Genomic DNA, 144179 nt, shown 5'->3' with positions numbered 1-144179 from the left:
GGCAACCCAGTCTCCCCTTACATAATAATAAGCAGTTGATAAGATATGTGACACTTGGTACTTGAAATCTCCATAATGGGGTATAATATAACTAGCCTTTAAAGTAAAAGAGGAATAAAACTACAGCATTTGAATGTATTCTTAAGAAGCTATGATGGTAAATGCCGGAATATAGCTGGCTTGTTGCCTGTAAAACATAAGCAGAAAGCTGGTCATTTTTGATAAGTTGTTGTGTCAGTCTATTCACATGGGACAGATGGCCTCCGGCAGATTCCAAGGCCAAGTTATATAACCATGCATCTGTAAAGAAAATAACTGTTCTCTTTGAGGAATGGTCCACGTGGGAAACCTCCAGCGGCAAGAGGGAAGTTGGCTGGAGAATAAGAAATGAGTGTGTAGCACTCAGCAGCCTCAATGGCAGTTAGATGCTCAAGGCTATATGTTAGTACAACAGCAGCCTATTGCATAGGAAGTGAAATCTGAAGTCATTGTGTTTTCTGGGAATTTAGTTAAGCTTAGCAACCTTGGAAATAATGTCTCTGGCCACATCCCAAGTACTCATAATGAAATTCTCTGCATATATAAACCACCGGTATATAGCAAGGGTTTAGCTGCCTATTCAGATCACTGATCAAGGATTCTGTTCTTTGAACACTTAACTACTGAATGACTGTGGGGCTTGCTTCTGAGCAAACATGCATAGGATCATGGCTCTGTACAAAATGGCCATAACAGTTTGAATGGGCAGAATGATGTCTCAGGTGGCAGGTGCTGGGGTGCTATTCACCTTGAGCCCCCCCCCAACCATTCCTTCCCATCATTGGGCAAAGCAGTGTGTGTCACATGGCCTTACCTGCAGCCCTAAACTAGTTCACTGCCCTCAGGTACAGAGGAGGACACTCTTTTCACTAGGGCTGGAGAGAGAATCAGCTTTCAACCCAGTCAACTTCCCTACAGGAAACTGCCTTTGGCAGCTAAATGTCTTAGATTGCCAGCCCTGTGTACAATCTGTGTTAGGAGAACACAATCTGTATTAGGGGTGGGCACGTTGCTGGACATTCCACTTTAGTGAGTCTATTGCTTTAATGACAGAAAACAGCATAGAAAGAATCCTATTTGTATTAATTGCAGTTGAGGGGGAATGGTCCTTCAGATCAGGACCATGGTGTTGTGGGGGAAGGAGGCTCGCTTACACAATATGGCACTACTGTATACATTTGTTTGTTTGTTTGTTTGTTTGCTGGCATTTGCGTATGTTTTCATATTATATATGCCTACTCAAAAGTAAGTCTCATTGAGCAGGTGTGGACTAGGACCTGACTCTGCCATGAAGCTTACTGGGCAACCTGTCAGTCTCAGCCTAACCTGTGGTGGTACAGTAGTTAAGAGTTCTAGACCAGGAACTGGGAGACCAGGGTTCACATCCCCACTGGGCCATGAAGTTTGCTGGGTGACCTTGGGCCAATCACTCACCCTCAGCCAAACCTACCTCACAGGCAGTGTTTGAAACTCCCATTGTTCTAGACCAGGGGTCAGCAAACTTTTTCAGCAGGGGGCCGGTCCACTGTCCCTCAGACCTTGTGGGGGGCCGGACTGTATTTTGGGAAAAAAATATGAACCAATTCCTATGTCCCACAAATAACGCAGAGATACGTTTTAAATAAAAGGACACATTCTATTCCTTTAAAAACACGCTGATTCCCGGACTGTCCGTGAGCCGGATTTAGCTTTTATATCTGAGTTTCTAACACTGCTGTTAGAGTTATTTCTTGTTTTTCAATATATTTTTGTTGGGGAGAGAAGAACCTCACTTAGCTATGTATTTTTTTAAATTATTATTATTATTGATTAAGGGGGGACAGCTGCTCCTCCTTTGGGTAAGCCCATGTCCACACGTCCTTCAACTGAGTGCAAAGCAAACTGCAACTGCACCGCCCAATCGATGCGTCCTGCTGCCGGTCTACCCAGAGCTCCCGGCGGCGCCAGCCCGGCCTCCCGCCCGCCGTGGGGCGCCCTGTTTCTCCCAGCTTCTCGGCGCGCATGCCCGAATAGGACGCGTCTCCGCCTCGCTTTCGGAAGTGAGTGTCGGCCGCGCGCCGGGATGATGGGCGCCAGGGTGACCCGCGTGTTCAGCAACTTCAACCTGGAGAGCCGAGCCCACCGAGAAATCGCCAAAGCTAAGCCCGCGCCAGCCCCGCGGCACCCGCAGCCTGCAGACCGTGAGTTAGCCAAGGCGCGGTGCGCACAGGAGCTCCGCTTATGCAAGGCGGGGCTGGGTGCCTGAGCCGCCCTGGGGGGGCCTTTGCTCGGTTGTTCGGACCATTTGCAGGAAACGGGAATCTTTTTCTGTGCCAGGGGCCCTCCTTGCAAGAGGTGCGGCGGCTTAGACGCAGCACCCTAGGAAGTGCCCTGGTGACATTGGGAGCGCCGTCCCTCGCGCCCTGGGCGTTTGGAAGCGGCGCGCGCGCGGCTCTTTGCTCTTCCCAGCTGTATTCCCGCGCCCTTAGCGCGGCCTACCGGCCTGATTTGCAAGCTGGGAGCTGTAGTCTCCCTGGGCGGGTGGAGGAAACCAGCAGGATGTTTTTTTTAATGTTTGCCAGCCTACAATTCCCATCAGCCCCAGCTGCCACGGCCAGCGATCGGGAAGTGATGGGAGCTGTAGTGCATGAACGTCTGCAGAGCCACATGTTCCCTGCCCAGGCAGCTAAGCAAGGCAACTGGGAAGGCAAATTTAGACGTCTGTCAAGTGTTTTGCTGGCTTTCTTGACCATCTGTTATTCTAAGATTTGCCCACTCCCTCCTGATTTCTGTTCATTATTAACTTAAATTAAAACAATGGGGGTGCACATCAAATATTTGCCGGTTTTGCGATGATTCCTGTTAAGATAGGGAAGGAAGGAATTTCTGGTCCACTATCAGATATTTATTTTATTCCATTTCTAACACTGAGAACTCTTAGTGTCTATGAGAGTATCCGTAGGTACTAGCTTACTTAGCCAGGATCCGTGCCCTCTTCCTGAGAGCCCCTTAAAACAGTAAATTGTGATTGCTGAGGATGCCTCCCTATTTGCCAGTGTGGGATAGTGGATAGAGTGTCAGACTGGGGAAATCCAGGTTCATATCCCCACCTAGCATGAATATATGGTTCTTCAGATGCTGTTGGCCTATTCAATATGGCAGATGTCCAGGAATTATGGGAGTTGTAGTCTTGACGATCACACGTTCCTCACCCTTACTGTAGACAATAGAACACTGGCCTGGATGAACTGTTAATAATCTTGCACATTAGAGAGAGAAATGGGAGCTTCAAAGCTAGTGCCAATGTCGGGATAACCAGCTTCTGGGATAACCAGTAATCCTGGAGAGCCTGCTCCCACTGGTTATGATGGGTCCGCTGGTTATGAGGTTTTCCTGAAGGTCGTGAGAAGTTGTCTGGAGTTGCAAAGGTTTCTGAAGAGGATAGGATAGGCAGCAAGAAGAATAGCCAAAGGTGCGGCCGAAAGCAGGAAAGAGGCCAAATAAAAAATAAGAGACTGCAGTCTATTGTTGGGGTGCGCTCCCCCAACTACTCTCTGTGCGTGTTCTCTCTTTCGTTTCTCCACGCTTCTACTCACCGCTAACAGAGAGCAGGGGCCATTTATTGACAAACTGAACAGCGTCATAGCATAATCAGTAACCAATCATAATACAGAAATAGCGAGTGTTTCCGGGCGGGAAACAAGTCTCCGACCGTTACCGGGAGGCTTCCTGGCGCGCTTTCTAGCAGGCGCGGAGGGATCCAGGCAGCAATCACCAGCCGGATCCTCTTTCTTCCGTGCAGTAGCGCGGAAGGACAAATAGAGCGGCAAAAGTGCGGGAAATCCCAAAACGTATTCCCACATGCCAAAGCATTTTTCCTGAAGTGTACAGGAATATATATGTGTGTGTGTTGTGAAAGTAGGAGTGTATTAATTCAGGAGTATCCTTACATGCATTATGAACTATTCTCCTGAGTGTTGTAATATTTTGCTTAAGCTGGGGTGGAGGGGAATTGAAATATATAACTTTAAAATGTGTTCTGTAATCTCTCCTTAGACACCGACAGATTCCAAGAAGAGATTAAGAGAAAAGATGACCACCTTCACACATTATTAAAGGAAGTCTATGTTGAGTCCAATGATCCGGTTATGCATGTGAGTCAGGTTATCTTGGAATATGCAGGTGCCAGTTAAGCACTTTAGTGACAAGAATAGTCATAGTTTTTGTCCATGTAAAGTGAGGTCTCGTTTGCTCTCTTGGATTGTGTGTGTACATATTTTAAACTCTTCATCAATGCAAACAAATTATAGTTATTATATAAATGCAGGAATCACATTTGTATCTATCTATATTCCACGGGCCTCCCAAATAGTTCCCTAGTTTACTAAATTAGCTGTTATTTTACAGTTCCTTTTGCCATTCATTTTGGTGTTCCTTAAAAAAAAAATATGCTAAGCCCATGTATAAACCAGATATTATTTAATATTCTCCAGTGTATTTTAGGATAGAAAGATAGAGCAGAATCTTGTGCTATTTCCATAGGAAGAAGGTACTCTGGTTCTGGATTTTCTGGTTTGCAATGATACACTTAATGATACAATACCAATTGAGTTTCATGGGCCTTATTTTTGATTTAACATGCATAAAATGGCACTGTCAATATGCGATAGTTCCTAGACAAATCTATCTGAGATTTCTCAGGCTGCAATCCCAAACATACTTAATAGGAAGTGGGTTCCACTGAACTTGGAAGGACTTAATTGCAAGTGAGCATGTTTAGGTAATGGGTGAATATCACAATCCTGTGCATGTTTGTTCAACGGCAAGTCATTCTGTGTTCAGTAGGGCTTACAGACCCAAGTGTGTACTGTTTGGAAGGCTTGCGCTTGCATGTGAAACGAGAAGAGAAATTGTGTGGAGGAAGGAATCACATGCTTTTAGGCTTGTTTTAATAGTGTGCTTAGTGTGAATAATTTTTTTTCAGGGTCTATAGTGGAGATAGGGAAACAGCGCCCTCCAAAGTTGGTGGGCTCCAGCTCCGTAAATCCAAGCCAGCATGTGCAATGGTCAAGGATTATAATAATTGTGGTCCCTCCAGGTGTTATTGGGCCACAGGTGGGTTAGCCACCCCTGGTTGAGACTGACAGGCGACCACTCTGCAGGGTTTCAGGCAGAACTCCTTCCCAGTCTCTGCCATTCTACCTGGGATAATCGGTAAAAACTATATCCTCTGTCACAGCATTTTTTCATAGCAGTGTAGTGGGGTGCAAGAGCTGAAAATAATTCAAATATATTTCACATGTGGCAACCAATGCACCCCTTGGGTTTCAGATAGTACATGGGTAGATGAGTCTAAAAAGCCCAGGACACAAATTTTCATGGCCTTCATTTACCAGAAGTAATGTTACAGTGGTACCCCGCAAGACGAATGCCTCGCACAATGAAAAACTCGCAAAACGAAAGGGTTTTGCGAGTTTTTAGTTGACTCGCGAGACGAATTCGTCTATGGCTCTTTTTCGCAAGACGAATTCATCTGGCGAGGTACCACTGTAAGCCGGCCCGGAGCCGCGCGATGCTGCGTTTTAAGGCTGCAGCAAACGCTGCAGCTTTAAAATGTGGCGCCGCGCCGTAGCTAAAAAGGCTTACCTTTTGGCTCCGGTGGGGAGGGGTGTTTTCCGCGTCGTGTCTGCCATTTTGGATCGACTGCGCATGTCTGGGTCTGGACATGCGCAGACGATCCCAAAATGGCGACGCGCTCCGACTGCACCCCTCCCCACCGGAGCCAAAAGGTAAGCCCGCGCCCCTCCTGACTGGCACGGCACCGCGTTTTAAAGCTGCAGCGGGCGAACAGTTCGCTCGCTGCAGCCTTAAAACGCGGTGCCGCACAGCTCCGGTGCCGGCCGGCGCCCCTTCCGACCGGTGCCCCCGGACTTTTTTCCCATAGGAACGCATTAATTAAATTTTAATGCGTTCCTATGGGAAACGGTGCCTCGCAAGACGAAATTTCCGCAAGACGAAAAGTCTTGCGGAACGAATTAATTTTGTCTTGCGAGGCACCACTTTATTTAGCATTAACTCTGGAAGAGTATCCTTGACTCTGACCAAACTAATCCTCCTAGAGCAAAACATCTCCTATGAGCTAACAGAATCCAGAGCAGCTGTTTAAAGCTATTAAAATCTGAAGAAAATGGTCATTTCTGCCTGGCCCAGGAAGGTCATCAAGTCAGGCACCAGGCAAGCCAAATAGAGAAGGTTAATTCCACAATTAAGTCCTGCTTTCAGAAAGGAAATGGGTTTAGAATTTTTTAGTTACATTCTGTTGAAAGGGGGAGTGTTAAAAGGTAGGGGTAGGCCATGTGTGGCCTTCAAGATACAGACTGCAACTCTCATCAGCCCCAGCCAGCATTGCCAGTGGCCAGGGATGATGGGATGATGAAGTCCAACGCCATCTGGAAGTTCCCATGTTGTCTACCCCTGCCTTAACAGATGGAGCATGTGTAGCTTGTACGCTAAAATTAAACTATTTTTTATATAATTTCCCCCACTCTAGGTGAAAAACAAAGGAGAAAGCCTTCCTTCTAAGCGCGAGGAACGCAGACTTACAAAAGTAGGCGATCTTGGTCCCTTGGATATTCAGTATGTTCCTAGAGGCAAAGTCTCTATAGTTGAAGTCTTGACCCTTCTCCATAATCATCTTCACTCTCCGGAAACCTGGACTGCAGAGAAAATAGCAAAGGAATATTCATTAGAATTGAAGGATGTGACTGATCTCTTAAGATTCTTCATCCCGTTTGCTGTGGAGATCTTTCCTCCTCAAGACAAAAAGCAGCTAAAGCCTTGATAAGAATGTCTGCCAAATCTTGACTGACCAAGCTGGTGTCTCCTTAATACTTCACATCTGATTCCCTCTCCACATGTACACGCACACACACCTGTAAACTGTGTCTTATTGAAACGGTATCTGCCTTTTCTCTCACTGTTGCATTCATGAACCATCCAGGGCATGCCGTTGTGAAGTGGGAGGCAAAATCTTGAGAAAATCTGCAAATACACCCTAAGAATTCAAAAATCGGAAAATGTTGGCTGCGTGGGAGATCATCTGTTCTGAAGCAGTTGTCTGTTACGCAGACCCCAGGCAACAAAAATGCATTTTATCTGGATCTGATCTTCTTTGCTCTGAGCTCTGCAGAATCTCTTGCCCTCATCACATTCTGTAAATAGTTATAATTAAAGCAAAGCAGAGTTACAATGTGTTTATCTTCTGAGAAATGAGTGTGTGTCTAGTTCCTGTGTCTGGTCAAAAGGGGAGGGGCAAAAGAGTAAATGGGGGAAATTGAGTTAGGGTAGGCATTCTTTTAATTTTGGCGTAATTACGGAAGTTAGAAACAAATGGTTTTGGAACCAAAAGCAATTTTGCTCTGTGTTACTGGCTTACTGGCTGTAATTCTTTGTATTGAAGCCCTTGATAGCTCCTGCTGCCGCCTTTTTGTCTTTGAATTCATGCCTTTTGGTTATTGGCCACATACCCACGAAGAGCTATATTATCTGAACTTCCGTATTTTGTTCTATGCTTTACTGGAAATCTATATAGATTCAGATGGAATTGCATTAGTTCCTGTTTTGTTGCCTGGCTCTATTTCCTTTGTTTGGCTGTGGGTTACTAAGTATATTTAATATGCACCAGAAAACTGGCCCTATAAATGACCAGCAGCCTTCCTTGTGCATAATTTCCCTTTAGATGCTAAAAAATGACATGCCCCCTGGACCTTTTCACAATTGCCTTATAAAAAAAAAAAGTAAAAGGAATATCAACAGCTGCGTCTTGGGAAGGCCCCTCTTCTGCAAAAGTATTAAAGGTAAAGGAAGCCTGTGTTCTATATAGTGTTTACTTGTAAGTAAACATCATGGTTCCCAGCCTGGGCGTTTTCATTGGTTTTACCTCTCCTTTACGAAATGTGTCTCAGTGATACCACTCATATTGAGAATATCCAGGCTGTTGAGGAGGAAAGATTTATGCTTCAGAGGAGACGTGAATAAAGGCAACTATAAAATGGGACAGGGGAAAGGAATGGGTGTTAGAGTGGAACAGCAGCTGTTGCAATATGGCAAAAACTGAAGAGGTAGGTTAGAAGACAGTGAGGCAAGGGGAGAAAGAAGCCCAGAGTCCTACTGACTAACTGCAGGGTATCTTTAAATGTGGCCATTAGCCTATAACAGGGGTCAGCAACCTTCGGCTCTCCAGATGTTTCGGACTACAATTCCCATCATCCCTGACCACTGGTCCTGTTAGCTAGGGATCATGGGAGTTGTAGGCCAAAACATCTGGAGAGCCGAAGGTTGCCTATGCCTGGCCTATAAGAAGAGTGGGGAACCCATTGTCCTTTAGAAGAAGCTGGCATGGCTAATGGTCAGATAGGATGAAAGTTGTGGTCCAGTAACATCTGGAGGAGCTACCAGGTTCCCTATCCCTAGAGTTCGGGCTGAGCGGGTTTCTCAAGGAAGGTGGGCTTCCACAGGTAATGTTAAAGGCCTCAAGTTATGTGGGAGAGTCCCAACACAGCTCCTTAACACAGTTTGGTTGCACTCTGGGCTTCTCCCACATGACTCTTGTGACATGGGCAAGAAGCAAAGGCTACAGCAACTTGAAGCGTCACAAAGGTTTAGTTAGAAGAAGCCCTAAGATGGCTGCCTCCAGGCAGCAGATCTTGGCTGACAAATTCGCAAGGCAGGAATTACTTATTTTCAATTGGGAGCTGGGGGTATTGCTTCTTTGATTTTATGGCTTATAGCAAAATGTCTACAACTGTCACTATACAGAGCAGGCTGTTTTTCACTGCCAAAATAGTTTTTTGCCCCTCTTTGGAAATGGAAAACGTTCAGCACCTTATAGATCTGGCTCTAAAATTAGCGTCTCCAAAGAGATTGTTGGCTTTGAGATGAGATCTGAAATTTGCAGAGCTAAACAATGTGAGAAAGAAAGCGGTCCTGTTTTTTCTCCCCTTGGTAGAGCGGAAAAGAGACTCCAGAAGCTGCAGCGAGCTGCAAATTGTGTTGGCGATAGCTGGACACCTTCCCTGTGAACTGCTTCTATAATTGGCATTGTGAGAAATAAATCTGTAGCAGCTGGAATCTGCTCACACATAATGCAGGCTGCACTCCAGAGTAGATGAAGAGCTGCTTTTAAAAAAACAAAGGTTTGATGCCAGGGCTCTGATCCAATACACGTTTATCTGGGAGTAAAACCCATGGAATATAATGATGTGTTGCTTCTGAGTGTGCCATAGGTGTCTGAACTGACGTGATGAAGCCAAGGCTGTGAAACTGAATGAATATTACTCAAACCATACCTTGCTCTTCCTAAAAAATAAGGTGATTGCACAGGAAGCTGTCTTATATGGAGTCATACTTTGGTCCATCTAGCTCAATATTGTCTACAGTGATGGGCAGCAGTTCTCCAGGGTTTCAGGAAAACGTATCTCCCAGCTGTACCTGGAGATACCAGGAACTGAGCCTGGGATTTTCTGCATGCAAACCAGGTTCTATCCCACTGAGCCACGCCACTATCCCTTAATGTCAAATTAATCACACAAAGAATTGTGTTACAGGAGAGAGGACTAATTTGCCCTTCAGCACAGGCCTAACGAGATTGTGCAGTTTGTTTAAGAAGGTTAGGTAGCAATTGAACACCTCTTAATTCCCAAGCCCCATGAAGTCTATAGATAGAATAACCACAGTACTGCTGAAATGATATCTGTGGTTGTATTTACATACAGTGTTTGCTGCCTACGAGGTCTGAAACTGAATACACTTTTCTGAGGATGAGTGTTAGCACCACGTTTCAGACTTGGGTTATGTAGATAATGCATTCTGCGAATGCATTCAAGGACAGCTGCTTTTTCTGAAAGTCAAGAAGGTCAGAAGATCTATGATGATGGAAGGCAAAAGCTACAGTCCCCTTTGTCTCCATGCTAATCTTTCGTAGCTGAATGGGCAGTCTGGAAAATGCTTGTTGGGGCTCCACATGCAAACTGCCCTTTCATTTATCTGAGGAAGCAATAATGTGTGAGCAACCCAAGTTCTTCCACAAAATATTTCTTGACTGATGTAGCTTTGACACCATCCCCCTTGCCTCTGACTGGAGGGGGATGAAAGGAGAACAGTATTCCGACAGGGATCCATCTGGACTTCATTTATTTATTAAATTTACACCCAATTCTTCCCAAAGGAGCCCAGAGTGTCTGGAGTACTTTCCATTTCCAGATTTTGGATAAATGAGCACAGTATTCAAGTATCTTAAAAATTGGTGTGGGCTACTTGTTATGGCTGCTTGTTACAGGTCAGGCATAGGCAAACTCAGCCCTCCAGATGTTTTGGGACTACAACTCCCATCATCCCTAGCTAACAGGACCAGTGGTCAGGGATGATGGGAATTTCAGTCCCAAAACAGCTGGAGGGCCGAGTTTGCCTATGCCTGTTATAGGTAATGGGGGGGGGGGAGCATAAGCAAAATGAAAAGAGTTGACTAAGTTATATCAGTCCCTATGCTTCGTATTTAAGCAAAAGAACATAACTGGCATGGTTTCCCTTTTACCGGTACTTGTTCAATGCTCTAGCACAGAGTGGAGAAACTGCAGCCATCAGATTAATACCACACAGTTAAGGGGCAGCTGGAGGGGGGAGAGTTGGGAAACTGGGGAAAGCTCTGATCCTCCAGGAGACCTGGCTGGTCCCCTTTTCTCTGGCATGGGAAGCCATGTGGGTGTTGTGAGCGTTGGAGACACACACACACACACTGATTCAGGTGTGTTAAGAAAGGAGGATCATTCTGTGATTTCCAAAAGCCCTTTCACATTTAATACTTAATACATTTTTCTGAAATGACACCTAACCAAATCCAAACATGTGCTTGCACCAGAGATTTCTGAAATGGCTTTCAACTGCCTAACTTTAATGCTGTTTTTAAACATACAGATACAATATCAATGGCAAGTTTGCATGCCAGTATGGTGATGATTTTGCCCTTAATCAAGCAATGCAGACAGGACATTTATCATCATCATCATCATCATTATTATTATTACCCAGCCACTCATAGACTACAGAAGTATGATGTCCATGCCATCCTACCATGTAGCTGATTGCTAGGAAGCATGTGCTGGGGGTCTGGGTTTGGCTTGAAAGCAATGCTGCTGACCTGGAAGATGCAGTCTTCTGAACATGCTGGGGAGCATGGGAAACACAGATATTACCAATGGATCTGTCTGACTCTGAAGTACTAAAAAGTAGCAGAGAGAGGGGGGATATCCAAAAACCTTCTGAGGTAGGATAGGGATGAAATCCTATCCTAATCCAAGTACCCGGTAGATTGTTGCCAGCCATCATAACCCACAGTTCTTGCATAGAGAAGCTTTCCCAAATCAAAACTCTTCTCAGCAGGTTGCTTTTGGAAGCATGTGTTCTTGTTAAAAGCAATCAGTGTCACATTTTTTGGGGCAAGGAAGTGCTGCACAAAGGAAAACAGCACACATGGGTGGATTTTGTTGCATTGTGACACCAGCAGTTAAATTGAAATCTGTGTAGATGCAGCATTTTTTTCCAAATAAAACACAACAGCCGAATTCAAGTCACAGCTATAGGAAACCCAGAAGTCACAGCTATCAGAAACACTGCTCAGTCCTCCTCCGGGCTTCTGAAGCTTTGCCCACATACTTTCAAACCTATTTTACATCTTTAAGGGCTAGAAAATTGTTCTATTTTAAATAGACACTGAAGATGCTAAATTCTGGAGCCAACAGCACCTGAATACTGCTCTGGCGATGTGTTAAGAAGTGAAAAGATAAGTAGTGGAAAATATATGAGAAATAGGATGTACTGCTCCATTCTGCAAGTATTTATGTGACAGAGTGACTAATTGATATAGGACTTTCCTTAACTGAAGAAAATGACATTTAAATAAACCAGTGCAGCTGAGTTCTCTGTTCACCACCACTATTCATGCAGGGATCCATGCTAGTGTGCTGGCTGAAGCTGGTTTGCAATCTATTTCTGTTTATGTGTAGTTTGCACTATAGATCAGCCCTAACAACGGGGGGGGGGGGAATCACCCTGTGCTATCAAAGCAGAAAGGAAAAGAAAGCCGTTTTACAACAAATAGATACATCACTCTTTGTCAAAAATATGCTGTTCACTTTTATATGCAGTGTTATGCAATACATGCACTATAGTAGATAACCAAACATTTGTTAGTTGCCTTAAAAAAGCAAGAATTAACTCCCTGTTTTTGAGAATCAGAGATAATGCATTTCCTCTTTTGAAATGTTACTTATCATACCATTATTATAAGCCATTATTTCCATGGAGACAATAAGTCCCCAACAGTCTACCATGCTCCAAAGCAAACAAAATGGTATTTATCTTGCTTTGCAGTTGTTCGAGTGTGTGCCATCTGCCAGCTTTTTCAATACTATTTTATAGACGTTTTATAGGTTGTGGAAAAAGGTAGGAAGGTTGATTTATTGTGTAGCTCAAGTTTGGATGAAAATAATGTACAGTACGTGAGTAGGAAGTTCATTGAAAGGTAATAAATCAGAACAAAGCTCATGACAGTGCCTTAAGAGAGTGGGTAATGGTTCTTGCTTCAAAGGGATTGTTGTTGTATGTTTGTTCTGCTCATTTTTACAATGAAAATTAAGGAATCGGCATGCAAACCTTTCCTCTTCTACCTTCTCTTTTGCTAATTGGTGCACACATGCTACTAGCTCAGAAGCTGGTTCAAATCATCCACCAGTGAAGATCAGAAACATATTGAAGCTCCTCCTGTTTAAACTGCATTAGGGCAATATGTGCTTGGATCAGCAGTTCAGCCAAGGTGAAAAGAGGAAGGCAAGGAAGTGATTTGAGAATCACACCCTATCTTCAGATCAGCCGTGGCTGTAGGTAGGGTGGAGGGCACAGAGACCGTTTTGATGCTGTCAAAATGAAGGTCTGCTTATTGAAAGTACAAAAAAAATTGGGGCAAAAAAAATTATTACACAATTTCCGATATTGGATTTCTTTCGTCTTTCAAGATGATCAAAAGTGCAGACTCCACATTAATACAGTACTTCTTTAACTTTCAAAACCCCAAATTTCTGGAATACAATTGCGATGAGAGGCAAAGGATAAAGATATAGCTCTGTAACAGATTGTCACTGAATGAAGAAAACCAGACTAAACATTTGTGTCAGTTCCTGAAAATTCTGTGTTCTTAAGGGCAGGTTCACAAATACATGTTCATCACTTGATGACCAGCAGTGACTTGCATGCATTGTTGTCGTTCAGTCGTGTCCGACTCTTCGTGACCCCATGGACCAGAGCACGTCAGGCACCCCTATCCTCCACTGCCTCCCGCAGTTTGGCCAAACTCATGCCAGTCGCTTCGAGAACACTGTCCAACCATCTCATCCTCTGTCGTCCCCTTCTCCTTGTGCCCTCCATCTTTCCCAACATCAGGGTCTTTTCCAGGGAGTCTTCTCTTCTCATGAGGTGGCCAAAGTATTGGAGCCTCAACTTCAGGATCTGCCCTTCCAGTGAGCACTCAGGGCTGATTTCTTTAAGGGTGGATATGTTTGATCTTTTTGCAGTCCATGGGACTCTCAAGAGTCTCCTCCAGCACCATAATTCAAAAGCATCAATTCTTCGGCGATCAGCCTTCTTTATGGTCCAGCTCTCACTTCCATACATTACTACTGGGAAAACCATAGCTTTAACTATATGGACCTTTGTCGGCAAGGTGATGTCTCTGCTTTTTAAGATGCTGTCTTTGCTTTCCTCCCAAGAAGCAGGCGTCTTTTAATTTCGTGACTGCTGTCACCATCTGCAGTGGTCATGGAGCCCAACAAAGTAAAATTTCTCACTGCCTCCATTTCTTCCCCTTCTATTTGCCAGGAGGTGATGGTACCAGTGGCCATGATCTTAGTTTTTTTGAGGTTGAGCTTCAGACCATATTTTGCGCTCTCCTCTTTCACCCTCATTAAAAGGTTCTTTAATTCCTCCTCACATTCTGCCATCAAGGTTGTGTCATCAGCATATCTGAGGTTGTTGATATTTCTTAAGGCAATCTTAATTCTGGTTTGGGATTCATCCAGTCCAGCCTTTCGCATGATGAATTCTGCATATAAGTTAAATAAGCAGGGAGACAATATACAGCCTTGTCGTACTCCTTTCCCAATTTTGAACCAATCAGTTGTTCCATATCCAGTTCTAACGGTAGCTTCTTGTCCCACATAGAAATTTCTCAGGAGACAAATGAGGCGATCCTCATGCATAAACAAGCCCTTATAGAAGAAACACCCAAGAATAGGTTTTTCATTTCATTTCACACGACCTTCAACACAATGTGTTTCAACCATACATAAATAGATTTTCTGAAGGTGTGAACTGGGTGGTGTTTTTATGAAGGGCAAGATAAAATCCCCAAATAAAGGAATAAAATAAATAAATAAATAAATAAAAGGCTATTTATTTATATAACCAAGCGGATACAATGGAATGTTTTTCTTTCCTTTTTGACACAAGATTCCAATGATATCTAAAAGCCCACCTAGCTAGAAGACTGCATTCTGACCCTCATTTATTCATTTTGTGCCATTAGTTGGCTCAGTGCTCAACTAAGCACCGTCCAAAGCGCTCTTGGTAGGACTGCCTACATTTGGAGTTCATGCTTTTTGGCAAATGTTCCTGCATTCTTTTTCAATGGACGGCACTGACTTGCATCCGCTTCCATCTTAATAGCTTAAACAGAGAAGTCTGCCTTTGAGGCACTATTGTGATAATTAATTCACAATGCAACTAAGGATGCTGAGTTGCTCTGCCTATAAATACATATGCTTATTTAATGGATTCAGTGACTGCTGCCAGGTAATCTAGTCCTCCTTTGTATATTCCCAGAGTTGAATGCAGCTAAGTGTTTTGACTGTTGGAATGCATTTTAATGCATGTGATATCTTCTCCATGACCTTAGTGTTAATGCAAACTATTTTAGCACATTATTATAAACATGCTGCTATTTATAGTTAAAGTAAAACACATATTGTAGAATCTCTCATTTAATCAAAATGGTATGAATGATTCACTCTCACAGTTAGTCATCCCTTTGACAAAGCTAAGAAAAACTGGAGGAGGATAGCATTCACTAAAATCTTAAGTAAATTTGCCAAAATCTACACTTCTGACCTTGGTTGCCATACGTCCTGATTTTCCTGGACATAGAGTGGTTTCCGCCCAGACGCTGTTTCCAATGGCTGAACCCCGGCTATGTCCGTGAAATTCTGGATGTATGGCAACCCTAGTGGTGACAAGATATTATTATACTCACTACTTACAAATTAAAAATGAGCAAATAAGTTGGTTCAGTTGGTATCCACCAAAGAGTTCAAATATGGATCTGCCTCCATGCTTCTAAGATATCAGAGCTTCACTAATATAAGAGGTAGAAAGTGGAGGTGCTTGAAAAGTTGGGTCTCATGCCTAGGAGCACATCCTGCTCCTTTTCAACATGCCACAGAATTATGGGATACACACAGGCCCAGCCTATTCCAATCTGAATCAAAGCGAACATCCAGCGTGCTATTTGGGAATGCATCATAAAGTTTCAAATCTCTCCTGCGGGCGGGGGTGGTGGGGGTGGTGGTTAGATCCAAGCTTTATATTATAGCAAGCTCTGTACAAAATTATCATTTCGAATCCCTGTCTATTTAGAAGGTTCTTTATGAAAGATGCTGCTTCTCTTAAATAAGAAGTGTACTTTTGTGGCATGGGACAAGAAAGGCAGCTGCCTTGGGTAGATAGAATGCTGTCTTTGAACTCCAACTGGCAAGGCTTTGTTGTTCAGAGCTGTGCCTACTCTACATTCACTGTTATCACTCAGGAAATAGGTACCAGCATATGCTGTCCTAGTTACCATGGTTTCCATGCAGACACAGTGCTGCTCAGAAAGGAAACAATTAAGCTTAATTTTATATTCACTACTTAAAACACTTTAGGCTTCACAATCTCCCCATCTCCCACCCCCCACCCCGCAACCGTCCCTCCACACAGGATTGCAATCTCTGTTACATATAGAAACATTGCCATGACTTGCTTGAATTTTCTACTTTTTCAAACAACAACAACAACAACAACAACACAAACTTAATTCCCTCCCTTCTTCTCCCACAATCCCGAATGCGAAAAAATAAACACTGTCACAAAGATTCCTTTATGAAGGATGGCTGAGTAGTAGGAGCTGAAGCTTTAGAAAATTACAGGTTTCGACTCCCTGTGAAAGCTGATGGGATGCGTATTTCAGAGTGAGAGCTCAACAATATCTCCTAATCAGCAATAGGCTGCAATTGGCTCACAGGCGAGACAAAATTGCAAGAAACTTCCATTAGCTCCAGGTCAAAACTGTAGCAAATTTACATTTAAAAGGCCGGTTTCCATTTCAGTTAGTAACAAAGCTATCCAGTATTCACACTAGCTGGTGCAGTGCAGTGTTTGCACCCTTCACAACAATTGTTGTCAGTGCTGAGACAATGTTGGTGCTTAGGACCAAGATAACTGGTAACAGGTTACACCTCTTCTAAGCATATTGCAGATGCTTAGAATGATTCCCAAAGTAGTAAATTGTAAAGCATTATGGCTGCAGTCCAAATAATCAATATGCAGGAATGGGGTATGGCTGACACAGCGCCTAGAAAGATCAGGTAGTTTGGACTGTTTCACAAAGCCCCATATCATACAAAACCATCTTCACACTGCTTCCCCCCAACTCCCACCCAATTTGGTAGATTGTGGATTATTGACTGTGGAAATAATGCACACAGCTTTTCCACTGAAAGGATCCAATACAAATTTCCATGGGAAACTAGATATCTTGGTCCTTGCCCTAAAAGCAGCGAGGAAACCCTTGAATACAAGAGAACTGCATGCACACATGTGAAATCCTGAAAAACCACAATCTGAAGAAATGCACAATAAAAGCAATGCAAACATGGTTAAGATTTAAAAAATGGGCAACAAGCACCTTTAAAGCTAGGCATCATTCTAAGAATTTTGACTGTATCTAGGGCATCGTCCTTTTCATTATGACTGGAGGCACTGGCAGAATATTGCTACATAGTAGTTTAAGAGTTGTATTTTTCTCTCTGGAAAGAAATATTATCTTGGCCTTAGCAAAGGCATTTTCTTCTCACCTTGGTTGCCTGTAGGTTACTTCTAGAGGCACACTGAACAACAGTGTGAAAGAATTATCTCACCTTGGATGCCCACTGTAGTTTATTTTAAAAAGGGCTAGTGTTTAGATCTTTCCCAAGGCTTCTGGTTCTCTCTATTAGGCAGAGCTTCTTCAAAAGGTACAAACAGGTACCCAGGGGACCAGTGGCTTTTCTCTAAGATTTTCACACAGGTGTAGGCAAGGCAAAGCACACTTGCTTGGCATCCTGCAGGGACAACCCTGCAGACTACAGGGAATGAGGTAGCAAATGGAAATAGTAGGATTCTCTGAACTGTGCAACTTCAGACTGCCAGGGGGAAGATTCCAAGTGCTAAAAAGTTATACGTATGTAATGGAACTAAAGCATCCGAGGGTGGGGGGATTTTTGCTAAAACACTTTCCCTCTGATATGCTAGCATTCCTTCCTCAGCCTGAAAACATTTAAAACAAAAGAAAAGAACATCTCGCTTATGGCTTAAAGCAATAGTCCTCTACAATACGCAGGAACAACTTCGTCCAAACTGAATGCCCTGAAGATGCTGCTGGACTACAACCAGCCCAGTCAGCATGAGGTCATGGGAGTTATAGTCCAACAACACCTGGAGGGCACCAGGATTGGGAAACGCTGATGTAGAATCTCTCAGAGGTTACGAGGTAGACTGGCTCAAGCAGTGGCATGCGGTCAGTGGACTAGGGGGACTAGGCTAGCCCCCTAAAAGTTCCCCTGGAGCATGCTTCTCAAACCCTGGGATGCTTCTGCCTGGCTTAGTGAGGGAGATGTGATGCTTGGACAGATCTAAGAGCCCACCCCCCCACCTTTCCAAAGCCTGCCAGTGGGAACATGAGAGTTAGAGTTCCATGATCCCATGCCCAGCTTTGGGAAGGAGGCTAGAGGGCTCCAGCATCCTGTCAGTGCCCTGAACCCTCCTTCCCAAAGCCTGTGCAACTTCTGCCCAGCTTAGGGAGGTGTGATGCTCTAGTGCGCAACATCAGAATGTCAAGATGTCACACATGTGACTCCCCCCCCCCATCGTCCTTGCAAGCTGGCATCTCTGGGCCTAGCTTCCTCTACAAATAATTTCACTGCACGCCACTGACCTCAGGCATGAAAAGGGAGCCACCACCTTTGGCCACAGTTGCCGTCTATTTTGGAAGTGGAGCTTCCTGAATTCAGAACCCTCACCAGGAAAGTTGGGGAAGAAAACCAGGCTAACCTTATAACATTAACTTCAACATGCCCTCCGTGCAGTGCAGCGCTCAAGCATGTCTATTCACATCTGAAGGCATCAAACAGGATTTGGTGGTGGATGGCCCCCTGCAGGATATTGTGGAAGGGATTTGTGTGCTTTTGTGCTCCTCCTTGGCCTGCTGTTCTCTTTCTTGCTACCTACATTTGCATCGACATACACTTGGCCTGGTTTCTGCTGTTGCTATGGTGCCTAACTTTTTAAGGGCAGAAACCAACAAAACTTCCTTGGGAAAAAGAGGCCAAGTTGTCAGAAGTTGATTAATAGGTCTTTTTCTGTGAGGACACTGCAAAGTGTTTGTACTCAGGCTTTCTGCCCGTAATGAAAGCAAGTGCCTAATTCCCAGGGTACCATGTTTGATTCTAGCATGGCAATTCCATTTAATTCACACAGACTTGCTAAATTAATCTAATTTGAGGATTTGTTCCAATGTACACTGCTCTTCCATCTACATTTCTGCCCAGTGTTTGTAAGGAGCATTCTGGTCTGCAATTTAAATATTCTGATTCACAGAGCAGTCATTTGAACTCTTCCTGACAGCAAACTACTTGCTTGATTTACTGGAATGCATTCAAGCTATTATGAGAAAGCAGTTGCACAAATTTTTATCATCTCAAGAATCCTCCTGTTGCTATCTGAGAATTGTCACTACACCCCCACTATATTTTGAGGTGCGTGAACGTGCTGTAGGACAGTGGCAAAGCATCTGCAGAAGATCTCAAGTTCAATCCCTGGCATATCCAGGTAACTCAAGTGTAGCTCATAAGGAGCAAGGTGGGCAACTGGTACAGTGCATTGTGAGGCAGCTGCCTACATATTATAAAGCCTCATGGGAAAAGTTGACACCTGCAATAAAATCCATATCTTCTAGCATGAATGTTACTGCTCAGGATTCATGTAGCCCACAATGTCATCCTCTAGGATAGTAAGCAGCTTGAGTAGGTCATTCCCCTCCACCCCAGTTTTTCATCTCCACTCAAAAGACACTCAACAAGATGGCTCAGTCGGTAGAGCATGAGACTTAGGGTTACGGGTTTGAGCTCCATGTTCAGCAAAATGATTTCTGCATTGCAGGGGGCAGGATTAGATTCACCTCTTGTTCCCTTCCAACTTTATGATTCTATGACTGTTGAGCATGCTCAATGCTTGTGGGGCTCATTTTTGGTTCCCTTAGGGTTTTTTTTAAAATTAAGATTGATTGTATCTGAAAATTTAGGAGTTCCCCTAATATTGCTGATACTTTATTCTTATTTCTCAGTAGTCCCATTTTGGTCCCATTTGTGTTGGCACTCACCATTTGAGTTTGCTGTTGAAGGAGTGATGGGGGGTGTTAAGTTGCATAAGGATTCCCCCCCCCCCCCGCACAATGCACACTATTTATATTTATTTATGAAAATATTTAAAGGTAACATCTCATAACATATCATGGGAGTGTACAACAATATGTGTGTAATAAAACATAAACACCATTATAAAACAGTGCAAAATACGGTAATCATTTAAATGAATGGCTAGTCAAAAATGTTTTAAACGACTGCATAGGCCTGTCAGCATAGAAAGGTCTCCAAACCTCTGTGGGGAGAAATATATATGGCATATAAATGCAGTATTTTTCACATTTCTTATATTCTCAGCCACAGACACCTGTTTAAATTGTGGCATTCTTCTTTTACTACACTTGTTTACACTTTAAAATTGTTGCTCTTTTTATTATTGGAAAGCAAAATACATTGAGTCTAAGCAATGGAAAAACAATGGAAAAACAATGAGTGGTTAGAATGATTATAAGGACATATGAAAGCGCTATAGAAGCAAGTCTAGTACAAATACCGGTACATGGATTAAGACACAAGAAATGGAAAACCTGTAGGGCCTTTCAAAAAATGATGCCAAGTCCTTAACTACACTGATATCCCACAGGAAGCCTATAAGGTCAGACACAGGTCAGACAAAGTCAAGCAAGTGAGCTAAATAATAATACTATGGGGGATGGGAGAGATACAGTAGTTGACATATAGACAGGGCAGGTTCACTTGACTTCATGAGCTCTATGGAGGAAAGAAACATTACTTCTGCTTGGCTGATCCTGGACCATTGTAACTTTTTTAAGTGTACATGCATTTATTAAATCATGGTCAATGATTGTTGATGTCTTATCTGCAAGTCTAGAGCAAATCAGACCTGCCTACCATAATTTTATAAATATAAATAAAAGGAAAATAATGCAGATAAAGATATCTCAGATAGTTGAAGGTGGTATGATAGAAGGATCACTTCTCTATGCTATACTGTCATCACCCGCAGTTCACATATTTTGTTCTGGACTTAGTTCAGGCTTCCTCAGCCTCGGCCCTCCAGATGTTTTGAGACTACAATTCCCATCATTCCTGACCACTGGTCCTGCTAGCTAGGGATCATGGGAGTTGTAGGCCAAAAAACATCTGGAGGGCCAAGGTTGAGGAAGCCTGACCTACTGGTAGTTGCTAGTCATTATTTGTGATCACATTCACTTCCCTCTGTCTCAAGTGATCTCTGGAGTTGGGAGAGGTCAGTCACTTACTTCATGCACACCTTTGGCAACGTTTGGCAGCATCTATAAACACTTCTGCTAATTTCTGAGATTGTCCCAAACCTGGAGTGAAATAAGACTAAAGTCTCCCTTTCCTCTAATTTTCTATGCATCCCAGAGAGAATGGCCATTTCTCTCTTTCTCAAGCAGCACTGTGGGTCTTTCCTGACTTTTTAGTGCACATTCATGATAATTTGGACTCTTGCTGCTATCAGGGTATCTTCAATACTACTGGTACCTGCAAGTGTTTTGGGGAGGTTGCACCACTTTGTTTCCAATAGTGCATATCCTGTAATTTACTTACACAGAAAAAGATATTGGTTCACTACATGTATTTATGCCAATCTTTGTAATGTTTCAAGTGAAAGCTTAAGGGGTGCTTCTGAGTGGCTTTCCTTTATCACTGGGTGACCCAGTGGCATTATTGGTAGGTTTCTAAGGTTGGCTTTTGTTTTCTTTGTTTTCTAATCTCTGATTAGGTGCCATCTAGACAAAGCAAATGCAGGGCATGGCAACACATTATAAAATGCACAACCATTATTATTTTAGAATGTCTTTTGCACACTTCAGCATACAAAGTGCTGTGTAATTATTCTTTCATTCAAGGCCATGTTTTTAGATATTTGTTTCTCATTGGATTCTTCAGTAGTGAGAGGATCACAGCTGATTTTTCTGAAACGTTAACTATGAAATGCTTTAGAATAAACAGGGCAGTATTTAACTACTGTACTCTTCTTAGACTTGCAAGTACCCTTCACGCTTTTAGAGTACTTTGGGAATAACAACAGATTCACCACTTTGTGTGCATCATAACAACGTACATTGTGGGGAAGTTCCTCTTATCTGCTTCTTACTATTTAGCTGAGTGTTATAACAACAACTTGAGAAAATGCCCTTCCTATTTGTGAAAGACTCTGTTATTTCCATTTCCCTTTCTAGTATTATAAATTGAAAGCAGGGCAAGGTCTTGAGTAGATTTCAGTTATAATAGGTTGGCCCAACAGGAGCCTTGCTCATATAACTGCTATATGCTAATCAACAGGTTGATGATGGATCATCACTTCGTTGTGGTGAGTGGGCTATTCCTATGATCCTCGTGAGCAAAGCCATCAAGAGTCTTGTACTCCCAGCAGGGTCACCCATGATCCTACTTTGTCGAAGGGGAACTCCCCACCGGAGTAGAAAGCTCTTTCATCTGAGTAGGTTGAAAGCAAAGAGTAAGCTTACCAACACGGCTACCTACCTGTAACCATAACTTCTGTCACAGAGCTTCAGTATGCTGGTGACAACATAGTGTGTGCACACTCAGAGGATGACCTCCAAACCATCCTAAATATCTTCACAGTTTACGAAAATCTTGGCCTATCACACAACACCCCCCCAAAAAGCACAAAATAGCCCCTCTGCAACGCCAAAAATCCAACTCAATGGTGTACTGTTGGAAAGTGTTGATCACTTCTCCTACCTGGGCAGTTATCTTTCCACAAGGGCCGACATTGAAATCCAGCATCGCCTGAGCTCTGCAAGTGCAGCTTTCTCCTGACTGAAGTGCAGAGTGTTTAAGGACGGGGACATTCACAGGGGAACCAAAATGCTTGTTTACAAAGCTATTGTACTACCAACCTTACTGTATGCTTGTGAAACATGGACCACTTATAAAAGCCAACTCCTTGAAAGAGTCCATTAACGATGTCTCTGAAAATTTTTACACATCACTTGGCTACGAGTGATCGCCAAAGAAGAGAAGCAGCTAAACATGTGTTGGACCACCATGTCTTCCTAATACTGTTGCATGCAACAATAGCATTGGGCAGTTGTTTTATGTATGGCATAATAAGTGCAACTTTGTATTGATACATTATGTCCAGGGAACAGGGAAAAGCTAAAAATGAATGGCCCTGATCTATAAATGTCTATGTGCAACAAAGCATAGTTCTAGAACCATTGCTTTGAAAAGAAGTGGCTGGAGAAGTGGAATTAAATCTATTTTGCAACACCACATCATGTAGAGAGTAGGGCTACTGAGCATACTGCAGAATGCACTGCATTATTTTAACACCAGTCAGTATATTAAAGGAATCTGAAAGCCATCAGAGTAGCACAGTTGGTAGAGCACGAGACTCTTAATCTAATGGGTCATGGGTTTGAGCCCTATGTGGGGCCAAAGATTCCTGTATTGCAGCGAGTTGGACATGATGATCCCCTTCCAACCATAGGAGCCAGCTTTTAGGGGGTCAATATCCCTTCGCCTCCCAATAAAGTATTTGAGGGAGCCAGCCCCCCCCCCCATTGATAAACACTGCCATTCAAATGGTAGGTGGGGTGCTGCATCTTGTGATCAATATTTTATTCAAGTTGGCACCCCTGCTACCAACTTTCCAATTCTATGCTTCTGTGATTCTGTGGCCCTGTCTGGGTTGTGTGTCCCTTTAATACCATGCATGGATGCCAACTCCCTGGGGCCCTGGGAGCACCCACAAATTTTGGTGCCAGGGCAATGCACGCTGCATGGCACCCATGGCCCTGGGCACCCACGGTCACAGGGCCAAGTTGGCACTCTTGCTACCACGCCCTATTTTTACCTCACAACTGAGATATTGAGATATCACTGTTGGGTTAGTGGGCAAAGCTATGACCATAAGGCCTGTTCTTATGAGCGTGAGAATTGCAATAACAACTTTAAAAAAAGTTTATGTACTTCCGAAAACACTGGCTGATTTTTTGTTTTGTTTTCTTCGCTAAGCCATGATAGAAGCAGCTACCACAGCAGTCAGGTGTGAGCCGCCACCACACCTGGGGTGTCTCTGGCTGGCGCCTGGCAAGAGACCCATCGTTCTTCCTTCCTTCTGAGGGCTCTTCTCTTGGGTACCTTCCCCCTCCCCTCCACGGCAGAAAAAGCCAGCGAGGCTCCTGCTCCGCTTCTCACGACACCGGGCCGGCCGCTCTTCTGCGCCAAAGGTGGCTTTTACAGCTGAGCTGCGGCAAAAAGAGGCCCGCGCGCCTCGGAAGGAGCCTCGCGCCGTCTAAGGAAGACGCTCGCTCCCCTCGGAGAAAGAGCGCCAGAGAGAGAGAAAGAGAGAGAGAGCGCGCCGACTCGCTTGCGCGCGACGCTCTGGCGCCCCGCCAGCCTCCGCCCACCCGGGCCCTTGGCTCCGCCCCGGGAGCTGGCGACGCCGGCGGCTCGTTCATCTCGCCAAGGAGCGAGGCTGGGGCGGGAGGGGGAGCAGGCAGGTTCCTTCTGCCCTCTGCGAGCAGCTGTCTCGCCCGGATAGGCTCGCGGAGCGAATGGGTCGGCTGCGCTGAGGAGGGGTCGGCGGCTGCGTGGGTGGATGGGAGTGCGGGGAAAGGCGGGCTGGGCTGAGGGGTAAACCCAGCCAGAGAGAGAGAGAGAGGGAGGGAGGGAGACGCCGCTTCAGCTTGCAGGCGATGCTCCTCACTTGCTGCCTTGGCCGTCTCCTCCTCCCTCCGGCTTGGAAGCTTTTGTTCTTCTCTCCACTTTGGGGCAGAGGCGAAGTGCTGCAGCCGCCGCCGCCACCGCCGCCGCCGCCGAAGCCTCGGCTTCACGGGTCTCTTGTCCGCCAGGAAAGTTCCCGGAGGCAGCCCTCGACTCGTGCGTCCGCCTGCCCAGGACCGGGGCTTGTTATTGTTGTTTTGAGGTGAGGTTAAATCTCAGGGCGAAGAGGAGGAGGAGGAGGAGGTTGTATGGGCAGGAGCAGATGGAGCCGCGTGTGGCTCCCTGGAGTGGGGCTGCGAACGGAGCGAGTGCGAGGGGCTCAAGCCCAACCTCGCCGCGATTCGGAGAGCCTCTGGAGATGCTGGACTTGGGATCTAGTCCTCCTCGCCCCCCGACTTCATATCTTAGAGCACATGCTGCTAGGGGGTAGTGGAGGGGAGGTTGGATGTGATCTAGATACACCTTCATCACCTTAAAGGGTAGATCTCCCCCCCCCCGCAGCTCTTTCAGTGCATTCTTGGGAGGGGGGCAAGTAGAGATGGGTATGCACGTTGGTGATGGTGAGTGTGAAATGAAGAGACCGTTGGATTTACCAGTGTGTATGTGTGTGTATACTGATTACTGAAAGGGGACTGTTTTTTGTAGTCATTTGAAGGTAACTATGAGGGGGGTTGGCAACTGCTTATAGGGTGAAATATGTATATTTTAGGAGGGCTGTAATTCAGGTAGGTGGTGAAGGCTCCCTGCCATCTTGTAAGGGAAAGTAAACTCACAGCTAAAATGTAAATGGTTGATTTGCTGGTAACTTCAGAACCAGGGTACTTCAGCTGAATTCAACAAGACACGGAATTTGATGTGCTTCAGTCTAACCCTGTGAATGGTAATTTGGGAGCCCTATTTAGACCCATGGGATGTATGTTTCCTGCAAGTATGTCTTGCAGTGTTGCTCTAGCTGGTGTGCATGCTACTGTATGTAATATTAGAACATTTGAATTGTTCTATATTTCCTTATTGCAAAGCTCTTTTCTGGTGGCAGAGTGGTTTGTGATGCCAGAATGAATGCAGTTCAGATGTACACTACTTGCATATCACCACCTGTAAGTTAGTTATTTCTTAGAGCATGTTGCTGCCTGAATTCATCCTTGGAAAGTTGAAATTCTACTGCAGCTTGCTAATGCTGTAAATTCTGCAATGACTAAGGCTACATTTAACAGGTAGGCTCTTTGATTATGTAAACTAGTGAGCATATGTTTCTGTGTAGTATACCTTTTCTGCCTTAATATTTTGGTATGGGTAATAACTTTTAGGAAAAGAGTTTACTAACATTATTTGTACTGAGATACTTCATGGAGATAAATAAAAGGCAACTTGTGAAAGCAACAATATTACTTATTTTACGGTAATTTAAAGCATCCCTCCAGAGTTTCTAACCCACCAAATCAGGTGCAGCTTACCAGCCATGTGCCCTCAGGGAGGCAACAAAACTTGGTGGGTTTTATCAAGCACTTGGTAGGATGCCTATGTGGCTGCTAGGCTGCATTAGGCTTTGTGGGTTGCAAGTGGTACAGGCATGTCAGAATAGCTCACTCTTGCTTTGTCATGAAGATTGCAGTGTGCATTCCCAAGAGGAATGTGGAAAAGTTATTCTCTTCCACTCTTTTACGTTTTATTAAGTTTCCAGGCTGCAGAGTTCATGACAAACTGTGTAGTAAAGAGAGAATAAGGCACTGATATAGTGTAGCTTACTGCATTAAAACCACTTTTGAAGTACTCTCTGGATGGGATTACATCCAAACCAGTAGCTATGGAATTACAGCCTTTTCTTCTTCTTCATAGATTGGGTAGGCTGTGTCTGGATCTGTCTTTAATAAGTGAGAGATATTTCCAAGGTTACTTTGAAAAGCCATGCAGTGTCCCTACAGTATGTAACCGTCCCTGTTGCACACATTCCAAATAATGCTTGTTGCTTCAAGAGATGGGCAAGTTACTAAAGTGTATGACAGCATTTCATCCTACATACAAGTGTCAATAGAACAGGGGTCAGCAACCTTTTTCAGCCGTGGGCCGGTCCACTGTCCCTCAGACCATGTGGCGGGCCAGACTATATATATATAAACGAATCCCTATACCCCACAAATAACCCAGAAATGCATTTTAAATAAAAGCACACATTCTACTCATGTAAAATCATGCTGATTCCCAGACCATCCGCGGGCCAGATTTAGAAGGCGATTGGGCCACATCCGGTCCCCGGGCCTTAGGTTGTCTACCTCTGCAATAGAACATTGTTAAATTTGGTAATTTTACTTCTTTAAATCATTCAGTAGCATTTTTGATTTTTTTATATATCACGGTCATTTTAGCAACGTGAGCAAGAATTCGAAATCTTAAATGGGACCTTACTCCCAGTCCCATGTGAGGTGTTTAGGATTGGGATATGAAGATCTAGTTCACTTGAACGCTTGTCCCAGTTTCCATGACTTCATTGTAGGTTGTTCAGTGAGTTGTTTCTGACTTGATGATGTAGTATTAAAACAGTTAATTTTAACTGGTAGAAGGACAAGGACTAGCATGATCCCAGTCTGTGTTACTGAGCTATTAGAGTAGCCTTGGGTAAAGATCCCATGAACTAGCAATCTTAAACTAAAAACTGTGGCTAAGATTTCAGTCCATATACCTTTACTGCAGTAAATGATTTGTCATTACTGTATATAACATGGACATAAATATCCCAGGTTTTCCATCGTTCATTGTCCTATTCAGAGAAGTAGAGGAACTGTTGTTGCTTAAGTCTTGTCTTTGTTAATGCTCCACTTTAGCCTCTCTGCTGATCAAAATAATGCAGTTGGGGTTCAGAGGAGGTACACTCTACCAATGGTGCATTTACTGACTATAGCAATGATGTGATGTATGGGTATGACCAAATCAGTGGCTTTTCAGAAATCAGCCATTCTGCACATCAATCTGTAGCCTGTCCAGAGTTAGGATTCAAATAATGGCCTGGGGACTTATGGTACTGTCACAGAATTAAAGTTAAGCACATCTGTGCTAGTCAGTGGTTTGGGTGGGAGTCAGCACAGAACATGAAAATTAGTCCTGTAATTTTCTAGGGATCTCTTTTCCACAAGAGTTTATACTTCAGTAAAGAAGGGCAAACATTCCTACAATAAGTCTGACTACGAGTCTCAAAGTACCGGTATACCGCTTGCTAGTGTTTAACAAGCTCTTTGCTTTTCTCCTGAAAATTATGGGATCCTTCACCTCATACAGCTGTATGTAGTCATAACGTTGCCCCAACTTTGGGGCTGTGTAGCTGCAATAAAGTAATAATAAACTCTTGGGTTCCCAATACCAAAAAAAGAGGAAGCTTACACACACAGGAGATGCACAACAACATTTCGGGCAATATTTAAAGCAGAAATGGGAACCTGTGGCCTCCTGGCATTCTTGGACTCTAACTTGCATCACCCTGCCAAGTGGGCTGGCATTGTTGGAGCTGGAGTCCAACAGCCTTAGGTGCTAACATCTAAAAGCAATATGCTGAGTATTCAACTCAGCAGTTGTATGGTTGAACAGTAATATGCAGATTTTCTCAAAACTACCGAATTTTCACCCACAACCTTTTATCTTGGAAACATCCCCTTGTCTTAGTAGCTTCTGTGTATGGGCCAAACATTCACTTTTATCCTCAAAAAGAAGACCCTTTCGCAACACTCATTTATTTTGAGTTTATTTAACTTGTGCAAGAGAACTTCCTGGGCAACTGCACTCTTTGCCAATAGAATCATAGAATCATAGAGTTGGAAGAGACCACAAGGGCCATCCAGTCCAATCCCCTGCCAAGCAGGAAAAGCAGGTACTTTACCTGTTAATAAGTGCATATTCAGAGATTCAAGTGTTGAGTACCATGAGTATTCAAACTTGTGTCCATTAACCTGCTTATTTTGTACAGTAGCCAAACTTTAGCATTCATCAGTGGATAAATGTTTTTTTAAACAGGCTAGTTGTCTTTTGGTCTATGGAATTAAAGTGAAACTCTTAATGGCTTAAGAGGCCCTCAGGTCTTTTAAGTTAATAAAGTTTATAATCTTTCCAGACTTCCTGTTATGGACTGTATAGCTGGCAGCTTGATTTGTGAAATGCAGAATAATCAACCATCCAGAAGTCTTAAAGATAAAGCACACTTGGGCTGCAAGCCTGACTCTCATTATATGTATTAGATTATACTGGGATCAGCAGGGTTTACACATAACAGAATATAGGACTCCAGTCATAAATTGTGGGCCAACAAATTAAAATGCCTTCTCCTTGACATTTTAGATTTGGAAGTGTGGGTGCTTTTTTATTATTATTAAAAAAGAGGTTATTTATAGCACTTGGATTCTGAGGTTACATAGTACAGCAGAGGACTGTACCATATGCTTGGGTGAATCATTGATTCACCTCTAAGACCTTATTAATGCAACCTTTTTGGTTTAATGCTTAATTCATCTCTGCTCCAGTTGTGTTCCAGAACTTTGTGCTGCCTAAGAATCTGTGTGGCTTTTTGACGCATTGGTTCAAGTATGGGATGGCTGAACCTGGGAAGTAGGAATAGATTTTGTTCCTATGCTGGGTTTGAGAACTATACAGCTGCAGGGGTAATTTTTTTTTCTGGTGGGGCAGGAGGGATTAGAGTTGCTTCTTAAGGAGTAGGAAATACTGACTCAGTAGAAAAAGACTTCATGATTCCTTTTGGTTTTTGAAATGGATACCATGCTGTGAAGTTATAATATTACTAGTGTTTTTAGCATGGAGCTTAGTAATTCAGCCACAAAAGTGCTATGCTGTGGAACGAGATTCCAGATCCTTCATTTTTGCCTCTTACAGCAAGCTTGTTTTCTCCTGCACTGGAGGGTAAAGACCTGAACCAATGGCTTCAAGTTACAAGGAAGGAGATTCTGACAAAACATCAGGAATGAGTTTATGATTCTAAGAGCTTGTTTGACTGTGGAACAGACACCTTCAGAAGGTGGTGGACTCTCCTTCCTTGGAGGTTTTGAATCAGAGGTTGGATGATCATCTGCTATTGATGCTTAAGTTGAGATTCCTGCATTGCAGGAGGTTAGACTAGATGACCCTTGGGGTCACTCCCAGCTCTACAATTCTGTGATTCCATGATAACAGCTTTAGTAAAATAACCATTCTAGTCTGCATAGGACATTTATTTTTATGTTTTGGAGGAGTGTCTTAATCATGCAGCCACCATCTGCAGCCTGCAATGGTACAGTCTAGGAGCAGTTTTACTATGCAGTGAGCTTTTTGTCTAGAGAGTGTCTCAGTAACTTATAATTGAAATAAATTGTAAATTATCCTAAATGGTACTAAATCCCTAATGTAGCTGAATAGTTTGAAATACTTCTGCAATAACAAATAAGTTCTGAGCTACTCTTCCATGAAATTATCTTTAGCCAATTTTAGGTTTTGTGTTTTTTTACAAAAATGACACAATAGCAATCAAGAGTAGGCTAGCTTCAGCTTTTTGTGGAACAAAGGCTTATCACCAGCTCTACCCAATCCTGTTTTGGCATCCGTATGCAGAATATTCTGCTTAGCTAACATGCTTTGTGCTATAAGATTTACTGCCCAAAAATACACTCTGAGTAGCTTCAGGCAGTCAAAAGAAGTGTTGGGAGCGCAGGTGAGTTGTACCTTCTCTCATGCTTGCTTAAACCACCTGAAGCTGAGACTATGCACCTGCATCCATAGGATGATGATCAGATCACACAAACACTTATCTCATCGTGAAAGATGGTGTGGGCTCACTTACATATGTCCTAAACAAGAGCCAGTATGGATTTTCCAATCACTGCTGTTAGTTTGGAACACTATGACTGGCATGTTTAGTTACAATTTTCAGCAGCTGACTCACAGTGTGTGGTATAGAGAAAGCTCCCGCGCCACCCTGAATCTGTGGTGATGGTGTGGGACTTTCTTCCCCCCTGCCCAGAGGCTCTGAATAATCCTAGCCAATGATGACTCCTTACATTGCCAAATATTTTTCTAAATTTGCTTCCATGTATTTTTAATCACCATCTCCCAGTTTATTGTTCTCCTTCCTGCCTCCATATATGTGTGTGTGTGTGTGTGTGTGTGTGTGTCACAGAGCTTTCTATATTTTATTTAATGTTGCATTAAGATTATGCAGAATTATGGTGTGATTTCTATGTGTTAGGTGACATCTAGGATTTCCCCTTCCTGAATGGAGGTAGCTTCCTTCCACGGAATGAGGGTTGGTTTCACAAACAGGGTGCTTCTGTGAGTAGAAGCACTTTTCATTCATGAAGCAAAAATGTTGGATATCATCTAAAATGCTGAATGTGTCCTTACACTGGTTTTTCTTGTTTTAAGATAAGAATTGGGAATAGGCTACAGTGACCAATGAAGATTAAGTAAGGACACTCAGGTGCAAATGTATTTGCGTCCTGCTACCAACTAAATTGCTTTCAGCATGAGTGTTTGAAAGTGTGTTTCAATGTCCATATCCACATTCTGCTGCTGCTGCTTGTGCAATCATAACTAGTACTGGATGTGGAATGACAATATTCCAGTCACAGAAATGTCACTAAAAGAAAAGGAGAAACAAACAAACAAAAAAATTCCTTCCAGTAGCACCTTAGAGACCAACTAAGTTTGTTCTTGGTATGAGCTTTTGTGTGCATGCACACTTCTTCAGATAAAAATTCTTCAATAAAAATGGGATACCATAGGGAAAATTTACTGTGCCAGATTATCACATAATTTAGAAGGTAGATTGCTGGGGTGGAAAGCGTAAGATCTATTAAGAACATGATAACCACCACAAATGAGCATAGGAATGATGGATTTCAATACCTAGTCTGGTCTGGAATGAAGCAGGTGAAAAGGAAGTGCATCTGGTTATATGAACTTAAAGGGAGTAGACAATAAATGTAAATAAAAAGTGAAGGTTTTCTAGGGAGAGCCAGGGAGCTCTTTACTGTCAAGGGCTGGATTTGCTTGGGGAAAATTATTATTCAGCAGTTGCATGACACCAAAGGGAAGGATTCTTCAACCCTCTCTGCCAAACCCTTTTCACTTTCCCTCATAGTTTCATTAGGAACAGATTATTGTTGCCAGAAATCTGAATTGATCACTTGTGTTGACTCTCCCCCTCCCCGCACCCATCCATCTGATTTTGCTCGCTTGTCCTGGTTTTCCCATACTTCCCTCTGGGTGCTCTTCCCACCTGTCTGCACGAAAGCCAAGGACCACATGTTCCCTGTCTCTGGGCCAGGGTAAGGAAAGTGACAGAAGACAGCATAGAAAAGGAGAAGAGCCTGCAAAAGCAACTGGATTCAGAGATGGGTATAATGGCTGGGTTGGGCATTTTTTGTGTGTGGCTGATAGCAGTATCTGTCTTGACTGTGCCAAGCACAGCTACAGATGGCATAAATGAGGAATGGTGGAGAGGGGGGACGAAGGAGCTGAAAGCAGATAAACACACATGGAAAGTGGGAAGGTGTGTGGGAGAGCTGCACAGATCCAAATCTGAAATAACAGTGAAACTAAGACTCTGAGACCAAGAGATTTGAGACTACTTTTTCTTTATGTGGCAGCCTCCATACTACATGGCCAACTGCTTTTGAAACTGAGGGAGTTTCAAAAGCAGGTTATGACAGGTTCGTTCAAAGAAAACAGACCCTCGTGCAAGCCTAATTAGTCCATTTTATCCCAAGTATGATCTGGACAGCATTTGCTCTGTGTAATGCACTTATTCCTCATTTGCTGAGCAACTTGTCCAATCATAGCCCATTGAAACAAGTGGGAAAGAGTTTCAAAAGTTTTGCTTTGTTAAATTGCATTATTGTAACCTTTATTCTACATCAGACTGAGGGCAGACACCTCAAAATCTTTTGCTGATTAGTGTGTCTGGTGCCTAGTGTGTGTGTCTGGCAGAGACGAGTATGCAAAATACTTTGAGCAAACCTAAACTGGTAGCTATTTGATGTTTCAGTTGTGGGCTGATCATAATAAGCATTTTATATATAATAATCCAGGCTCTCCCCAATTATTTACAGCTAGCCACACTATTTGTTTTATTAGCGTGATTAATTACGTTAGTGACTTTGCATGAGTGGTAGTATAAATTCCTTTGTAGTCTATTTCTGGTGTAGATAGGAACATGGTTGTAAAATTTAGAAGCCTGTAGCCAGATGGATTAAAGTGTTGCTAAGGAAACAGACTTGGAAATGAAGTGGCAGCAGACTGTCCACAGAACATCATGCTGTTTGGAACTGGTATTTTAGGTTCATGCAGATAGATAAAACAGAAGTATGAAATATTAATTTCCTGACTTTTTGAAAATACCATGTTAATTTTTATTGCTCATCAATGTATGCAAAAAACTCTACATGCCTTCCTTGTGTCACAAAAAGTGAGAAGTCTACAGCAGTTTAAAGGGCACTCCAGTGGTTGACCTCATCTAGGTACAGATGTGGTCCATCACATGCTTAACTTAAGCAGTGATACTGGTTCCAGTTAAATGTTTCTCAGGACTTGAGTGTTGAGTTGAAGAGCAGTGATAGTCAGAATGTTAACAGAATTTAATTCATTTGTTTGGATCTAATTCATCTTGAAAATACAAGAGGTGTTTTGATCTGTTTAGCAACGTTCGAAGATAGTGACCTGCTCAAGGAAACTTTGTGTCTTGCCAAAGGATGGGTAAAAGCTAAATTATACATTTTTAAAAAAATGAGGGATCAACCATTGCACTTTTTTTTTTTGCTCCCAGCAGTGTTAGACACAATCTGAAACCTGTTTAGCACTTAAGAGAGCCTAATATGCATTTCTACTACTTTCTCCCAAGTTCCATCTTTGGACTGACTAAATGCAGATTACGTGAGTTCAATGTCAACTGACATTTTTCTCCCTTGCTTTGTTTACCACCAAGCTTGATGAAATGTTCTGGAGCTCAGAAAGCTTGCACACTATTTTGTGTCATTTTGGGTTGGTTATCAGGCAAATCCCCCCCCCCCATAGTGTGCAAGTGTTTGAGCTTGGGCCAGTGTGGTTTATGGGAATCTTTCCTGTAAGCCAACATGCCTATCTTTGCTATTCAAAAGGTGTTCTTTCCTTCTCAGATGATTCCTTGTATATATAGGAGCCAAGCGAAACAACTCAGTGTCTGCGTGTTGGCTCTTTAGGGAATATAGTTGAAGAACGCCTTCAGGCGGAGACATTGCACACCAGAAAGGGAACATGGCTTTTGGTTACAGTTTGATTTTAATGTTACCGGTAACTTCTATTCTGCTCAAGAGCTAACTTTATTCATTTTTAAGTCATTTGGGAAATGCTTTTGGTATTAACACGAGGTGGAATTCAGCCTCACCCTCTTCCAGTCATTCCACCTGTGCGAGAATTGCTGCTTGCCAGGTGAAATGACCTCCCCTATCCCTCCCTCTGCACTCTGTTCTGGGGTTATTCTGCCCCCCCTCCTCAGCTGAACCAATTGAAGGAAGCATGAGGGGAGGAGAGCGGGGAAAGACCTTGCTAATGGGGTTGGCTAGGTGAACCACGCTGCTCCCTGTATTTTCAACTGCACCAAAGCTGTTGTTGTTGTTGTTGTTGTTGTTGTTGTTGTTGGGTTTGGGGGCTGAGGTCCCCCCCAATTGCTTAGTACTGCCACTACTACCAAGTTTTATTTTTCCATTTTTGCTTATCTGGAATTTTCATAGACTGAAAATCATTATTCTGTGGAATTTACTACCAAGCATATGTTCTGAGGATTGCATTTTTATTCATGTCAAGCAGGTGTTTCCTGTGAACCTACTTGGCATGGATTTCTGAGGAGTTGATAGGTGAGCATAGGATTTAGCTCTATTGTGTGGAGCCTGTTTCTTTGTTTCCTCAGTTTGGTGGGAGAATGTTGGCAGTAAAAAAGTAGTTCGTGTAATGCAAACAAAAGTCTGAAGTTATGAGGCCTTCATCTCAACGTGAAGTGAAAACCATTTTGGGTGTCCTATTATGCCTTTCCTGATTGCATTCTTAATAATAAATGGTTATCTACTTTGCCTACTCTCATGCAGGCTCCAGTGTGTGGGTGGAATTTCTGTGTTTTCAGACAGAGAGTTATTGTTGGATGCTGGGCTGAGTGCGGGAATAAAGCCCATTTGAATCTAGAGGGGCTGCTCTGGAGTAAATGGGCTGTGGATCATAGCCACATTATGCTGATGCTGAATTGCCAGGTGTGAATTCAGCAGTTCTGAGAATGCTCACCTGCATTCTCAGGTGACTGCCCCCAAACTGCACTGTTCCATAATATAGATCTATAAAATCTATACATTTTATATATTTATAGTCCCACTAGGACCTGGACTGTAGATTTCAAAGATCTATAGGCCAAGACAGTGTAGCTACATATATTGGTTGCCACCATGGGTAGGATACAGACATCAGTGCCATCCAACCAGCATTCAGGTCCGGGGCCCTTGGCCAATGCCTGATTTGGTTGACTAATGGGGTCGGGCTTTCGTTGATTAGTTCTGCCTATAAAGTCTGAGAATCAACTAAGACTGCATTCCTTTAATAGCTGACAGTAAGACCCATTTAACTTCTGATTCTTAACACCTTGTGAAGATGTACATTGTACGTTAAACTGTGATGTTCAGAGACAATTAGTGAATTATATATTTCCAGTACTACTGACAGGAATAATTGTTGAATCTAGTACAGAAATTATATGACATGCTGTCTTGTCGTTCTATTAACGTTTAGCTCTATGATTGCAGGCAATGCTTCAGAGCAGTGCATAAGCCCCTTTCACATGCTAGGGAGTTTTTCACCAGCATAGTGATCATTATCTTCCTTCATGATATTGTCCATAAGCATCTTGGTTGGAAGAACAGCCAGTGGGGGATGGACTTTTAATGGTAACAGCACTTACTAGAATAGATTGAAGCAACTTCTTCAGGAATTACTGAAGATGTTGGCTGTGGGGAAGCTCTTCTAAGTTTTGGCAGTGCTGAATGCTTGCTAGCAGTCATGTTTCATACAACTGGCACATTGGACTAGTCTGTGAGATACAATTGCAATTTATTGCTGATATTAACTTACCTTTGTTCAGCAGAACAGCAATGATAAATCTTCATTGGTAATTACAGCATGTCATCTGTCCAACAATCTTTAACTTCATTTGAGCCACAAGTATTGGTCTGTCAGTGGGACTCTTAAGTCATTGAATTAATGCTGAAACAAATGAAAGAGCTGCCTAGGCTGATATGTTTTTGAAAGAGAAAACCAAATGGTGATTATCTCCTTGAGAATGCATTCCCCCCCCCCATTAAAATTTTATTGTTCTTTTATAATCTCTCCCTTCATAAATGGATGTATGTAATAATGTCATTTACTTAGGTCACAGAACTGGGGGGGGGGACCTCTAAGATGGCTTCATGACCCCTTTGAGCTATTATTTCCCTTTGAAGGGAATAAGAGCCTTCCTAAGTACCCAATTTAATTTAATTTTTATGGTTACATAAATAATAGCAGTAAAAGGCCTGGTATAGGGTACAACTGACTCCTCTTACAACCCATCAACTCAATTTTAAAAAACCAGCACCAGATTAACATTTTTATCCCAGATAAACAGTATCTTGTTCATGAAGTATAAAAGAACATACAAATTGTTTTAAGATGACAGGTTGAAACAAGTTGCTAGCTAAGGTATCACTTCCTTCATTTTATCTGAATCTAATCATAATGAAGTTCAGCCATTATATAGGGGGAAATGTGTGGGAATGCATTAGATACTTGCAACTTGGTGGTCTTTGGACTGCCACTTAGACTGCAGTCCTGACCCTGCTTACCTGGGAGTAAGTCCCACAGAATACAGTAGGACCTACTTCTGAGTAAACATGGTTAGGATTCTGCTGTAACTCGACTTCATATTGACTGAAGATTTTGGTAAAGATTTTACTTTCATTTTTACTGCAGATTCATGTGTTATGGGACATTGTATCATTGCTGAAATAGGTCCTACATTTTTAAGGCTATGCTTGCACATTGTGGCTTTTACTGCAAAAGCATGGTTGTGACAAAAAGTCCCTCTTCCCTACTGCTGCGCTTACAAATGTGTGCACAAACATTTCCACTGCTCTATGAGACATCACCACAGCACATCTCAAGCAGGCACACAAAGATGGCCTAAGTCATTGGTTCCCAAACCATTTCCCCCATGGACCACTTGGAATTTGCTGAGTGGACCACTTAATAATTTTTCTGCCTGTTGTAGCAATTGTAATGAACTGTACTAGATGCTGTATATGGACCACAGTTTGGAAGCCTAACTGATTCTTTATTCTCCAGGAGTGAGGTGAATTTCTAGACCTTCTCCTGTGCTACTACATTAATTCGCATGAACTTTAGTTAAGTTGAGCTTACAGACCACCTATGCTTCAAAAATGAAACACTACCCTGAACTGGGACATCCTTGAGAATAATCTCAGCCATATATGCCAAAACTCTAGTTTCTTCACTTAACCTGCTGGTTATTTTAACTGACTTGCCCAATATATGTTACAAAGAACTGAAGCACATAAGCAGAAACGGCTTCCCCTGTTTTCTGTTTTCTTTTATTCTTCACCTGAATTATTTGTTCCTGTCGTGCTACCTTTTACATCACTCCCTCGTGGGCTACTGCTGTTAGTCTTTCCTTGCTTCTTGCTGTATTATTTGAATCATAGGCCTTCATGGGCTTAGTTGCCTGAGATTTTTAATGCAACTCATTGCAACTAAAAATAGCACAAATTTCATTTCTCTTGCTATTGTAGATTGCATATTTAAGCTTTTTTCGTGGGGGGGGGGGAAGAAAAGGATAGTCTTGGTTGAAATATACCTAAAATGGTTTGCTAAATCTCACTAAAGTTTTGAAACGTCTTGCCATTGTCCTGGTGTTTATGCCCCAGTTAATTATTAACATTAGGACATACTCCATCAGCATTGATATCAAAGCTGGGTGAAATGGGAAAGATATGTGAAAGTGCTTAATTGCAACTCGCAGTCATTTGTAACTGCTGCTTTGGAAATGAGTTTTACTTCAACCTAGTTGTAAAGAGGGTATGCAGGCACTGTTGGTGGTGCCTGCAAAGTGCTGGGCAAGGAAGCACTTTTGAAAGGGGCACCTAACAACCCCTGTGAGCAAAATAAATCACTTGACATCACTGTGACATCAAGCGAAGTCCCCAGTCCTGCTGTAAACCATTAAATTAGCTACCCTTCATGTGGTTTGTATGTTCCCATTAGACTACTCCTAATATTTACATGAGGGACCCAGGTGGCGCTGTGGGTTAAACCACAGAGTCTAGGGCTTGCTGATCAGAAGGTTGGCGGTTCGAATCCCTGCCACAGGGTGAGCTCCCGTTGCTCTGTCCCAGCTCCTGCCCACCTAGCAGTTCGAAAGCACATCAAAGTGCCAGTAGATAAATAGGGACCGTTCCAGCGGGGAAGGTAAACGGTGTTTCTGTGCGCTGCTCTGGTTCGGCAGAAGCGGCTTTGTCATTCTGGCCACATGACCCGGAAGCTGTCTGCGGACAAACGCTGGCTTCCTTGTAAGTTTGTAAATTTACAACTTACAAAGTTAAGATCACAGTAGAGTAGACTAAAACGAATTAATACTCACACAGACTTTCTAAACGTCTCCTACTCCCAGCAGAAACTTGTTCTGCAAAGGAGTTCCTGCTCCTAAATTACGGTATGTCTGAATGTGCCTTTGTAACTCTTAACTGTTGCAAGGTTGTCAGAAACAGAATCTCACAGGACAGTGCAATAGGAAAGAGAGGCTACTATGTACTTTTTCCTGGTACTCTAGGGTTTACTTGTGCAGCTCTTCTGATCATATCCATATGCAGCACTGCATCCTCCCTTGATTTCTGTAGTAGATGCTTCCCCACCCCCCAACTTTGTTTTCAGTGTGCTTTAAGCAAAAGCAACAGCATTATACTCGCGTCTAACATTCTAATTCCTGCTTGATTTTTCAGACTAAAGCGCTGCCATGAAGGGTGAAGCTTTACTTTCCCCCTGCTGGATCTGTAACTACGATTTGGGGCATGGCCATGGATCATGACACCACCCTTATATTCTAAAATGCCTTGAAGCCTCTTTATCTCTCCCTTGCATTCTGCTCTGTGGGAAGTGATGTTTTTTTCTGCAATGCTGACGCCTGCTCATTCTGGGACATTCAATGCAACTTTCATTGTCTACGAAAATATGTACGCAAATATCACCACCCCCTCCTTCTTGGTTCGTAGTGGCACAACGCAGCCTCTGAAATATCACTTGGGTGCCATGGTTATCACTGAGGTAACTGCTCTGACAACCAACACTACAACTGCCCATCCATTGCAATCAGACTCCAAGAGCTTAAGCCTGCCACTCCAGGTAATTCTTTCTGCCGCCATGATATTTATACTCCTCGTTTCTTTCCTTGGCAACCTTGTCGTCTGCCTAATGGTCTATCAGAAGACTGCAATGCGATCCGCTATTAACATTCTCCTAGCTAGCCTGGCTTTTGCAGACATGTTGCTTGCTGTTCTGAACATGCCTTTTGCTCTGATAACCGTCATCACAACCCAGTGGGTTTTTGGGAATATCTTCTGCAGAGTCTCGGCCATGTTTTTCTGGCTATTTGTCATCGAAGGGGTGGCCATTCTGCTTATCATTAGCATTGACAGGTTCCTTATAATAGTTCAGAGGCAGGATAGGCTGAATCCATACCGTGCAAAGTTCCTCATTGCTGTCTCATGGGCTGCAGCCTTCGTAGTTGCTTTCCCGCTTTCTATGGGAAACCCCAACCTGCTACCTTCCAGAGCACCTCAGTGTGTGTTTGGCTACACAACGAGCCCTGGCTACCGTGCCTATGTGATACTGGTGGTACTGATTTCATTTTTCATCCCGTTCTTGGTGATGTTGTATTCTTTTATGGGCATCCTCAACACTGTACGGCACAATGCAGTTCGCATCCACAGCCACCCAGATAGCATATGCCTCAGCCAAGCTAGCAAACTTGGTCTCATGAGCCTCCAGAGACCCTTTCAGATGAACATTGATATGAGCTTTAAAACTCGTGCCTTCACCACCATATTGATTTTGTTCATTGTCTTCATAATCTGCTTGGCGCCCTTCACCACCTACAGCCTTATTGCCACATTCAACAGCCACTTCGATCAGAAGCACAACTTCTTTGAGATAAGCGCTTGGCTCCTTTGGCTCTGCTACCTCAAGTCTGCCCTGAACCCGTTGATTTACTACTGGAGGATCAAGAAATTTCATGATGCATGCTTAGACTTGATGCCGAAGTACTTCAGGTTTTTGCCACAGCTACCTGGTCACACCAGAAGACGTATCCGGCCTAGCGCAGTATATGTGTGTGGGGAGCACCGGTCAGTTGTGTGAAACTTGCAGCAAAGGGACACTTGTTCTTTTTCTGATGTACGTCAGTTTTGGTGGACTGAAATACAGTGGCTTCTTTAGCTGCCATGTTTGTAACTTTAGTACGTATTCCAGCTACCATGTGCAATTTCAAGAGAGAGAGGTCATATTTGGACTTTGCTACTAGAGTATATGACTAAACAAAGATATTGGCTACAAACCCAAAAAGCTCCATGTGCACAAAGGAAGAATAATGCAGACAGAGATTTCTGTTTGCCACAGCAGCTTCCACTGCTGCAGTTTAGGTTCCTCCTTCAGCAGATACAAAAGCAGCAACAAAAACATCAAAGAAAACTCCTGCTATGTGCAGTTTTCCCCCTTGCACACATGTGTAGCTTTCTGTGGATTGTGGCCACTACCTACAGCTTTCTGCAATGGAGAGGAAAACTTATTTGAATTATTTCTCAAGCTTGATGCTCATGACTGCAGGTCCACTTAATTGTAGATGTTTTTAATGCTGCTATTTTATGGTACATTGGGCTGAATACTTACTTTAAAAATAAATAAATAAATGATGTTACTGTTTTATGCCAACATAGGCCACATATCCGCTATACATTTAGAGCAGTATCATACCACTTTAATCAATCATAGCTTCCTCCAAATAATCCCGGGAACTGTAGTTTATTAGGAGTGCTGAGAGTTGTTAAGAGGTCCCTGTTCCTTTCACAGAGTTACAATTCCCACAGCTCCCAGGGAAGAGGGATTGGTTGTTAAACCACTCTGGGAATTGTATCTCTGTGAGGGAAATAGGGATCTCCTAACAACTCAGAGCACCCCCAGGATATAACAACTCAGAGCACCCCCAGGATATAATCCCCAGGATTCATTGAAGGAAGCTATGGCTCTTTAAAGTGGTTTGATACTGCATTAAATGTATAGTGCAGATGGGACCATAGCAGAGCCGAAAGGTCTCTATTTAATTTAACATTTCCAAGAGTTGTAGTGATATTCAAAATAGATTCTACATATCTTTGTGCACTTTAAAAAGAACTGTATAGGGGTGTTTTGTTTTTGTGTGTTTTGTTTCTTCCCGTAAGGGTTTAGTTTTTTTATCCAACTTTTGTAGAGTTTTAGTAAACAATCTTTTAACAAACATTGTTTTCAGAAGGATAGATCTGCAAACACTGAGTTTATGTGAATCTCAAAAGCTCAGTCCATGTTGCTCTAAGTGAGGCTATACATAAACACATTCATTGCAGTCCAGCAGAAGTTAAACATGCTTAGGTCTCATTGAAACAATAACATTAAAATCCATGAATTTTAGTTGCTTAAGCACATGGGATTTCCTTTGGGGTCCTATTGATTTCAATGGGATATAAGCATATTTTACATTTCTATGAATTTTACCTGTTCTGTGTCATAGGCTGAGCCCTGACCAAGAACAATTGATGCTGTGTTGCATTTTTTAAAGTATACAAATTTCAGGATCCAAAGACCTGCTTTATGTATATACCCTTGACATTCCCAATGGAAACTCCCATTATTCCTTTGGAATGCCGAGCTGCTAAATCCATGTCACAAACTGTTTCTGAAACTGCCCTTAGTTTCAAGAGAGATTTGTCACCTGGAATAGCGGTACAGTTGCTTGAGAAACAGAACAACTCTCCTTTGTGCCTGTGGAACTAGTTGTATGGTCTTTTGGATCAAAAAGGAAACAAACAATACTAACTTTTATTCATAAAGTGACCAGACCTCCAACAGGTATAAATAAAAAAACCTGTTAATATATTGGAGTTATTATTAATGCACTGATTTCTTCTGTATGAGAGCTTTTTGGAGGAGGGAATTTTTTTTAAAAGCTTTAGATAGTGAGAGTAAGCAGGGGTTTCATACTTCCACAGGCATTAATAAGTTACTTGCATTATCAACCAGATTTAATTCTTCTCCCTCTTTCTTCAGTCAAGCCATTTTGTAGGGTTGCATCAGTTACCAGCTTAACTTGACTTCATGTTAGCCCTATAAACATCAGTTCCTATTTGAGAAAATATGAAAAAAGTGTGGGAAATTATGTTAGGAATTACTCGAGAATACTTGCGTGCAATCTGTTAAATGAACTTAAGGATGCCAATATATTAAATCTTATCATCAGTTCTACTGTAGTTTACAAGAGGGCTAGATATGTATTTGCTGGGGTTCTTTTTAACCCAATTGAATTCTTCAGTGGCAGCAAATGACATAACTGAAAACCACTACTTGGTCAAATAGGGAGAAGCAATGCTGTTCCTCTGAAAATTAAGTGTGTGTGTATATATATATATATATATATATATATATATATATATATATATATATAAAGTTGTGTTATGGAAGAACATTTCATAGACTGAGGTGTGTTTGCTGTTGATGCTACTTTACCTAACTTAATTTTACTGCAGGGAGAATTCATTGCCTCCCATTAAATCTATTACTAAATGTTACAACTCTCTAACAAAGGAACTCGTCAATGCTGTCAGTAACCAGTGCCATTGTTCTGTCTTCCAAAGGAAAGCAACACGACCCTCCTTTATGTGGTAACTGAAAGGGACCCTCACCTTAAAAGGGGCAGCAAGGATGTGCTACTGATCCTGCTTCTTAATATCTACAAGTTAACCTTGGATATCTGAGCTGGGCAAGCTCTACAACATGTAGACATCTAGGCCTAAAAGCTTCCAAAGAAGCTGGAAACCTATTCACACAGAACTAAACACACAGGCTTCCCTTACTTGGATATCCATGCTTCGTGCAGAGAACCACATACTGTGGGAGTCCTGTAATTGGCCATCTTCATGTGCTTAACATTTGAATGGGGGCTATCAATGCAATAAAATATAAAGCTCCAAAATAGGGAGGGGAGAGAGAGCAGAATTTGTAGGACATTTGTTTTTCTGTATTTCTGGAGAGCAAAATGTTCTAGAAGTTATAGCAGCAAGTTGTATGCTGGAAAACAATCTTCCTCTTAGTAATTCATTCATTTATTTTTTAGAGTTATCAGAATATATACTCTTTACAGTGCCTGAGGGATCAGGTCTTGCACCTCCCTATGTAATGCAACCATGTGCATTGTATTACCTACAGAGACAAACACTGGCCTCACTTTTCTATCTTATTTTCTTTATGGGTGCAGGTTAGAGTAACACAGCTAGCATATCTTCATACATCGTGAGACAGTTTGGGCATCTTGTCCTTTAAAATTGTGGAGTGGTTCTTACATTAAATGGCAGTGTAAGGTATACTCTGGTGTAAATTGGTACTTCTGTTCCTGTGACTGGAAAAGTAAAAGTAGAATGGATTTAAATTTGACCAAATAACACATACCAAGCTTCACTAATTGACTACAGTGCACAAAAAAATGCTGAAAGGTTTAGACCTTGACATGCGCAGGGTATATTTCTCCTTAAAACTTTTGCATTCAGAAAATAGCTTTCCTATGACGATAAGGGTTTCCTTTGTATACAGGGTGATTCTGTAAACAACAAGCATTCTTGAAGCACGAGTCTGTTGTGTTGACTTGGAAGCAGGCCTCACAACATTCAATGGGTCTTGCTCCCAGTTTATGTGCCTAGGATTGCAGATGCTGTCTTCAGCCAGCATGTCTTGCTCATTCGGTGGAGAGGGTATGGCTATGCTTGTGCTGTACAACTGTGAATTTACTTGCAACAGAATTTCGTATCTGATGCAGTATAAGACAGCCTGACTTTTTTTAGTGGCTTGGAAGTAAAGGGGGGAAAAAGCCCTGTTTCAACAAAAAGGTTGGAAGCAAGAGGTGACTAAACAAAATGTCTCTCCCTCATCCCCCCCCCCTCACCTGCTCCTGTGTTCTTTGTTCTCTGGATTTTTTTAATTGTGCTGCACTTGGAATTGGTAAATATTAAAAAGTTCTTTGTATGCTAGGAAAGCTATTAACATGATACTGTGTGTTAAAGGGAAACGTGAGCATGTGTGATTTTAAAATGTGATATTGTGATATAGCACCATTGGCTCTGTTGCTTTTCACATGCTGTTTTAGAACAGTGCCTTGTTATTTTGGGATGAATTTCTATATCCTCTTACACTTGAGAAGCTTTCACTCCTACTGGTAATCAGCTGCACACATGCATACATTTACACTTCTCTAAAGTTTACACCCGTGTTTACAGAAGTCATTTTGTATGCATTTCAGAAGGCAACAGTGAAGTAGAGATTCCACCCCCCCCCCCCAAAAAATATGATGTAAATCATGCCATTAATAAATTCTGGATAAGAACTTTAACCATTTGTTTATTTTTCAAATACATATTTGCTTGAAGTTCCTCCTTTTTATAATGGGGAAACAAAAAAGGGAGGAGATTGCAGTAGGAAGATCAAACTGAATGTGATTTTTAAATATATATATTTATAGTTATCTAAACTACTTGTCAAAACTGTCATGGTTGTACAAACCTGTTGCTAAAGGGGGGTTTCACTGCAAATTATTGAGGGACATTGTACATGCCTTGAGGGGATTTACTACTTTGTGTAACCTATTTTGTTTGTACAGAGAATAACAGTGGTGTTTCTCCTCCCCTTCTGTTCGGTATTTTTATATATTTTTTAAAATGAATTTATGCATAAGTAGCTGCCCGAGTTTGATATTCTTTCATATATTTACCACCTACAGTTCATGAAACACTGTCCTCAAAGAAAGATGTATTAGTTTATTTTTGCTATATGGCAGCTAAGCCAATATTATGCACTTGTTGCAGATGAAAAAGCTATGAATTTCTAAAATCTGTTACTTTTTAGAATTGATATTGGTTGTCAATGAAATGAAATGAAATGGTTTGACTTTCCTTTCCTTTTTCTTCTTCTTCTTCACAAAGCCAGTATGGATAGGGACACCTCAGATGTAGAGTTCTAAACTAAAGGTGAAGCATGTATGGTGTACATATATTTTCCATGGAAATAACAGGAAAACAAAGGGGGGAAATGAACCTTGTCTAGCAGTCCAGAAGGAGCCTGCTAATGTTAACCAATCATGTCTATTCTTGAAATTCTGACCTATTAAAAATGTTTTCATAACAATTCAGTTTTTGTGTTTTTTTTTATAGAAAAATCAGAGGCATAGTTTTAGAGCCTTTTGAAGACTGGTGTCTAATATAAGCATTACTGACCTTTCATATTTCAAATATAGCAGTAAAATACTTCACAAAGGATTGCAATGTGTCAGGTGGGTTGAAAAGATAAGTGGCAGTATGCATAAAAATTATCAAAAAAGGGGAAACAAAAATGCATATTTTTTAAAAAAGTTTCCAAATCCAGGTGCTCTTTTTTCATATAGATTTCCTGTTCAAGTCCCCTAGAGAATCTTTTTGCCACACAGTGGAGTTGTCCTAGGTGCTGAAAAGAATGGGCAGTTCCAGGTGGGAAAATCTTAAATAATAATAATAATAATAATTATTATTATTATTATTATTATTATTATTATTATTATTATTATTATTTTTTATACCCCACCCATCTGGCTGGCTTAAATAAACAGGAAGCTTCCTTACATCAGATCACACTATTGTTATATCAAGCTCTAGCTGAGTTTTGCCTATGGGCAGAAGTTCACCAGGATGTCAGGCAAAGGTTTTTCCCATTACCACCTCCTTTTACCTGGAGATACTGAGGACTGAACCTGGGATCTTTACAGAGCATCTCAGTTGATGCAGTAGCATGAAAGGAAATGATTTATAAATCAGGACAAACATTTTTATAAGTGGTCTCAGCAGTGCTGCTTATAACCATTGTAGAAAAGGGCGCAGGATTCCTCCTTAAAGGAGATAATTGATTGTGCATTAACCAGAAGACTTAACAGGACTTTGTATCTTTCATCATGGTCACAGCGTTTCACTAATAATTCCAAGTGGCTCCATGTCCACAGTCTCTGGAAGATTTTAGAGTGCATGAGCTTGCCATTCAGCTAGCTGTAGCTGAGTAATTAAAAATTGTTCAAAGTAAACAGAATGGGTGCCAGAGGCATTTGTATCATGTTGTATGATTCATTTTTTTTACACAAAACAATGACCTTTATGACTCACTCAACTTTCTGTTTGTGCTACTTTCTTTTCCTGAATATCAGAAAAGGTAAAAGCTATTCTGTAATGTGAGGTAGCCAAGATTCTGCTGTATTAGGCCAGAGGTCCATCTAGTGCAGCATCCGATTCTCACAGTGGCCAACCAGATGCCTATGAGAAGCCTACTAGCAGGGGATAAGTACAGCTGCACTCTCCACTTGCGATTTCTAGCAACTGGCATTTGTAGGCATACAATGTCTCGTACTGGAGGCAACACACAGCCATTGATAGCCTTATCCTCCAGGGATGCATGTAAACCCCTTCCAAGTTTCTGGTTATCACTACCGGTATATCTTATAGTGAATTCTATAGTCTAAATAAATACTGCATGAAGAATCACTTCCTTTTGTTGTGAATCTCCCACTGTTTAGCTTTGTTGGATAACCTTGGGTTCTAGTATTATAAAAGAGACAAAGACGGAACCTCTCTTTATCCACTTTCCCCATAATTTTAGCATGTTTCCCTTTCCTTTCCTTTTTCCTAAGCTTAGAAGTCCCAAGTGTTGCAACTTCTCCTCATGGGAGAGTTGTTCTAGTGCCCTTTTATCATTTTGGTTGCCCGTTTACAGCTTACAAATATCCTTTGTGAGATACGGCAACCCGAATTGTACGCAATATTCAAAGTGTGGTCACACAAAACTTTTGTGTAAGTTATTATATTCACAGTTTGAAAATGGACCCTTTCCTAATGATCCATATTATGGAATCACCTTTTTCACAACTGCTGCAAACTAGATTGACGTCTTCATTGAACTATCAGCAGTGCTTAGTCACTGCCAATTCAGAGGCCATTAGTGAAATCCAGTGTATTAGGGATTTTTGTTCCAAAGTACATCACTTTGCATTTGCTTGCACTGAATCACATATTAAATGTTTTTAGCAAACTTGGTCATGTCACTGCTATATAAAACATGAACCTAGTAAACCCCCTCCATTTTTAAGTTACAGGTGAGTAGCCGTGTTGGTCTGCCATAGTCAAAACAAAATCGAAAATTCTTTCTAGTAGCACCTTAGAGACCAACTGAGTTTGTTCCTGCACACGAAAGCTCATACCAGGAACAAACTCAGTTGGTCTCTAAGGTGCTACTAGAAAGAATTTTCGATTTCCTCCATTTTTAAGTAAGTGGGGTGTATCTCAATTTTTCCATGGTTGTTAGTTCTGTCTCATTTCATGCTTAACTAATTTCCTCGATTACTGTTGCTCCACCTCTTTACCAGATTACTCTTTCTTTTTAATCATTTGAAAACCATGTGGTTAACTTCCACAGTTTACTGATTTGTGCAGCTTATTTCTCACTGCATATTTTAGGTTTGCTTGGCACATTTTAGTGACATAACATTACAAACAGAGGAAGTTATAGTCAATTTCCTCCTAATGTGGAGCTGAAGACCTTTCTTGTTGCTGTTGCTCATGGGAGGTTGATTCTACACTGATCCTAATAAGCACTCTCTGAGGAATTCATTATTTTGAAACCCATGCCTAATAAGAGATGTTTTGTGCTTTTGAAGTTCAAACTAATTTCCACGAAGGCCGCCATCACTAAGCAACACATTCTGTTTGGTGCCTCTTGAGGGCAAAGGCTACAGTGCCTATATGATGTGAATCATAGTTAAAGAGACCATTAAGTGGCACTAGGGCTGTTCTAGTAAGGGAGGATAAATCATCCTACAGTGCTCTAAAACAACTACAAATGATAAGAATACCAGTGAAAATGTCACTTAAAAAATAAATAATCAGTCTTATTATTGTCTGGGAAATTGCCATTGGTTGAGTTATTGTGATGTCATGGGAATGTTCTGCTAAATGGGGAAAACTAGTCAACAAATTATTACAATAGATTACTATTATCTATTGACTTTATAGCACATATTTTCTCCCCAAGGAGCCCAAGGTGGTCATCAGATACACAGTTTAAAAACAAGAACAAAACAAAAACATTATAAAACAGTTAAATCATTATAAAAACAATTACAACTTAAAACATTTAAAACATCTGAAAGCAGTTACAGTTAAAAAACCTTTCTTCCAATGACAACAAGGCCTCACCTGCCTATCATAGGGTTGGTATTGGGGAAGGCATATACCTTCAGTATACCTAAAGGTGCATCTCCACCCCCGCCATTCAGCTCCGAGGGCCTTCTGGCAGTTCCCTCAATGTGAGAAGTGAGGTTACAGGGAACCAGGCAGAGGGGCTTCGTGGTAGTGCCGCCCACCCTGTGGAACACCCTCCCATCAGATGTCTAGGAGATACAGAACTATCTGACTTTTAGAAGACATCTGAAGGCAGCCCTGTTTAGGGAAGTTTTTAATGTTTGATGTTTATCATGTTTTTAATACAGGTATTCTGTTGTGAGCCACCCAGAGTGGCTGGGGAAACCCAGCCATATGGGCGGGGTATAAATAATTGTTGTTGTTGTTGTTGTTGTTGTTGTTGTTGCTATGTACTTGGGTTCCAAGCCACTGCAGTGCTTTCAGGAAATGTGTCACATGGCCCCATCAGGTTGCCCCAGTTGCCATCCTAGCAGTCCCATTCTGCACTAACTGCAGCCTCCAGACCTCTTTCAAGGACACCCCGATGTAGAACACATTACAGTAGTACAATCTGGAGGTCACTAGAGCATAGACAGCTGAGGCCAGGCTATCCCTGCCAGGAATGGCTACAGCTGACTAACTAGCCTATGCTGGGCATAAGCACTCCTAGCCAGTGACAGGTTGGAATCCAGAGGTTTACTATAATTAAAATTGCAATAACAACATGAAACCGCACTATCAAACAAAATGCAATGCAATGCAAATTTCACAAAACGACAAGGAACAAGTAGCCTTTGGAATATAAGTAAGCCAAATAGGAAGGTAGGTTGTACTTGAGCAGAAACTTCTAAATCAGAAGAACCTGGGGAGACAAGGAGGTCATGGAGCAAGTGAAAGGGAAAGCACTAATAAGCAGATAGCCGAGAAGAACTAACTTGATGGGAGGTGCAGTGGAAGTGACAAAGGGTTAGAGAGACTTCACATAGGATCAATGAATGAGAGTACTTGTTGAGAAGAACAGGAGAGGAGTCTAATTTCCAGAATGTAATTGGCAGATTGACATTGAAACATTTTCATTGTTAATCTACAATGCACAGAACCCAACAATGGTGCAATGGGTCTTCTTGCTTTTCTCCCATCTAGTCCAGCATCCTGTTCTGGCCAGCCACATGTCTGTGGGAAAGCAGATTTTGTGGGTACATCGGGCCTGCAGAGGGGGGAAAGGAAGATGAATCAAAGTCATATCTATCTGCACATGACAGCACAGGATACAACCCAATATCTTTATTTTTAAAATAATCTTGATTGGTAAGGTAATCTTCAAGTAGATTATTAGGTCTTTTTCTGGCACATGAAAGGTTCCCTTTCAACTCAGCAAATCAACCATGGAGAAAAATGCTGCTAAAATCTGTTGACTGGATGAATGAACCTTCTGCAATCAGCCATTGCACATAAGGACACTAAATATAGTCTATGCTAAAGAACACCCTGAGTTTGAAATATTTTGAAATCTGGAGTTATTTGTACCCAGTACTGTGCTAAATAAAGTGAAAGCACTGCTGACAAATCTCAGCGAAGTATTATTTATATCTAGCTGATTCCAACAGAGTGCCAGAAAAGATGAATATCTAGGTGACCTTTTGGAAAATATAACAAGCTGTCATCAAACCTGGCACTAATTGACAGTCTCAACAGGCGGATTTATCTGAGCTGAACACTCAGCAACTCAGCTAGCTCTAGAGCACAAGTTAAAACAAAGGTGCTGATGTGGTGACTGCAAGGACTTTGACTGGCTTTACATCTACTGCCTCCTCCAGGTGTTCTGTGCCAGTTTTGAAAGTAAGTCAAAACTTAACATTCCCACAGAAGACCTGGTTGCACTGCCAGAACTACAGAGGAAACACAATTAACTCTTCAGGAAAATGGGAACATGCCTAACAGAAAAGTTGGCTAAGCTTAAACAACTCAGATTTTAATGGATGTGATAGCTCAATCTTAGAAGTCATCATTTTCTGTGCCAGGTCGAACAGCGGCATGCTCTACTCTAGCAAAGGCAAGAGCCCACACTGACAAATGTCGTTTGAGAAGTCATTTGCCAATTCTCTTAAGGCAAGTGGGGGAATTTGTGCTTGATTTTCCTGAATATATGCTTACTGATAGTCAACAAGATACTAGAGCCATGTAGTTAAGGGATGAGGAACCTGTGGTTCTTTAGATGTTGTCTGGCTCCAGCTCCCTTCATCCCTTACCATTGGCCTTGGTGGCTGGGATTGCTGGGCACTAAAATCCAACAGCATCAGAAAGACAGATAGTCTCAATTCCTGGTGTACAATGATCCAGGATGTCGTCAGACAGTCTCTGCTTGTGTCTGTAGCTTAGTGCTCTGACGAGTCACAATTAGTCCTATTTAACAGGCAGAAGGCTTTGTCCAGATTCATACCTCTCTTCCAGCGTTCACTACAGAGCACTCACAACCTTCTAAACTTCCCTTACCTATTCCCATCCACTTCCTTCTTGCTAATAGTTCACAACACCAGGGTTACTTTCTCCTGGGGTTTATAGCTTTTCACTTCCAATGCTGCCAGATATGAGAATCAAAGTGCTTTGTGGGAAGTAAAATGCACCAAGCAAAACATACAAACTGGAGATTAGAGTCAGCACTTCTGAAGGCATGCCCTGTCTTCACTGCAGAAGCAGATAAAGGACATTTATCTTTCCTGGCAGCCGCTTGTGCCTATTTAATTAGGATCCCAACCAGTGCAAAGTGGGAAACATTTGACAACCTGATTGCAGCATAATGATAGCTGCCCACTTCTCCTTGCATCCAGTTGCAAGAAGCATAAGAACCTGTACAATAGCACTTGTCATCTATATTTCATTTTCTTTAACATATTTTGTATATTGCTTATTTATTTGATTGTAAATAAAACCTCTAAGCGGTTTACAAAAGATAGATAATGTGTATTAAAATAGTTGATAAAGGCCAAGGCTAAAACAAGTTGCGTTTTTATTAAAAAAATCAAAATAGAAATAAAACCAACAGTTTAAAATATACATTAAAACATGTCAGCTTTACATGCCTGGGTAAACAAAAGCATATACCGTTACCTAAAAATAAACTAAATCCTGCTGCTTCCTTTTGCCTTATTGAAACAAAGCCTTCTAATATACATGTTCAGACGTGGAAATTTTTTAACAAGCATTTCAGTTAGGGTCGTATTACGTAATACACATACCTAATTGCTTTTGTTTAAAACAGCTGTACTGCCTTTCCTGGTGACATTCAATATTTATGAAACTTATATAATTGCCTATAGATTCACATATTCACAAAGATGTTTTTCACACACATAACCCAACTGCCTTATTTTAGGGTTGCTGTTTTCCCCCAAATTTTCAAGACATGCAAACTCCCATTTGAACCTTGGTGAGTATAGCTCACTTCTGAATGTGAATATCTGTAATATTTTAAATCTACTTTGGAGTTAGTTGTTCTGCCACCGGCAACCATTTTGCCCTGTTTGATGGAAGTTGGAAGGAGCCTTTGTAGGTTACCTAGCAACTCTGGGATGTGCTTGCCAACCTGGTCGACCACAGTATATTTTCCCTGTCTTGTTAACTGATGACTGGGGAAATGACCAGGGATGAAACAAGATGCTGGTAATGGCTCAACTGGGGACCTATCAGTAGTAGAATTACCTGACCATCTGTTTACATGGTATATTCCTCTCAACAATTGCACTTGTAGTGGCGTGCCATGTATTTACTGAGTGAGCCAGCAAAAATAAAAACCTGGGAAGGGAAAGGGAAAGGGGAAAAAAGTAGACTGGATAGCTGACAATTGTGTAGGCAGAAATATTTAAAACAGATGGTAAATTAAATATGTTAATTTCTGATTTCCTGCCCCATGGTAAATATTTGAAATCATAAAGTGATATTTTTTAAAAGTTCAAATGAAAAACAAATGTGTTTGTGTCTGGCAAAAAATGGTGTCATGGTTGAACTCTCAGAATCTTATTCTGGCGTTACTGAAATCCACAATAAAATTCTGACTATGGTTGGGAGGGCAAGAGATTATTTGACACATATCTACAGAATTTGCTTTTGTAATAGGAGAGGCAACTGTGAAATATATAAAAGGTTGATTGCTAAACTCAGTCAGCATCTTTTCCTTTCTGCCTTCCTGAGCTGGACTGCTGACTTTTAGAATATAAAAGCCAAAAGTTACATGGACAGTGTGCCTTCTGATATGTGTATTAAACTTGCTTCAGGGCATATCTACATGGTCTGTGTAAACACTCCTACTTGCTCTGCATCTAGTGCGTTCCCACTGCTGGTTTGGGAAGCGGTATACACATGACATTAGCCACAATTCATACCTATCTTGTACCCACCCTGTTGTTTCTTATGAAAGACTGCATTTTGATGTGTTTTCCCCAGACTAGCTTCGATCTGAATTGATAAAATGAACCTGCATTTTAAGCTGGCAACATGCACACAGCCATAGGGTTCTTGTATGGAAACACTATCAAATACACATCCATTTCCCCCAGCCCGAATCTTGCCAGGTCTTTAGACTGGTTTGATTGTCTAGCTATCTGTGCTGCAGCTGGGTTTTTTTAAAAATTCTTTAGCAGTGCAAAATGCTTGTTACTGTGCAGTTCCTCCTATGTAAGGCATGGGAGCAAAGAACCATGTTAGAGCAGCAGGCAAAAGCCCTGGCTTATGAGGAATAGTTCAGCATATTACAGAGTGCTCAGGACATCAGCAGCACATTCTGTGCAAGTCTGGCATGAAAGGGACAATAAAACATTACTGACAGACAGTTCATCCACAATCTGCAGTACATGTCCAGAAGGGGCTAAATGTGACAAAAAGATTTCATGTTTAATGATGTCCCCACCGCTCCCTGTTTATGAAGTCACTGTTAGGAGAGGTCATCAAGAGGTTTGAAAAATAGTGTTATCAATACAGTGTTACCTCAGGTTAAGTACTTAATTAGTTCCAGAAGTCCGTTCTTAACTTGAAGCATTCTTAACCTGAAGTACACTTTCCCATTGAAAGTAATGGAAAAGTGGATTGATCCGTTCCAGACGATGAAAAATACCCCCTAAAACAGCAATTTAACACAAATTTTACTGTCTAACGAGACCATTGATCCATAAAATGAAGGCAATAATCAATGCACTGTACTATAAAATAAATAAAACAGTATTGTAGGTGAAAAAACCAGAACATCCCCCCCCTTACATTCACTGATGATAGGCATTGTTTGGATGGGGGGCTTTTTATCAACCAGTAGCTGAACTGGGCTCCACATAATCCCCAAAACAATGGCAGAAGGCAGAGTCCCTCAGAAGTCCCCCAAACGAAGGAGCAAAGCAGAGACAAAGGCACAGGGCAGACTTACATAAACAAATCCCAAAATCGCTTGCAGAATCCCAAAATTTTCCACTTCCCCCTTCCCACAGGGTAGGTGGGCTTACCTGGCTAGATGCCACCCATCTTGCTACAGCTGGGGAGGGGGCAAGGGTTGGTAAAGGGCTTTTTGGCCCAGGCTCATCTTTGTTTTCTTAACAGCTTCACTGCTCTTGGTCTTTGTTAGGTAAGTGTTCCTTACCTAACTTTGGGGCTGGGATGCGACATGCTGGGCATCCTGCAGATGTTGGGGCCTGGCTCCAGGCATTCGTGGAGGCCTCCAAGAGCTCCCACTGCTGGAGCGCAGTTGCGGAGCCTCCATAGGCCCTGTGGATGTCCGGCAGTGGCAAGGCCTCCGAGAGCTTGGAACACTCACTTCCGGGTTAAAAACATTCATAACCCGAAAAAACGTAACTCGAGGTGTTCATAACCAGAGGTACCACTGTATGCACATGAAACACTATTTCTTCCTGAAGCAGAAGAGGTTGTATGGGTACTGGACCATTGCTTAGTTGGATGTCAGCCAATAAAGTGAAGATGAATCCTGCTAAGACGGAAAGGCTGTGCATTGGTGGTTCTTGAGCCTGAGAATTAGGTAGATGGCCTGTCTTGGATGGTATTGCACCTCCCTTGAAATAGCAGGCTTGTTGTTTGGGAGAGCTACTGGAGCCATCTTTGTCACTGGAAGTTCAAGTGGCTTCACCGGAAAGTAGTGTCTATGGCTGTTTTTGGATGGAGAAAGCCTTGCCCAAGTGATCCATGGTAACATCCTGATTGGATAACTGTAACATGCTCTACGTGGGGTCCTCTTGAAGACATAGCTTGTCCATAACACTGGGGCCATATACCAGTGGGTGGATCAATGAATCATACCTTTGTACAGTGGGTGAGTTTCTACACACATGTCTCTGAGAGGCACCACATCTAGCTGAGAGGCACCACGTTCAAGGACCACATTCCAAACTCAAGGAGGCTGCAAAGCAGGTCTTGTTAGGGGTGTGGCCTGAAGAGAGAGGGTGTGGCTATAGAGGGGGCATGGCCTAGGGATAGTTCCAAGGGCCAGACAAGAAAGGCCTGAGTCTTGACCCCCCAGGCCTGAGATTCCACACAACTGCTGCAAATGATGGGTATCTGCTCTTACCCTGGGATCTGTATGATGAATAGCAGGTTTTTAAATTGAACCAACAGCATAAATATATACTGTCTTCCATTGAAGCACTCTCTAAAGTGGTGGTTCTTATATTGTGGGCTAGGGACCATTGGTGCTACAGTTCATCTTCTGGTCATACTTACGTCAGCAGCAGTAGATCCATGAATGTGCAGTGCATGAGCACACATGAGAGTGGGAGGTGGTTAGAGAGAGAAAGAGACAAGAGTGGTGCTACAGTATACAAAACTGGAGGGGAGGAAAGGAAAATGAGGAAACTGAGGACATTTGGAGTGACCATCTGAGCATGAGAGAAGTAAGAAAAAGAATGGGAAGGAAGGAACTCAAAGGAACAACTGGACCGAGGGAAGTGTTGAAGGCTGCTTCTTCTAGCCCCTCTGATTTATATACACACACAATTTTATTATTCCTTCTACCTCCTTTGTTAGGAATCCTTCCTTCACTCTTTTGAGGAGAAAGGGCCAGAGAAGAATTCTAAGCAAATCAGAAATAGAGATGAAAGATTAATATTTTTAAAAGTAATAGCAATAACTGGGAATAAAGATGAATGGATATGAGATAAAAACTGTTACAGGAAGAAGGAGAGAATGCAAAGTGACCAGGAAGGAGGGATGAAAGAAACTGGCAGTTTGCAGGAAAATGGGGTCCAAGCTGTATGAAAGGAGAAGGGAAGAAGAAATGAGAGGATTAAAAGTATTTTCCATGTAAAGCAATGGAATGCCAATCTGGTGCCCTCCAGATGCTGGCTGGAATTAAGTGGAGTTGTAGACCAAAACATCTGGATAAGAACGAAGTCCCAGCAGAGGACGTCAGGACCGGGGGCAAGATGGCGAGGTGGGAACAGGAATGCGAGTCCAGAAACCAGGGGTCCGAGGGCCAGGAAGCAGAAAGTCACAAAGTCAAAGGTCTGGGGGTCGAGCAGCAAGGAGTCACGAAGCCGAGGGTCGAGAATCAGGAAGCAGGAGGCAGGAATCAGGAGGCCAGATGCAGCAAGGCAGGAAGCGTGTTGCTATGGCAAAGAGCCGAAGGGAAATGCTCTTGCCACCAGGTGCAGTGAGTTACCAAGCGGCCTCACCTGTGCGGCCGTGCCTTGCCTCTCCAGAACAAACTTAGGAAGCCCCCAGTCCTGCAAAGCCCTGCTGGTCATGGGGCCTGGCTCCTGGCTCCTGCACGCACTCCTGACACCAGCAAATACCATGTGAAGACTGAGTCACAATAATTGCAGAGCCAATGCCTGTAACTTAGTTTCAGGAAAACCGAACGATGAAATTCCCTGCCACAAGGAAATTGTAGTGCAAAGAATCCAGAAATTTCCACAGTGGAATTAGATTTTTTAAAAAGAAAATGGTGTCAGTAATATGATATGTGATGTGCCAGTTTCTGGCCCAGAGAACCAGTGGTTTACTTTCTCATAAAGAATACCTGTGCTTTCTCATAGTATGACATTTCAAAGGGTCAGAAACCCCATCTCATTTTAGAGCTGAGGAACCAAACCCCACTGAATCCAGCAATTGACAAGTCTCCCTTCTTGTCTTCTTTGTGAGCTTTCCAGACCACAGTGTACCCAAAGCAGACAGCAGGTAAAAGGGAGGCACTGAACAACTTAATAGGGCTAGATGACTCATGCAACATTGCTACACCACTTGCTGCAGGAGGGAGAGGAAGCTATCAAAGAGAGAGCAGGTATTGTGCAAATTGTTTGTGGTAATTGATAGCATACTGTAGCTTTGTAGGAGACTTTCTTTGAACCCGAGGCCTTTTAAGGGATGCTTTGCATTGTACTTAAATTAACCAGTTCAACCAACCTGCGCGGGACTTGCAGATCAAATCCAGCACTTCATACTGAAGAAACAACAACAGCAACAGGCTAGGATTCTTGTTTGTAATTGAAAGTCCTGAACACCTTTACTTATGAAAGAAGGCCCATTGATTTCAATACAGTGATGTGCTTAGGATCATGGCCCAAGAACAGCTAACCTTTTCACCAGCCAAGCTTGCCAGTGACAAACACTACAGAATTGTTAGCGTTACATGAATATACAGCTTCCACCTGCTGAGGAGAAAATTGTTGCTAAGACTTTAATTACATACTTAGCTTTTATTTGTACAGTTCTCCCACTCAGTTTTCAGGCATGTAAGCATCATTTTCCTTATGACATTTGGAATCTCTTGATATCTACTTAGTGGCTATATGAATATCAGACTTTCAGGATCTTAAAATTTGTTAAAGCCAATTTTAAACCAGTATGAGCTTTTTTAAAACACCACCACCACCACCAAATTACCTGTATTTGTTCTTTGATATGCTTTTGAAATCTTTGGTACGTTCTCATTATTTTGTATTGATTTATATCCTACTTCTATTGCACTGTATTTTAATGCATTTTTTTAAAAAAGATAAAAGAAAAAGTTGCATAGAAGGGCCTAAAAAAACCAGGCTATACCATCTTGGACAGAGGACCTTCTTACTTATTAAACTATAATTATTAAAGTTTGCACTAAAAAAATATTGTGTTTGTACATTATTTGCAGAATTGACCTTGAAGACTGCATCAGACCATTGGCTAAGCCTTAAAACGACTGCTCTGGATTTCTACGTTACAATATTTCATCCGCTGAATCCCCATGATGCATTCTGGCTCATACAGCTTGGCAACAAGGAACTCATTTTGTTGCTTAGCCATTTGATCATTGTCTCTACCCTCCTCATGATTAGCCCATTCAGTGACCAATGGGAGCTGTCCTCTTGCTGTCATTGTCCACTCCAGCCAAGCTAGGGAACAAAGACATTTGGTTCTGGCTCCTCAGGACCAATACACATTTCCCAGTCTCTTCCAGCTCTGGCTAGGTTATGGTATCTAGACACGATGAAGGCTTAGTTGCATATGACACATCCATGCGGCTCTGCTTATGATTTTCCAGAAGACTTTCCCTGGTCTAGTCCCTCACACAGCTCAGCATCTTTACAAAGATTTCCCAAGGCACAGTTATGAAACCATTATGAAAGTAGAACAGCCTGATTTGTACCACGCTTCTGGTTGCTGTAGCAATCTAGGTGCAGGTTAGTGTCATGATGATGCACAAAGTGACGTGCCTGAAGAGAAAAAAAAGCAAAGTCTAACATCCACTACTTGCATAGTACTCACCAGCAAAATTACAAGGGGAAATGGACACAGGCCACATCTGTGCTAAACCACAAGTCCTGATTTATCAAGCCAGGATATGCAGAATCTGTGTGCAGGTGCATGGAGTGCCTTTGCAGCCGTTTTGGTCTCCCCTTTGTGCACGTGACTGAGCAAACACAGCTCCCCATGTGTGAACCCAGAAACTGCAACTAATGGCTTTCAAACATGCTAACTTTGGACCATGGATCAATATCCTTGGTTTGTTTTGAAGCCATTAACCATAGTTTCCAGGTTTGCACATAATGGGAAACTATGGCTATGTGCTGGATCTTGGCTTGTTCCACCTCCAAGAGGCTGCATTGAGCATGTCATGAATTAGCAATGTGTGTGATTGGAGCCACATTGGAAGCATTTCTAGTCCTGCTCTTAAGCCAAAAAAGTTCCCAGAGCACCTTGCATGCAACTTGACATGGGTGACAGGGGTTGCTCTGTATTAAAGTTCATGTAATGTGGTGCCAGTTATAAAATGATGCTAGGCAAAGACTCACAGCTATAGATTCTTAATTTCTGCATGCCTTAGGGATGTCATGAGCATTCAATCAAACATGCTTACAAAGCTGGTCAAATGCTTGCAAGGAGGATTGGTGTGACTACATCCCTGTGCGCTTGCTGAAATTCTGTGAGCCAACTCCATTGTCTCCCTCTGGTTCATAGGCAGCCGCAAGGCTCCTTAAAAATATTGCCTTGATGCTTGCACAAAGGATGGCAACCGAAAGATGAGTGAGGGAACCACAAATGCACACAAATATGTAATTTACTGAACCCAACACTTGGTGCTGGTGATTTTTCTTCAGGGGCACTGATTAAACAATTTTTTTCCTGTACTATCTCAGAGTCAGGGAAGATGCTGTGAGTGAAGAATGGGTGTTTACAATGTAGATACAGATCTGCAAAAATGTAAGATGAATGAGTTCTTGGCCCCTGTGAGTTTACCATACTGAAATGGTTATGGTGAATTAAACTATCTCATGAGCAAGCAAACATAAAATGGTAAAGATTAAAGGATTAAATATGCAGATAAAATAAAATGCTAGCTATGCAACAGCACCGAGAACGGCAGAATTGAAAAACTGGCCATTTCCAATTATTTAGCTTGAAAACGGGTTCCTAAGCAATTTAAAAGATGTGCTTTGAAAGAAGGAGTAAATAATGTTGCTTTGATTAATTTCTTCTTTTTGCAGCAGCTTTATTCATCTGGCTATTTCTGACCTACACTGTGTGGTAGGTGTGAACAGTCCTCTGAGGTAAGCATTCTTTTAGAAAATTACTTTTCTGCAGAACAATCAGCTGTCATTTTGTTCATTACACTTTTCAAGATAGTGCTCAGGCTGCACGAACAAAGCTTTTGAAGGAAGCCAGAAAGGATTCTACTAGATGTTTGGAAATAAACTCAAGAGAAAAATATGTGTACGGATGTAAGGTGTACTTTGAAGCTGTGATGTGCCTACCATTCCAGTTTGTGAGGCATCATTAACAGAATTTTGGTTTGGAGCAGAGCTCGGCTAGGCCTTTTTGGCCATGGGCCACAACCCAGGTGATGATATGGTTGTGCAGAGCCAAGGAAGTCCCATGTAGCTCCTCTGAAATGATACATTATATGCATGTTGATGACTGCTGTGCACTCTCATATTTACATAAAATATTGGTATGTTTATGGATCCTTTGCCTCTCATATTAAATCTTTATGATGTTAGCTTTATACTTCATAAGATGATAACAAGCAAAGAGCTCCCCTTTCTTTAGAAGCTCTGGGGAAGAGGAAATTAGAGTATGTCCAACTTGTCATATACATGTATGACAAACTGCATCTTCTGAAATTCAGCCTGCTGTACAACTGTACGGCTCTCACTGCACCTGATCTTTTATCTACAACTAGGATGGGCAAATCTGTCAATTTTGATTTCCCTTTGTTTCTCATTTTTTACAGACTTTCATTCAGTTTTAATTTCCACATCAGTCCCCCCCTTTTTTTTACAAAAGAAGTCCTCATGAAAATTCATCAACATTTTTTCTGAGCATTTCTCAGAAATTTTTGTATACAATTTCCCTAATATACGCCTTTCTCCCGCTATACAATGCATTTTTGGAATGTTATTGTCACTAATAAATGCATTTCTATGCAAACTTTAATTTTGTACAAGCCACATTTTTGTACATGTGGCTGCAGAACTACACTCCAGTAGTGGATACTGCAAAAGATGTCTCTGTTTTGACTCTTGTATTGCTTCAGAAAATGTGAATTAGGTAGGTTTGCCTTTAAATGCAAACAAAATCAAATTTCTCTCACGGCCCTATCCACAAGCAACTTACAGTATTGAACACCGGAGCCAAACACAAGTCTGGGCTTCTGTCTACTCAAAAAAGAAAAACCTTTCTCCTTTAGCTGACATGATGATCTTCATCATTCAAATGAATAACTTCTGTAAAAAGAGAAAATAGGATGAACAGGAGTCATTCTAGATAGTAAACTTCAGAAGTAAATATTTGGCCACATATTTTACGGCAACTGCTTTTAAAGCAAAGGATAAAATTCTGTTTGATGATTTTTTCCTCCTTCAGGTGAGCTAGATTTTATTTTATGTTTGATTCTGTATGCATTTTGGGGAGGATTGTTTATGGATCTGTTGTCAACTACCTGGAGTGTCTCAGAAAGTTGGGATCAAATAGGCTTTTATAAACTGACAAGAATTTCCATCAATTGCACCATAATAATAACAAGAACAAACTGGATCCCCGTCCCCCAATAAAAACACTTCTTATGGGAACAAGGCTGTAAGCTGTCAGATGCAGCAAAGATTTTGTGCAAACTAATGTATATTTTAAATAAACAACAAAAACTAACACTTTAAATAAATTCCAGCCATCTTCCTGAAGCTGTGTTAATCTGACAGCAAGTTGCTGTAACTAATTTACTTCAATTAGGTAGAATAAGGACCAGCATTTATTCTGCTTTTCCAGTTGGATCACATACCATTCTGTAGTGACAGTGTTTTAAGTACTCATCAGTTGTGGGGCTACATTGTGTGTGTGTGTGTGTGTGTGTGTGTGAGAGAGAGAGAGAGAGAGAGAGAGAGAGAGAGAGAGAGAGAGAGAGTTTGGAGGTGGGGTGCATTCCAGTTAAATACACATGGCCTCCCAAACATTGCTTGTCTCCTTAGTTCCGTAGGAAACTAGTCGTATAGAGGGAAGAGATTTCATCACCCCTCCCCCCAAAAGAGCTTTGCATTATCAGAGTGATGACTTGTCTCAGAGTCAAAGGAATGGAGACAAGATTCCCTTCCTCTGCTTGGGATCCATGTAAACATACAAGGACCCCAAAACTTTTACCTAGTTGAGTGGATGCTGTCTGTGGGGGAAGCTGGTGTCTTAAGAACAGCGGTAGCCCATACAGGTATATTGTCATCTGGAAGTTGTTGGACTACAACTCCCATCACTCCCCGCAACCTGATCACTGGCTGTCCTGGATGGGACAGTGGGACTGATGGGAATTTGAGCCCAAGAACACCTGGGGGACAACATGTTGGTTATCCTAGTTCTCACCAATAAATGTAACATACATAGAAGCAGAAGAGGGGCTACTGCAAGTTCATCACCAAAGGCCAATTAATGCCAGGCCTGCCTGTTTGTTTAATACTTTGTTTAGGAATCACACTTTCTTCAGCAGAATCTAGGACAATGTACAACGCGTTGGGGGGGGGGGGGCAAAACCACACCAGTGATTAAAAACAAAGACACAGTAAAAATATTCATAAAACTCAAAAGTGCCCAGTGCTGCCTGGGGACCAAAAATATTGTGGTTTTGAAATGGATAGTGTAATTTGTGAGTTTTGAGGCTGTGTGCTCATGTACACATACATGCTGATGCTCAGTGCATCCGATAGCATCCAAATGTAGGTAAAAATCACCTCCTCTACTTAGGAACCCATATACCAAGTTGGTTGGCAGTATCTCAAGAAGCATCCAAATGGGCACAGTTGCAACCCATCACATCATTTTGGGTGAAGTCATGTCAAACAAGGCGATGATACCTTCAGAGGTGCCCACATCAGCCCAGTGCCAACAAGCTTATCATTCTTCTAATAGTGAATTTGGGTCATTGAGCATCTTAACAGTTTAAAAGCAGAGTAGACAAATTCATGGAGACTATTTATTCAGTTAATTTATTTCCTTCAGTTGGTGCAGATGGTTCACCGCCCCATCTTATCCTCACAATAACCCTGTAAAGTACCGTAAGTTAGGCTGAGAGACATGTGAGCTCACCCAGTGAGCTTCATAGCTGTGTGGAGAATCAAACCCTGGTCTATGAGGACTATGTTCTACCTCCTGTGCTAGAGGCAGTAGGCCTCTGAATAAGAATTGCTGGGAGTTGCAAGTGTGGGGAGTGTTGTGACACCTGGGTGCTGCTTGTGGGCTTCCCCTAGGTATCTGGTTGCCTGCAGTGAGAACAGGTTTTTGGACTACTAGGCCTTTGGTCTGATCCAGCTCAGTTTAGAAGTGAAAATGGGGCCGCCTCAAAATAAAGTAGCCGTTTTTAGCTTGGGATTCTACAGACATGGAAACATACATAACTCTACATAGCAAAATGAAGGAAGTCCTAGTAGTGTGCCCTAGAAATACTGCGATCCCCTTAACCTCCTCCTGTGCCCTTCCCTCAAAACCCATTAAGAGCACTGCTCTCCTTTTAGGGGCTGGAGGTATCCTACAATATATTCTTGGAGGTCCAGCTTGCTTATTCTGCTTAAACAAAAACGAAAAAGGTTAAATGTTATATACATTTCTTTCATGTACTTTAAAACTATTTGTAGTCCAGGTTTGGCTGCTAAAAGCAACGTGGATTTAGCAACTGTGCTATCGCTCTGAATTAATTAGTTTACAGGCCACACCTCAACATCTGCAACGGTGAGAATATTCACACCCACGGTGGCAACAAATAGGCCTATTAAAATTATTTGTAAATCCCTGTTCAGCAAAAACAGAAGGTGCGATGAAACTTTCTGTACCAAAGTTACCGGTGTGATTCCGATAATGGGAATGTCATATTCAATTTAGGAAGCGTCATAAAAGAACCAGAACAAAAGTAGATATTGAAGATAGACATTTGAATTTCCAGATAGAGATTGAATAGGGTTGACAGTGGCCTAGAAAATAAAGTGCCTTTAAAAGCCACTTGATCAGCAGGTGAAGGACCAGCATCAAGGACCAGCATGGGGGAGCATACTGTCAAGAGAGTCCTGGATCTCTTCCTCCCTTTCACAGTTGCAACCTGATTGGCCCTTTGGCTCTGGCTCTGGCCAAGAGAAGGTGACCAAGCAAGGAACATTGGCAGCAGCAAGGAAGAAGAAGAGCAGCTGCCACTGACTGCATACTGATTGGTTCTGTCCAGCAAGCAATCAGGTGGCAGCAATGATGAGGCAGAGGAGGAGGAGCAATGAGCGGTTTGCCCAAGGGACCCCAGAATCATAGTTTGAAGTGTTTCATGGCATGGAGATAAATATGACCACCAGCTTATTCTTTGTCATTTAAGCTACTCTTAAATGCACAAGAGCAGGGTGTACTGTAAAAAGAACTGGCAGCTTAACCTGGGGGAAGAATAAAAGAAGTTAACTGAGAATGGAAATGTATTTGCTTTCATGTCTTTTGCTTTCTTCTACCCTGATTTATTTGCAGTTTTCTTTCACTGATGTTTTCTGCTGCCTGGGTTTGATTCTTGTGTGCACCCCTCAAGTTCGCCGACTAACATCAAGGTCTCCCCACGTAGTGGGTGGTGGGCGTATGTACTACCACTGCCCCCCTGGAAATGACCCCTGTCTTCACCTTACACAAGATGGTAAAGATTTATGCTGAAACGTGTATGCAGTTCAAAGCTCGGACACGCTCTCACTCAGCCCTAAATCATGCAGTCAGTTGAAAGCTAGCTGATAGGGCTGGTATTATAAGATTCTATGTCATTTCATCTTGATCCAGAGATTATGAGGCCCATGACATTTGAAATGTACCCAAGAAGGTAGACTTTTGAAAACACTATCATGACTTCCTATCAAGGACTGGGAATGGAAGTAGAGCACATTATTTTAATGTGGGGCTTGCGGTTTAGCAATGGCAACACCAGTTGCATTTGCACCATCAAGCAGTAATCTACTCACTTGCCATTAGATTTATTCTCATTTGAATGTTGATGTATGCTAAATGAATGGTTCATTGTTGATTTCTTTTAGTGTTGAGTTTTAAGTGACAGTATGCCTTTTCATTATGTGCTGTTATTGTACCAATATTAAAGACTTTTTTTATGTTAACTGCTTTGAGCACAGATGCCTTTGTGGAAAATGTGGCATATAAATAAATTGACCAGGACTATGATTATGACTAACAGCTTCATAAAATGTAGAAATTTAACAGGTGCAACTCCATGTTACCTGTCATTCGGCTGTCAGCAGTAAGAACACAGAGAGCCCAAGAAAAATTGCATTGTTTGAAATAAAGCAGTGCTGTAACTCCAGAGTGCTTCTCTATTACAGTCTGGCAACCTTGCCTTTCCCAACATTAAATCTAATTTTTGACCACAAGTGTTTCATGGTGGGAGCTTGTCACAGTAGTTGTTGCTGTACAATCAATATTAACACAGTTTATTGTGCCCCACAAAGTGGAATATAGACATTATTTTGCATTTAAAAGCAGTTCTCTGTCTGCCTCTCAGCATTCTAGACAGTAGATAAAAATCCATTTTGCTAATGTTTTACTCCTGGAGACAATCTATAATGTCACATAGGCAGCGTGTTGAGATGTAACATTAAGCCATAGCTTAGGGCTACAAGAAAGACCCTTGGGCTCATGAGCTTCCCTTCCCTTCTCCTTGAGTGCAATTGTGAAGACATTAGAAACATTTATTTCCCTTTTCAACTAACTGCAGTTTGCTGTTTTGCCCAAGGTGGGAGAACTTAGTTTGTCTAAACAAACTAAGATCAAATTATGATTTCTGATTTTGGCTTTGTTCAGACACACCATAGTTAAAACTAACCACAGTTCCTGGTTTGGATGAAATGGTAAACTGTGGTTAGTTGGAAAAGAAAACATGCTCCCACTCACTTGAACAGGATGAGAAGGGAGGGAGGAGCAGGCTTGTGCATATAATGCTACATTCAGGGTTAGCCCATTTCCCCTCCAGATGTTGTTGAACTCCAATTTTCATCAGCCCCAACCAACCATCATGGCCGACCATCAAGGATGATGGAAACTGTAATTCAGAAGGACAGTCTGTTGACTACCCCTACTTTAAAATATGGTTTGGGGCAGAAGACACCTCATGATGTGTATTGGTACTCCTCTGGATGATTTGCAAGAGTTTCTAGCTCACAACTGTTTAACAACAATAACATCAAGGTGATGCTTTATCCTTAAATTAGGCTGCTGAAATACAGAAAGATAATCAGGAGTGGACTTTTTGTGCGAAAGGACTTTGAGCTCAGTTTTGTTCTGGAGCTGAAAACAAATTCCTAGGTCATATTCTCAATTTGGGCTCATTTTTGGGAATGAGAGTCCACCTCACTTAAACCTAATGAAATGAGAACTGAATGTTTCTCACTTTGCTGGTAAACTTGGTTTGTCCATATGCGTCCTCTGAAGCAAGGCATATGGCGAGGCAGAGCAAAAACAGAATGTTGTTACTAGTGAGGTCTTTGGTCTGACCCAGCAGGGCTTTTCTTCTTATATAGTTACTTTCTTAACACTGAAAATGACTGGGGGGGATGTGATTTTGCTATAGTCAGGCACAGATGCAGATTAAATTCAGTGTGAAGATAGAAATAGATTCCAGTTTCCTCTCACTTCGGTGCTGCAGTATGTGAAATGCACTGTGCTAACCTCTTGTAATCTGGACCACTGACACCTTTAAAAGTGTTATTTTTAACTGAAATGTCCCCACAGTCATTAAATACTATGGTTGTGTGTACTTAGAGCTGTAGGTGTCCACACCCCTTTGCTGCAGCCTTCTGAACATCTTGAATGGCTCTTTTCGGAGAACCCTCCAGAGCAGCAATCAATACCATTCAAGGAAATGCATTCAAAAGGAAAAAAATGGATGGCATAGCCCCCCGTGAGCATGGAAGCTCTCCTGTTGTGCCACTTTTGGATCCTGGACTAGTCAATGATGGGCCGTGGTCATCTCTGTAGAAGATAAAAATATCTCCAAACAACCCTTCAGCTAGCCCACAGATGAGTCTTACTTTCTTTCCCTTCAAAGAAGAGAGCTTAATTATCTCATTCAGTCATCCAATGTCATTAAATCATTTTACAGATGGCTAAATCAGATGGTTACATTCACTGCTTCCTACAGGGAATACAAAAAATGGCAAACTGCTTGGAAAACTAAATCTTCTAAGACCTTTAGATCGTATTGTAGAAAAGGATATAAATGGAGGAATAATAATTTAATAATATAAGGAAAGGAATAAAAAAGAAAGAAAATCCATCACCAATTGGTACATTCTTTAACTCTATTCTCACCAATTCTGTTGTACATGAGAGGAAATATGGGGTTGTGTCCAACTAAATTTAATGCAGAGTACACCCATTGAAATTAATAGAAATAAAAACAAAATCGAAAATTCTTTCCAGTAGCACCTTAGAGACCAACTGAGTTTGTTCCTGGTATGAGCTTACGTGTGCATGCACACTTCTTCAGATATCTGTTTGTTTTGACTATGGCAGACCAACACGGCTACCCACCTGTAATAGAAATAAGTTACTCATGTCTATTAATTTCAATGGCTGTACTCCAAATAGGACTCACATTGAATACAATACTAAATATATGTTTCCAGAAGTTTAAGTCTTGTAGTTTCTTCCATTTCTGGGCCAAATAAGTTCTCCCATCCACATAAGGAGTTCCTTAGATTATAAAATTGCTGTATGATAACCCCTCAGGTTGAAATGAGCAAGTTTTAAGGATGCTTGGATGGGTCATTTGCATATTTTGATGCTAAAATTTCGATGCCAGAGGGCATTAGCCACTTTTCCATGGCATCTAGAAATCCTCTTTGAAAATTAGCTAAAAGTTATTTTAACTTTCTTTTTAACTAAATGTAAAAATAGTATTTCTATCTGTGGTGGCCCCATAGGCAAACTCCCATTGCACTTCAACCAGACTGTGTCACTCTTTTATTGTATTGAACAACAAAAAGAGACAATACACAAAAAGAGAAAAACAATAATAAAACCACAAAATAATATATGTTCAGCAATAAGGAGCTCTTGGTAAGGTAAAAGTAAAATTAAAAAGTCAGGTAAATGAAATGAATACAATTTATAAAAATCAAAAATATATAAATAAGGTATTAAAAAACACACTTAAGTTACATTGTACAATGAAGGAAACAGGAAAAAGATGCCATTAAATCATATTTTGAAGGGATCGCGTCACTCTGAACACTCACTTCCTCTGAGTGAGGCCTGGCGAAGCACCCGGTGGGTGATCTCTCTGGCAAGGCAAAAGAGCAGGGACATTAATCCACATAAGGCAATTTCCCTCCATTTGTCCTATGGAAGCATTAGCCCTGATATGCTTGTCTTGTATATGTCTTAGGCGTTTTGTGTTGACAACAGGCTTTTGTTTTAAGATAGACTCTCGGTTCCTTCTTATGCCACATTCCTGCGCAAATGGATAGCAGGACCACCTTTTGACTGCACCAATACAAAGCAGAAGCTAGTCCTTTTGCCCCACATCCCATCTAGTTCAAGCACCCTTTTTCAGTGGCTATGAACAGGCTGCTTGGTTGCCCTCAACAGAACAGGAAGAAGTGATGCATCAGTAAATTATTGTGAGGCTGAGTAAGCCTCCTTTGACTCATAGAATGATGTAACAGTCTAAATCAGCAGTAATTGCTTCAAAAGCTACCTGCCAATCTTAATTCGCCGTCTATTAAAAGAAGGTGAGAATTAGCAGCCAATCTCGGAAGGAGCAATGGAGTATAGAGAAAGTGGTAATGATGTGGTAGCCTCACTTGAGGCACAAATGGAGCAGAAAGAAATGCAAGAAAACAACTAGGGATGAACAGATTGTCCATTTCAGAATTTCTTCTTTTCTTGTTTTTCCATTTTTAAGGTCAGTTCTCCACATTTCCACATCAGTCCTCATGAAAATTCGCCAGCATTTTAGTGCAAATTTCTCTTGATATACATATTTTTATGTACGATTTTCCCCAATACACACATTTTTGCAAGCAATTTCTCATGATATAATGTATTTTGTAGGCTATTTTCACCAATGCATGCATTTTAATGCACATTTTTGTAAGATTTCTGTACATATTAATTGGATGGGAGAACTGCAACACAAAATTCAGAGAAAAACCACACTATTCAAAGGATAGCTGTCTATCGGTTTGTGTATTGTTTCAGGAAGTGAGAATTAAATTGCGAACCAACTTCCCTTCCCCCCTAATTCCTAGCAACAAACTCCTCCTCATCATCATCTTAAATCCCTTTGCCCTTTGCCCAAAGCCAAGTCCTACCCAGTTATCCCGAAATTAGGTAACAGTTGCATGCAGCTTTGTTGAAGGGATCAATATGTAAATATTTTCAATAAGATAAGTAGGTGCTTGAATGCAGTTCTCGAAGAAAACACATACCTGATTAACTTTGTGAGGGGAAAGAAAAACATGCCACAAAATTGAAAAGGAAAGGAAAGGAAAGGAAAGGAAAGGAAAGGAAAGGAAAGGGGGGAGAGAGATATCTGTTGAAGAGGGAATTTTTCTTGACGAAAGAATAATCAAAAACAAATATTTGATGGGAGAGATAGAGATGGGAGTAATGGGAGCATTTTACCCTTCTGACATCATCACTGATTCTGAATCAAAGTATTTTAATGTGATGTTTATCCACTTTTTGAAAGAGTTCTTTCTGACAAAATGTGTAATATCTTACATATTTTTGCAATATCTTACAAAATGTGTAACAACGCACATATTTCTCTGGAAGTGCAAAAAGCTGTTTTTTTTTTATTTCTTTTGTTATAGAAATTGAACATACAAGAAAGCTGTTTACATTTTATATCACCTTTTTCTGTCATAAAGGTAAAGGTAAAGGGACCCCTGACCATTAGGTCCAGTCGCGGATGACTCTGGGGTTGCGGCGTTCATCTCTCTTTATTGGCTGAAGGAGCCGGCGTACAACTTCCGGGTCATGTGGCCAGCATGGCTAAGCCGCTTCTGGTGAACCAGAGCAGCCCACGGAAATGCCATTTACCTTCCCACTGGAGTGGTACCTAGTTATCTACTTGCACTTTGATGTGCTTTCAAACTGCTAGGTTGGCAGGAGCTCGGACCGAGCAATGGGAGCGCACCCCATTGCAGGGATTTGAACAGCCGACCTTCTGATCAGCAAGCCCTAGGCTCTGTGGTTTAACCAACAGTGCCACCCGCGTCACACTATTTTCTGCCATAATATGAACATATTTATTAATACTAGAGCCTAGTGATGCTGAAATGCTTACATCCCTATGATGCATAACCATACTTTTGTTATAAAGCCTAGCAGGTAAGGGAGATCAAATGAGGCCAAGGACATGGGGAGAGACTGTGTTTTAAGATGTGGGGAGGAAATCATTGGCAAGATTCCTTTTTAAATACAAACCACTGACACCAAACCCTACATATATTAAGTAAAATAGAAACATTGTCACCCCACCCCACCCATCTCCCCATCCCGCCCACCTCTTTCCCCCCTTTCTTCCTAATGTCTCAACAAAAAAAGTGATTTGTATTACACTTTTTTACATGGAAAAAAATATGAGAGAGACATTGCGCATACCTTTGTAAATCAAGAAAATCTTCAATAAAAAATACTTTTAAAAAAACAACAACAGCAACACAACAGGGGAAAAATAGTTAGCCTTGAGGATTCTCAAAGTGAAGAAATAAACATCTAGTTCTGATAATTGCTTAAAGATTTTAAATTGAAGAAATATGAACCCATATATTTACTTACTGCATAACCTCCATGAAAAAGCCTTTTTGAGGACTCTGAAGGAAAGAGATTGTTTCTGAAGTATAAGATGCTTGTGATCGAAAAACAAAAGCTTCCTTTTCTAGGAGGAAGGACTGCCTTAAACATTTTCTTCCTCAACTAATTAGGACATGTAAATAGTACCTCTACCATATACAAATGCTTAAGAATAAATAAGTTCAAGGCCCGTGAGTGCAGTGGGAAACCCACATTGCAAAAATTTGTTGATATTGATTTCATCTAGTTTTTGTTGACTGTGGTTTTTCTTGTGTGCTGTCAAACTATCAAACATATTTGTTGTTCAAAGGAATTGCATTGCTGTTTTCCAGTTTTTGAATTGGTTTAGGGAATTGTTGGTCCCTAAATTCAAGCCTCATCAGAAGCAGCCAGCCACAACTGGTAACAGGTTGTTATTCCTGGTGGACCATTGGTCTGAACCAGGAAAGCATTTGTTTTGCTCCCACTTTGTTCCAACTTTGCATTGGCAGTTCTACCCTATGGTACATGGAATGCATGGGGAAAGGGTTGTGGTAGGGAGAGTCATTTGGAAGTACAACAGCAGGAATCATTCAATTAGGTAACTTAAGGGTTAATTCTGTTGACATACAACAAGAAGATGACAGTGTTGCTGCCTGGCAACCAGTCAGATTGGCATGATCCTTGCTGAGGCAATGAGTTCTGGCTGGCTGTTTAGTTTTGAGGGTGTTTTTTTCCTGGTTTGCTTAGTTGCTGAATGTCTTCTTGCATTTAAGAAGGCCCGAAGGAAAGACAGTTTTTGTGCTGAAGGAAAGACATTTTTTGTGCTGAAAAAGCTGCCCTCGGTTTATACTTGAGTGAGGCGGGCGGTGGGGGCAGCGATAAAGAAGCCCTTTCTCTCCGCTTGTGCTGCCACCCGCTATCCCCAGTTAACCATTCCTTAAGAAGCGTACAAGAACGGTGGTTCTTTACTCTCCCCAGGCAGCTTGTTCCATTCCTGAACTGCTCGCATAAATGAAAACTTGGCAAAGGAGGAAGAGGAAGGAGCAGCCCAAAGGGCTGCTTCCAGGCTGCACGTTCCTCCTCCTCCTCCACAGCGGCAAAGGTGAACCGGCTTATACTCGAGTCAATAAGCTTTCCCAGGTTTTTGTAGGCAAATTAGGTGCCTCGGTTTATATTCGGGTAGGCTTATACTCGGGTATATACGGTAAGCCCTCTGCTTCTATATTGCCATATTATGTGATGTTTTTGTTAACTTTAACTGGTGAGTTATCAGTTTCTTTTCTCTTTGGATTTCATCTGTTTCATTTAAATGATGTTGCGTGTGACCTCTGCACATTCACATCAAGATTTGCAAGAGACTCTGCACATACAACTTGACCAGGGGTAGGATCTTTCTAAATGGCCCTGATCATGAACACAAAGCTTACGTTTGTCAATTCTGTACAGATTTTTTAGCTGAACGCATGGAGACTCTTGGAGGAAGGTGGGTATGCCACTGAGCTGTCAATCACCCCCCCTCCCCTGCTTATTGGGTGCTCCCTGTTTGTTGTGTGAACGAGGCTCGCCAGATCACACCAATACTTTCCACCTCAATGTCTCCTGCTATGGGTGCGGAAAACAGATAAGGGCTGTGCATTCATTTTAAATACCTGCCGAGATGACAGTATGAACCCTGATAGAATCAGATACACTTTCAAGAGTTTTGTGTATCAGTTTCCATAGTACCCAGTCACGCTGTATTAGCAGCAGATGAATTATGAGGGATGTTCTTCAATCCATGTGATAAATTGCATAATATTGAAACACGCTGGTTGGATTTTTTTTAAAATAACGTCATCAGGCCAGTCACACAGCTGGCATAAATCAATATTAGCAGTGCTGAAGTCAACAGTGTGCCTATTTATTCTTCTATGAAGTTAATTTTCTTTCTTTCTTCTTTGTTTCCTTTCTCCTATCAGCTTTCTTCTGATACAACACTGATGAAATAAGATATTAAGGACTCTCCAGGCATGGACAGCAGCGATGTTGCGCCACCTAGTGACTGAAAGGCAGAATCTGAAGAGTGCACTTCTGTACCCAGTTATGTATACCGCAGTCCATTTGTTGCAATGGCATTATAACGCATTAAAGAACAGATTTATTAAGGGCCTGTTCCCTCTGCTCCTTCTGCTTGTTCATTGCCTCTCACAGGGCTTGTACTATCCCTACTCCAGTGGAAAGCCACTGGAGAAAAAGACAGAGAGAGAGAGAGAGAGAACTCCAGGATGGGCATTGGTGAGTCAAATGGCACAAGACATAGGAAAAAGAAGAGGGAGAAGCACTGCCCAAATCAACCTGTTTTCTTCCCCAGCCAGGCACACCTGCCTCTCCTCCAGGAGATGCTAATTGCATCTGAGCAGCTTGCAGTGGTGATGCTTGGTTTTGTCATAGGAAGCTGCCTTACACAGCAGCCGGCTCCTGGTCCATCTAGCTCAATATTGTCTACACTGGCTGGCAGAGGATCTCCAGGGTTTCAAGCAGGGTCCCCCCCCCCCAGCCCAACCTGGATATGCCAGGGATTGTGCTTGAGACCTTATGCATGCAAAGCAGATGCCCTGCTATTCAGCAACGGGTCTTGCCATTGCTTGGTCCTACATGCCGGCCAGAGAACTATTGTTGTAGGGTCGGTGCTGCAGTCGGGCAATTTTGAATTCTGGGTGTAATGGCCTTAGGACTCCTCTCCCCAGTTTAAAAGATAGCGTGCATTCACTTGACTTCCTTCAACATTTGGGGAGGTGGTCCTGCCGCATTTGGAAGCCCAACTGCTCATTCTGCTGAATGAGCGCCTGCCTCAAAGTCCTGCCCTGATGACACCAATGAGAACTAAGCTAGGGTTTCCAAAAAGAGAATTAAGTGATAATGCCACCTATTGTTTACATTTTATGGAACTCAACAGATGAAATAATAGGAAAAGAAGAGGCTATTCCCATATGCTATGACTTCTTCTATGCAGGACACCCACCCCCATCATGCCCCCACTGCCACCACCACAGCACCCACCTTTAAATTGTGCCTATGGGCAGGATTACAGATGCACATCAGAATCAGTTCAATTATACATAAATATATCTACTAGCGTCTGCTAAAAATCAAAACCTCTATATTTTGTCACCTAGAACAGACATGCATGGTTTTGGTACTTAACTGGAACCTCCTTAAGAATCTGAGAAATACACATCAAATTGGCTTCACTTTCATAGATGTTCTACAAGTCTGCTTTTCATCCTGCTCTCCCCCTCCCAGAAGTTTAGGCGAGGGGTGATACAAAACAAGCACTTCAGGTTAGCTCTGATTTTTATTTTAAGATCGTTCAAACCACTTGGCATTTACCGGAGCATTCGTTCCTGAAAAATCCTTGCGCCTCTATTCATGATATTTATTTTTAGGCCTCGCAACCTAGTTCTATTTTTGACAGCTTTAGCCATGTAAAGAGGAAGGTGCGGAATGTAAGAGAAATGAAAAGCAGGCAGGAGAAGGCAAGTGGGGGAGAACGCAGAGATGGGTGGCTTTGGAAGTGGCAAAGGGGAAGAAGCAGCACTATTGATGGAGCTGGAATTCTGCTACATACAGCTAAGAAAAATAATGCTGGTCATATGAGTGGGCTGAGCAACCCTGACCTTTTGATGGCAGCACACCATGCTCTCAGTTAGGAACACAGGAGCATTGAAAGCAGTGCTGTACTGAGTCATATTATTGGTCTATCCATCTCAGTGTTGTCAACACTGATTGGCAGTGACTGGCATGAGGCCTGTGGAGATGTCACAGGCAGGATGGTTGGATCCTGGGGAGCAATGGGAGGAGCTTAGGGAGTTGGAGCTGGATGACACCAAGGAATGTCCTAGCAGGATGGGGAAGGTGAAATTGGGACCCCAAGAAATGTCCAAGCCCAGGAATAGAGAGCTAGATCCAGGGGTGAGGCAAACTGGGTTGGCAGTGGAGTCCAACACCCCTAGTCACCCCAACACCTGGTACTGAGGAGCTGCCTCTTCCTGCTAGGGAGGAGCTTCTTTCTTTGGGGGAGGCAACTGAGAGTAAATTGGAAGCTGATCTAGAATTGGCATCACCTTCACCTCCACGGACAGAAGGATGCCAGTTCTGGCACAAACAAACCTTGCTTGAAGGAGTTCTTCAAGTAAAGCTTTGGATAATATCTAATGGGTCTGGACAATGTTTTATTCTAAAAGGAATCAGTTTTTATGCATCCAGTTGCTTCATGCTGCAAAATATTGATATCTGCAATATTAACTGAAGCAAAAGACCTAGGGTGCTTCCACATGGCTTCCACCCTGTTGTAGAAAGGGCATACAACCCAGCCCTTCAGCATGCTGAGAGTAGGCTGTGAATTGGGCTCTGTATAGGAAGGTACAGTGCTATAATGCTTTCTCCAACTCCCTTCTCTTCAAACCCACATGTCAAATGTGTTGCCATTTATGGAAAGCAGAGACCTTTCTGTGCCTCATACTGAGAAACATGTAAAGAGACCTGCTTCTACTTCAACTACTCTTAGGCAAGTGTGCATGGGAGCAGCTGTGACATCCACTTGGTTGTCCTTCCTAGACTGCTATTCTTCTCTGTTGGAGGATAGAGCTGTGTATGTTCTGGTTCCCCTAAACTAGGATGATGCTGGTGGCCATTATCATGTCAGCAGTGTTAAAGTAAGATTTATTGGCTAGTCCAATGAGGTGATTTCTGCACATGGATTGGGAAGAGAGGTACCATCTTGTTCTTTGCCTCTGACAGCAAAATTCCTGTACTCCATATGGGTACCTGCAAGATCTGTGTTAAGGAATATATGGTTAAATCTCCATATATTTCTCATCCAAATCAAGGCAGCCAATGTGACTTTTTGAACACAAATTTAAAAACACCAGGAGCTCCAATGTCATGTTTAGCGCGGCACTCATTTTTGTAATGTAAGATGGAAAAGCACCTCTAGGAGCAGCAAAATAAAACAGAGCATCCCCATTACTTTCCTCACACGACTTTGTTGCTGTTTGACAGCACCTTTCATTGCTGACCTACATATGCATAGAAAGGGTCACAGACAGTGATAAACACTGTGCTGTCGGAAAAGTCTCATTTTGGTTTCTTCAATGGAGCTGTCATGTATGTTCCTTTTATTAAGATTTGAGCATAGTATTGGTCTGTGTTGCAAGCTTGCACACTCTTGCACTCCCAACAGTAGAGTGCACTCTACTACAAGGAACCATCCATCCAACCAACCAACCAGTTAAACAATCAAACTCATGCTTTCAGGTTAATATATCTTTATAACTGTTTCCTAGCAGAAACCCTGTTATTTAAAGTGGTTATACAGGATGAAAGGGACGTCTGCCAGCTGTGTCAGAAATGCTGTCAGGAAGCAATTTGCACAACTGAACAATAATTATACTTGTTAGACAGATTTTTGACCACTGAGCAATTATGCATGTGATACTTAAAGCGCATGGAAATTAACAAGGTTTACTTTCAGGTCTTGTGAGCTATGCGGTGCTCCCGCACTTGCAGCAGAGGATCTCATCTTGTTGGGTTAGGAATCCCTTTCCCACCAGTGAGCTGGAACATTTCCCACACTTAAAGCAGTCACTGTGCCACTGGCGATCCTCAAATGAGATAAATTTGGCTTCGCCGAGAGCTATGAAGAGAAAACATGGAGATGAAAAGTGGGGCTGTGAGTGCCTTTTAGCAGAACACTAAGGCAGTAGCTTATGCTCTAATAAGCAAAGTCCCTTCCCTCTTCCTTTAATAAATGTTAAAACCTGAGCTTAGTGAAGTGAAGCTGCCATACACTGAGGCAAATTTGTTCCATCTAAGAATCTAAATAAGACTCTCTCACCCCTTGTTATGTCATGTTCACTGAGGGCTCCCAGATTAAATAAAACCCTCAGTTATCCTGATATATGGAAACTGGAGAAAATTGGATCAATGAACACGTGTGATTCATTCAGGGCCCGTCCTACCATTAGGTAGAGTGAGGTGTCCTCATGCAATTGACTTGTGATGAAAAAGCTGTGATGAAAATGCAGCAAAATATCAGATACTTAATATTCTTGTTGTATTCTTTACTACCAGGTATGGAGACAATGCTTTTAATAGTCTCTGTCTCATGGCACCAAAATAATTTGATGGGTCTTAGGAACTATGCGTCTTGGCCTGGTTGGGGGTAGGGACACCATTTGTAATTCCACCTCAGGCAGCCAAGTGTCTAGGGCCACCCTCAATTCACTGAAGGGTCCATGTTTTCACATGTACTACAACAATAGATGCTGACACAGCTACCATATTGGCCCGAATATAAGCCGCTCCCTTAAAATTCTGCAGGAACTCACACCCATTCCGCTTTACCACTGTTTCGGCAGCGATATTGTTATAGCCAATTTTTGTAAGGCCACGAGTTTAAGCCACACTTGAACTTTTCATGGTTGGAATTGGGGGAAAAAGAAGTGAGGTATATATTTGGGCCAATACGGTATATATTTCTGAGAGTCAGAAATGGCTACTATGGGACCAACAATGTGCACATTTAAGACAGCTTCCCTGAGCTGCCTTGTCCATTTTAATGCAGGATGCACATTCACAGGTACACACTGTTTTGTATACGTAAGAAGATAAGAAGAGTCCTACTGGATCAAAACTAAGGCTCACCTAGTTCAATACTCATAGCCTTATCATACTATGGATTTAACAGTCCACCATATTTGTTGGATATTGTGAATTATAAATCTAACACATAAAAGTAAATTGGCCTAAAAAGCACATTTTTATGGAGCTGTGGAAAGGTGGTGCTTAATTGCTTGCAATTAATTATGCATGTAGAAGAAATTCCAGGGTCTGGTGTGTGTGTGTGTATGTGTGTGTATGTATGTGTGAACTCACATATGCAATAGAGAGAAAGGTTATGGCTGATTGAATTTCCCACAAATTTTGTTTCTTTCTTTGGATGATGGGATCAGTAATTAATTGGCAGTGTTACCCCTCAGAACTGGGACAAGAGGTCATTCAATTTGTTTTTAAAAGGATCCAGCTAATGGTCTTAGAGTACTTTTAAATAGCCTCTGTGTGTTTGCCAAACATTTAATTATAAGCCATTTAAACACAAATTTTGAAAGCAGTGTTTCTATTTCTGGCAAGATCTGTTCTTCAATTCTGGGAATATGAAGGTGAGGCTAAATGATTCAAGCATGACACACAGAAAATGCCTTCTATCTCTTTCACTGCAGAGAGAATAACAGACACACCTGCCAGCCAGAGTTTCATAGGATGCTTGGCAATGCTAGGGTTCTCCAGATCACATGCTCAGGAAGTGGATGAACTCTTACTATGGCACCCTTAAAAACAATTCCAGCTTCTGTCTAATGTGTTTGTGTGTACTGGAGATTAGAAAGGGGAGGACGACTCATTTACAGTACATTTAGCTTTGCTTTAAACAGTTGTATATATTGTTGGTTATTTTGATTTTCAGAGGCTGGGAACAGATGCCTTTCCTATTGCACTCATACTCTTTGACCCAAAATGTGGATGTAAACAAGGCCATGTTCAGAGCCGCCACTTACTTACCATGGTAACTGCATTGGTGTTGCTATTCTCACAGGAACGTGGGAACGCAGGGAGCTGCCTTACACTGAATCAGGCCATTGGTCCATCTGGTTCAATATTGTCTATAATGATTGGCTCGCCAGAGTTTTAGGCAAGGTGTCCTTCCAAGCCCTATCTGGAGATGCTTGGGATTGAACCTTGGCCCTTCTGCATGTAAGACAGATCCCCTACCACTGAACTTGGACCCTTCTAAAGAACTCATCTTGGATCTGACCTTTCCCCAAGATGTTCACAGTAACATAGGCAGTTTCCTCTTCATTTTTATCCTCCATAACCATCTTGTGAGTTTATTTTTAGTTTGTTTTTTTTAGTTTGTTTATTCATTTGATTTTTATATTGCTCCTTCTCCCAACTAGGAGCCCAGAGCAGCATGAAATATAATTAACATCATCTCATCATCACTAAATGCTTCACAGTGCCATAAAAAAATCTAAAACCATCAACTACTGTACTCAAATTACAATCTAACATTTACAATTGGTGGGTCCCTGGCCACTCAGTTCCCAAAGGCCCGGGGTGAATAAATCGTTTTTTCACTAGTTATCTATCTATCTATCTATCTATCTATCTATCTATCTATCTATCTATCTATCATCTATCTATCTATCTATCCATCCATCCATCCATCCATCTATCCATCCATCTATCTATCATCTATCTATTTGCAGTTAAAGTGAATACAATAAGAACAAAACTAAAAGGGCAAAGGGTGTTTGGTGGGGCAGAGAGGGAGAAAAGGTCAAGAATGAGGGAGATAACTGCATGTAATTAGAAAGCCTTTAAAAGGGTTAGGGAGCAACCCTAAACTCCTGGGAAGGGTGACTAGGAGATTTCCTGTGGAGTGGGGGAGATCCGCAGTCCTTGGTGTAATGGTGGAAAGCTCAAAACTTAAAAGGGGATTTCTGGGAGTTAATTAGAACCAAAGCCTGCTTATTCCTCAGATATGCCTACAGATTTTTCATTTTTTGAGGAGAGGGACTATGCTGGCCTTGGAGCTGGCATCCCCCCCCCCTGCACTGGAATCCATCAATAAGTTCTAATTCTTTGGTGGGGAGGGGATGTTCAACATTTTGTTTGTTCTTTCTGGTGTCTCACAGATGTCTGAAACCAAGGGCAAATTGGCAATCTTCTGAATATTCAATCAGTAATATATATTTTTAGACTACAGTCCATTCTATCATTCTAGCTATATGCAGGGAATATATTCCACCAAAAATAATGTAGTACTCAGCTGTTTAAAATGCTAAAATAAGAACTTGCTTGAATGTCTTTTCTGGGAGTGTGGATCAGTGGTGGAGCTTCATGCTCCGACATCGGGGGGCGGAGAGCAGACGGGGGAGGGGCTGGCGTGCGTCCTGGTGGTGGGGTACGCCGCCCACAGAGGCATGGCACGTATCCTGGGGGTGTGATGCACCGCCTGTGGGGGCATGGCACCCAGCGCGGGTGGGGGAGCAGCCGCGATGGCACTCTGCTGGGATTGCACTGCCGGGGGCGGTACGCTCCCCCCGCACTCCTCTTCCTCCACCAGTGGTATGCATATCACCTTGCTTTGCTGGATGATGCTATTGCAAATGGACCCAATATATAAGAGTGGAAATAGAAATCAATACTTAGAATGCACCATTGATTTGTATTTAATTAGAAGGAGACCAGCATTATGTTCTAAATCACAAATGTTTGCTTTGGCAAGTATACTCTTGCAGTTTGCTTACTGCAAGTGTCTCAAAGACTATTAAAAATAAGTGAATAATTTCAGTTCTTCAGAACAGATTGCTTTAGAGTGGTGAAATGCAGTGGAAGTGGTTCCATTCACAACAAGATTTTTTTGGACCAGGCAGTACAAGCAATCAGGGAGACTGCACACACTGTGACCACCACATGACAATATGGTAAACTCAACCCAGCACCCGCTAAAATTCCTTGCCAGTGAAGCAGAAAATTGGAAACGTCTTTCACAGAGGAAGAAAAATTTGGAAAAACTGGAGGATGGATTTTGGCACAATACGGCTAGAGAGCCATCAAGGGGTTGGGGGCCATCCAATGTTTTGCTCTGTGGCATACATATTTTACCTGCATAAAAATTGTGGAGCAGCTTAAAAGTACAGTGGTACCTCTAGTTATGAACTTAATTTGTTCCAGAGGTCCCTTCTTAACCTGAAACTGTTCTTAACTATAGGCGTGCTTTTGCTAATGGGGCCTCTTGCTGCTGCTGCTGCGCCGCCGGCACACGATTTCTGTTCTCATCCTGGGGGAAGGTTCTCAACTCGAGGTAACTCTTCCAGGTTAGCGGAGTTCGTAACCTGAAGCGTTTGTAACTTGAGGTACTGTCAAGGCTGGTCGATTCCTCTTCACATTACCACACAAACGTCTCTTGGTCTTTTATAATTTTTATTAAGAATTCACAAGCAGTATTAATAAATAGTTCTTAACTTCAACTATCCCTCCACAGAGTCATTCAGTTCAGATGCCTTCTGAGCTCTGCTTCTCCCCTGACCAGCAACTCTCAAAAGGCTTTTCCCGCTCTTTTTCTAACCCCCTAGTGAGGACTGGCTTGTACCTTCCTTCCCCCGAGTTGGAGTCATAACTTAACCCTTGCCTCTGTGAACATTGTAACTCTTTTTCTAACTCTACCCTGACAGGTACCACTGGTGGTACTTTGGGTTAAGAACTTAATTCGTTCTGGAGGTCCGTTCTTAACCTGAAACTGTTCTTAACCTGAAGCACCACTTTAGCTAATGGGGCCTCCTGCTGCCGCTGCGCCACCAGAGCACAATTTCTGTTCTTATCCTGAAGCAAAGTTCTTAACCCGAGGTATTATTTCTGGGTTAGCAGAGTCTGTAACCTGAGGTACCACTGTATTCAGCACTGCTTGCATGGAATTATGCTTGTGTAATGGGACTTCTGCTCCTCCTCTTCTAAGCACCTTCAAAATCTGCTCCAGGGGGTCCTCTAATCTCATGGGACAGATTTTTGGAGTATTCAGGGAGCTGCGGGGGAAAGGGGAGAAGGGGGAAATTCTGCTACATGCACCAGAGAACAGCAGCATTGGATATGAACCAGGGTGCTGTGATAGCAAATAAATTATGCAAGATCTTACGGAGACGAAAGAGGGAACTAGGCATGTGGCCAATATTTTGTTATGTACCGTAACATTTAGTTTGAGCCTGAATCTGATTACAGCTCAAGAATTGTGGAAACAGGGCCACTTTCTCATGATCATATACCGGTACATGTCCTGCAGTAATAGTACTACCTCTCCAATTCTCCATAAATAATTTTGGCCATCAGCAATGCTAAAATAATGAGCACAAATGCTGCCAATGATTATACGAGGCTCGCTTCTGCCATAAGGACATCAAAATATGGACTGTATTTTGTCGGTTGGATAGCCAACAGTTACCTGTAATAGGCTTGGTACAGGCCACACACTTCTTTGCATAGCGCCTGCTGAAACACTCAAGGCAGTAGGGGTGTTCATCCTTGGAAATGAACCGCTGCCCTGCCAGCTGCTTCTCACATCCAGTACACAGAAAGCATTCTTTGTGCCACGGCTGGTCATGATAGGTCACACCACCAGCAGTTATCACCTATTGGATGATAAAGGAGCATTTGTAGCCAGATGCTGAACTTGGGCATTAAGTACAAAACCAAAGGTCAATAAGCACCACACTTCCTTGGTTAATTTATAAAAAGAGAGAGATGCTGAATATCAATGGTCAAGGAAAATGAAGGAAAATGTCACTCCGGGTCTCTGTAACAAGGGGGAAAGGGACTCTACACATGCTCAGACAAATTGTTTCCCTTTTTATTACTAATGTCCAACAGGGTTGGCTCTGAGACTGTTCCTACAGAAACAGCTGATGGTTGTAAAGGAAATGCAGCATTATGATTTTTAGAAGCATACATAAACAGAAGGGCACTGGCTTGGTGTTATATTGTGGAATCGCATGGGTGGATGGACAGCTGAAGCGTACTTCAAGACAATCCAATGTATGCCAATCAGAAGTCCCACTGTGTCCAATGGAGTTCACTTCCTAATAAGTGGTCTTAGGACTGAAGCCTTAATATTATTATCTCTCTAACGGTACAGTCCCATATATGTCCCCTCAGAAGTCTAATTGTGTCAAATGGGACTTATTCCCAATAATGACACACCTGTGCCTGCTAGATTAGCCTTTCCCAACCTTGTGTCCTCCAATGTTGTTGACTACAACTTTCAACATCCCACTGGGTCTGATGTTGGGACCCAAAGTTGGGAAATGCTGCACTAAACGATGATTTGGGGGGGGCACCCATCTTGTATCCCATATGGTGCTCCTGAAATGTAAAATGCACTATTGAATGCATTGTTGGTGCTATTAGCATTTACCTTCTGCACACCTGTTCACTGCGTGTAATTTTGACAATGGAAACAGGATCAGAGTATCTGCTTCCTCCCGTCTCTTGGCAGTGAATTCTGTCAAAGCTGAGGATGTTTGCATCAGGGTCATTGTAAGAAATAATTTATTTTTTCTTTGTTTGTTAACAAACGCTATGCTTGCTTAATATGAAGAGGGGTTTGAAAGTAATTATGATCTCATGAATTATCTGAAGGAGTGCATTCCAGAGGGTGGCTGCTGTCACCAAGAGTGTCTGCTTCTCCTTTGTGGACAAATGACAACCCCCTGTTTGTGCGATGGACAGTGTAGTTCATTGTGATTACCTATCTCTCCACCCCCGCTGCCCCAGTATTTTTTCATTTGCTTCGTTACCTTTTTGCAGGAGTAACAACACTGAGCAAATTGCTTCTCAAAACAAGGCACACAATAATTGTCGTTGTCCTTGGTAATCAAAGGCTTTGTCCCTAGCGGTTGCCGACAGTGTTGGCAAACAAAGCAAGCTTCGTGCCAACAACTTCCTTTAAACTCCATTTTGCGAGAACCTGCAAAACCAATCATGAAACCTGACAGATTATTGGCCGGCTGGAAATGCTGTATTAAAAACTGTGCTAAAACAGTATGGTTAGGACATTATTTCTACATTATCAATTATAGCACAACAGCCCCAGTTCAGCCAAGCACAGAAACTCGTGGTTAAATTCAAGTTTTAATGTCAAAGTGAAATGGCCATCTGAAAACTAATCAAAGGACATCCCGGGGGTTGTCCATCCCGGGGGTTAGGAGCCGCGCTACCGCAGCGCGCGGCTCCGGTTGGGGTGCGGGAAGAGCGTCCCGCACCCTGGGCTCCCCGGCTGCGCCCGCGGAGGCTCCGAACCCTTCCCCTGCCCCCCTGTAAAGGGGGAGTGGGGGTGAAGGGACAACGGAGCCGGGCTTACGGGGATATGCCCCAACCGGGATGCAAATGCGGCGGCAAAGCCCGCGGTGAGCGTCTAAGTTCTACCTGTGAAGAATGGAGCTAAAGGAACCCGGTGGTCGTGAGTAAATAATCTTGGCAGAAATCGGGTTTTTGGAACGATCCGGGGGGAAGGAGAAAGGCAGCCTGCCTCCCTCCCTTCGAGCCTAAGAAATTAACCAATTTGAGGGATTGCTGCCACAGAACTGGTTATAAAGTATCTAAAATCGATACATGAGACTGGCAAACTTTTTTCTTGGGAAGCTAACTAGCGGAAAATATCTCTATTTAAAGTTGCGGTGTTTGCGCTCCAGCTTAGGAAAATGGCGACGAACAAAGAGACAGGAGAAGAAATATGATACCCACTTCCTCCTCCTCTGCCAGTATGCTGGGTTTCGTCCTTGAACTGGTATTGAACTCTGGACTAACAGATGAACAAAGGCTCACTGCCTTGAAGGTGGAACTAATTTACAGAAAAGTTAAAGTCTTGTGTGGGGGTCTGAAATGGAACCAACTGCCCACAGAGGAGGCTAACAAAACTTTTGACACTATGGAAGAAAATCTTGTCAAAGAGCTGAGAGGATGGATGGAAAGATGGGAAGAAATGAATGAGCTACTTCGGAGAAGAAATTCGCTTGTTGGGGGTGGCAGTTCCAAGGCGATGTCAAGATTTGCTATATCCAGTCCCCGAGGTGTGAGCTCGGGGGCCAGGGACAGAGAATTAAGGTATTTACAAGAAGAAAAGGAATGCTACAAAGAACCGGAGAAGCTGAGAGAGGGAGAGTTGGATACCTCGGAGCTCGTGGCAAGGAGAGCTTTGGACTGTGCCTGGATCTGTGGACGTTGGGAGAGGGAAGTTGCATGGAAGTTCAGTGCTGATGCCATCAGGAGAAGAAGAATGGACAGAGGGGGTGTGGGGTGAAGTATTAAGTAAAATCTAAAGCAATCTGTTATGGTATTTTGAAATTGGAGGGTGAACACTGTCAACAATAGTTTGTTTTATTATTTGTTTGAACATGAAAAGAGATATTTCAAGTTTTTATGTTATTAGCAGCAGTTCAAAGGATAGAAGAGATAGATTTGATGAGGACGATTTGTGAGGATTGATGAGGATGTAGTATAAATAAAGTCAATTTAAGTGGTTTAAGTTTATAGATTAAGACGATTAAGATTAAGATGAAGATCAAGATGAATGTTTTACTTTATATATATAATTAAGTTTAATTTTTTAAATGAAGAGGTTAAAAAGTAGATTATGGATATAAACTCGAAGGTGAAAAGGCAGGGGAAGTCAACTGTCAAGATTGGAAAAAGAATTTTTTTTTTTGAGATGTCTAATTAAGAAGAAAAATCATGGCAATTTTTGTAATAGATGTGTAATTGTATTTGTTTTGTATGTGTATAAATGTAGGTGCGGTTAAGGTTGTATGTTGTTATAAGTAAAAATGTCAATAAATTCTTATAAAAAAAAAAAAACAAAGGACATAAAAATAAGATATAGGGAGGGAAATGACCTTCTGATAGGGAAAGATATAATTATACATGTGGAGGTCTCTGCAGTTTGCCATATTTCTTTCAGCAATTTTTCTTCTAAGTCTATGTACGCATTACTGCTTATTCCGGCTCAAGTGCACCACAGGTGTTTGAAGCTACAGGAACTTGACGTCAGCCACAGTCCATAGGTATCCTGCAGGAGCTTAAGTAAATCATCAACATTTTGCAGCTAGTTTTTCTAACCCTGAGCTGTTTTCTAAGTCTAGCATAAATGGAATACTGTAGCACTTAATGGAAAATATTTTCAATTGACTAAGCCTTACAAATGCAAAGACATTAGTTAACCGGGACTTTCCAACACCTCCTCTTCAAGGACTTGAAATAGCATGGTTTGAAAGCGCAGCACAGGGGAAGCTTTACACAGAGAGGAGGAATGCAGTTCAGGAAAATAGCTGTTTCGTACAAGTGGTAATTGGATATAGGGTAAGTATAATGATAACAATGAGATTCTAATCAGCTCCAAGTCCTGGGAAGTATAAAACTCATATAGTCAGTGCCTGTGTGAATTGAGCACTTTTTCAAGACTCTTGTATCTTATGCTGGAAAGTGTCAATACTGCATTATTCCATTTTAGCTTTATGTTGGGTCTACAAATTAGTTCATTACTGTACTTTACCTGTACCAGTAAACAATTTTTAGCAAGCCTATTATCCTCCATTTTTTTTAGTTGACTATAAGTGGTAGAGGAAAATTGCTGTATATATGCAATAATCTGAAATAAAACTCTGCTGTGATACAAGCAGCTAAAAATAAGTTTGCCATCGCATCTCTGTATCAGAACCAAGCAACAAAGAATGCAGGAGACCAAACCTCCCTGCATTTATTTTTAGTAGTTGTGGCGGTTCTCTGGGGTTTACTGGAGAAGTGGCAAAGGGTAGGTGGAGGGGTCTTAGTCATTTGTCCCTACACCACATCCCCAATCTAGATGTTCCCCTGAGGCTGGTATCGGGCTCATGGGTGTATGTGTGTGTGTGTGTGTGTGTGTGTGGATATACGGGTACCTCAATAAAATTTTGAAAGGTTGTGAAATCTAGTGATGGTTCTATGCCAGACTTTATGGTGTCACATGCAGCTTGGGTCTCACATCTTTGCACTGCCCACTGTCTCTGTGACCCTTCTGATTGCATCTGAATAGGCTGCTTGAATTAAAAGAAACTAGCAACCTACCACTATCAGTGTTTCATACCTTCAACCATAGTTTTCTAAATTCAGCTGCCAAATCCCATTCCTAAATCAACTCACAGGACTCAGCTATACAGCTGCAAATATAACGTTTTAAATGTGTTTTAAGTGCACTATACAAATCTGACACTAGATAGCGATGGTGAGCTTATGGCAAATTTAATATATTTTTCAAAACACTTTTTTTTTTTTTTAAAAAAAGAAGCATTTTCACATTATTTTAATATATGCATATAGATTCCACCACAGTCACATTGGTCTTCCAATTTATTCAGAAGGAACCATAAGTACAGCTTAGACAGATTTAACATTAAGCAGACCAATTTAATTGTGTGACTGCTACTAGAGTCCAGCATATTAAAATTTAAAACATTGGATCTGTCACACTTGTTTCCTATGCTGAGGAAATCTTGCCAAATGTGTTAACATTTATTTGTTAATTTTAGTAAGGCGGATTGATTTGCGAATCGGATTTCTGAATTGTTCTATAGATAATCAATACCTTGAACATATAACTTGGCATGTTATTAGACAAAATAATCAGAAATTAGGGCCAGTTGTTTGGATAATAGTGCTAGCTTATATATATAGCAGAATGTTTCAGTGTCCATCTGCTAGAAAACATTCACTCTCTCCAGATGCAACCTTGTAGCACCACCACAAAATACTGTAGTTATGTAACAAAGAAATTGCTATTTTGGGACATGTTACAAATAATTATCATAGCATGATCTACTACTGTGGGGCAGCCAAGACAATGTGGTATTCTCCAGATGTTTTTGGACTACAAATCCCATCAGCCCCAGCAACATGGCAAATGGTCTTTGATGACAGGAGTTGTTCACAACATCTATTGTTTGGTTGTTGTTAATTAAATTTGTTAGTTTCTTTATCTTGCCCAAGGCAACCCAAAGTGACTTACAAGCAACCAACCATTCCAGAGGGCACCACCTTGGCTACCCCTGCACTAGGGCATCCGTCTAATATTTTTGCATAGGCAAAATTCTATGCAAATCTGGCAATTCAGTACATAATTAAAATTTCTATTTCCATTTTGGACACCTGGCCAGCATCCTGGCTTTGAATGGATCTGAATTATTCAGTGACAATTTTTCAGTCTCAGATGCAAGCCTGAATTTGTACTCCTACTCTACATGGCAGGAATTGCTGATTGCTGCCTATGCTCTGGCTGAATAAAGAACTGTGGCAGAGCACCTGTTACTCACAATTGTCAGAGCTGGTGGATAGGATCCAGAGTCCCCACAACTTTTCTTCTGGAGGAAGTGCAATGGGGAATGGATCAGTTTTATAAAATAGAGCCACAAGCCATGTGTGAGATGGGTGGCTCAACTGACCTCAACTGAGGTAATTGAAAATGCTGCTCAAAAACAGAAAAGTTGAGAAAGAATCTGCCAGTGGTTCCCTGGGACTCCATTTTGTGGCTGAAAGGCATGCTCATAATTTAAGGTAAAAAAATAATGTTTTGGAGGCACAACGAAGGTTTTGTGATTCTGAATAAGGAAACCTTGCCACAGGAAACAGCCAGGCTATGGGATCCCGATGTCTATTTGTGTCACAAGTGGAATAGCACAACACCCAAAAGCATTTTTGGAGGGAAAAAATGTTTATTTCCTTTTTAAATTTAAGGTTATTTAGGATCCCACTAGAGTGGTACAATGGGGAGCGCTCAACTCATGGAAAAGCAGCTTTCATTTTGAAACAAATCTTTCAGGAAAAAGACATACAAAATGATGTGGATCTGCATAAGTAAAGGTAAAGGTAATGGGACCCCTGACCATTAGGTCCAGTTGCGGACGACTCTGGGGTTGCGGCGCTCATCTCGCTTTATTGGCTGAGGGAGCTGGCGTACAGCTTCCAGGTCATGTGGCCAGCATCACTAAGCCGCTTCTGGTGAACCAGAGCAGTGCACGGAAACGCCGTTTACCTTCCTGCCGGAGTGGTACCTATTTATCTACTTGCACTTTGACTTGCTTTCGAACTGCTAGGTGGGCAGGAGCTGGGACCGAGCAATGGGAGCTCACCCCGTCACGGGGATTCGAACCATGACATTCTGATCAGCAAGCCCTAGGCTCTGTGGTTTAACCCACAGCGCCACCTGCTGTGGCTGTCCATAAAACTCACCTAATCACATTCCTAAAAGCTAAAAGAAGAAAGGGGAGGATAGGGAGGTAAAATGGCAAAAGGTGAAACTGCAACAGGTGGGTGCATTGGACAGTCAATAGCAAACTGGCCTCTGCATAAGGAATGAGCAACACCTGTATAATGAAGCATTCATCTGAAAAGGCCCTTGGATTAAAGAAGAGAGTTTCACCTTAATCGTACTTCTGCCTATTGAGCTCCACTAGACCAGTATTCAAAATTAATTAAAACTGCCATGTGACCCTATTTATTTTCTTAGCAAAAGCTCCCGTGTTATCTTACCAGGCATAATGGTCCTCTTGCAGTGGAAGCACTTTGATGAATACTCATTAGAATAACACTCTGTACACAGCAGGAGCTCATCTTTGGCAGCAAAAGGCTTTTCTACCAAAGACTGATGGCACTTGGCACACTGGAAGCAGGCCTCATGCCAGTGGCAGCCTTTGTAAGCAAGATCCTTTGAGAGACAATGAATGCATGTTAATAAAAAGCAGGTGCTTCCTTTAAAAAACAAAAACAAACAAACAAACACCAGTTGGATACAATCAAATCAGAAGGCGCTATGAGCCATTGGTTTCGGAAAAATTGTCAAAAATGACCTGCAGGGTGACAGAATATTCTGTAGTTTAACCGCATCGAAGGAAGTTTTCTGACCTTTTCCTCCTTGTCTACCCTCAAGCTGCATACTTTATCTGAGCTAGCACAGGATGAAAGGAACTGTTTGGAAAAGCCTGCAATCTTAACCACATCTCTGCAAAATTGAATTCAGTGGGACTCACTCTCGGGTCAATGGAGTAAGAAAGGCAAAACTGCCTCTTCTATTTGTGCTAGGTAAATGGGCTATAATTTGGTGTATTGTCTTGTAGAACCACAAAGCGTATCTCCTCATCAGTGTGACTATGTTTTATGTGGCGTTGTACTATAGGTGCCTCCAAATTTTTGTGTCTAATTCTGGACATATGTTCTAAAATCCTGATTCATATAGAATGGAGCGTCATACCCATGTACGCATGTATATAAGTATATAAACAACACAGGGGCATTTCTAGCCCCTTGGCTGCCCGGGGAAGCTGGGCGGCAGCTTCGGGAGTCTCTGCAGCCCGCAGAGACTCCTGGAGCCGCTGCCTGGGCTCCCTCGGCAAAGCGCAGGTCGGGGCAGGGAGAGGGGCGGGCCAGCGAGGAGGGGTGTCACCCCACCTTGCTGGCCCGCCCCTCTCCATGCCCCAGCTCTGCAAGCCAGCAAGTGGTGGGAAAAGCCACTGAAAGGGGGCGAAGGAAAGCAAAGCAGGCGCTTGAAAGCGCCTGCTTTGTCTTCCTTTCCTCCCTTTCAGAGGCTTTTTTTGGCCACTGGCTGCCCCGTGCAGAGCGCGGCATAGAGGCAAGGGGAGGGCCAGCGAGGAGGGGTGCCACCCCCTCCTTGCTGGCCTGCCCCTTGCCTCCATGCTGCGGCAAAAAAGCCACTGCAAGGGAGGGGCTGTTTTTGGTGCTGCTGGGGCGGAGCCGCAGGGGCGGCCAGCCCCGCCTCGCTGGCCGCCCCTGCGGCTCCACCCTGGCAGTGCCAAAAATAGCCTTAAAAAAAAAAGGCCAGGGGGCGGGGCCACCACCCAAAGTGTCACCCCCAGCAGGGTGCCCCCCCGTCCTCCTTACTACGCCCCTGAAACCACACCCATACAGCAGAGCAGATGTAAGAAAGGTTATGTTGCAATTGGAAGCTAGATGGATTTTCCATCTGAATACAGTCACCCCCAGTCTAAAGCTCAGTCTGGATTTGAGTAGTTTCTTGTGAGTTGTTCTTGTGATTTTTATTGTATGTCATCCCAGCGTGTGATGGAATGCTATGGTCCCTTTAAATCTCCACCCCAGGGGAATTAGTATCTGAGTCAGCATTTCACCAAGAGCAGAGCACCCTCACGAGGTGGGAGCTGACCTAATTGTTGAGCATTAAGTTGCCTGCATATGTAAGTGAAACACTTGAATATTTTGGATCATTATTAGGTGGGGGCTTTCCCCCCATGCAGTGGTACCTCTGGTTACGTACTTAATTCGGTCTGGAGGTCCGTTCTTAACCTGAAACTGTTCTTAATCTGAAGCACCACTTTAGCTAATGGGACCTTTTCTCTTCTTATCCTGAAGCAAAGTTCTTAACCTGAAGCGTTATTTCTGGGTTAGCGGAGTATGTAACCTGAGGCGTATGTAACCCGAGGTACCTGTATAAGATTGTATTATATGAGTCATTAACAGCATGTCATGTTTCATTTACCGGGTAGCAATGTACTTAGACTGACTTGATGAAGGGTGACAAGATTTTACCTGGATATTTCGTTGTCAGAGTCCTCCTCATATGCAGCTTTTCAACTACAAGATTTAACACAGAGAATCTACACTCTGGACTTCAGTACAATATAGTTGAACTTTTGGATGTGGAGACATTGAATAGTAATTTGTAGGATTATATATATCACTTCAATATTGTTTTTAAGCTCAAACCAATCAGAGTATTAGTACATGTTATGTTGTGATATTTTGTGTACAATACATTTAATATAATCTCATTTTTCCTATACAGAGTTGTGCTTTATGAGGAATTAAAAGAGGAACAAATTTACACACATCCCACTGTGGTGTGCATAGTTTTCATGAAAAGTTCTGCCTGAGTTCTGAGAGAAAAGATGAAGCCCAAAGACGTGAAGTTTTGTTTCCTTTTGATCATCCCCATTTGCCACTAAGATGCTATTTCTGTGATGAGTGAGGAGGCATTAGGAGATAAACAACAAAATGAAGTTGTCACTTGGCGAATAAAATATTTTAATCCAAACACATCTTTTCTTGAGATATCTTGCTTGCGAAGACAGTGTTATTACATAAAAATGATGAATGCCATTTATTTCCCTGCGAATCTTAGCAGTTACAGGGGAGGCTGTCTGTAATACAGACCAAGGGGAAGTCATTTTTCACTGGTTATTTGTCAGTGGAATTTATTTTAAGGTTTCCCTCGATCTTATCAGTTGAATTAAGCCCAGGCTAGAAAAGGAAATCTCTCTGGAATGAATTGTTAAAATAATACAACTTACTGCCCCCCCATTAAACCCAAATATTAAAGAAGTGACGGCATTATTCTGAGGGTTAATGCAGTTTAAAATCTCTATATTAAGCTGCTGAATTCAGATGATGGATGAAACCCATCCCATTGGGTCTGTAGGGAGCCTGTAAACTATTAAAAACCTGCATTTATCTGCAGAAGCTTAATGTCACAGGTTATATTGTCGCACAACACCCCAATCTCCGAGCAGTGCAAAATCCCAGGGGTTCCAGGCGCTTACCCAGGGTTTGTGTTTCCTTTGGAATGAGGGACAGTGGAGACTGTGGTGTTATTTTATAATATGTGCTTTATTTATACATATATACCACCTGAGCCTACACAGAGGGGTTCACGGCTTTAAAACCCCAAGAGGGTCTTGCTTCTCCCATAGCCACAGCCTTGGATTCCAGCAGAAATCAGGCATGGTTCTGTCTCCCAGCTGCCCAGCCTGCAGCCTTGCTTCTAGCTTCTAGCTCACAAAAAAATCAACTCTCACCTCTGGCCTTTGTCTTTTTACATACAAGAGAGTTGAGAGAGGGGCCCCCATTCACCCATTTGCAACTAGCTTTGTTACCTTAATGGCCCATAATTAGAGGGCCAGTACTTTACCAGGAAGCTAGTCTGGCTATGCCAGGAATTGAATCAGTGCTGGGTCCAGGAATTAGAAGGCGGTTCAGACATACAACAACCTACCCCTCCATCCAACTCATAATAATATACTCTTTTTTTGTTCCTCCCCGTCTATATCTATGGATCCATTATACCTATCTATGAATTTGGGGGTGTGTGAGTCTCAAGCAACACAGGATTACTCTCGGAGTAGTCAGAACCCCTCCAAACAAAGCCTACTCCATCTGCTGCCCCACACTTACGCCAGAAAAGAAGCATAGCTTCATGGCTCACAATCGTTAGTTGTTGATCATAGTAGATTCATTTCTGAGTTGAAATAGAACATTTCTTTAAAGCCTGTGGGTGGTTTTCAATAAACGAGGAGCCCCTTTTCTTCTTTCCTGTCACTTCCAACATGGCAGGCATCAGCTAATGAAGTTTGCTAGGAGGAAGAATCCTGAAGTTTTCAAGGTAGCAGGCCTGAGGCCAGACCCCTGGACCTGACTGCTTCCTAGTAACTACATAGTAGTAGCAAATACTCTTAACAGAAATAAAATAAAATAAAATAAAATGTATTTTTTAACTGCTTCTAAAGTTAACTGCTGATTTTGAGCATTCAGCAAACACACAGAACTCTGCTTCATGTGGAAAGATTAGAGTCTATTTAGGTATTTGAAGGCCCCAACTGGGCCAGAGGTGCCTGGCTGTGGGAAGATCTGAACATGCCCATGATCCCACCCACACGATCAGTGTAGGCTTCCCAACTGCAGGAAAGTTTCTAAGAACATTCAGCTGATTGCTCTTAGAACTATCTTTCAGGCTTTCCTGCATTGGGATGGGGATATCTGGATGGGACATTGAAGGCAGGGGCAACACATGTGCCCCTATGATCTCTATATGCACCATTTCCACAAAGCTTGGAATAACATTGGAACAGTGTTGCTTCTGAAACAAATCAACACTTACCTTGAAGTCACATTCAATGGGCTTCTTGCATTCTTCACAGATGTTAGCAAAAAGGCTGTCGTAGCAATTCACACAGTAAGCATTGTCTTCTTTCGTGGTGTATCTCTTTCCACAAAGGGAGGCCATGCAGTGGTAGCAAGCAGACTGATCACTTGCCATTTTCAATTCTTCTTGATACTTCTAGGGAGAAACATTGTATATAATGAATCTTTGGAACTGCAGCACACATGACTGTCCAGAATTTCCACATCCTTGCATTAAAAGGTCTTTGTGAATAATCTCCTATGAGCTAAGAGCAAAAGTCAGTCAATACAGCACCTAATAATATGCAGATTATCTTTTTTCAAAGGTGCTATTAAAATCTACACCAACAGAGTATGTATTACGTCAAATCATGGGGTGGAGCTGTCTTGGGGCCCCCAATATCTTTTGGGAGGGGGCAGAGGAAGCTGAGTGCAGAGCTGAGTGTGGCATGGCTTCAGTAGCCAGCTCCTCCTCCTGTCATGGAAGGAGGCCAAACATGAGAGAGGAGCCACCAGCCACTGGCATGTGTAATGGCTGTCTCAAGCGCACATGCCTCAGCTTAACTGCCAAGTGAATGTGGCTTATTTTTCCTTTCAGATTGAAGCTGGTTTGGGTGGAAACAAACCAAACAGCAATATTTCTCAAGAAACTCCAGGATAGCTCTGCATCGTGGGTAACGCCATGTGTACACAGACTCGAAAGCCAGGGGTAGGAGTGCTCCAGAGCCACAGCAAACATCAGTAATGTGTACACAGTCAAAGTGTATGTTTTTTGTACCTGGCTCCAGTTGGTGAATCCTAGGATTCTAGAAAAAAAAACAAAGCAAATCCCACAAATCTCAAACCTGCCCACCCCTGCTCTCGATAGTTGCAAATTCTGCTCATCCCTTTGTGCTTGGAAAACTCATTTGGATAAATACTCAAAGTTCAGGATACAGTAGAAAAATCTTCTCAGGTTTGTAGGCAAACTATTTTGATTTGTTATGTGCCCATTGGACCAGAAGGACTTTACTAAAATTAGGACACAGTTCCTGAGAATCAGGGAGATCAGAAGCCAAAGAGTTCCCAGTGAAGCTGACCATTAAACATCTGCTGGAATCATTGAATTCTCTCTCTATTCATGTGATTGTGGAGCTCATGTCAAGAGTGCATGGTTTATTATGGACTCGGAGAAGAACTATGGAGGGGTGGGGGAATCCTTCAAGCCGTTTTTGAAAAGAAAATTATATATCATTGGTACGACAGTAACACTTTCCTAGCATATATGTCTCAGCATTTAGTAACTAAATGAGAAGGGTAACCCAGAAAATTAAAAGTATTGGTTAATTTTTTTAATGCTATGCACAGCTCCCAATTCCTATATTCAGCTCCATATGCTGAATCACAGGCCGTAATGTGGCGTATTATTTTGTCTCAACATACATGGCTGCCTTATAGTGTGAATCAGATGACTGGTCCATCTAGTTCCAGTTTGTCAGCTCTGACTAACAGTGTCATTCAAGCTTAGAAAAAAGAGATCTCTGCCCATTTAAGATCCTTTAAGTGAAGATACGGTGGATTGAACTCTGGACTTCAAGCATGCAGGTCATGTGCTCTCCCACTGAGCTATGACCTCTTCCCTACAAGGTTTGGTGTCTCTTTCCTCAGGACCATGGACTGGTCTGGGAATTTGGTCAGCTTCTTTCTTGCCCACTGTGAAAAATCATGCCCCAAGGTAAATAAGTCTGGTTTCTCTTTGCATGCAGATATAGATAGAGATACAGATATATAAACAAGCTTCACTGGTTGAGACAATGTCTGTGTTACAGAAGTAGAACCACACAGCACTGATTTTTCAGGTGGAAGAGCCACTGTGTGGTGATTTCCCTCCCAATATCTGTGTGGCAAAGTAAGTATTGTGAAGTAGTGTCCGCTTCTCAACACAGAAACACAAGAAGCTGCCTTATACCAAGTCAGACCAGTGGTCCAGGTAGTGCAGTTCTGTCTACAATGACTGGCAGTTTCTCTCCAGGGTTTCAGGCAGGAGTCTCTCTTAGCCCTATCCAAGCTCTACCTGAAGATGTCAGGGATTAAAGATGGAACCTTCTGAATGTACTGCATATGCAAGCTATGGCTATTCCCCAAATGGTTAGCTCCCAAATCTGAAGAAAAGAAGAACCAGTGTGGTGTGCTGGTTAAAGCGTTGCATTTGGATGCAGGAAAACCACGTCTTCAGATTCACTCATCCATAAAGCTCATTTGCTTACCTTGGAGCAGTCAATCACTCTCAGGATATTGCCTCACAGGGTTGTGGTGAGGGACACCCCAGCATGCCCCCAAGTTAACTCCACTAACAGCTACCTGACCCATTGATAGCTGGGATAAGCTACTTCTATAGTTTAAAGAAATGGGGTGGATTATAATGTCAAACAAAGTGATTTTCATTATGCAGTAGCTTACATTTTTAACATGTGGAGACACTTTTTATCATTTTAGCCTATGCGTCATGAAGGGGGAAATGACCAATAACAGCTTTATTTATTTTTTGTCACATAGTTTGCAGGTGTCCTGATGTTCATGTAAAGATGGCAAGTAAATAGTGGGTAATTATCAGTGATTAAACCCCTGGTCCATTTATAAGCAACATAATTGACCACCGTTTGGAAGGAGGGAATTCAAAAATAACTCGAGTTCAGTTGACCAAAGCAATCCCATGCACAGTTTTGCTTTGAGATGTCATTCTGGCCAAAGCAATGAGTCAATATGTCATGAATAACACCAGGCGACTAGCACTTATGTAGGAGAAAAATACCAGCCTTGAGTGCTTTTGACATCTGCTACTGTTTATTTAGCTGCAAGTAATGGGTTTGGTGCCAAGAATCATAGGAGGCGGCATAATCAGAAACTGAGGGTGGGTTTGGATGAGTTCAGACAACCAACTCACCACCAGGTTGGCCGAGTAAATGCCAGGAAACCTTACTTGAAGATCAAAGGGCTTCTCAAATAAACTAGAATCTGCAGCAAGAAATAAAATATCACCAGGTTTCCATCAACCCAGACTGAACAAATCCATGGTGGAAAGCCTGACCACTTGGCAAGCTGGTTTTCTGTAATGGTCTGACCTTTAAATAGTTCAACCCAACCATTTCAGTCTTGTTTATAAAGAGCATGAGCGTGTTTGTGCTGTTGTGTGTAAAAATATGAAGGGCATTAGTTCAGGGCTGATTCGCTCAGGCACCGAATCTACTTCACATCTCATTACTGCTCAGGGAAACCTCTGTGTCCTTCAGCTGAACCAGTTAACTGCCTCAGTGGGAGGTGGGCACAACATTGTGTGCAAGGGATGTCAGGTAACAGAAAGCAGTGCTCTGTGGGGGCTGATTTCTTTCATGTATGCAAGTCCTCACCCAATGGCACATTCACCAGATAATGGGTGTTCAAGTGTGAAAATATTGGTGAAACATACCCAACTACTAGAAATACTGCAGAGAAATCCTTTGTGTGTTTCAACATTTTTTTACCACCTGAAAACCCTTTTATTAAGTGTCAGGATAAGATAGGTGTACTTTACATACAAAGAAGGTATCTGTCAGATTAATTCAGCCTCTTTTCCCATATGTATATCTCTCTCTCATTGGTTTTGTCTTAAAAATAAAGGAATACTAAAAACAACAACAATCTAGGTAAACCCCACAATTCCCAAATCCAGTATTTTACATACAATCTATTTTTACCAACTTGCCCTTGCACTCATGGTATCTTATTTGAAATTAGACAAAATAGAATGAAAAGCTTTTCATATGTGGTAAAGAAAGAAAGAAAGAAAGAAGGAAAAAAAGAAAGAAAATATACTAATCAAAATTAGTTTTTAAATCTGATAATGCAATTCATTCATTTGTTCCAGTGAATCCAGATGAATTAATCTTAAATTTTACATTCCATTGTCATTCATGTTGCTTGCAATTCAAATACTTTGTTTCCATTCAACAAGAAAAATGCCAGCAAGATTCAATTAGCAAGATGCTAATTTATTTCTGTTTCGGAGAAAGTATCCACAAGTGCAGAACAACCCTCTCAGGTATGGACTGTAGTGTTATTGTCCCACCTGTGGTAAAGATGCAATATTTGACAAGGTTGATGACAATGCACAACCTGAACTTTCTGCTTTACCCAACTGTTGCCCTTTGACAGCAGAGCTATATTTCTGCCAATTACTTTCTGCAGTGCCTTTCATGATGGTCAAATTCATTCTTCAGTGCCTTGTTAATGTTTTGTTTTTGCTTTTTTTGAGGGGGGGCTGACTTTTTTTAAAAAAAACATAGCATAATGAAAGAATTTAAGAAGACCCCTGCTGGATCAAGATGAAGACCAACCTTGTCCAGCCAGAAGATCATGGAAAGACTGAAAGCAGACCTACCTTAGTGCAACAGTACTCTCTCCGCATGATTCCCACCATGGGGGATCCTGCTTCATGAGATTTCCTTCCCCAAATGGTGGAAGGAGACTTCAGAATCAGAGCTCTCCAGTTCCACAAATCTGGTCCTGAGCACAATGGTGACTCTAAAGCAATATGCATAGATTTTTATTTTTAAATCTGCTGATCAGGTGTTTGGTTGGAAAGAAGGAAAGGGAACTGAATTCAGCTCCCTATTTCTAAGCGACTGCTTGGCAGAATTTTAATCACATTGATGGTCATTCAACTCAGTTTTACCCAGAGTAGTACCACTGAAATGAATGAATAGTTAATTTCAGTGGCTCTACTCTGAGTTGAATACCACCCTTTGAAAGGACTCTATGCATGCTACCCAGTTGTGAGACTGGCTGAAGATTAAGAAAATATAGGGATGAACAGAGTTAGGAGAAAATGTGTGTAAAGTAGCTTGTATACTTAAAAAATGAGCCCCTTTATGGCGTACATGAAATTAGTGCTGACCAGTATAGAACAAAATGGAATGGAAGAGGGCCAATCCAAGATAATTTGCTTCTTCAGATGGAACCTCAAATTACATCTCACCAATAGGACAGTTAGGCAGAGTCAGATGACTAATTTTCGGTATCACGAAGGGCAGCAATGCCCATGACTTAGCTTTTAGTTACAGTATTTTTTACTTCCAATGAGGAGGAGTGAGAGCCTTGGGAACCATGTACTTTGACTTAGAGTGGAGAGGTGGACATCATTTTCTGTTCCACCTCAGGCAGCAAAATGTCTTGGGCCACCTCTGATCCCCTACAAATCAATGTGCCCAGGTCCATTCAAGCGATGCTGGCAACCAGTGGAAAATCGCACAGGCCTGTCCCTGGCAGTAAAAATGTGACAACAATTTAAAACCGAACAATTTGCTGCCTGTTCATGACATCCCCAAGTCACCTGCTTGAGGTGGCTGCCTCACTCTGCCCTAGATATGGCACTAGTGTACTTTCTTGTCACCATGTGGATGCATCCCTTGTTCCGAGCACAACTGTGTAGCTACAGCTGCTATGATTCACATACCCTCACACATAGCTGGGGACATGGTGCTATACATTAACATCTCCCTGGATGCAGCCGACAAGTGGTTGGTGCTTTGGAAAAATGAGGTGAGGATTTTCTACCAATAGGTGATTGGTGTTTTTAACCCCCTGCACCGACCATTTGCCAAGGGAACCCCTCCTTCAAGGATTACTCTTCATGATGGTTCCCAGAAGCTGCTGTTTTTGTTTTTTAATCCTGCTTTTTAATCCTTTCCTGTCCACTGAGCAAATAAATCAGAGTAATACACGAGAAGAAAACCTTGCAGGATCAAAATGAGCAGAGCCATAGCCAAGTTAAATCTGACCCACCTCGCACAATCCACTAGGATTCCCCCCACCACCACCGCACACTTTATTTTAGCCTTCACTGACCTGATGCCTTCTGAATGTTTTGGACTCCATTTCCCAACAGCTGTGGCTGATGGGAGTTGGGAGTCCAAAACATCCAGAAGGCACAAGCGTGGCGAAGGCTGCCTTATTGGAGATCCCACTCATTTCAGTAGGACATATGCAAAAGAGTCTTTTTTGGTGGGTGGTGGAAGGAGGACTGCTATGGGCAAAATCAATTGCAAATGATTTTTAATGCTTAGAAAAACGTCTGAATTATATAATGCTTGGTTTATTCCACCCACCTTTCCTGTGTTGAGCTGGTTTGGGAATAGAACGGTTTATGAAATACCAAGAATTATCTAGCCCTCAGTCCACACACACAGATATGAGAACATGTAACTAATATATTAGACTCTCCTGCTAAAAATGAGTGGATGGCTGAGAACTCTTGAGTTTTTAATTGTATTCCCTCAGGGTTTGTGGAATGTCAGAGAGGAGGAGTATAAGAAGAGGAGGAAGATGGAATGCTGATCTCAGACCAAAAATAGTGACTACTTTATTTGGCACAAGCAGTGGAAAATTCCTTGTCTCTGCATACTACAAAACTTCGTGTCAAAGTGATTTGCTGTGTCTACAACTGTGTCAAATGGCCTGCTATCTAAAATGACCGACAATACAATCCATCAAAGCAATCCCAAAAATGAGCGAGCATCTTATGCTCAAAACTATTGCCTATTTGCTTTTAAGTCATACAAAGGAGGGTAGATAGATGTTTGAATGGGGAACACAATCTAGTACTCAAGTTAGTGCAGGGACCAAAGTGGTGGAATATTAAACTATTGCCCCTGAGGAAGATCATCTTAAGAGTTTACACTGTTAGGTACTGTGTGCATAATATCTTTGGTTCAATCCCCGGCATTTACAGCAAGGGCTTGGAAAAACTGCTAACTGAGCCCCTTGCCAATCAGCGTAGACAATACCAGGTGAGGAGAATTAATGGTCCTCCTGGTTTTAAAAAAGAAAAGGGAAGAAAGTAGGTCATACGAAATTGGTGGAGCATACTGGCTAAGAGGCTGTGTTGTGAACCAGGAGCTCAGTTCCAATCTTGTCTCTTCCATGGACTCACTGGCTAGCTAGGAAAGCCACTTCCTTTCAACCTCAGTCCTCCTCTCTTGAAGATGGAGATAATAACACTGACTTCACTTACAAATTTATTATAAGGTTTACAACTAGGAGCACACCATCAAGTATGCTTAGGCGGGGTGGTGGTGGTGGTGGTGGTGGTGGACAATTCTCCCCTGATTTTTTCCTCCCTAGTTTTTGTTTGTTTTGATGCAAACCTAAAGGCTCTCTCTTAGGTCTGATGAATACCTCCCTGCACCCTTGAGTGCGTGAGGCTGCTTTGACTACATAAGCAATGGGAAACATAGAATGCTGTTTGTGTCTGCCCTGTATGGAGCGCCCTGCAGCAGCTCTGTCCACTCTCTTACTGTAATCTAAAATGACACCCCTGCGGAGTGGTCCAATCTTGTACCTTTCCCTGAACCTTTGTGAGACTCATCAGAAAACAGGGAGCGGTGAGTGACTCATTAAATACTCTGTGGTATAGGACTTGAAGGACTCACCAACATTTCTGCTTCTCCCGTGCTTTCTAGGCACAGGTGTGAGGGTTTGTTAGTTTGCCCTGCAGCTTTTCCCGAGAAAACCCTCTGCTTTCTGCCGAAATGTCGCAAATATCAGTTTTCAGATTGACGTTTGTTCCAATTCAGTGGTCAACAGTGGGTTTCCTTGAGGAAAGTGGTGGGGCAAATGAAAAACCTCTCAGACCTGTGCCTAAAAAGCATGGAACAAGCGGAAGAAAACACGAAACAAGTGGAAGTGTGGACAATCTCTAAGACAACACATCAAAATGATTAACAGACGTCTCCCTACACTTGCTGTCTTCTGACCCCCAACCCCCAGTTCATAGATAAGGGAGCGAACATCATGCTGTTAAAACAAAATCCTTTCCACTGCTTTGATCTTAATCTCTAGAGAAACATGTTAACTTTAATTTTGCTGGAAGCTATATTTTGTGTTTGAGTAAATCAGATAAAGAAAGACACCAAAGACCTGGTGCTACGCACATTACCGGACTACAAAGGTTGTCTGGTTCTTTCATTGTCTGCCTTATTTCCAAACACAGCGAACGTACAGTGAGTCACTGAACTGTTGCCTAGACATGTGTAGAACCAGTGGGTATAAATATTATTCTGGGTCAGTAGCCCATTTGATCCATTGTTCTCTTTCTAACTTCTTAAACTTTTTATACCAGATCTAAAATTGCCATGTTAACAAAGCAACCTGCTAGAATGCAGCCCCCTCCTAGCATCTGCTGCCACGATTTAGATGTTCCAAATCCAAAGGATGTTGCAGCCTTAAGGTGGCTGCATCGAGCATCCTTGATCCTTCCTGCTCTGTGACAATTCTAATCCATTTCCAAGTGTCTGTCCTCTTTCATGCCTTTGATCTTTAAAGCCTAATAACCCCATTTTAACGAAACTTACAAATTGTTAAAAAATAGACTGCTTTTTAAAAATATTTTTGAGTTGAACCAATCTTTTTGGGTGACCTAAAAAAAACCTTACAAAAACAGAAGATAATATACCAAATAGTGTAAAGCCTTCAAAAGGCTGTTTGGTGGTCTTCCCCCCCGCCCCACTTGACCTAATTTTGTAAAGAAAAACAGTCCAATTACACTACGCCAACCAGATCACCTATATCTATATGCTTGTCAACACTCTCAAAGACCTCTAATAGGTTCATGAGAAAGAATTACCTTTGAAGAAACCATGCTGGCTATGCTTCTGCAATGCTTGTTCTTCTATATATTTTATATATGTTTTACTGTGGTTTTATAATGGTTGGAAGCCATCCAGAGTAGCTGGGGCAACTCAGTCAGATGGGCATAAATACTTATACGCTTGCATATTTTATTTTTAATATTATTTTCCACCAGCCTGTAATTTCCAGGAACCCCCTTGGATCCTTTTTTTAAAAAATTGGTGTTACATTGGCTACTTTTCAGTCCTCAGGGATGGAGACTGACCTGAGTAGCATATTTTTGCTAGAAGATCAGCAATTTCACATTTGAGTTCTCTGAGAACTCTCAGGTAGACGCTGTTCTTTTCATCTGGGAGGCTTCTTGCCTCTAATAGCTGATAGCTGACCGTCAACTATGCTGCCATTCTTGCTATTTCATGTTGTTGTCTCCCCCCATGAGTTTAGTCTTGATAGAAGAATATTGAAGAATCATACAATAAAAATCTGCATATTACAGAAATATTGCATACACACATAGAGGCTCTGAAGCATATAGGGCAACCAGGATTTTCCCCATTCACTTCAGTGTGAGAGGCAGAGTCTCTTGCTGGCAAATGGATGCTTTCATAGAGCTGCCCCTTCCCACTTAAGTGAACGAGAATGCTTGGGTGCTCAAGAGTTCTGTGCACACACACAAAACACACAGAGAGTAGTTGGGACCCTCAAATTGGGAGACTGAGTGTTGCATAGATCACTGAGGATCAGAGCCATCTTCAAACAAGCATGCTTTTTCATTAGATCAATGTCACAAAGCAAACATTTTATTTAGATTTCTACAGATTATGCAGGCTCAATCATAGTGACGTGTATGGCAACAAAAAGAAATTCTTAGCAATGTGGTAACAGATTTATGGATAGATTTGTTCCAGCCAGCTCGGGGGGGGGGGAATATGTTGCGAAATGTCAAGCAATTGTATGATATGAAGAAAAATATGAGAACGAGCATCAGATGGGAACAGACCAGATGTGAGAAAATGGTCTTCTTCTCAGTGAAAGTATGTTAACAGCTGGGAGAAAAATATGTTGTTAAAACAAGGAAGACTGAAGAAAAAATATTGCAGGGCATCAGTTCCAATGCCTCACCATCCTAACTGATGGTTTTAGATAGATTCCTAATGCAAAATGAGTATGGGATATTGAATGTTGTTGTTCAGTCGTTCAGTCGTGTCCGACTCTTCGTGACCCCATGGACCAGAGCACGCCAGGCACGCCTATCATTCACTGCCTCCCGCAGTTTGGCCAAACTCATGTTAGTAGCTTCGAGAATACTGTCCAACCATCTCATCCTCTGTCGTCCCCTTCTCCTTGTGCCCTCAATCTTTCCCAACATCAGGGTCTTTTCTAAGGAGTCTTCTCTTCTCATGAGGTGGCCAAAGTATGGGATATTGAATAGTACCATATAAAATGACCTTCAGTTATAGGAAAGTTTCCTTTGCAGTATATATTTACTGATACCAGATGGGCATAGCAATTGTGTGTGTGTGTGTGTGTGTGTATATGAGAGGGGCAATGAGAATGAGAATACATACATGGTGAAGAAATTGCCACATTGAATGCCCTGCTGACTCATTGCAACCAGGTTGGAAGGAACCATTTCCCCCTTCCCCATTGACTCTAATGTGAAGGAATTTGTTGATTTGGGGTGGGGTAATGTTGGGGAAATAAGGGTATTAGGAATAGTGATGGTGGCTGAGCTTGCCACTGTATGGGGTGGAGCCGAGGCTCCTGTGTCAGACCTCTCTCTCCACTAGCACATCCACAGTCATGAGCACAAACTGACCAAAAGGATCGAAATACTATGGATGGCCAGCACTGATTTAAAGGCTCATGCAACCAGAGAAAGTAAGGGTGGAAAGTACAACAGAAAAGAGCTGAGTAATGAACAAGCTGCACAATTCTACAAGGAACGAAACATGCCTTATAAATCTGATTAAACATGTTGATGTACAAGTAAAGACCATTCCATTTGAATAAAAGTTTCTTCCAGACAGTGTATTTAGGACTGTAGCTTTATTATGTGTTTTCACTGACAATAGCTCAGGAGGCTACATTATTATGCACATTTATGTGGGACTAAGCCCCATGGAGCACATGCAGGACTTGAATCTGAGTAAATAGTCATAATATTTCTTTGCATAGCAGATATGTTGAATGGAAGGGTAGGCTGGAGGAAATGGCAGGTGAACTGTAAATAAAATTACTTTAACCACAATTTGTTTCCAAGAATTATACCATTTAGCAGACATAACGCCCCTCCAAACAACTGTTTTAATTTTTTGTTTTTTGTTTTTTGGTACAAGTAACCGAGTTTGCTTGAATTTGCTTAGTTAAATTTGCCTTCATATTGGCAGCACAAAATAGTATATGGAGACTTAAAAAAAAATTACACACACAAACACACACACACACACAGGCAGCATAGAACATTTAAAAATAGGAATAAGTATGATTCATAATTTTCAGGTAACCCAAATTTCACAACATTGACAACATATGACCTGATAGCCAGTAGGCAAATTGCAACTTCTGTTAAAACTACTACCACCCACATAATCTCTCTCAGCAAGTCTTAATACCAGTTAGTTCTCCCAAGTCTAAAATGTGCATCCATTCTTTATTCCCCGTCTGAGTTCCTTTCTTTGGCCATATTGCAAAATCTTAACTCTCTTACGGTACAAACAGAACTATAGGGAGGAGAGGAACCTGAAATTCTCCATTATGTTCTCTCATTATGGCAGCTGTGAGTGGGAAGATCCTTGATATTGCTGTGAACAACTTTTTAAATAAATCAAGTTTCATATATTAGAGAGCTAGAGAATGTAAGTTACTCAGATACTCACATTTTTCTACCAGTTGCCTCTTCCGATGCTTGGACAGGATGAGGAAAGATTGTAGATTTTCAGAGGAAGGGATCCAAGAGAAACAAGCATAGCCTGCCAGATCTGTTTTGTCCCCTATGGGATTCCTTGGTTCTGCAGTAGGCAGCCAAGATTACTCTGTTTCCTTTAGACCTCAAACAGCTGGGTCTCTTGATATTTTGTCATATACTGTCTGTGTTGGGAGTTAAGCACAGAACATGTAGGAGGACCATGAAGGGCTCTTATATTTCAGAGAGGAGGAGGAGATGTTTCAAAATCTGAAAATATTAGCAGTCACAAATTGCACACAAGAACAGCCCCGCCCCTAACTGCTCTTGCCATGTTATGATAGCTGCACATCAACAGAGTACCAAGCGTGAACTTGGAAGCTGACAAGGCTGATTTAATATTCTAGAAGCAATAATCCAGGATGCTTTAAGGCAGGCTTAAAAACAACAATCACATATTGTTTTGTGAAGAAATAAATGTAGCCTTTACTTACATAATCTTGGTCTTGAAGCAGCAATTATGGTAGCAAAATGAAGGCAGGTTTATAACTACTAAGTTATGAAAGTACAAAATGTACATTCAAAAATGGTGTCTGAGCTGCAGAGCCGACATGCCTGGTGAAGTCAGTTTGGAAGCAGGAAGACGAGAGAAATGCCCAGGCGGAAAGTTAAGCATGAAGTGTTAGGGCCAGCTTCCTGCTAAGGCAAAGGAAGTGAACTCACAGAGTTCTCTCTAGTAAATTTTTACAGGAAAGCTCTGTGAGCCTCAGGCCCTTCACTTGCCTATCTGGCAAAACATGGATTGTTCATTTGACTGCAATAATGTCCCCCACTCCATAAAGTGTCCTTGGGACTAGTCTCTGAAGCAACAACCATCAAGAGTAAACATTCTAAGCAGATATATGATAGGTTCCACAGCCTTGAGATTATAGCTGGGTAAATTGGGATAGTAGTGGAAAAGTATAGTTGATATTTGCTTCTGTTGCACCCGAAATGAAGGTCCACATATTGAGGGGGGGGGCAACTTCTGCCTTTCCAGCTCCTGCAGGTCACACACCAGCCATCTTTCTAGGTGCCAAATGCCAGGATAAAGAAGCGCGTCCTTAGCGCATTAGCAACTCAGGATGTGGCAGATTTGGAAAGCCATTGTGGGAAGGTTTGTCTATAGTGGGTCACTGGTTAACCTGCTGCCACTCCTAAACAGTCTAGAATTCCATATAGGCTGAATATTGTAGGTCATGGTGGTGACAGCATACTGGAGACTCCAGACACCTGCTTCTTAGCTTGCTTGCAGCTTCCATGTGGTTCTAAAACTACTGATTTGTGATTCTCAGTCATCTGTTGCTCTCCAGTTTCTGATGTAGGAAGCTGCTTCAGAATGGATCGTGATTTGTAAAATTACAGTGTAAAGTAAAAGGAGATCCTGTAGGTTAATATAGTCATTTAATGAGTTCATGTAACAACAGCTACATTTTTTAAATAAAAACACACACCACACAACTAATTTCAGATGGACTACAGGCTCCTGTACACATTTGGTTGAAGTATGGTCCCCTTTGGTTGTAGACATCATTGTGGAGATTTTTTTTATCATTCCAATTTAATTGGGCACCCTGATGAAGGTGCTTGCATCTTGGTGTGCATCAAAAATTCACATGAGGGGAAAAAAATTGTGATTATTTTGAGAGGAGTAACATAATCTTCAATCTTATTGCCCCCATATTCCCATTGCAAACGTTCAAAATCGTTTTCCATTTTACAACAACAGCAGTAACAGAAGAAGAGAAGCATGACAGGTATAAAGTTTTCATGGAAAAAAGCAGAAGCACTGAGCAAGGGGAGCTTATGGTAGAGAACTTGAAGGAAAGCAAAGGTCTATGTAAAAAAACAAAACAAAAACCCGAACAGGAAGAGATGGGAGTAATACGAGGTGAACAATGAATAAATATTAAGACTGGGAACCAGCATGGAAAATTCTGTGGGGATCCAAATGACAAAGGAAACAAGGGAAAGACTAAAACTTGTTCTAGTGGGGCAGATATCCCTGCCATGATTTCAAAGCAATCACATTTTAAAGGGATCCAAGTTTGCTTCCACTTCAGACACAGCTGCCTTGCCATAGCTCCCTTTCTTTTGTCTGGCTTGGAGCCAATCTGCATGAGTCACATCATGAATGCAGAGAAAGCTGGCTTAAGGGCAGGCAGAACCTGGCATCAAAACTTGTTCGCAGTCAGGTATCCACAAAAGCAACCCATAGTTGCTTCAAAGTAACTTAATACAATGGGAAACAGCAATGCTTTTTTTTGTTTTGTTAAACCAAATGCTCCTATATAATGGAAAGTATTATTAAATTTATAGCCTTAAGAGGTATAAATGCATCTAAATTACAGCAAACAGCAGTAACAGCAATCAAAAGAGTTACGCTTGGCACAAACAATAACAAAAATCTCAATGAATGGCAGTTCGGGAGAATGATTTGCTCAATAAAACCAAGACATGTACAAAGACCTGACACAGGAACTAATGATAACCTTTTCCTAGCTTTTTCTTCTTTAAAGAGATTAAATATTGTGTCTTATAATAGAGGTATTACAAAGTTATAAACACCAAAGAGTGAAGTACTGTTAAACATCACATGTATCTAGCAATGAGACACTGCAGAGTGTGTTTAAGAGATCACTTTAATGGGCATTTTTCAACATTTGTCTTAAACTGTGTCTCTGACAACCCCCCCCCCAACTGAACAAACTGGAAACTGTTATATATGCTAATATTAGGACTAAAATAATTTGGGGATTCTAACTTTTTTTAACCACAACCATTTCTCTCCATAATGTTAAAATGATACAGAGCACTATGTATTTCTGATACACAAACACACAATTAATTTGTGATGCAAAAAGGCTCTAGTGACATTTCATTTTTAAGTGGTTAGTAATTTGGAAAGGAAAAATACAGAATACAGAGATATGTTGACTCCTGAGTTCTGAGTAGTAGAACTCTTACAGGTGAAAATTTAGCCAATTCTTTCTTCTCTCTGAAGCCCCCTATGCCTCATAGAAATCAGCTCTGGAGAGTTGGCAGGGTCTCTGTAGCAAAGGATAGAGAAATGCAAGGGCTGCTGTGTGTGTGGGGTGTTTTCTCCCCTTCTATCTGTGAGAATGTCCAGTTAACAGAAATGTAAGGACACCTTCCATTTGCATATACCTGTAAGCAACAACCTTTTGAATAAATGGCATCTCTTTATGTAAGGAAAACACAAGCATTGCGCGAGAACATATTTGGTGAATATGTAGGCTTTGAGATTTCAAAGAACTCATCAGACAGAATTCTATGAAATGCAAAACCTTGCATAGTCCTACACCAAGTTCCAATCCAACAGTTTTAAAAAAATATGCTCCACGTCTTCCATCCTTTGATACCAATACTATTTCTGTGGCCAACAAAACTGAGAATTCTTAACTCTATGAAAGCTAAACAAATGCTTTGTTCAGTTGCCAGATATTACAAAAATATTTTTAAAGACAAATTATCCCTTTGGTTATGCTGCCTTGCATTTTCAACAAGCAGTTCAGTTCTTTTCGCCAACCACATGGTTGCTGTGTTTAGGACTGAAGTATAATTATTACAAACACAGCTTCTAAAAGCCAAGGCTATTTCAAGCATCATCACAGTTCTCCTCAAAGAAAACATCCCGACTCTTTGAACATCCTGAGTGAGTTTTATTAAGATTATCATTCCTCTGTTACAGAAGATTTTCTGGGCCTGAGAACAAGGTCTTTGACAGAGGCAGCCAGCTCCTGGAGTTCTTTCCGGATTGCCTCTATGCTTTCTTCTGCATTCAGGTTGTTATCCACTGAGTCGTCATCCCCTTGCCCAATCTTCTTATTTTGACTTATCAGCTGTTTCACTACTAACCCCTGGTATTTGACAAGAAGAGAATGCTGATCCTGCAAAATGAAGCAAAATGTGGCTACTAAGAAGGCAAAATGAGCAATTCAAAATCAAACGGTGGTTGTGTTAGTTCATAAAAAAGAACCCGCAGTGAGAAAAGCAACTTCCTTCGAGCATAATTATGATCACATCTCAAAAGAATCAAACCAAACGAGATCTGTTTTAACAGGATTTACATATTGCTTAGTCATCAAAACCTAAGGTGTTCACATAAAATATATACCAAGATTAAATTCACATTTTATAAAAAACGATAACCTTAACATTTCTTCAAAATATACATGAGTGATTTTATTTTTGTCTAATATCAATGGGCAGATCATAAAAAAACTATTTTAAATATTGCATCCCATATTTACAGCTTTCCCTGGAAGACCATTGCACTATAATGTTGCACAGTAGCTGCTTCTCTTAAATTCAGTAGACCACATGCCTAATTTTCTCCCTTGTTATACATAATTCACACACATAGTTCACTGTATGTGCTTAATTAGAATTCTATGTTGTGGAAATTAACTACTGAACCAGTCACAGAAATGTCCACTTCCATCCCTCTGCATGAACGTATAAAATCCTATACATATTCACTCTTACTGATTTCCATACAATTAACTCCTAGAAAGTGTGTACAGGTTTTCAGCCTGTCAATAAAAATAAATAAATTAAGTGGTTTCTGTGAATGCCAGCATTTTTTCAACTTCTGCAAAGAGGAAATTACAGCACTTCTTGGTTTTTTCAGTGTAAGTACCTCTGGGATCTTTGTACTTAAGAAAGTAATGATCTGTGGCACACATCTTCCGGGTGCATGAAGCATGCAGTGTGTTGAGAACTGGAACAGCAAGACTGATGTCAGGTGAAGAACGAGAGCTGGATCTTCTGTGACTTTCAGCTGTTCAATCAGAGCTTGTCTGTGTTGGAACAGGATTTGCCTGAGACAAGAAACAGGATGTATGATGAGAAAAGGTTTTTACCTATGGTGAATTAATCTGTAAGACAATGTTCCTTGAAAGTAAAAGTTTTGGACTTGGACCATAGTTCAAAACTATAGTTCCACTATCCTCTTCTGGGAGGCCATAACCAGAAACTCTCACCTTCCCAGTTTGTATGATCTAAGGCCTTTTAGAGTGGATGGGATGTTTTTAATGTTTTCTCTCTCCCCATTCCCGCTTTTAATATATGTACTACTATTGTTTTGAGTTGCCTGTGGCAAAAAAGAAACTAATAAACTTAGTAATAATAATACTAGTACAGTACAAAGATAATGATGGCAGCTTCACAAAAACTTCAAAAAGCTGAATACATTACTATTCTACCCATTAACAGAAATGAAAAACAGCAATTTACTGGTGCATAATATTACCAAGAGGTATAAAGGTAAAGGTAAAGGGACCCCTGACCACCAGGTCCAGTCGTGTCCGACTCTGGGGTTGCGGCGCTCATCTCGCTCTATAGGCCGAGGGAGCCGGCGTTTGTCCGCAGACAGCTTCCGGGTCATGTGGCCAGCATGACAAAGCCGCTTCTGGTGAACCAGAGCAGCGCACGGAAACGCCGTTTACCTTCCCGCTGGAGCGGTCCCTATTTATCTACTTGCACTTTGATGTGCTTTCGAACTGCTAGGTGGGCAGGAGCTGGGACCGAGCAACGGGAGCTCACCCCGTGGCAGGGATTCGAACCGCCAACCTTCTGATCAGCAAGCCCTAGACTCTGTGGTTTAACCCACAGCGCCACCTGGGTCCCTGGTCACCAAGAGGTATAGATGCCATCAAATACACTCATTATACCTTTCTTCTATCATGGAAATCATGGCGGCATATGTGGGTTCCAGGCAGTCTCCTACCCAGGTTCTGACCAGACTTGGCTTAGATTCCGCAAGAACTTCAGGTCATGCATTACTACCATCCCATATATTTCTCCAAATGCTGTTGGAAGTTCCATGAGGTTAAGCGACTCTATTGGACAGATTTAGGAAGCCAAGACTACAGTACAAGAACATTAATTGCTACTGCTTGCAGAATGATAAAGTGCTTCTGGGATGACAATAAATTATGAATACTGCTGTTTCTAGCTAGTTAGCTATGACTCCACCAACTTGTCAATGTGTCTTTTCTCTAAAGTGGGAGCCAGTGTGGTGTAGTGGTGGACTTGTAATCTGGTGAACCGGGTTCGCTTCCCCACTCCTCCACATGCAGCTGCTGGGTGACCGTGGGCTAGTCACACTTCTCTCTGAAGTCTCTCAGCCTCACTCACCTCACAGAGTGTTTGTTGTGGGGGAGGAAGGGCTTTGAGACTCCTTTGGGTAGTGATAAAGCAGGGTATCAAATCCAAACTCTTCTCTTCTTCTTCTTAATGTTAAAGCATCTCCCCATTGGTAGCCACGTGGTAGTAAAACTAACTACCTTTAATGAGGATGAATATGTGTAAACACACTGTTGAAGTATCTTTCTGTATTTTTTAAAGGATGCTGTTTCCAATTCCAGTTTAATAATGTTGAAAGCATTCAATGTCAAATTTAGGACTCATAAGCTGCAAGTTTTTACATGTGCAATATATATACAAGTCTATTTAGAAATAGAACCCATTGTGTTCAATGAGATGGATTACCAGGTAAGTAGGCAGTGGTGTTTTTTTTCTTCAAAAAAAATGTTTAGGGCTACTCTCATTTTCTTACTCATATTGAAATACTGCCCCTCAATGTGGCCAAACTTAAGATTCATAAAATGTTTAGGGGTATACGTATTCCTGCATCCCCCACCCCCAGAAAAAAGCACTGTCAGTAGGTATATGTATTCTAAATATAAAAGGATTTTAAACAGCCACAGAATGAAGTTGTGTAATGCTCCAAGAGACTACAATTTAACTTTTGTCCTCCATAAGCAGTTCCTAACCGTGAAGGATCTTAAATGAGCATATATATTTTTTTGGTGGGGGGAGGCATGGCTAGATACCACCAAGAAAGCTTAGGTCATAAGCAAAAAGCTGGAAAGTATCATTTCTGGAAAATTAACTTACATTAAAACATTTTTATCACCCGATTCATTGGAGCAGCAAGACTAGTTTGCCAGCCATGAAGCAAGGACGTTTGCACCTATCCTTCTGAAAAAGTGATCACCTGTAGAAGCCTATGGAGGGAAACTATGTATTGCAAAAATATTACCTTTCTTTCTTCTTATCACCCTTTTTCACCATAATATCACAAGCTTCTGCAGCAGCATCGAGGCAGGCAACAAACTCTTCTAAACTCTTCAAAAGAAGCAGAACAAAAATAAATAAATAGCAAAGCTATTATCTCCTTTAAATTCAGTGTGAGGTTTTCCACACAGGTTGAGAGAAGCTCACCTAACGTGGACTGTTATGACCTCCTTCTACACACAGAGGTATCTGATATTTTGCCTATATTGTGTCCTCCGCTGTTTCCCCCATCCCTCTTGCTTTTTTCACGCCTATGAATAAAATGCTCACTCTCAGTTTATTTAGCTTACAGTTTGCCTATTTCGAAATTGACTATTAAAGGAAAAGTGAAGAACAAAATCCGTTACTAAATTAAGAATGACAAACCAAATAAAACTACACTTCTTTAGGAGAGTGGGTGCAGATTGGATGCCTGAAACTTACCTTGCCATTCAGAGAAATGTGGAGTTTTGTTAAAGGACCTCTTGTCTCTTCAGATAAAGTACTCAAAATCTTTTTCCTCATCTATTTGAAGAAGTGTGCAAATCAATGAAGGTAATTTTAGATTCCAATGAACAACATGTTTTGGTCAATAAACTTAAAAGAAAATAAGAAAGTAGTCTTAGAAACACTAATCTCCTATGGCAGGGATCAACCTTATTGGGCCTTGTGACATATTTGCAAACCAGAGGAATGGTCACGGGCACCTTGCACACTGCACACACACACACACACATCACATTTAGGCTTGAAAAAAGAGATTTTGTTGCACTGGCCCCAGATAATGGGGTGTTTGTAACCTTCCTGGCAAGAGCCAATTTTCTCCCCACAGCTATAGTGTCCTGGAAGATCACCCCATAACAATTAGGCTCGAGAAAAGCCTTCTGTTGCAGTTAGGCGGGGAGCAATTTTGAAGGGGATGCATAAGAGAAAGGAAAAGAGTAAGCCATCTCTCCCCAGCTGCAACCCCCCACTAATCACCCCTTCTTCATGTCAATTAGACTTTAAAGAAGCCTTGTATTGTTGCAAACAGAAGGGCTCTGTGAAATTTAATTGTGTGTGTACAGTGAGGTCAGTAGGGAGGGTCACAACCATGGGGAGAGTTTATTGTACCTCCATGCCCCCCAAAATGCAATTTGCTTCGAAATAAATCAGCTACAATTGAAGTTTTCTTCTAAGCCTAATTTCAGCAAGGGGAGGCACGTGGAGGCAGGACCCTGTGGTCAGCAGAGAAGGTCTCTGCAGGCACTGTGCTGGAGACCTATGGACAGGGAACAGCCATAGAAAAAATGTCTGTAGGGGTTGTGGAGATCCAAGCTATCTTATAAGCACAGGAACCCATGACCTACCATAGGGTCTAGGAACCAACAGACAGCCAAATGTTCTTGGACTACAACTCCTATCATCCTTGACTACTGGCCATCCTGGCTGGGGCTGATAGGAATTGGAGTCCATCAATAACACCTGAAGAAGTACAGGTCCCCCCTCCCCACCGTCCAGCTCTACAATGAGGGTGGAGGAATACGAACTAATCGCTTTAAGAATCTGTGAAGATAATAGGAAATAGTATCAAGGTACCTCGGTGGTAATGGCAGTGTAGTCTTCTGCTGCCATCATCTGATCAGCAGCTAGGCAGTTGAAGATGAGGTTAGTGATGTCAGTGCAAAACGTCTTCAGCATGTGCTTGGCAATGTTACTTTGAGTCTCATCTGCAAAACAGAATTTCTGCGATTAAAAAGACAATTTGTAAATATTTGCATATTACATTAGCCAATCTAGAGAGGCCTCGGTCTTTTTTCCAACCACAAAGCATCTTTCGCTCTGCTTCCAGCTGCTTTTGCAGGTGTTAAAATGTCCGTGGCATGAAAGACCTGCAAATGTTATTGCAAAGGTCAGACAAGATGTTTCAAACTAGGCCATCTTTTGCTTCAAGCAGAGAAATGAATATTAAACTGACTCCTACAGGCAGTTCTGTGCGGATCACAAATGGTAGAATTCAATGAATATCCACACAAAAATATCTGTGGTAGACAGGGGGAGAAGAATATAAACCAAAGATGTAAAAAGTTTAAGTAAATGGATGGGCAGTATCATCACAGCATTGGTAGGAAATAAAATCCAAGTCAGGGGGTGAAGGGGGAAACTGCCATTCAGCTACTAAGCTTAAAAGCCTGTTGTTGTTGTTCAGTCGTTCAGTCGTGTCCGACTCTTCATGACCCCATGGACCAGAGCACGCCAGGCACGCCTATCCTTCACTGCCTCTCGCAGTTTGGCCAAACTCATGTTAGTAGCTTCGAGAACACTGTCCAACCATCTCATCCTCCGTCATCCCCTTCTCCTTGTGCCCTCCATCTTTCCCAACATCAGGGTCTTTTCTAGGGAGTCTTCTCTTCTCATGAGGTGGCCAAAGTACTGGAGCCTCAACTTCAGGATCTGCCCTTCCAGTGAGCACTCAGGGCTGATTTCTTTGAGAATGGATAGGTTTGATCTTCTTGCAGTCCATGGGACTCTCAAGAGTCTCCTCCAGCACCATAATTCAAAAGCATCAATTCTTCAGCGATCAGCCTTCTTGATGGTCCAGCTCTCACTTCCGTACATTACTACTGGGAAAACCATAGCTTTAACTATATGGACCTTTGTCGGCAAGGTGATGTCTTTGCTTTTTTTTTTTTTTTTAACAAAATTTTATTAGCATTTTCATAATATAACACAAACCCAACCCCACACCTACAAATACAAAAACAAATACAAATACACATAAAGTCAGGATTTTTCTTCTTGCTTATATACCTTACACACACAAAAAAAATTCTAGTTCTGAATCTTGACATTTGACTTCCCCCGCCTTTTCACCTTCGGTTTTAATTCAATATACTATTTCCTTAACAACTTTTTTCTATAAAAAGATTTAACTTTACTTAAAAAAAGAAAACATACTTATCTCGATCTTTGCATTATAACCTAAATCATAACCAAATATTCTTATAGCTAAACTTATTTCTTCTGTCCTTTATCATGCTGCTTTTAACTTAAAATTCAATATCTCCTTGCTTAATTAAAATAAACTTGTAATTAACAGACTTCACACTCCGATTTCGGATACCATGGCAGACCATTTAAATTATACATTTAGTACTTCAACCCACTCCCCCTCTATCCATTGTCTTTTCCTGTCTTTCTCCACAGCCAAATCTCCCTTTGTCTTCCTCTGAGTGTCCACAGATCCAGGCAACGTCCACAACAAACCCAGCATCGAGCCTCAGGGCGTTCCTCATCTCCAATCTGGGCTCCTCCGATTTTTTTCCTCCTTCTTCTTGTAAAAATCTTAATTCCATGTCCCTTGCCCCCGAGCTGCCACCTCGGGGTCTGGATATTGTAAATTTTCCCGTTTCAAGTTCCTTTTCCTGTCGGGTTCGCCCAGCCATTTCAGACCATTCTCCAAGCGCCCCTCCCAGCTCTTTGCCAAGGCTTGATTCCATTGTGTAAAACTTTTGAAAGGCCTCCTCTGTGGAAAGTACATCCTTTTTATGAATAATTCCACTCAAGACCTGTAGTTTCCGATTAAGCAATTCCATCTGCAAGATAGTGAGCATTTCCTCATCCCTTAAATCAGAGTTCGATGCCAGCGCAATCACAAAATCCAGCATTTTAAGAGAGAGGGTGAGTATCAGATTTCAGTTCCTGTCTCTTCCTCCTTTGTTTCAATTTTTTCCCACGACAAACCAAGTCGCCGCCATTTCTCCGAAGCCGGAGTATAAAGACCAAAACTTCAAACGGAGATATTTTTTCCCCAGTTAACCCCCGAAGGGAGATCTCAACAGACTCAGTTTTCAAATTCCAAGTACTTTCTAATGATTGTTGTAGCAGCAGTCACTTAAAGGGTTAATCTCTTTCCCCACTCGAAGGGAGGGAGGCGGGCTGCCTTTCTTCTTTCCCCCAGAGCGTTCCAGGAATACAAAGAGTCAATCAATTACTCACAGCCTCTGGGTTCTTATCAGCTCCTTAATGACAGGTAGAACTTAGACGCTCATCACAGGCTTTGCCGCCGCATTTCCATCCCGGTTGGGGCATGTCCCCTATAGCCCGGCTCCGTCGTCCCTTCACCCCCACTCCCCCTTTACAGGGGGTGCGGGGGAAGGGTTCGGAGCCACAACGGGCACAGCCGGGGAGCCCAGGGTGCGGGACGCTCTTCCCGCACCCCAACCGGAGCCCCGCTATGCGGCTGCAGGGCTCCTGACCCCCGGGATGAACTGGGTGCTTCGCAGCCGAAGCAACCCACGACCACCCATAATGGCGTCCGCCGCCGGAAGTCCGTCTTTGCTTTTTAAGATGCTGTCTAGGTTTGTCATTGCTTTTCTCCCAAGAAGCGGGCGTCTTCTAATTTCGTGACTGCTGTCACCATCTGCAGTGATCATGGAACCCAAGAAAGTGAAATCTCTCACTGCCTCCATTTCTTCCCCTTCTATTTGCCAGGAGGTGATGGGACCAGTGGCCATGATCTTAGTTTTTTTGATGTTGAGCTTCAGACCATATTTTGCGCTCTCCTCTTTCACCCTCATTAAAAGGTTCTTTAATTCCTCCTCACTTTCTGCCATCAAGGTAGTATCATCAGCATATCTGAGGTTGTTGATATTTTTTCCGGCAATCTTAATTCCGGTTTGGGATTCATCCAGTCCAGCCTTTCGCATGATGAATTCTGCATATAAGTTAAATAAGCAGGGAGACAATATACAGCCTTGTCGTACTCCTTTCCCAATTTTGAACCAATCAGTTGTTCCATATATAGTTCTAACTGTAGCTTCTTGTCCCACATAGAGATTTCTCAGGAGACAAATGAGGTGATCCGGCACTCCCATTTCTTTAAGAACTTGCCATAGTTTGCTGTGGTCGACACAGTCAAATGCTTTTGCGTAGTCAAAAAGCCTATGTGTGAAGTATTTCAGGAGTTGCCTCATAGTGTGTTATGAATACTCAGGTGTTCCTTCTGCTCAAACGTACGAATAATTGAAGGGAAGCACTCTTCCTGTACTGGCATTCATATAAAATCCTTAAAAGTTTTTAGTCTTTTAGAGTTCTTTTTGAAATCAGAAACTGCCCAGCAACAATGTGTTAAACCATAAATTCATTCTGAAGATAAAAGGGTGGCATCAATTACTGGAAGGATATATATACAGTACTGAGCAATGAAACTTCCCTTTCCTCCCCCCACGTGTGCCCTGTGCGCTCCCCAAATCTGCTTTAGAGCACTGGTCCTTCAATGGGTGGGCCGGGACCCACTGGTGGGTCACAGCCTGCTCTAAGGCGGGTTGTAACAGGAGTACTGCCACCATGGAAATATATGGTAAAAGATTTGAGAAGCAGATCCCCAAATGCATGTTTAAATGGGAAGGTTGGGTTTAAAAAGCTTGAAGATATTTGCTCTAGTGGGTTGAGGAAACCCTCAGAACAGATTTAAGGTGTGCATGGGGAGAGGGGAGGAAGTTCTGTTGCTGAAGCAGAAATCTAGTGCTACTGGAACTCGTTACCTAGCACTACCTTAGATACAATCCAAGCTGTACCTGTAAAATGCTTTGCTCCTTTTTCAAATAAACGGATATTATTATAGAGGGTGGAAACCTCTTCCTGCAAGTCCTTGATGGTCTTTTTCCTGCTAGCTCCAGAGTAAGTAGAAGTGGAGGACATAAATACTGAACGCACAACTTCCTGATAACTCTTGGTCAAGGGCCTAAAGAAGGGGGAAGAGGGGGGGATATATTAGCAAGAGACTAGTATTTCTCCAAATACTACAGAACCTCCAAACAACAAAATACAGTAACATGCTTTCCTATCAGAAGTTGAAAATTTAAAGCCAAGGGCATTTTAAGAACTTCAGCTGCAACTGGGTTTTTTTTGTACACAACACAATAGCTAGAACAGCACCACACAGGCCACTCATATAGCCTGCCACTGCAGTAGTTAGCAATGGCAGTTGGCAACAAAGGAGGAGGAGTGTGGCCTGTGTGACCGCTTTAAAAATGATTTCTATCGCTGGCTTGGAGCTGCTCTTTGTGAGATCAACAAGTTTCTGCCGCAAACACATCAGAGAAGGGAGGGTCAGCCGGCTATTTCTCAAGGGCCCAACAAGGCCTGTCTTTTGAACTTTGAGCCGCCTGCTTTCATCACACTTGGTTAATATGGGAACCTGGTAACATAAGTCTGCTTGATTTCAACTTCCCTTCCATTTTTTATGGGTTGAATTTTTTTTAGATTGTAGTCGTTGATAGTTACTGCATGTCTTTTATTGATACATAAGCAACTCTGGGAGCCCTTCTGGCTGAAGAGTGGGATATAAATGCTTTGAATGAATGAATGAATGAATGAAGGCCTTGCACGATGCAACTTTGAAATTCTGATTTTTCATTGAGCTACAGGATGCGTTAGGCACTGTTTAAGTCAAAACTGAGATAAATAAATGAAATTACCTTATTAGATGGTCAGCGAGTTCTGTTATAAGCTCTTCAGGACAGTCCCTTACATGTTTTCTTAAAACATCCTCAATCTCTTCTGGTGACAGAAAAGGGATCTCCAGGTGCTTGCTCTTATCTGCAATGACCACGAGAAACATAATTAATACCCTCAATTTACTTGAAATCTCCCCAGTGTAAGAACACAAAATACATTCCTCTTAGTATCAGGATCGGTCAGGCGGGTGAGTGTTGTTGTTTTTTTTTGCAATTCCCCCAAACATCTCTGTGCAACCCCCCCAAAAAAAGCTCAACAACTCTGGGCAATCTCCCCCCGTTTTCTTTATTTGGAGTCCCCAAAAATAGGGGTCGTCTTATACACGGGGGCGTGATATACATGGAAAAATACAGTAATCTTAGAGAAAAAGATAATCATACTAATATATTTGTGTATCTTATAGGAGAATATTTTATTACAAACTCAGAGCAACGGTACTGCATTTACAAAACTACAAGGATTAGGTTTCTATAGCAGAATAAACTACAAACTTGAGCTGCTTGTTTGTGATTCCTCATCACTGTCAGCGTCTTTTCTGCCCTTCTTCTTGGCTTTCTTGATCTTAAATTCTCTGGCATTTCCTCCTCCGCTACTTTTCACACTTCCAGTGCCCTCTGGTGGAAAAACTACTTGATTAGCATGTGAAGTATTACTAAGTCAAGTGATGCTTTGACAAATATAATGAAACGAAACCAAAATCCTTATAAAAACAGAGAAAATAATAACCCTAACTATACTATGAAAGGAAACAGGAGTTACTATACTTGGATACATAATCAAAGAAAGAAAGAGCTAAGAGTATAGTATTTCAATATTTATTCTAATTTCTACTTCATCAGTAAAGCAAACTGATCCTTATGAAAATGTGACTCAGACTTAAATCAAATAAAAGATAATGGTAAAATGAAAGAAAGCAATGTCCACAGCAAGTTCCATAATCAAGATGAAAGGAAATGCATTTAAGCTGACTGACAATGAATTTAACACAATTCAGCAATGCTGAACAGGAAACATTCATGATTACTGTTTGCCTTTTGAACAGAACTATCATCTGCACATTTGATTTCAAATGACCCTCAACCAACTAATCGTAACACTTGGGCTACAACCCTATGCTCACTTTGCCGGGAGTAAGCCCCAATGAACTCAATGGGTCTCATTTCTGAGTAGAAGACAATTCTATAATTGCAATTTGTGAATGTCCCAATCCCATACAACATTTTTTCCTCCACACATGAGCAATGTTCTAACAATAATGTAAAAATCCAAGTGTAATTTTTATTTTGGCATAAAATGGGTACTCTGTTTTGGAAGAAAAGCATTATATCAAACTTTGATAAAGTTTGTTAAGAGCCACTCAGCATAAACACCACCATACAACCACGACTCTGGCTGATCACGTTCAGGCTATTCTAAAAATTCAGTGTAAATAGTTTCTAAACTCTAGCAAATCCTTTTCATCCTATCATTTGTAAAATGAAATTACTCAATTAGATAAATATTCCTTACTTAGACTGCAATCCTAGGCACAGCTTCCTCTGAGCCCCATTGAATAGAGACGAGCTTACTTCTGAGTAAACATGCATCATATCGTGCTATCAGAACACAGTCATTAACATCCTGACCAAAGCCTTATGGTTTGATAAACAGACTACGCAATGGTAACATTATGTATATAAACGTGGGACTTGACATTTGCAATAATTACACATTCGAGGGGTGGGGAATGCTAATAAATAAGATAAGAGAAATGGCTATAAAGACTACACTGGTATAAATTCCTTCCATTTAATTACAGCTTTAGAGTCTGCCTTATATAGTGCTGTCTAGAGAGCTTCTATAGCCACCATGCCCTAGAAAACTCTGTTCTCTTGGGGGCTTTCCCCATCAATATGGATTTCATGCAAACTCAATACTGAGTTCTTACTGTACATGTTAATGTTCTTCCCCACAAACAACTAACCAATGTTTCTCATCGAGTCAAGAGTCTTATGGTGGGCCAAGACTACATAAATAAGTAGTGAGTGGTGGCGATGATGATGATGAGAGAGAGAGGAGCTGTTCTGCATCCCATGTCCAGCTACAAAGTATAATGGCAGAGTTACCCTGCTCCCTCCAACCATCTTTTTCTTTGCATTTCCTTGGGCAGTGAAAACTTGACAGTAGTCAGCAAAGAAGAGAAGCAGTACTCTTTCTTCCCAAAACTTGCATCTCTATTGTCAATGCTGCAATGAGGGAGAAGTCCTGTCATGCCAACAGGATAGCTGCCAAACTAACAAGAAGAAACCGCGGAATCAGAAACCAAGTAACTTACGCCTCCATTTTCTTACCTGCTGCTTTCTTTCTTCTTTCATCTTTCTTGTCTTTTTTACTTGAAGAAGCATTTTCTACAAATGCAGACTGCTTCAGGTCCTCTTCTGTGATTAAGTGCACAGGGTTATTTTTCATCTCCTAAAATGAAGATCATACATGCACCTGTTCATGTGAGATGCACTGGAACGTACTGCAAATCCTTAAGGTTTCTGATACTATTTGCCCTCCTGTTTAGCATGGACATAATGTCTCAGAAACTCTTAAGAGAGTGCAACACATTACAGACACATACGCAGCTAATAACTGCATGAGGTATCACATTTGTCAGGTTTCAGCACAACACTATTACCTTAAACTTTGACACTATCCACTGAGCTATGCTGGTTTTGATAGGAAGAAGATATGCAAGAAATATAAACAGAATAATCCCATTTTTTGCTATTTTACTTTGAAATGCAGCAACATATCTCAATTTTTTTTTGTTGTACTCTCACCTAGAAATAATCACTAGACCACCTTTCCTTGCCACCTGCTGTTTTGTTCTTGATTATCACAGTAGGAAAGCCAAGAATCTGGCAGTGACTGGCTTCAGATATGAAATATGGACAGACATATTCAAGGAATATGAGCCAAATGTGATGGCATCCCAATATTCTCCCAAAATGTGTTGCACAAACCTTATAAAACAAAGGCATCATTTTTAACTATAAGCAAAACTAAATGCAAAACCCAAAGATGGGCAATGCTGATTCCATGGGTGGGCAGTTCATCTCAAAGACATAAATACACCATTAATATGTGCTAAAGCCAGGCTTGCACAACATGTGACCAATGAAGCTGAATGCAGCCCACCAGCCAGGGATTGTTTTATCAAGGGCTCAATGCATATATTGATTTTGCCTGAATCAAACTGCAAAGACAGCTGGGGAAGGAGAGAGCACCTGACAGGCCACACTGCATTACTGGTGAGCGGCACTCAGTTTGGTCGGCCGTAACTCATGCAGTCCTTTTCGAAAACAAACCTTTTCAGCTTTCTGGTGCATCAGGTCACTAAACAAATCGGCACAGCTGTTGATAAATTTCTCACTGACTACATTAGTGTCACCAAAGACCAGAGTTGAAGGTTGTTTACTGAAGGATCTCATCACTTGCTGGAGCAACATGCTGGCATCTTCTACGGAGAATGAACTTGGAAGAAGAGGCTAGGAGCAAAGAAGCAAAGCCAAACGAAAACCATCACATTTTTATTTATTGTTCAGCCAATTGGCTACAATATATACAAAGTTGTTTGTATAACTACCGTATATCGCGGCGTATAAGACGACTTTTTAAGCCCGAAAAATCTTCTCTGAAGTCGGGGGTCGTCTTGTACGCCGGCAACATCATGCGATGTGACCCGGAGTTCCGCCCCGCCACTGGCTGCATGGAGCCTCTCCCCGGCGCTCCAGCCGCAACCGCTGCCTCAGCCGCCATGGAGCCCGGGCTGGGCGTGGGCGGCAAGCGCGGAGGCTTCCTGTGCGGCGACGGGGAGCTTCTCCCCGCTGCCCCAGGCGTTGCTGCCGCCGCCTCAGCAGCCATGGGGGCCGCTGTGCGCTTGGGCGGCAAGCGCGGAAATCTCCTGTGTGGCGCGGGGGACGCTCTCCCCGCCGCTGCCGCCGCCTCAGCAGCCATGGATCCCGGGCTGGGTGAGTATACCCCAAACTCTGTTTTTTCACATAAAAAGTTGGGGGGTCGTCTTATACGCCGAGTCGCCTTATACGCCGCGATATACGGTACCATGCATGATATTCATATCCTGGCACAGAATTTAGCAGTCCTGAGACATTTTTTTTAAAATGTTGCTAGTTTTTACAGCTGCAAGCAAAGGTTTGAAAGGTGTCTGAACGATGCCGGGTGAAATCTCTAAAGTATGAGAAGTGAGGTGGGGATTTACTACCCCGGATAACTTCCTGCACCAGAAAATAAATTATGCACATCTCTCCGCATTGACTCAATCTGCAGAGTTGATACTCACTGCAGAAATCAGCTTTAATAAGGTGCAGAATTTAGGTTACCTTGATGCAAAATCCTGTCTGTCTACTCATTTAATCTTTGTCTTGTGTTAGAAAGATGAATAGGTGGATGAATGTACAATCCAAAATCTTTAATAAAGAGGATTTTTTAAACCCAGAAAAACTGAAAATGTAAGGATGACATTGAGAGAAGGGAGGTTGGGAAATCAAAAGCTTTTTGACAAAATAAAAACTTTACAGCTTTTTGTATAGTGTCAAAGCTGTTTCAAGCTACTTGCCATGTTTGCATTAAAATAATGTACAAATTATTTGATAACAGGAGTCTGTGCCCTCTGCCTGGATGATGACAGATAAATATGTAATTACTTGTTTCTAGGGAACTTTGCTAGAGCTTGTTGGGAAAATTATTACTGCCACTTTGTACAAAACTGGTTTCTATCTATCTGGACAAAAATGCTGCAGTCATCTATTGCAGTGAAGCAACTGTGAGCTAAAGTATGTCCACAAATCTACAGGCAAGTGGTGTGAAGAATTTTAAGCTGGAATTACAAAATGTTGTAAAACACACAAGTGTATTAGAGTTAACCTGTGAATTCAGTTAGTGACTTTATCACTCTCTTTCAGAGCTGCCTGGGCCATAATTTATTTCCACTTCCAATTTTTCACACTACCTTTGGTAAATTAAAAATGCATGTGGCACCTATTTGGAGGAGTAAATATGCTTTCAGTCTTCAAAACTCTATAGCTTCCCCCCACCCCCACCCGATAAGCCACTTTTGGATAAATGGAATACAGGAATACGTACTGTCTATTGAGACATAAAGCTTGATAGCAAATCTTTTTTGTTTAAGAACTAAAGTCCCATCTACAAAAATAGCACCTCAAGCAGTATTAGATTCTGCCACATCAACCCTAAGCTCTTGCTCAATATTGATTTGGCAGAAATTATGCTTTGAAATTAGGGCTTAATGCTTCTCAAGCTGGAACAAGTGAGACTAGCAAGTGATGACCTTTTAACTGCCATGTCCTTGCAAATTGCAGTAATCACTGCTTTAAATCTGTGGTGTATAATTTTCCTCTGTGAAACTGTATAAAATAGTCTCTGTTGCCACACAGGAACATAGGGAGCTTCCTTATATAGACAGGTCCATTTGGTTCTGTGCTGCTGGCAGTGACTGGCAGTGGTTCTTCAGAATCTCTAACAGGGTATCTATCCCCCATGACCCCATCAGGAAATGCCAAGGATGCAGCACAAGGATTTCCCTTGTGTGATGGAACATTTTCAAGTCTCTTACCCCAAACACCCTTTAAATGTGCTCAACTCTCAGGAGATTTGGGGATGATGCATAGTGTGCATGAGGGGGGAAAGCTCCTCGTGCTAGTGCAAAAAGTTCAGTCATGACCTGTGTTGCATCACTGAGCTGTGACCCCTTTTGCAAAATAAAGCCAACGGAAAGAAATGAAAAGCAAAGAGCATACCGCTATATCCACCCACGTCCCAGAGCTGATGGCTTCATCCACGGAGGCCTCCACTTGATCCACAATTTCCTGACCAACACAAGATGATTTCAGAAACAAGAGCTGCAAGGACTTGTACCTTTTCTTTATGTAGTTCACAGGGTCTGGGATGCCAAGTCTGGACAATGCATCAAATTCTACAAAATTACAAAAAGTCCTTGACTTTGAAGAAAACTAAACCAAAACAAAACAAAACAAAACTGGGGACAATGGGCTAGACATCTCTTGGTGGACACTAACCACCCTCTTCACAGCCCCTCTGTGGCTTTTGTTTCTGCTCACTCTGAAGCGGTAGGGAACCCAGGAACTGGTGTTTGTGTGCTAACTTGGTAAAACTTGTCAGGTGGGCCTTCCACAAGTTTGCTCACTATACCACTCCCCAATAGGAGAAGCTGGCTAGCCTCCATTTCCCCCAATACAACGGCAATAGCTTCACTGAATGGAATAACGAAGAGTTGGGATGGTCTTGTCCATTCCCTGCTGTCCTGTCATGTGTGGATTGCCATGTGTGGATTAAAGAGGGACTAGGTCTGCTCTTCCAAACCTGCCCATTACCAAAGCTTACAGCTTCATCCAGGCTCAAAGGAGGAGCTCAGGAATTTGTCCTTCTTCCAACCCAGGAACTATACTAGGGAGCAGGGGGTGGCGATGTTCTGCACTGCATTATCTCCTGCACTGGTGATGAGCAGTGGAGGCTGGTTATTAAGGGGAGGGGGGTGCTGCCCCACAAAACTCAGTCAGCCCCCAGCTACTTGTCTTCTTACTTCCAGCCAGCACAGAGGCTGGCACTGACTGTCAGCTTTCTCCTCCTTAGTTTTAGTGTCGCCCTTGTAGAACTCAGGAGGGAGGAGGAGGAGGAAAAAACAAGAATTGGCTCTGTCAGTTATTGGCTCTGCCTAATGTTAACCTCCCTGCCCTACCAGTTTCAATAGGCACCAACCACTACTGATGAGGAAAAGTGGGATATATGAGGGTCAGAGGGCGGGGGGAGATCTCTCAGATATATGCTTCTCTTGACCAGTAACTTTCAGAAAGAAGTTTGTTCAAAAGGGGTAAGTTACCTAAATAACCATTTTGCTTGAAAAATGAATCCACCCAGTTGCTCTGTGTTCTGGAGTAGATGTCAGGGATAAACACAGCCTTATCTTGCCTTCCACCAACCACTGTGCCTTTCAAACGTCCAGTACTAACAAGTTCTTCCAGCATAGCTGGGAAAAGAAACAAAGCAGCCACAGCATTAGAAATATTTATGAATATGTGATTAAAAATACAGGGATTACAGCCACAACTCAGAGGGATGTATGCAGGCCTATATTTCTTCTGGGCAAGTTAATTAATTTAAACGCACAGACACACCTAGATAGATAGATAGATAGATAGATATTAAACTGTTCTCCTCTCACCTGCTTCCTGTAATACAGTACATTATATATTAACAAGTGGGAAGAAGTCACAGGAAAACAGCTGTTTCTTCAGCACAGTCTCAGCAGACATTTGCAGTCAGCAACAGTGTGTGCCATGGATTCTTTTTACCATTATTTACATTTTTGTGGGTGGCATGTCTTATTAAAACATTAAAAAAGAAAGAAAAACATCAGCTTTGTTTGCCTGATTCGTACATGGGGTGTTATACACTAGTGTTGAAGAAATAATAATAAATTATTTGAATGCATGTATTTAATACGGGCTTCATTTAGTTACTGATTTTCACTTTAGGTTGCAACGAATTAATTTAATTAAGATATTCTTATTTAGGACAAGGAAAATCTATATGTTGAAGGTGTGGGCAGCCAGAAAACTGTTGGCCAAAATAAATGCAAACTATATTAAATGATAGTGAACAGGAGGAAGAAACAAGAATGATGTGTAGTAAGCAAGAGCTGGAATAGTTTAGGTAGTGCATGCTAAGGACTGCAGAAGTATTTTGGTAATGAGGCAGGGTTATCCCTATAAGGCATGTCAGGCAATGCCAGAACTGTTTAACTGAAACTAGCTCAGCACAGACCACACCTCCTGTGCTGGTGCCGCAAAACAAAACAAAACAAACAAACAAACAAACAAACAAACAAACATGAAAGATGCATTTTAATGGGTCAGTTGCACTTTGCTTTTGAAAGAAGAAAAAGGTAGGCAAGCTTCAAACCTTATCATAATTGCCTCTTACTTAACACTTTCTGATATTAATTACAAAAAAACATCAGCATTAAATAAGTCTGAACAAAACTCACAGTAAAGCAGATGCTCCTGAAATCCATGCCGAGTTATTAGGTTAATTATTGGTGTAGGTCTGAAGAGAAAAATGATATATATATAAGAAACCAGGACACTCATACATAAACACTTTGGGCAGGATTCAGCATCTGTGAAAATCACCCCTTGGTTGTCCTGATCAATTTGCCTATCAGCAAAAGCCCTGTGGAAGGACTTCCATGTGTGCAATGGTACTTCCCCCGCTCCTTCCCCCATGCACAACCAAATTTGGTTTTGGGGGGCTGGGAGATCCCCCATAAAAGCACATGGGGGATCCTTCCACATGGCAAGCCAAAATGTTTGTCCTCATGGAACCATCGCCTTAACACAACAGTGAATCCCTCATTAAATATCTTTATTTATTCCACATCAAACACCAAGTTTGTGAATACTGGAATAAAATAAATTGCTATTTTCTACTTCATAAACAGAATACTGTTAGAATATGTTATGCAATCACCAATGCCTTTTGTTTCCAGTTTTTTCACTGCTAAAAGGTAAGAAATTTGTGGAGCTTTAGCAGGGAGGAAACGTTTAAGGATGGGACTTCAGCAGCTGCGTAAAGATTTGGAATTTTTTATCGGAAAAGTTGGAGCATGTCCAACTTTTGTCTATTTATGGGAGCAGATTCTTTGATGAAAAGCCAGAGCCAAAGAGATGCAGTTACCATTGCAAGGTAATTAAAACAGTTAAGTTTGCTCTGGAAAATTTAACCTTGCTTTTATGCAGGAAGTGTCTGCATATCTCACACAAGGGGCAGATAATCACAGCTGTTTATCCCAAAACAGAAATGTGTCTTTCAATTTACCTGGTAATGGCAGTGAACAGACCACGGATACGGGCCCGATGCCGTGTGACAAATGCATCTGTGAAAATCACCCCTCGGTTGTCCTGATCAATTTTCCCATGGATAATTTTGCCCAGGCGGATGGAAAATGCCTGAGAACATAAACACAGCAATTAACCGGAAAAGCTATTTGACGTTGCACTGTTTTTACATTTTGACTTTATGCTACTTTTAGCAGGCTTTTAATACGTGCATGTGGATTCAGCCTTGAGACAGGATTTGATGTTAGACTACAACCAACCATTAATCCACCACTGCTTCTAGGTACAGATAAGAGAACTTGAATGCTCAGGAAGACAATTAAGCCAATGTATAGAGCCTTACATTCCTGCTTACTATCATGGGACTTGATAGTAAGGAAGCTCTGAAGTATGGAACACATTATAGCACTAGGATTAAGTTTTTGCAGCTGATGGATGCCTCCACCTCTGTAGTCCTACTGGTACATCCTGAACAATACTCAATGGATTCAAGAGCGGTTAAGTGTTTCAAAAAATTGTGCAACTTGGCATTATCCTTCTGCTTGAATCTTTGGCTGTGCTCTGTGTCCCATCTGTCAATGGCAGCAGATTTCTAAAACCTTTGGTCTGCATTCTTTTATTTATTTATTTTATTTATCTTATTTATTCTAAAACATTTCTATGCTTAAAAATGAAGGTCTTTCTGGCAAAACGCCATTTAAGAGGTAGAAAGGCGGGCTTTCCAAGCTTGGCCATAGTTCCAGGGCCCTAATCAGATACATTTCAAAGATTGTTGGAGACAGCCAAGATGACTCACTTAAAGATCTTAATAAGCCTTGTATGCAACCCTGAAATCTAACATAAAAGGTGGCATGTTTTAAAACAAATGTTATAAATGAATGAATGAATGCTACCCCTAAGCCAAATGCTCTAATGTTATTTCAGAGCCACCTCCTGATATCAGAGTCTTGCAGGAGGGAATGTTGAATGAATGGAAGATTGGGGGCCAAACAGGGAGAAATCCTTGAACTGCTGCTGCCTTATTGATGAAGCTGTGAAGTGGAATCCTGCTGTGTTGTTGTTTTTTATAGCAAAACAACAGCAGCAACAACAACAACATGATGTCCAGAAGGCAGGAATCGACACCTATCATTCTTACATAGAAATCCATGTAAGTACTGAGAAAAAACATGTCATGTGGCTGATCTCTGACCAATTTTGAAGTATAATTAAGGTTCTTGCATCAAGATTCTAAGAACTCTTGTGCAAAACAATATGCACTTCAGTGATGGAATACCTGAAGTTGTACCAGTATCAGATCACACACAATTACTTGGTGCTTTGTATGCACTACTGATGTAAATAGGTTCTCATGTGTAAATAAGACATAACATAGCCCATTTTACTTCTTGAGGCCCTTTCCAGTGCTCCCATTCTGCTAGTACAAGGGACTTGTGTTTGCAGAACAGAACTTTCCCCATTCCTCCTCTGCCTGCAGCCCCCTGCATGCCCTCAAAATAAACTCTGGAGTTGGGGGACCCCAGAAAAAAAATTGGGATGAACACAGGGGGAGGGAAGAAATGCAAGTGCTATGCAGTGTTGTAGCTATGAGGGGGGACGTAGGGTGAAGCCTCCAGAGGGGCACCATTGAGGCTCCCAGCCTCTCTCTCTCTCTCTCTCTCTGTGTGTGTGTGTGTGTGTGAGAGAGAGAGAGAGAGAGAGAGTGCCAATGCGTGGGTTGGTGTGCCCAACTAGGTTTTTAACCTATGTGAAATAAAGCCTAGTTTTGCTCCTGGTGCTATGGATACCATCCTTATTTTCCTGGTATGTTAATTTAGGAAAATGCATTTCTGCTCATCTGGCTGCAAACCACCACATTAGGGAATCAACAAACACTTCCAATTTCTATAGCAAAATGGTCTGTGCTAACCAATGACTACAGATCTTAGAATTATTTTTGTCTTTTCAGAGAATCTTACTGAAGTAGTGTTCCTTTCTTATACTTGAAAGGACTGCTTCACTTCCCTATTATTAGACACAGTGTCTGCCAGGAAATTAGATTCAATACTGCAATCACAGTATTTAGAAGTAATAAGCAAATTAAAACCATGTTAGACTTTAAGTACCATAAGACGTTGTCAAACTTAGATCACAAACTAGTGCATTTGATACTGGAACTTATTGTCATAATAGTTACGAGAGGTGAAATATCACATGCTTTAGTGAAAAGTTCTCCATTTTCATATTAATTACCTGCTTCAAGAAATCTCCAGGAAGATCATATGCCTTGCACAAATCAGATACTTTCACTTGCCCAGATTCCTGTAACTTATCATTTGTTTCTTCTGCTATCTGATCCAGGTAATTCCTAATATTGAAAAAAAAAGTAGTATAAAATTCCAAATTTGCCTTGTGTGCCATAACATTATTTGCTTTTAGTAATCCTATATAATCCTATATAGTACTACAGTGGTACCTCTGGTTATAAACGGGATCCATTCCAGAGGCCCGTTCGTAATCCGTGACGTGCGTAACTTGAAGCGCTGCGTCTGCGCATGTGCGCGACGCAATTTGGCGCTTCTGTGCATGACGTCATTTGACACGTCTGCGCATGTGTGAACCCGGAAGTAACGTGTCCCGTTATTTCCGGGTTCGGCACGTTCGTAACCCGTGTTGTACGCATCCTGAAACATTCATAACAAGAGGTACAACTGTATATGAAAACATTAAGTGTATGCTGCGTCTACTACGAACTTTGTAAAAGATGTGATCATTCTCCCTCAAACAGAAGTTACCATTAGTTTTCATGTTTTACAAAACTGATAAAGCAAATATAATTCTTCATAGTGTTCTGTAGCTTGATATTATCTCCTATGAAGCTCATTTCTAAAACTTATAAAGATCGTAGGCTGATATTGGCGTTTAAACTGAACGGCACCCATATCTGGTATCACAGCAAACATATGGTGAGTAGTCCATGTCAGCAATAGAACACTGCATAAATACTAGATACAAACTGAGATTTAATCTGGTTGTCATTATATATAGGTAATTTGCCCAAAGCCCATTTAGTCCAGCATCCTAATTCTCACAGCTGGGAACCAGATTCATATGGGAAGCCTGCAAGCAGGACCTGTGTACTCCCCATTTGTTCTTTCCAGCACCCGATTCTTAAAGGTGATACACATTACACTAAGTAGTAAGAGTTCCTTGCACACTGACTCTCTCTTTCAAACGAACCCAGAGGGCAAACTACTTGCTACTGATGCTAAGGATTCTCATCCATCTCCTCTACACACACTGGGCATAAAAGGGACAAAAAGCCCCCTCCTTTTAATTTCCAGAGTTTTTTCTGTCTTTGTCTCAACAGTAATGAGGAGAGATTAAAAGCTTTCCTTTGCATTAGCGAGCATAAAACAATAAAGTGATTCTCAAATGTTTGTATGACTTCAACTGCTCAGCTTGTACAAAAGCAGTGGAGGAGTACATTCTCAGACACAATGCATAATTACTGGCTTCCATTTCCTCATTCTGGATTAATCACATCTAAAAGCCCATTACACATTTACACAGCATTTAATCACTCTTGAAAGCACTCACTCATCTATAAGCTGCCCCAATACTAGTTGAACTGTTCGGTCTGATTTGACAAGGTCATTAGCTCGGTTTTCAATATGGAGCAGATCTACATTTACTACCTGCAGGGGGGAGAAACAGGTTAGCATCTAGAATTCAAATCCATCATCTACTGTTAAAATGATATACTTTCAAATTCACAAACCATTACACACTAGCTACTTTTCAATAATTCAGATACAGGTGTATCTTAACTGAAAAGGAAAATGTGATATTGGAAAGGAAAATAGCAATCAAGACAAGTTAACACACAATGTAATAAAATGTCTAATTGTTATGAAAAGCTTCAATTTAGCTGAAGCTTTCAGATGGAAAAAGGTTAGCAGAAATGAAATATTAATTTCCTGACTGTCTCAGCGATCAGTCAGTTATTTGTGCATACTGTGACATTTAAAAAGCCCAACTTCCTTGATAGGCTAAAACAGGCTTCAAAAATTAAAACAGTGTGATGGGGTGCTTATGTTGATGAACAGTGTGATTATGTTGCTCCCATTCTCTGTAATTTTATAATAATATATAAAATTACAGAGAATGTTTATATATTATTATAAAACTACAGAGAATGGGAGCAACATAATGGAACCTACAGAGACACCACAGTTAGGAAAAATGTTAGTAAAAATGAAATATAGGTTAGCAGCTAAGTGTTTATACTCTACTCCAGAGATGGGGAATCTCCAAGACACAGGACAATTTGGCCTGCCAAGTCTTTTCCCCAAAACATGCCCACCCAGCGGACATTACTGGTGGGTGGGTGGACAGGGTTTAATGCCGCACTGGTTGTGCGATCCTGTAACAGGTAAGCAGGATTTAATCTCCACCAGTCAGCTAATTGCAAGATTGCAAGACTGGGGACTTAAAAGGGAAGTGGGGGACCCACCCATACACTATTCAGTAACTATTTAGGTTTCCATACGCTACCCACTTACCTAGGAGTAAGCCTCACAAATGAGACTTATTTCTGGGTACAAAACCATTAAAAACAAATGTATATTTCAAATTGGCCCAATTAAGCACAGATAAAAAGAAATAAAAAGTATTTATGCTTAAAGCAAATTACCTGTTGCAAATCAACAATGTTTACACGACCTATCACAAAAGAAAGAATTTATTAACCAATAGATTTTAATGCATAATATAGAAAGTCATAGACACAGGAAGTACATTTTTATGAACTGTTTTATTACTCTTTACATTGTGATTTGAAACTTCCAGCCTGGTTTTATGCATGTTGTCTTTGAACTAACCCTGCTTGCTAAATGGAATTTACTACCATGAAGTGTGAATAGGACTTCCTTTATACATAATTTCCCCAGCATAGTTGCAACTGCCTCTAAGTTTCTTGCATATTTGTCCAATTACAAGTACGGTAAAGGAATCTACACATCCACATGGAAGAAAGTCATGCCACTTGTGTAGAAATCTTTACACATACCTGGACCAGCATGATGTTAACTATAAAGGTGGTGGCAGCAGCAACATCTGGAATAGCAAAGAGTATTTTGCAGGCACGCTCGATCTTCCATGCACACTAGTACCACAACTTACGTCAGTGGAGAGACACCTTTCAAAAAAGATCTATACATGAAAGTGCCCCCGCTTTGAAATGAATTTGGAAGAGCTTGTGAAAAGAGTTGTGTGCTCATCAAAGTGCACAAGAGTTTGTATCATTTGCAATATGGTAAACTCCACTGTCTGTAAATCGGCATAAAGAAAAAGATTTCTGTTGATGAAGCCTGCTGGTAGCTAATGCTTTGTTGTTAAACTAAACAAACAATGGCATGAAAAACCCAAAAGGCCCAGACATTTGCCTTTATTCCTGTACTCAGCATGAAAGGGATGCTACAACTTTGGATATCAGCTGATACTTGCCAGGAAGAAAGCTCCCTCAATTATTCTTTTCCTCATACTCTAAGAGTTTAATTGTTACCAGCAGTGGAACACCTACTGTTCAAACACAATCTTGAGTGAGGAAACGGGCAACTTCCAAAATGGGGAAAGAGTTCATTTAAAAAAGAAAAAGAAAACTGTGCCAGGGTGTGGGTGGTGGTGGTAAGAAACCCTTCTTCTGATTCAAACCCATGCCTCTCATGGGGGCTTTTTATGAAAAATGCAAAGGGATGGAATAGCTAATCACAGTTTGGCTCTTACTCACCTTTCAGACAAGACCAGACAGCTTTGTAAATACAACTGAATTATCTGCTACAATCCTGTCTCCAGTTTCAGCAAATTGTGCTTGCAATTCCACATAAAAATATCCTACATACTTCTCTGCAGTTCCTTCTAAATGATAAATGAACACCGAGTATTCCAAATTCAGCAGCAGCTTGAGAGGTAAGTGGAATGACATAGAGGCTGCAGTCCTATACCCACGTATCTGGGAGTGAAGCCTATTGAACTCAATGGAACATAGTTCTGAGTAGACATGTATGGGACTGCAATGTAAAGTTACATAACATTACCATTATCAGATGAGCCCTGGGTCCCTTCCAAGCTAGGATTTTGCCACTAGCAGTTTGGATAATCAGAATTGCTGCTTTTGTTTTTCACCCCACCCCTAGCTGATGTTGAAGATATGTCAACAGGAGTATCTTTCTAATGGTTATTTCACTTCAGCGAGTCCATTCGCACAATGTAATAGTGTTAGAATCATGACCCTCAATGGAAAGGATACATGTTTCTATGTATTTTTATTTTCCCAAAGCAAATTACCTTTAAAGTTTCTTTCTCTGTAGTTAACCTTGTAAACATATTTAGAAATAATATTTTTACACACTTACCACCATGAACATGAAGTTCATCACGTATCTCTCTGCTAATCTGTGCAGGAGTAATATACTCTTTTCCATCAAGAGTATGCACCACTTCCAGCTGTTTTTCAGCAATCAACTTAGAAACGATCTCTATGCAATTACGTTCCGACAGTCTGCATACATAAAAGAACAGCAAAACACCTTGCATGAGATCCTGACAACTTGATTTTAAACAAGTGCTATTTCATTTCGAAGACAATCTGGAGAAGCTTTAGCAATCTATTTATGCCACAGAAATTTTCAGTTAAGACAAGCGTTTCTGACAGATCAACAATACAATCAAATTATCCCTTAATGCTCTGTCTTACTGCAAACAGAAAGCAGAAAGGTGAGTTTCACTGCCACCACACCAAGCTTACAGGTTAAGCAGGGATTCTAATCAATATTAATAAAACTGGGAGCGTTACTAGGGTTCTGTACTCCATATTAACTGGTGCAAAACACACAAGAAAGTTTTTATTGGGGCTGATCAAACTTTGTGGAGCTTCATATATACTGATTTCCAACAGCTTTCTCCCTGCACCTTAGATTCCAAGGCATTTCCCAAACACCAGAATAGCAACTTGTAGGTACATTCGACACTGATGTTTAATTCAGTTTTCACAGAATTATTGCAGATTTTTTTTATCTTCAGTAGATTGTATCAGAACTTGAAATGTAACATTGTATTGTGTTTTTGGATAATACTGGTTACCATTCTAAATGGACTGACACTAACGGACATCAGTGGATCTTTTTTGCAGCTAAATGGAACAGAAGTTTGTATTGTGTTACCGGGTATATGGTCATTCCACAAACAAAAGCAATTGCCGGCCTGATCACAAGCTCACAAAAAAACCTGTCTGCTAATTATTAGACCTTGTGGACTGCCATGGGCTTTTCAGTTTTATATTATTATGTTAAAATATAATACAAAACAGTATGCAGTAATACATATTCTGAAAATGTCCAAACATGTATGTTGAGTCACTTTCTTAGTTCTGTTCTCATATTCAACCATCATCACAGTAATCAAAGGTCCAATACAGTTCTTTAAAAATGGCAAAGCCTGCTCAAATAAGCACTTTGACAAAACTGCCAGAAATGATTTTCAGGTGGCCCAAGAGCATAGCTGTCAACTTTCCCTCTTTTTTGCGGGGAATTCCCTTATTCCAGCACCGTTTCCCATTGCAAAAAAATGGCAAGTTGACAGCTATGGCCGTTTCCCAATGCAAAAAAGAGGAAGGTTGACAGCTTTGCCCAAGAGTTACGCTTTTTGTGCTTTCACAGCAACATTGCAGGCTGGGTTTTACTGAGCTGGTGCAGTCCTTTAGCTTTACATGCATCTTTAAAAGACCTACAAACGTATTACTGTACTGGGATGAAACTTCCACGGACTTCATGAGGAGCAGGCCGAAAGCTTATTCCCCAGACAGATATGTCAGGAGCTACAAGACCCTTTTAAGTGCTTCTGCTGCAAAGCAGGCCGACACAGGAGACCGATACCAGGAAAGGCCTCGGGCGCTTGTTCAAATGTTAAATGCACGGGGAACCTGTTGACACTTTTGCAGGGTGCGTGGGAAAGGGCAGCAGAGAGCAAAGCACGGATTCCCAGGGCGGACAGGGTCGCTGCTGCTGCTGCTTCACTGGATCCTATGCCTTTGGCAGCACTCAGCAGTACCTTTAGCAAATGAGTGACATTTTTCTCTAGGCCAGGAAAAGCTCTAGCCCCGCTATGCTGTATTTCTGTATGCCAAGGTTGTTAAAAGCAGAGCACGTGGATGAAAACAACAACGACAACAGGCAACCCTACTTAAGAGCATATTACGGCACTAGGGTGAGCAGAGACCCCCTTCCCTGCTGAAGGGCCGCGCCGCTTCTAGGAGCATTACGGGTCGCGGCGCAGAGGGACGCCGTTGAAGCGGCTGCTGCTGAGCACGGACTGAAGGAGCCTCGGGTTCGTCGCGCGAGAAACCGTGGAAGGAGCGACATTCGTCCGCGCGAGGGGGGCTCGGCTCCTCCCCTCCCCGCCCCCCGCCCCTCACCTCTGCGTAGCCTGGGCGAACTGGGCGGATTGGAACTGCTGGGACAACTTCAGGATCTCTTCCCAAGTAGCCGCCATGGTTGCCCCGCGTCCGAGGAGGGGGCGGGGAAAGGGGGGGAGGAGGAGGAGAAGGCGAAGGCCGAGTGGGAAACGATGGCGAGGCCTCTGGCACTCACACGTCAGCTCAAGGACGTTCCGCGGACGGAGCGCGACGGCGGACATTCCTCTGCCTCGCTCCGTTTCGGGCAGGAACGCGATCTGGCTGCCGCGGCAGCGCCACCTGCAGGAAGGCAGATGCCACTGACGGTGCGCTGGGAAATGAGGAACACGCGCGCGTGCGCTCTCTCTCACCGTCTGCAGGGGGATCCGCGGCGTGCAGTCAAAAGACATTTTAGGAAGTCATTAAATTGCAACGTGCACTGATGGCCCCCTCCCTCTCTATCTCTCTCCTGGCTCTTGGCGTTTCCGGAAACATCAGATTCTGCCTCTAGTGTCTCTTGCCCAACGGAACGCTTCCTAAAATAAATCAATAGACCGCAACCGTTGTAAACTCGCAGGACAAATGCGTGATCTAAAATGATCTAAATGTGCTTGAAACATTATAGAAAATAAAGCATAATTAGGCAATTGCTGTGGGTTTGTGAGCGCCGGTCACGTCGGAAGGACCCCACGAGGGCTTGCCTGGCACACGTGGATCAGGGTCTATCCCGCGCAAAACATGGTACCCGATCTTCCGAGGGGGGCGCAGCCTTCTCCGTAGGTTCGTTCCACAGGAAAATATCACCCTACCAAGTTGGGGTATTTAATATGTGCGCTGTCTGAATCCACCCATTCCAGTAGTTCCCACACACCACCCAACAAATAGATGGGGCAGCCTAAAAACTTGCCTTTTCTAATGCCTTCCTGGCATGCGGGACTCTTGCAACTCCCTGCGGCTGCTGCTGCACACCAAGGTACACTGAAGCTGCCGACATGCGGGGCAGGTCAGGTGGCCTGGCACCACTTAGGATACCCTGAGTCTAGGAATTAAAACTGGGCTGGTGCCAATGGGCAGCATCTTCTTTCACACACTTTTCTGAGAACAACTCAATAGGTAGAGGAGACATGGTGGAGGAAGGCCCTTCAAATATGACAAACCACAACAAGCAATGCAAACAGTTTATCATGTTTCTCTTCCATTTGCAAGTGACTTTTTCAGCTTTGCTGGCAAGAAAAGATCACAAAAACAATTTTGTCTCTTTATACAGATTCATTTGAGGGTGAACAATGGCAGACACTGGATTGATTTTTTTTTAATTGCTGTGCCAATATTTTAACACTGATTGATGGCCATTTGCAAAAATAAATAAATAAATACAATGAATTCAGGTTTAACATACATTTTACATTTCACCAACTGTATCATATTGATTCACTCTGGGAAAAGCCATTTGCCTACCCTAATTAGAAACAATAAAGGAAAATGCCAAGGTATTAATGTTGTCAAAATGAATCAATGCTGTAAGTGTGACAAACTATGTTACAAAATATTAATATACCCACAGGTGTTTGCCGTCACTGATCATTCACATAGGAACAAACCACATTGATTAACCACGTATGAGTTAATGGAATATTATGCCAGTCCTATAACTTCTATTCTGAGTTACTGAGTGCTCCTCTGAGATTCTTGAGACTGAGGACTGTATACAGCAACACATAAATATTTGATAGTTTTAAGAATAGTTTAGACGTTTGTTTCGCCCACATTTTTATTTGGTTTCTTTTGCATGCACAGGGCACTAAAAAGAGAAGTGGTGCCCTCCTGTGTTAGACTCAGACACTTTTGAAGGTGGCATGGCCAGTGGCATGGAAGGACAAACTCCACTCCCTGATAGGAATGGTGAGAAACAAATGTACTTTCCATTTGAATGCAAACCCACCTAATTTGCACTTCCTAAACCCATATGTGAACCAAAACATTTCACTAACTATACCTGGGAGTATGCCTCATTGATCTCAATGGGACTTACCGATACTTAGCCTTTGGGTTGGTTTCAGTTTAACCCCGATGTTTCATTCTTTTGGTGTGGTTGGTGGGCTACTTAAAAATGAGGCTGCAGTCTAGATTAAATTTTAAATTGTATTTTAATCTGTATTTTAATTAATTGTTTTATGTTTTTGTTGTGATTTTATTGGTGTTAGCCGCCACGAGCCCAGTTTGGTGGGGAAGGGCGGGGTATAAATAAAAATTTATTATTATTATTATTATTATTATTATTATTATTATTATTATTACTACTACTACTACTTCTGAGTAGATGTGTGCAGGTCTGCCCTGCAAATTCTTATTTCTTTATTTGGATGGGAACGAAAGCCAACTGTACTAAACCATTTCACTGATTACATTTCCACACTCTAACATTGTGTCAAATTGCCTTTGATCTTGTTTCAGGAAAGTGTTGAAATGAAACACAGGGGTTTATTGAGACTATTTATTTTACTTTGTCTGTTGAATACCAGGCAGCATCTTTTCAGTGGAGGACAGATACAGTTTTAATGCTCTCAGGCTTTTGCACAGCTTGAAATCAAATTTATTGTCGTATTAGTAGGATAGGTTGAAAAATATTAAAGCTGGATTAGCCACCTGCTTGTCATCGTGCAGCTAAATACTTGAATGAAGAAGCTCGAGAAGCCTGCCATTTGTGGAACAACTGGTCATTATGGAAGGATACAGTTATACAGAGGATCACATTTTTATGCAAGCAAAAACAACACCGCAGTTAGCATAGCATAATAATTTTCGTATGCCCCTTTTCCATGGTAAGCCATGCTCAAAGTGGTTCACATTGAAGAGTTTACACAAGATAATTCACTAACTATTCCAAGGTTCAACAAAATGTAAATAATCATATAAACGATGGAGTAATGGAAATATCTCATATTGATAAATAAAATCAAATGATCCACTGATAACTTATAATAAATAACATCTAATAATAAAACGATAAAACAACCCACACAATAGCAAAAACAATGCATCTCCAAAAACAAATTTTGATCTTCACCAACAACCACTAAACAATCCCCCACCATGATGGTTTTCAGGCTCCTTGAGCGGCAGAAGCAGTCTTTATAGCTGCCTTTGGTGACGGCTCTGCCCTCTCAGCCCAGATGAAAATGGGCCAGACAGAGAACAGGGACTATGCCCCCGCAGGACTCGGGGTGAGATGGGACCAGCTTTCTTTAGGCACCCAGTTTGAACACAAGAAGGGGAAGCTTGAATGTGTGGGGCATCCAATGCATCATCATCAGAAGGTGGGGAGGAGCAGCCTTATGTGTAAGTTGTAACTAATGTTAGAACTTGCACCAGTTCTGGTAGCTTAAAGGTAAAGGTAAAGGTACCCCTGACCGTTAGGTCCAGCCGCAGATGATTCTGGGGTTGCGGCGCTCATCTCACTCTATAGGCCGAGGGAGCCGGCGTTTGTCCACAGACAGCTTCCGGGTCATGTGGCCAGCAGGCGCGGAGGAAGCCGCCTGGCTACCCGGGGTGGCAAACCCGGAAGCACCCGGGGGTGTGGTTTCGTTCCCAGCATGCATGCGCTGTGTGCATATGACGCATGCGTTGGACGCACGCTGCACATGTGTGTTGGGAGTGGCGTGCCACCGGTGGGTGAGCCCGGGGGGGGGGGCGGCGCGCATCACTCCATAGTGGTGCGCTGCCGGCAGGCGAGCCCCGAGCAAGCCCGGCCGGGCAGAGGTGAGCCAGGGAGGGGCGCCCAGAGTGTCACCCTCTCCAGGGTGGTATCCGGGGCTCCCTGCCCCCTTTGCCCTCCCTCCCTACGCCACTGGTGGCCAACATGACTAAGCAGCTTCTGGCGAACCAGAGCAGCGCACGGAAACGCCGTTTACCTTCCCGCTGGAGCGGTACCTATTTATCTGCTTGCACTTTGACGTGCTTTCGAACTGCTAGGTTGGCAGGAGCAGGGACTGAACAATGGGAGATCACCCCATCACAGGGATTCGAACCGCTGACCTTCCGATTGGCAAGCCCTAGCTGTGTCTTCCTTTAACACCCTCAGTATATCCACCTATGCCCAGCAGGAACCAAGACCACTGTATAGCACGTCCCCGTTGCCCTCTGCCAGCTGAGGAGTACACACACACACACACACACACACACACACACACACTCTGCCTATTTAAATAGCAAGAAGATTAAAAAGAAAATCCTAAAAGCAGTGATTGGATACTTCAGATTTTCAGTAAGTCGGCCAAGTGTCTCCGGGAATTTTTTTCTTCCCTGAGACCTCATTATTTGTTAGAAAAGTTAAATCTGCCACAGTTTTGCTATTAGCCTTGGGTTACCTAACTACTTTTGCCAGTATTGAATTGTGTCTCAATGTTCACTTCCAAGGAAGGATTTTATAGAGCTGCATGTTACCCCAATGGCTTCTTCCTAGTAGGACGATGACTAACAAATGGACCTCAGAAGTTTATTTCAGCTACAGCTGGTGAGTAGGGTGAGTCAGCAATGGATCAGTGGGCAGTTGATAAGAATAGAGAGCTGTGTTAATACTACAGTTGTTTCAGTGCTTGAAACCAAAAGTGAAGGGAACAAAGTCCAGACACTAAGTAGGTACCGGTATGTCACAGGTGCTCCTCTGTAAGAGTTAGGATACCTCACCCATTGCTCTCAGGAAAGAAACGCTTGACCGTGAGACACTGCATAAAACTCACACTACTGAAGAAGACCAAGTGAGCTTTCAAACATTTTTATTGAACCTGAGGGGGAAAGATACTAATTTATACTTACACCACCTGGCATTTCCAACCAAGGCTAACCGTCCTGCTGTCTGGCTGGTCCTGCGGCCTCCTGCATATCTAGGAATGGAGGAAGAAATTGTCTCAGTTCACATTTAAAGGCAAAACTTCCTCATTTGGATTCTTTGTGAATTTAATAGCAGGCAATACAAAATATACAGCATCCTTTGCAGAGCACAGAGGTTCAGAATAAAGAAGACACAGAAAAGGGACAAAAAGTGTAAAGATAACCATTATTCTTTTTCTTGTTCTTATTTATTAAATTTATATACCGCTCATTATCCGAAGATCTCAGGGTGGTCCACAAAATAAATAGTTAAAACAAAAAACAAAACAACAACTCTTCTCCCATAAACACATTTAAAAGGTCGTAGAATATTAACCACATAGAATATAATGGGGTGGCCAACTCCCAAGAGACTGCGATCTACTCACAGAGTTAAAAACCACATCTGTTTAAAAGCTGTTGGTGGAAGATTTGCCATGCTCCTGGATATTAACGCAAGTGGCAAAATCATACCAAATTAAAATAAGCATCGCTTTTAAATTGGCCTCTCAGTTTGTGCATACCGTAAATTGTATGTTCAAAAGTCACATTGAGAGGGAGATTTATAAATGCTAAACATCAAATTGGACCTCTGGTAATAAAGATTCTGTCTCAGCAGCATTGATATAAATCTCTGATTACTCTACTTCTGATGGATGGGGGGGGGTACCCATTTGGGGTCTTTCTTCAGGCAGGTGGCAAGGTGTCTTCAGCTAGACCCGCACTGCAAAAAGGGTCAAATTGGCTTAGTGGATACAGGCTCCTCATTTACGCACTGCTGTGATCTTGAAGATTGGCCAATAGTGTGTAAGTGAGCAACATGCATGTGATTCCCAAGAGATCTCAGACCCAGACCTGCCTAATTCAGCAAAGTGTTGGCATTGTTGCACCTTCAAAGCATACTTTCTGATGGTAATGATGGCATATCTTATTTACTTATATGATGTTAGCCGCTCTGAGCCGGGGAGGGCTGGGTACAAATAAAATTTATTATTATTATTATTATTATTATTATTATTATTATTGCTACTACTACCCCATTCTGGTTCCTAGTCAGCATCCTCATTAGCTGTGACTGCTGCAGTGGGCACACAACTCACTCCCGTGTGCATGTTGTTTTCTGGACCAGAGGAAATCTGCCCCCCCAATAAGATCTTGTGGAAGGAGAAGAAACAATAACATTTCCCACTGAAAATCATGTAATCTGAACTGTAGACAATTTGATCTTCCTTTTATTCCTGGCTTTCATTATGCAGTGCTGCATGTTTCATGGTGAGACTGGTGTTAAGATTATTAACTTTTATTTTAATGCAGTATCGAGCTAATTTAAAAGCTGGGGAGAAGCTGCTGCTGGAGTTTGATATGAGGATTAGGGAAACAAAATAAGAATTAACTTGAGAATTTATGTTTCCAGCTTCCTCCTTTCTAGAACGAATCATGCTGTGAGTTAGGGGATTTGGGGTGTCAATTTTGGGGATTTATATTCATTTTAATTCCTTATTAAATTGAACATGTTTTTCACATTTGTAATTTTGCTCTGGAAATACGGGTATTGCCTTACATACTAGTTTAAAAATAGAAAAAGACAAGCAGAGACACACAGTACTTTGAGGTGGCAAGAAGCGGGTGGAAGGAGGCACCTTGTAACCACCCTCTCCCTCTTTCTAGCACTTCCAATTCAATAATAATACATTTTGCAACTAACAGTTTGGTGCACTTTCATAGTGCCCTACATCAAATGCCTGAAGCAACCACCTCACGCCGTCTAACGGTAGGTTTAAGTGCAGAGATTAATGGTGGAAGAGCACAACTACCTGAAACTTTCAGCTCATGACATGGAAGCTCTTAATGTGGAATAGAAACAGAAAGTGTGCTCTGCATGTGCTCAGAGACACTCTGTTATCTTTTTATTAGTTCACCTCCAGAAGTGGGAGCTTGAAATTAACTCTGGGGTCCAGGTCTTCTGAGGCCAAAGCCCAATAAAATTCTAATTAAGCATTTGGAACCTGATAGATTAGTGGCTTCCAGACCTTATTAGGGAACCAGTTTTCTACTGTAGGCTTTCATAATTACTCAGATCCCTGAGGGAGGAAGTTGGTCAGTAATGTGGTAGAATAGATAATATTTCTGTTCTTTCGTATGTATGTATGTATGTATGTATGTATGTATGTATGTATGTTCAGGATCCTAGGGCCCTCCAGGGACTGCTGGACTTTTAACTTCTACCTGTCCCAGCCAGCATGGTCACAGAATTAGCATTTTCCTATTATATGTATATATATTGACAACTGCTTTACCATGTGTATTTACATCTCTCTTTGCATACACTTAAAAAAAAGTGCCACGAGGAACAGCTAAAGAGCCGTTATTGCTCTTGCCATTTTGGATCTTCATCAGGTTGGCAGCGTGAACACTGACATATGGGACACAATGTCTCATAAGACCTCGGGCAAAGCAGGCACCAGATGGTAATATTGCCACTCCTTCTTTCTCTCCTTCTTCCTTTCCTTAAATATCTAATGTTGAAGTGTAGAGCAAGTCCAGCCTGGCTAATATGATTAATAGAATCATAGAACTGTAGAGTTGGAAGGGATCCCAAATGTCATCTAGTGCAACCCTCTGCAATGCAGGAATCTCGACTAAAGCATCCATGACAGATGGCCACCCAACCCTCTGCTTAGAAACCTCCAAAGAAGATCCTTTTTCAGTATTGGATCATATTGTCCACTAGCAGTACATTGCTCAATGCTTGGCAACCCCTTCTTTAGATAAATATGTTTTATCTAAAGAAGGACTGTGGTACTTTCATGTTTGGAATCCACCTTTTTCTGCAGAAAGATGGGGGTTCAGAGAGTCACATACCCGTCATGAGTTTCTCTTATTTCAGGAAGGATAATTACCATCTTTATGTATGGTGCTAATGCTCTTGCTTTCCTGTTTTGTTAATGCAGGGGGGGGGAATTGACTTTATAATTTATGTTTGTTATGTATGCAATTTAAAATCCAATGAAAATTCTTTCTAAAACAACAACACATCACCATAATAACATTGTGCTTTTTGAACGCAGTCCTGCTCATACAACCCTGCAACACAGACCGTGTTATCATAACTATATTGCAAATTAGGCAACAATGCTAAGTAAATTAACTTCAAAGGTGTGTACAGGACTTTCTACATTCCCATCAGTTCCTTGTATTTGGAGACCTTGTTTGTAAATAGCGAAAAGCTGATGTGAAGCTTGAGAGCAGGAATGTAAAGCACTTGACATTTATTTTAAACATGCTATAACAAAATAGCAAGTTATAAACATGTTATAACAAAATACCAAGAGCTTTCTATGTCATGCCCTTTTTTTGTACCACCCTTTCATAGTGAATCTCGTTTTGCCTCTAATCTTGGTTTCACTCTCTGCTCCCATCTCCTCACACAAATGCCAATTGATGCTCTCTTTCCTTTCTATTATGGCCAGGCTAATTATGGCATATATGGCTTGCAAATACAATTGCTCAGGGAAAGGTCTGCTAATTAATAGGATTAATTTGATGGTGTCACAGATTCTCGCGGGTTTACAATCTGGAGACAATGGCAGTTTGTTGCTGTTGGCACCAAACTCATTCTCTATAATAGGGCTTTGACGGAACCTGGAATGTTTCATTTGAACATTTATTCATTTCTCAAAGCAAGTGCTGGCTCCAAGATGTTGTGAAAACTTAGGCAAGATAAATTTCATTACTCAAAAGTAGTGCTGGCTCTGAGACCCCCCCCCCCTTTAACCTAGAAGATGTGGTGGTGTTCCAACTAAGAATTATCCCATTGCACCTCTGACATTCTTGAGTGATTCATGCAAGGGAAAATGGTGGAGCCGTTGGAATGGATGATGAAACCTTTCCCAACATTGGGGTCCTGGCAAATGCCTAATCTCACCAGCCACCAGTTTGATGCATTAGAATGAAGCCCTTTGAAGCCTTAGGTTGAAAACAGAAGGTGAGGTGAGTTATTTGCAAAGGTTTTAGTTAGATGTGTGCAGGTTAAGTCATTTGCAAAGTGTTTTGATTGTGCTTTTTGTGTTTCAATTAAGTAGTTGTATTTTATTATACACTGTTATTATGCACTGCACTGGCATATATATTGTAGGAAGCATGGTCTTGTAAAGAAATACCTAATATCTATTTTCAAACTTCTGATCCCAGAAACTTAACTATAAAAAGTGAAATTAGGAAAAATGAAGAGGAACACCGATAAACAAAGGGAGGGATAACAAAGAAGGGAGTCAAGAGGTGTGGGGGACACACTTTTTTGCCAACATGTTAACATTTCTTGCCCTTGACCCAGACTTCTGAAACAAACATTAGAAAGTGTAGCCTTGTTATGGTTGTTGCCTGCCCCTAATTGAAATCTATAATTCCATT

The 144179-nt window shown here is 41.9% G+C and overlaps 4 protein-coding genes across 6 annotated transcripts; 2 read left to right on the top strand and 2 right to left on the bottom strand.

The window, feature by feature from the left end:
* The first annotated feature begins 2059 nt into the window (after window positions 1–2059).
* Window positions 2060–7283, top strand: NDUFAF4 (NADH:ubiquinone oxidoreductase complex assembly factor 4). Of its 2 annotated transcripts, none has more exons than XM_033143460.1 (3): window positions 2060–2219; window positions 4075–4172; window positions 6569–7283. In XM_033143460.1, exons 1-3 carry the CDS (start codon window positions 2102–2104, stop codon window positions 6857–6859), a joined length of 507 nt encoding a protein of 168 aa, XP_032999351.1. In that variant the 5' UTR covers window positions 2060–2101; the 3' UTR covers window positions 6860–7283. The 2 variants fall into 2 exon arrangements, with proteins under 2 accessions (XP_032999351.1, XP_032999350.1); XM_033143459.1 differs by having other exon boundaries at window positions 2063–2218; window positions 4065–4172.
* A 31243-nt stretch (window positions 7284–38526) lies between these two features.
* Window positions 38527–40503, top strand: GPR63 (G protein-coupled receptor 63). The gene has a single exon (XM_033143458.1). The coding sequence runs from the start codon at window positions 38709–38711 to the stop codon at window positions 39963–39965; it is 1257 nt and encodes a 418-aa protein (XP_032999349.1). The 5' UTR covers window positions 38527–38708; the 3' UTR covers window positions 39966–40503.
* A 34496-nt stretch (window positions 40504–74999) lies between these two features.
* FHL5 (four and a half LIM domains 5) lies at window positions 75000–104159 on the bottom strand. 2 transcript variants are annotated; one of them, XM_033143456.1, is made up of 6 exons: window positions 103900–104159; window positions 92355–92534; window positions 87983–88157; window positions 82225–82394; window positions 80874–81060; window positions 75000–75512 (listed from the first exon to the last, which is right to left on the bottom strand). In XM_033143456.1, the coding sequence occupies exons 2-6, from the start codon at window positions 92511–92513 to the stop codon at window positions 75361–75363; spliced, it is 843 nt and encodes a 280-aa protein (XP_032999347.1). In that variant the 5' UTR covers window positions 92514–92534; window positions 103900–104159; the 3' UTR covers window positions 75000–75360. The 2 variants fall into 2 exon arrangements, with proteins under 2 accessions (XP_032999347.1, XP_032999348.1); XM_033143457.1 differs by having other exon boundaries at window positions 92355–92531.
* Window positions 104160–107626: 3467 nt separating this feature from the next.
* UFL1 (UFM1 specific ligase 1) lies at window positions 107627–135054 on the bottom strand. The gene is made up of 19 exons (XM_033143454.1): window positions 134922–135054; window positions 132865–133010; window positions 131145–131173; window positions 130049–130146; window positions 128702–128816; window positions 126450–126580; window positions 125620–125678; window positions 124453–124599; window positions 123353–123528; window positions 120884–121063; window positions 119879–119999; window positions 118040–118162; window positions 117509–117629; window positions 116606–116772; window positions 112626–112756; window positions 111492–111572; window positions 111034–111119; window positions 108628–108808; window positions 107627–107875 (listed from the first exon to the last, which is right to left on the bottom strand). The coding sequence occupies exons 1-19, from the start codon at window positions 134996–134998 to the stop codon at window positions 107660–107662; spliced, it is 2385 nt and encodes a 794-aa protein (XP_032999345.1). The 5' UTR covers window positions 134999–135054; the 3' UTR covers window positions 107627–107659.
* Window positions 135055–144179: the final 9125 nt, after the last annotated feature.

Source organism: Lacerta agilis, chromosome 3 (genome assembly GCF_009819535.1).
Source record: "Lacerta agilis isolate rLacAgi1 chromosome 3, rLacAgi1.pri, whole genome shotgun sequence".
Taxonomy (NCBI): Eukaryota; Metazoa; Chordata; class Lepidosauria; order Squamata; family Lacertidae; genus Lacerta; species Lacerta agilis.
This window is presented reverse-complemented; position numbering and strand designations above follow the sequence as displayed.

Bases quoted from the DNA above. Each gene is read 5' to 3' on its own strand.
- GPR63 (XM_033143458.1), top strand. From the start codon at position 38,709: ATGTTTTTTTCTGCAATGCTGACGCCTGCTCATTCTGGGACATTCAAT.
- UFL1 (XM_033143454.1), bottom strand. From the start codon at position 134,998: ATGGCGGCTACTTGGGAAGAGATCCTGAAGTTGTCCCAGCAGTTCCAA. The intron at 128,817-130,048 runs GTGAGTGCTTTC...TTTCAATATTAG, and splicing joins TTGGGGCAGCTTATAGATGA to GAATTACCTGGATCAGATAG. The intron at 121,064-123,352 runs GTATGCTCTTTG...CTTTGCTCCTAG, and splicing joins GGACGTGGGTGGATATAGCG to CCTCTTCTTCCAAGTTCATT.
- NDUFAF4 (XM_033143459.1), top strand. From the start codon at position 2,102: ATGATGGGCGCCAGGGTGACCCGCGTGTTCAGCAACTTCAACCTGGAG. The intron at 2,219-4,064 runs CGTGAGTTAGCC...GTGTTCTGTAAT, and splicing joins GGCACCCGCAGCCTGCAGAC to CTCTCCTTAGACACCGACAG. The intron at 4,173-6,568 runs GTGAGTCAGGTT...CCCCCACTCTAG, and splicing joins CCAATGATCCGGTTATGCAT to GTGAAAAACAAAGGAGAAAG.
- FHL5 (XM_033143456.1), bottom strand. From the start codon at position 92,513: ATGGCAAGTGATCAGTCTGCTTGCTACCACTGCATGGCCTCCCTTTGT. The intron at 81,061-82,224 runs GTAACGAAGCAA...ATCATCCAATAG, and splicing joins GTTGTTACTCCTGCAAAAAG to GTGATAACTGCTGGTGGTGT. The intron at 75,513-80,873 runs GTAACTGTTGGC...TTCTCTTCATAG, and splicing joins CTGTACCAAGCCTATTACAG to CTCTCGGCGAAGCCAAATTT.